Source organism: Taudactylus pleione, unplaced genomic scaffold (assembly GCF_031769625.1).
Source record: "Taudactylus pleione unplaced genomic scaffold, aTauple2 ptg000179l, whole genome shotgun sequence".
Taxonomy (NCBI): domain Eukaryota; kingdom Metazoa; phylum Chordata; class Amphibia; order Anura; family Myobatrachidae; genus Taudactylus; species Taudactylus pleione.
This window is the reverse complement of record NW_028284581.1, coordinates 24,984,823-25,129,001: the sequence shown is the minus strand read 5'-3', so window position 1 is coordinate 25,129,001 and position 144,179 is coordinate 24,984,823. Positions and strand designations below refer to the sequence as shown.

At 43.7% G+C, this 144,179-nt stretch overlaps 2 protein-coding genes across 2 annotated transcripts; both read left to right on the top strand.

Annotated features, from left to right (window-relative positions):
• The first annotated feature begins 2,860 nt into the window (after positions 1-2,860).
• On the top strand, positions 2,861-24,116 carry CNDP2 (carnosine dipeptidase 2). The gene is made up of 11 exons (XM_088475924.1): positions 2,861-3,050; positions 4,989-5,132; positions 6,619-6,781; positions 13,358-13,446; positions 15,941-16,141; positions 17,463-17,547; positions 18,680-18,840; positions 18,923-19,087; positions 20,802-20,943; positions 22,538-22,685; positions 23,897-24,116. The coding sequence occupies exons 1-11, from the start codon at positions 2,991-2,993 to the stop codon at positions 23,961-23,963; spliced, it is 1,425 nt and encodes a 474-aa protein (XP_088332050.1). The 5' UTR covers positions 2,861-2,990; the 3' UTR covers positions 23,964-24,116.
• Positions 24,117-56,386: 32,270 nt separating this feature from the next.
• Positions 56,387-122,965, top strand: LOC148519958 (beta-Ala-His dipeptidase-like). The gene is made up of 13 exons (XM_088475923.1): positions 56,387-56,504; positions 57,867-58,035; positions 77,404-77,511; positions 81,167-81,310; positions 83,905-84,067; positions 85,484-85,572; positions 86,772-86,966; positions 92,332-92,416; positions 106,752-106,912; positions 109,091-109,255; positions 112,863-113,004; positions 120,322-120,469; positions 122,123-122,965. The coding sequence occupies exons 2-13, from the start codon at positions 57,997-57,999 to the stop codon at positions 122,253-122,255; spliced, it is 1,572 nt and encodes a 523-aa protein (XP_088332049.1). The 5' UTR covers positions 56,387-56,504; positions 57,867-57,996; the 3' UTR covers positions 122,256-122,965.
• The last annotated feature ends 21,214 nt before the right edge of the window (positions 122,966-144,179 follow it).

Sequence of the window (144,179 nt, the reverse complement as noted above, 5' to 3'; positions counted from 1 at the left end):
TTGTTGCTTTTCCATGTATCCTTCCTGTTTTATCTTTTTTTTTATTTTGACCTTTATGTAGGTCTATGTATTGTGTCTCATCCTTTCAATAAAATGTATCTTATAAAAAAAACACTCACAAGTAGCAGACAAGAAAGTTAGCAGTGTAGCAGTCACCTACTGATACACTAACAATAAATAGGACCTAACCTTATTAAACTGCTTCTCATTACATTTCATAAACTATTTTATCTTACAAACATAGCACTTGCACAACCCCAACTTTTCCACAACTCTTGGAACCAAATGACGTGGTTTCAATACTATACTCTTTAACACTATGGGGGGTATTCAATATTGGAATGAAAAGTCCGTGCTGAACTTTTCGCTCCACATCGGTGGTTTTATGGGGATAAAGTATCGGGCGTGCGCCCGCTTTATCCCCGTATTCAATTTGAAAGCTGCGAAAATGGGACCCGGCGGAAAAGTAAGCATTGGAAAAATTTTGGGAAAGCATCCATTTGGAAAAACCATACTTACCTTCCGCAGGCCAAAACAGGGGTACCCATAATGATCCCCTATGTCAGGACATCATTAGGGAGTCCCTTGATGCTTTCCTGAAAATTCCTGAATTTTTTCCGCCGGGTCCCGTTTTCGCAGCTTTCAAATTGAATACGGGGATAAAACGGGTGTGTGCCCGATACTTTATCCCCGTAAAACCTCCGAGGTGGAGCGAAAAGTCCAGCACGGACAATATTGAATACCCCCCTATAATGCATTATATATTTTGTGCTTTGTAGTAGGATTGAAAATGCTTTTAGCATGGTTTTATTTGTTTTAATGTTGCCTAAATATGATGGGTCAACCAAAGAGATAGACCAGTGGTTAACGTTAAAGGCACCCTTAGGGTCTCCTTGATATTTTCAAGGCACCCCTAAGCCGAATTAATTACCGAGCGGTCCCTTTTTGACCCAAGTAGTTGGGTCAAAATGACGTAATTAGTATTTAGGACAGGACAGAAATACTTATTACTTTGTTTGTATTTCCACCTCTGTCTCTCTCCTATTGCCCTGTCCGTTTCTCCCCCATTGCCCCTCTCCATGTGTCTCCTTTGTAGTACCCTCCATGTCTTTCCTTTGTAGCCCCCTCCATGTGTATCCATTTGCAATGTCCCCCTTTCTCCCTTTGCAAGCCCCCTCCATGTGTCTCCCTGTACAGCCCCCTCCCTCAATGCTTATCATTGCAGCATTGCAAGCCCCCCCATAGTTCTCTATGCGAGCCCCCTCCCTATATTAAGTATACAGACAGTACCAGTGCCACTAATAGCTATCCGTTTCCCCACCACCACCCCACCCCCTATAGATCCCTATGCAGGCCTCCTCCCTATAGTTAGTATACAGACAGTACCAGTCCTACACATAGCTATCCATCCCCCCCCCTCCTATAGTTTCCACAGGAGCCAATTTTTCTTATCTTTACTACAGAGCTCCAGCGTCGCAGCCGTTCCATTAGCTCCTCCGCCCGCAGCATTAACATAGGCAGCCCAGCCCGCTGCCTGTGTTGAGGTGCAATGGCATCTAACTGCCGCCCCACCTCCAGACTCCAATAGCAATGCACTGAAAAAAAAAAATGATAGCAGCTTCCCTCCAGCCACGGCGCCCGATGACAGCGCTGCGGCAAGCACACAGTTTGGAAACCACTGAGATAGACCTTTGACACATAATAAAAAAATCTATATATATGTAAGTGATTGAATAGGCACAAACACAAGGATCTGAGAGCTCCAGTATTATAATTTCAGAACATTTTGAGATTCCTGTTAGCACTATTAACTGCTTAGACTTATTTCTAGGCACAGGCATCAGAGGACAACACCCTGAGTCTCAAGAACACACCCTGAGTCTCAGTCTGCTTATCAGGTCAACTCATACGTAATGTCCATTAAACTTCTTACACATTCTGTAAAGATAATATTTTATTTTAAAAGTAAATGCGCCAATTAAATCTTTATCACAAAGTCCTCATGAAAATAAAAGCAATAAAAGAGCCTAGTACCATGATATGTAGCACATGTAGCTCTAATTAGCTGAGGACATTTTGAGATTGATCAAACATGTTAAGTTATCCAGCTGCTATTTTTAGAGTCTGGAAGGAATCATTCAGAGACGGCTGGAATTGCGGAGACGCACACAAGCGGATGTGTAATTCCGTCCATTTCAAAAGCAAATGCAGCAGGAGGTGTCTGTAGGAAACAAACAAATCCTTGCTGCATCTGTGATCCCAGCGCAGATCACCATCACAACCGATGGTTGCACCTTTGGCCAAGCTGCAGTAGCTGAAGCTTACCGCAGCCAGTGGCTAGGTCCTGGCAGCTGCGAGGCAACAAAATCTGCATCCACCGACGCAGAACCTGGCCTTGTCCCTCCTGGAAAATGGGGTCAACACAGGAAACTGGGAATAGTGGCCAGACATGCCCCTAAATGGGGGCTGTCTGCGAGCAAGACATCGCTGAATCAGGCCCTCAGTTCTCTAGTGCAGCACTAAAAAGGGGGAACAGTGTTTTGCCTGTTTCTAAATCGTGAATGTGTGAAAACTCTATAGATTATTGTTACTAGGTAATGACTGCGTTACACTCATCTATTACCTGTGGCTTTGATGTATGTAACTAATACAACGGACACATTGTAGCAGTCATTGTTATATTGTTTAAGCAGCAGGTCATGTACTCACTTGTAGCAGTCAGTATATGTATTGTGCAAGCAGCAGGTCATGTCATGTGAGTGATACACACATTTGCTGACAGGACTGAATGAAGAGAGTATGGGCAGACCCAGGCCAGTACAGGATGGAGAGTCAGCTGACTCCCTGGTCATGTGATCTATGCCGGTTGTGGGCGGAGCCTCCACGCAGTGAGTCAGAACTTGTTACTGTGATATACAGACAGGCCAGCAGTGTTCTCTCTCAGACCTCTTACATCACACAGCTACACACATACAGCACCGGGAGTCACCATGTCCGTGCTCACTCCCGTCTTCCAGCATATAGACAACAACCAGGATCTCTATGTTAAGGTAAACATACAGCATGATTTCCTTCGTTTCTTATACTGTTCCATTATCATTATACAATTGTCTCTGGTTATGTAACATGATAGACCTGTTGTAGTGAGTCTGCAGTCTGTAAGGATGGAGTGCTGAAAGGGACATAGTATAGACATAGTATACATTAATTCCAAACGCCCCTTGAGCAGCAGATGCTCCAAGACTATATTCGGGTCTTGCGCAATTGATGCTTGCTGAGTATAGGGAATGGATACCTGGAACAGCACGTAGTTTCACAGCTGGTGATCTGCAATTTGTTTCACTTTGAATACTTCTTATGCTGGGCATACAATATGCAATTATCTGTCAGATATCTGGCTGCTTGGAATGAAAACCTGGTAATGTACGGGAGCCAATAACAATAGAAATGTGCTCCCAAACACTAGAAAACGGACCAGATTTTCCTTCCCACCAGACAGATTGGACAGATATCTGACAGATAATTATAGTGTATGCTCAGCATTCGTTACCTTTTTGGAGAACATCCAATAATGTTTTGCACAGTGTTTATTAGCTAATTATATAAACTGATTATATTCCATTCCCTTGATGAAATCTGCTTGTATTCCTGACCAGAGCTTACATATTTCATGCACATAGAGCAGAGGTTCCCAAACACGGTCCTCAAGGCTCCCCAACCGTCCAGGTTTTACAGATATCCAGGTGACAATTGGTACCTCAGTCAATTTGATTTAACCACCTGTGCTCAACCATGGATATCTCTAAAACTTGAGCCGTTGTGGAGCCTTGAGGACTAAGGGGCATATGGGTACTTGTGTACTTTACGGACTCATTGCAGAGAGAACCCAATGAATTTTTTAAATGGTACTTGTGTACTTTATGTACACAAGTACCGAAAGTTGTCCCCACCTAAAGAAGAAAGTTGACCCCTCGCGGGCTCACTGCGCTCGCCATGCTTCGGGCTCGGTTCTCTCTGCAATGAGTCCATAAAGTACACAAGTACCCATATGCCCCTTAGTCCTCAAGGCTCCCCAACGGCTCAAGTTTTAGAGATCTCCATGGTTGAGCACAGGTGGTTAAATCAAATTGACTGAGGTACCAATTGTCACCTCTGTGACAATAAATGTCGCCAGACTTCTTCTAAGGGCTCAATTCTATTAGGTGTGAGTTTGCATATGCGAGTTTGTTTCATGAAACTCGCATACATCACATAAATACATGAATTAGACACTTGCGCAATCGAATTAAAAATGGCAATTTGCGGTAGCCGAGAGTGTGCAACTTCTCTGCAGCAGTCAAATTGCAGTTTGGAACTTTTAATCCACTTTTATGACTAAGGGTATTCATCAAAGCTTGGAGAGAGATACAATTGTAAAAGATGAAGCACCAACTAGTTGGCTCCTGTCATTTTTCAAACGCAGCTGTAAAGTGACATTTGGGAGCAAATTGGCTGGTACTTTCTCTTACAATTTTATCTCTCCAAGCTTTCATGAATACCCCCTCAGGTCCCATGGAAAAGCCCTGGCACTACTACTACTAAATCAAACCTTGCAGCTCCCTGTGGAAAGAAGTTATTTTGCTTTGAGATGCACTGTACTGAGAGGATTCTGGAAAGGGGGGCACATACCATCTTAAGGTCACCAATTAGACAGTCCAGTACCCGGGTGAAAAACAAAGTGTAGCTGAGTGCGTTTATATTTTAAAAAATCCCAAAAAACATTAACATAGATATGTTTCCTCTTGGCTTGAAAGGTGTTTTTTTTTTTTTATTATTTATTTATTTTTATTTAATTGAACTTCATATTGTGTAGTTATAAACAAATTATGGTTTTAAAAATAAGTAAGACTATTGGACTACGTGTCACTATTTGCTATAACGTGACTTGCTCTTGGCTGTTTTTGCTAGTTTGTTTTGATACCAATGTGTGTACTGTTCCCATATCTCAGAGACTGGCAGAATGGGTCGCCATCCAAAGTGTATCAGCCTGGCCAGAGAAAAGAGATGAAATCAAGAGGATGATGGAAGTGGCTGCAAAGGAGATTGAGCGATTGGGTGGCACTGCCGAGTTGGTGGACATTGGAAATCAAAAGGTGACTTCTGGTTAACGTCTTGAGGCAGCAAAGTGGATTTTTATTTGTGTTAGCAAATTGGAGTATTGGATGGGGTTGACCAGTGTAATAAATTGGGTTAAAACTTTGGAGTACTGTTATAAGAAAACATTTGAAGTTATTTGTACTAATTGTGGACTTGCTGCACCCTGTGCTTCACAGAATCTCTCCCTAAATAAGTGTTGTATGTAATTTTACTAATTATATACAATTCTCCAGATAAGAGTGGAGAATTTGATAGATGTTTTGACCTCTTAGGCAGCATAGTAACTATAATTTTGGAGCCCCCCTGGACAATAGGCCTAAAAATTATTTGGACAAAAATAAATCTTAAACAGAATTTGAAGGTGCAAAAATCCTTTTGAGGCATCTTTGACCAACCTGCTCTTTGTTCTAGATTTCTCTATAACCATTTGCATATTTGTCCTGTAAATCTAGATAATGTTTCTGGATCTTATGAATTGCACTGGTTTTGTACCTATATGGTCCATCCCGTAGAATTAAAGTTGTACACCTACTGTCTGCTCTCTGCAGTGGAAGGTGCAAAATGTCTCCTATCCACAAGTGTTAGGACAAGACCAGAAATTGAAATATCTACACCTCCACGTACACTGCCATCTAGTGCCACAATCCCATGACCTACATACACACCTGTATAGTCTACAGCTGACATTAATTTAGTTAAGTCTCTGTGCTGTATAATCCAGTGATTGTTACCACGGTGCTACAGGGCAGACATAGGGTTGAGGGTGGGTTTTGGTAGTCTACTGTCTTCACCATTTATTTTCCTGCAGTCATGATGAAATAGATTATTAGAGAATCATTTAAAGAAAGTTGACCATCTAACTTTATATTTCACTGAGGGACTGATTCAGAGGTGGATGCTAATCCTGTTACGGCTGTGACTTTGTACGTAGCAGTACTGAGTAGTCGTGCTACGGTTGCAGCCACTGTACTTTGTACAGAGATGCCCGCCAACTGCATCCCTAATCTGCCACTCGCGTACAAAGGCGCACCATCAATCTTCTGAGGAACCCTATGCTTGCTCAGAACGTCTGTTGGAAGTATGCCGCCGGAGCCAGTGAAGCTACAAAGATGCAATCGCTGGCTCGACACTCCAACAAAATGCTTGCGACGTGCCCACATCTGACTAGCCACCCCCGATACCTTCCATTAAGTCACACTGACTGTCACTGACCATGTGTCCAAATATCCACTAATACCGTCATCGGTAAACCATTGAGACACATGACCCAGAAACACGCTCGGTACAAAAAATATCGCCCAACTGCACATACTTGTATACTATTGTGGCTAAAGCTAAGCAAAATAGGAGAATATATGCATCACATGTGAACTGTTTATAGTGGATAATTTAGGCAAAGCTTGCTGAAATTCACTGTGTAGATCTTAATAATATAACGCTGAATATAACCTTTGCATGACTGTGATGTGATTACACTTGTAGCTCCCAGATGGCTCAGAAATCCCTCTTCCTCCCATTATTTTGGGCAAATTGGGTTCCGATCCTGGTAAGAAGACTGTTTGTGTTTATGGGCATCTGGATGTGCAGCCAGCAGCCCTGGAGGATGGTTGGGACAGCGAACCCTTTGTCTTGGAAGAGCGAGATGGTAAGCATGAGATTTTTTAGCATATTAATATCAATTCTCAAATATTTTTTGCACCAAGAGCTAGAGCTTGTGGATTCAACTAGAATTATGGATTTATTGTTTAGATCAGAGCATCAAGCAAGGGTATATTATGCTACAAAAGTATATAAATAAGTGAAGGTTTTCATATGCAAACAGCATTATCCCATAGAACAATAGAATTACAGTAATCCGTTCTGGTACTGTGGGGTAATGAATACTGTTGACTGAACCACATTTTATTTGCTTTTCGCAATGGGAATTAATACACCATTGAGGGTAGCGATAGCTGCAGAGATTGCTGTTGTGTTTTTGACCCCACCCACACCCACAAGTTGGACCATTTGTTTAAAAATTAAGTCTTTTCTTCAGGAAATTCTTACAGATAATTGTTAGGAATATTCTGGCATCTTCGTGCAATGACGTGAGCATATTCTCATCATCTAGAGTTAGGAGCATATCCAGCTAAAGGGATTTATGTACAGTTGGATGTAAGCTTCCATCTGTAGATTTGGTCTCCATCTGCTCTTGGGGCTTCTTACGCTTAGAGATGGTGAATAGGGGAGAGTAAGGATGTACAAACATAGGCAGAATATAGTAAGCGCATTTTCTACTACGATACGGTATACCCATACCACAACGCACGCTCGTATGCCCCTTTCAGGAAGCATATTACTTACAGGTGCTCAAACCTGATGCAAATACATGTACTAATGATGATGACTATTGGCAAACTATTTTGATTGGTGTATCTTGATTCCTCTCACTGATGCAATATAAATTATTAGAGTGGCTGCTATGCTCTACTTAAATTAATTATTGTATTTTGTATTTGTTTCTATATTTAATGGGATTGTACATGGTAATTATGACTTAGTATTTATTATTAACCCTGTCCAGACACACATGTATATGACACTGCAATATTGTTCTGAAGTGTGTGTGTGTGTATAATAAATGCATATACTATTGTTTTATCCTGGCATGACGTAGTCCTGGCATGTGTGCCACTTTTGCAGAGCTGGACGCACCCTGAGTTATGGCCAGCTCACCATACTGCGTGAAATGCGTTATTTTTGTCTGTGTGTGGGATGGGGGAGTATTTCACTCGTATCTCTTATTTTGTATTTGTAATCTACATCCGTCAGCCTCAAGGTGTTTACATTTCCACCTGGACAAACCAAGTCTGAATGCAATCGCCAAGTTTATTTTTGTTTTTGCAGAGAGAAGTATTGCCTGCTGTTGCATGTAGCATACACATACTGGGCAGCTTTAATTATAATATAACTAAGATTAACAATTGAGCTAGGATGTACAGCCTTATACCCCTTTTACACCGACTGAAATATCCCGGGTTGATGCACGTGAACGTGCATAATCCCGGGAATTTCGTCGGTGTGAACGGATCGACCCAGGGATCCGACCCTGCTCCATTGCAGGGTTGAGCGCGGGTTATTCCCGTGTCACCCTGCAATGTAAACTGCGCGGGCCGGCTACGATGACCCGGGTCGCGCCGCATGCTGCCTGATTGGCCGGCTTCAGTGGCGCTTGGAGATGACATCATCTCCAAGCGGCCACTGCAAGCAGCGCCTGGCTGAGCGGCACGAAGCAGCGCACCCCACCCGGTCTCACTGCCTCCGGACCGCTGCAGGATAAGGTAAGTAGGTCGCGGAGGGGGGAGGGAGGGGAAAAGTGCTGCTCACCGTCGCCAGGCAGCCGGGTCAGTTCTGACCCGGGCCAGGTGTGAACGGTGCCGACTCGGGCATAGCACGGGTCGGCGCCGCAGTGTAAAAGGGGTTTGCCCCGGGTCTGATCCGGGTTGGAAACGTGTTCCAAATCCCGGGTCAGACCTGGGGATTTTGGTGTAAAAGGGGTATTAGCGTCTAAGGGCCTCAATCAGGGATTGATACTGATCACATAGCCGCTGTGTACAAAGGCCATAATATGCTAATACCACTGGAGGCATCCTGTGTATTAGATGCCTTCTGACGGCTTCTCTGATCCGCTGCAGCATCTGATCATCTACGTAAAACATCCGTCATCTGTGTAAACCCCAGGTTACTCAGAATGGCCATGAAATTCGTACTGCTGAGGTCGGCGAAGGACACAGCATTCCCAGAAAACATGGACAACATGCCCACGTCTTCTGTACCGCTGCCTGTTGCAGCACCCAAGTGCCAGCAGATTGTCAGTCATGCTCTGGTGTTTGGGGCACTGCAAGCTACATGGCAGCCCCTGATCTGCACATCTAAAAACATTAGTAATGTATGTAAACCTGATGTTAATATACATCTCTGACTTAAGCCATAAATTAGGCTGCACACTTTAATCCCACCCACCCCCCCACCCCTACCCCTCAGAGCAACATGGTTTTGTTAAGGTTCTAGCTGGATCTACTCCTCCCTACAAATATGGTTGTGTGCATATGTTTCCAAAACAAAAGTAGAAGAGCTCTTTTCAGAATGATTGTGTAATGACCTACAAAGGGAAACTTGGTATTCAGTTTCATTTGCTCAAGTATTCAGTTTCTGCCGCTTGTAACAAAACTCGTCCCATATTGTCATAATATGAACAGAAGAGTCTACCGTCATTTGCTGGGGCATCATTATAAGATCTAATTTTAGTTACATAGTATTAGTATATCAGTAAGGATATTGAGTTCTGTTTAATAAGATCAGGACAAGACGTGCAGAGCCGTATTACTGTACAGGTTTCCATTGTGCAGAAATAGTCAGTTTTCTTGTTAGTATTATACCACTGCCAGCACATTCAAGTTGGGCAGGAAGGTGGAGACAGTGGGATGGGTTAGAGAAAATCTTGGTAGGTAATGACGTCATTACATTGTAGCAAGGGTCCGTTTTGGAATCTCCTTTTACTTCTACAAAGACAACTAGGACATGATCTGTGCAAACAGCATTCCTATGTCAGGATGGGTTTTTTTTGGTATAGAAATGTAAAATGCCCCTTTATTAGATAAGGTGCTTCTCACCTATTGCAATCTCCTGTAATGGTGACGCTAACTGGCAGATAGTTGGGAGACGTGCGACAGTAATTTGCGTTTATTGGGGAGTCGTTGATGGTGGTTATTTTATACATCACAGGTAATGTAACAGACTTATACATGTGTTGCAAGTTTATTGTGTGATGTATTTTATGGGCTTTTTTTTATTTTTTTTTATTTGTATACGTATTGGATTACTTGTGTAACATTTCAAATACAGGGAACTGTTTGGCACTAGTCAGCAGTAAATGCTGACCATCCATATTATAATGATATCATTTCAGCTGTCTTGTGGCTAAAAGAGTAAAGGCTTCCTGGTGCTTCTATCTTAAATGCCATAGTGATCTTCTAAATCAGAGGTTCTCAAACTCTGTCCTCAGGACCCCAAACAGTGCATGTTTTCCAGGTCTCCTCACAGAATCACAAGTGAAATAATTAGCTCCACCTCTGGAACTTTTAAAATGTGACTGTGAGTAATGATTACACCTGGGCACCTGCTGGGTGACGAGGAAAACGAGAGCTGTGTGGGGTCCTGCACTGCCATCTCTACCTATAGGCTAAATGGGCGGTTGCCCAAGGACCCATGGCCAATAGCACCCCTACCCCCATCGCATAGCTGCCTCCGCTGATAGTCCTGCATGGTTGAGGAGGCAGAGGCGGGTACTGGATCAGGGGGGAACTAGCGATGGTGCAGCCGGTGCACTGCACCGCGGCCCGCTGTGGTGCAGGGGCCCATAGCTGTGAGAGCAGTCTGCCCTACACAGTTTACAAACACACAGCCGTCAGCGTGGCTGTGTGTTTGTTATAGCAGCCAGAGAGTCAGACAGACTCTCATTGGCTGTTGCGTCGTGAACGGAGGGAGCTGGCTGGAGCTCACTCATGAGCTCCGCCTCCTGGCTCCCCCCGCAGCAGGTGATGGGAAAGAGACGTCATGACGTCTCTCCCATCCCATAATGCAGAGTGAGAGCGGGCCCGGAGGACTTGACAGCGGCGGTTGCCGGCAGGAGCGGGGATCAGATTGCTCTTCCTTCTTTTATTTTTTGTGTGTGTTAGGGGGCACGTGGACTTGTAGAGCATAGGGGGGTGCTACTGGGGGCACTGTATGGAGATGGTGGCCGCTACTGGGGGCATTGTATAGGGGTAGGCGCTACTGGGGGCACTGTATTGGGAGGGCCGCTACTGGGGGCACTGTATGGGGATGGTGGACGCTACTGGGGGCACTGTATGGGGATGGTGGCCGCTACTGGGGGCATTGTATAGGGGTAGGCGCTATTAGGGGCACTGTACAGGGGGGCCGCTACTGGGCGCACTGTATGGGGAGGCTGACCGCTACTAGGGGCACTGTATGGGGTGGGGGCATTGCATAGGGGGGACTACTACTGGGGCTTAGGAAATCTGTTGTACTGTACATGTTCAGACTGTGACTTGTGTTTTTTTTTTTTTTCCTGTAAATGACTTCTGTTTTTCTGTCAATAGCCAACACCCCTGTCACACTGCTGCCCTTACAGCTCCCCGGAGCATCTTCAGGATACTCGGGGCATTGCTGTAATCACTTGAGATTATGGCCCCCACCCCAGTGTGATGTCCGATGGAGGGGACGTGGCCTCCACCCGCCCGCAAATGATGAGATATATCTATCTGTCCATCTATCCATCTGCAGAAAAAAGGTTCCCCACCCCTGTGTTAGATGATTGCGCTCATTAATCTGGTCCTTTCTAGTAAAGTAAACTATTTACGGCAGGACTAAATGCTAGCTATATAATCTGCACTTTGATATCTGGCCATGGTCAATGAACTAATGAAACTATATAACTTTTATCTTGAGATACTACAAAGTAGCAGGTTCCTTAGCTTACTGATTAACAGATATGCCTCTTCATAGACTGTAGATCTTTGCACTGTAAGTTCAGAAAGATATTTTCTTTTCCATTTATTGCTCCTTGGACAGAAACCTGTATATTCATTCCTGACTGAGGGCCTGATTCAGATGTGTGTAAACCCGATGGTTTCCATACATACAGGGCCGGTGCAAGTTTCCAGGCACCCTAGACAACATTTCTCTAACTGCCTCTGCTCCCTCCAATTCATAATATGCCATGCATCAATCTCCTAAGTTAAATAACATGCCACACAGCAGTGTCTCAAATTCATACTATACTATAAATTAGGGATGTGCAGGCTCGGATAGGTTAGAGTTTGCACGTTGAGTTCGGATTTTTCCCTCCAAAAAAACGGAACTCAGAAAGAGGCTAAACGTCATCTTACATGGACAAACATCATCATTCCTGGACAAAAGTCCAGGAATGATGATGATCGTCCATGTAAGATGACGTTTAGCCTCTTTCTGAGTTCCGTTTTTTTGGAGGGAAAAATCCGAACTCAACGTGCAAACTCTAACCTATCCGAGCCTGCACATCCCTACTATAAATAATATTACACACAGCAGAGCGCCAAAATCATAATGTACCATAACACTGCCGCAAATTCATAATATGCCACTCAGCCATGAATTACGCCATTCGTTTTTATTTTTGTGGACTCAGTGGCGCCCTCCAGTGGCCGGCGCCCCTAGGCGGTTGCCTAATGGTAGCACCGTCCCTGCATACATATCCGATTGTTGTGAGTCTGCGCATGTGCAGAACAGGTCCTGTGTGTGAGATCACTTGCAGTCCCCCTTTAGCCGCAGCATGATTGACATGCTGCAGCTTTGGGGGCGGAGACCAGGACCATTGTACAATGAAAACCTGATGTTTATGTACCCAGGGTCTGTGTCATCGAACGCAGACGTCCTGGACCTGGCCGAGTTCTGACGTCCAGGCTGAGTAAGCTTCAGCTTACGCAGACTGGCCGAGGGTTAGATAGTGATTCACAGCAGCATCTACAGACGCTGCACTCTGATCGCAGATGCATGTAGGAGGTATCCATTCCTACAGACACCTCCTGCTGCATCTGCATTTTAGTTGGACAGTATTGCACTGGCGCTTCCTTGCAGCTGTGCAGTACCGTCCACATCAGAATCTGGCCCGGAGTGCCCATGTGCACTCTATAAGTTATCAAAAAAATCTAAAATAACGTTGGACAATTTTTTGTACTGTGTGGTGGTTTAACCGCTCCCCTCCTCGCCCCCCTTTCCCAGTTAATCAGAAATTCATCCCTGCATGTTGCATGGAAGAGTAAAATGTACAGACCCTGTGGCTCCGGTGCACTGAAAGGGATTATCTGCCGATCTTGTTTATCATTTTGCTGGATGAAAATCCAAACCATTTGTGATTATGGTGTTACACAAATTGTTGCAAGCATTGCCAAGTAATTTGGCCTAGGAAATCTTTACTCAAGTAGACAACAAAAGCTGTCGATCTAGCAATTTTACACACACAGACAATTCTTGTGAGCAATTTAGTTGATCAGTACCTTTTTGTACTGCGTAATATGCTGACACTTCAAAATACGTATCTCTAAGATAAAAGCTTAACTAGTCTATTATGCCGTTATTACTTTTGCAGTTATGTAATTTTGAGTTACTGAATTAACGTAATCATTGACCTGTCTTTGTTTAGGTAAAATGTATGGGAGAGGCTCAACAGATGACAAAGGTCCTGTTCTTGCATGGCTTAACGCCATTGAAGCATATCAGCAAACCAAGCAGGTAAACAGTTGTGTAATGCAGTTTGCGATTTTACATCAGAAGACATATAATATGTGCCATTACAAACAATTAGGTGGAAAGGATACACTGGTTGCTCTAATCAAGCAATAGGATCAATGTTCCCTAAGCTGGGTACACACTGACAGATACATTGGCCGATCAATTGATGGCCAGTGTATCTGCTGCCCGTCGGGCAGTGTGTACCCGCGATATGTCAGTGAACGCTGACGTTCACCGACATATTGCATTGGCTGTGCTGCACAGCCAATGGGCAGATATGTCTGCAGACATATCTGCCCATCGGCAGGTGTGTACGGACGGTCAGCAGACAGCCCATACAAACACAGCGGCAGCCGCGAGGAGGGGGGGCGGGACATGCCCCCTGGTTCCCGGGACCTCCAGGCAGACAGATGAGCGTTGTTCAGTGTGTACGAACAATCATCATCTGCAGATATATCTGTATAGTGTGTACCCACCATTAGTTCCTATAATTTAGACATGCAAATTCAGGGTACAATAATCCCTGCCTTTGATCTGGTTAAGGATACCTACTATTGGGACACAACCTTGCCTGCTTTTGTTTAAATTCTGGCCTTTTTGATTTCTGCGAGTTGGGATTCTCCAACCAAAATTAGGACAGTTGGGGTACAATTTTGGTTACACTCTCTCTCTACTAGACAGTCACAGTATGACTGCACATGCAGGCTAACAGAGTCTTCTCCTGGCTTGATTTATAGGTGTTTAACATGTATCAAATGTATTTGTTATTACTGTAAATATCTGGATTATGAATACTATTTTGGGTCATTTGTGTCCTATCACAGCATATGTGGCCAGGGGATGTAGTCAGCATCCCGGTGTGCGGGATGCCGACGGGCGAAAAATACCGACAGCGTCTGAATCCCGGCACCAGAATTGTTAGGGGGAGAGCTGGGCATTAGGGGGAGAGTTAGGTGTAGGGAGCGGAAGGTTAGGTTTAGGCATCGGGGAGGGGTAAATGTTAGTCTTGCCTTCTGTCCTTATGGGTGTCGGGATTCTGACTGTCGGGATGACCCTGTCTGTATTCTGACCAGCGGCATCCCGACTGTCGGGATTTCATACCCAACCCTGTGGCCAGTACTAGACAGTGCCCCTTATCATAAAGGCCATCACACATTACAATCCAGCTGGTCTGTTTTCAACTAAATTCGCACAACATTGAATTGTGCTTACCAAAGGTCATATCTACTGGATGTGAATGATATCTGGCCGTAACCAATACCTCCATGTGATGTGGTTACTTATCACGTCATGAATGCAGGTAGTCACTAGAATAACACATGGAAGGTCTAGATTTCTTCAAATGGTGTTTATAAATTCTAGGCAGACTCAACTCTGCATTTGGCGAATCATTATTTCTCTGTGACCTGTATTTTCTTAGCTTCACTAAGGGGCATATTCAATTAGGTGCGAGTTTACGAAAAATAGCACCATCAGGTGCGATATTTTTGGTATTCAATTGGGTGCAGGTTTTTTTTGGGGTGCCTTCAGAGCAGGTCTAATTTTCCTCAAATCCTTATTTTGATGAAAAATTGTCAGGACTTGTTTCTGTACCCCTGCGGCAATCCCTCTCAGCCTCCAATGACTGATTAAACAATTGAAAGTAAACTATTAGATTAACTAGGCCAATAATTACTCACCTTCAGGCAGCACTGTCCTCCTCCAGCATGCTGAAGTCTTCCCACTGACGTCTGCAGAGAGAGAAAGAGAGAGTGTGTGTGTCCTCAGTGTGCTGTGCAGTCAGTAGAGACTGGAGCATTCGCAACATGTGAGGTTTTGTTTTTTTTTTCGCTTTTTTTCTTCTCCCCCCTTGGGATTTTGCCGCTAAAATAACCCCCTGGAACCAATTTTTTTTTTCTCATTGGATACAGCGGGTATCAGATGCCCGTATACCCACGGTAATACAAAATTGCTTGCAAAGTCCACATAACTTTTGGTGAGCAAAACCTCACGGCCAATTGAAAATGCCCCTTAAAGTCGTCTTGTGAATCTTCTTTATTATCAGTAATGAAACAACTTGGGGCCACTGAATGGGTAGTCTAAACCATAAGTGTTATAGGACCGGCAACATTGGGCTAATTACAAATCGCTGTTTGTCTCTAGCTTAGCATTAAGCTAAGAAATAGCCTTAAACTTCTTCAAATCTAAGCATCCCTCATACTAGACACAGTCCTCCTGCTGTTCATTAGTGTCTATCTTCTCAGTGGTGCTTATGTGTTTCAAGTTCAGCCAGACCCCCGACCACCCTTCTTGTTTTCTTTTTAATAACCCATACCTAACCATAGACTCCTATCGGCGCACACGTCTGCCAACCAAACCCATTCTTCTGAGTGCTTCCAATGCCTACCTGCTCCTGCCAGAGGAGGAAAGCTACAGTAGGTTGAATTGGTGCAAGTATAAGAGTGTTGACTTAAAAAATGTGCAATATCGTAATGACTTTCTCTGTTATTTCAAGGATCTTCCTGTCAACCTAAAGTTCTGCTTTGAGGGAATGGAGGAGTCTGGGTCAGAAGGCCTGGACGATTTGATTTTTGCCAAAAAAGATACATTTTTCAAGGATGTGGACTACGTTTGCATTTCTGACAACTACTGGCTTGGGAAAAACAAGCCTTGCATCACCTACGGATTACGTGGTATCTGCTATTTTTTCATGGAGGTACCGAGTGTTGCTGTTCTTTATTTTATAAAAAAAAATCCACAATGCTGTAGAATCAGGATACATCTTTCTTCATTTATAATTGATGAAAAAGAAATCCAAATAAAACTAGTCTGCACGATCCTAGATGCTATCAAATCCAGTTTAGACCGTTTCAATAGTAGAAAGACTCCTAAGTGCTTTGCGGCTTATGCTGGGTACATGCCTAACAGATCTATCTGCAGATGATGGCTGTTCATACACATGGAACAACACTCATCTGGCCGTGGGTCTTCCTGGCCAGGGGACATGTCACACCCCCTCCCCGCACCTCTGCAACAAGTGTACGAGCGCAGCACGATGCCCCAGTATATCTGCAGATATATTGGGCATCGGCTGTGCAGCACTTGCAGACGCAATATGTCTGTGAATTATGTCGTTCACCGACATATCGCTGGTAGACACTGGCCGAAGCATGCAAGATATACTGGCCAATCTATTGATCGGCCAATATATCTGCCAGTATGTACCCAGCATTACTGAAAAAAGAAATGTTTGTTTCCATGTTGTCAGCAGCTAAAACACAAAATGAAAAAACGCTTAAAAGTCAGAATTATAAGTTCATTACAGTACAGTGTCCCTTCTGTAGGATAGGGGTGTTTTACAGAAACCATTACCACAAGGGTGTATAATGAATCTGTAGATCGCCTAATATTGCCTGAATAAGGAAATTCCCTTCAGTTTCAGTCAGGCTGAATTAGTGTACTGTGACTAACAAATAGTCTGCTCCGTACTGCATTTGGCTCACAGAAACAGCTGTAAGGCACGCATCCACTAGAAGACCTCAAACGACTGCACGATTATGACATTGTAATGGTGCAGTCGTTTGTCAGTCTGTGATGTGCCTACACTGAACGAGCAGTCGCTCAGTGTAGGCACATCAATCATCCCCTAACATGCTCAACCTGATGTTATCGTCAGGTTGTACAGCTTGTTTGGCGGATGATTGTTGTCTAAAACGACCAGCAAGATGTATATCTTCATCTGCTATGCTGCCCAGCAGATTGGATATGTCCATGAGGGAATGACAAGAAAGTAGCTGCACACTTGGGGTATGCTCAATAACTGAACTGAGGGGGGAAAAACCAGGAGTCTTTCTATTGCATAATGCTCTATTGCATAATGCTCAATACTGGCAAAAACCTGGGGATCAGAAAGCGCTCCAATACAGTCACATTGCAGGATAACCATTATGGTGTTAGTGTCCTGAATGATGGGAGGCATTGGATTATCTTATTTATCTGTGTATGGCACAGTTCATAAACGAGTCTGCTCTTTTTAGGTTGAATGCAGCAGCAAAGATCTTCACTCAGGTGTATATGGAGGTTCTGTTCATGAGGCAATGACTGATCTAATTTCTCTAATGGGTAAGCATGCAATACAACTACTGAAATAGGCTATTATGCTATGGATTTATTGGTCCTGTTGGGACACTGAACATCTAAATATTGTTTAGCAGCTCTATACAGTGGAGGCAGATGCACCAATAGGCTACACTCACACATGCTGATTTCACTGGGAAGTACAGATGTGTCCTTACTCATCTTTGCTGCAGTCTCATAAACAGCCCCTCTTGGTGCGCCTGGTCTCATGAGACTCTGCTAGCGTCAGGTGTCTTTCTTTGATGAAAATGGGCCTCAATCGTAATATGATGCGACTAGGACGCACCAGGAGACTGTGCTGATTAATTTGATATGCAACACTTGTATATGTGCGTCTAAAGGTCGGTACACTCTATACAGATATACTGTGTCTGCAGATGATGGTGGTTCGTACACACTGAACAACAATCATCTGTGCCTGCCCGCAGGTCCTGGCGACCAGGGGGTGTGTCCCGGCGGGCGAGGGGGGCGTGTCCCGCCCACCTCCTCGTGACTGCCGCTGTGTGTGTACGGGTGGTCTGCCGACATATCTGTCCATCAGCTGTAAAGCACAACCAATGCGATATGTCGGTGAACGCCGGCGTTCTCCAACATATCGCAGGTACACACTGCCCGACAGGCAATTGATCGGCCAATGTATATGTCAGTGTGTACCCAGCTTAAGTCTCTCAATCAGCATGCAAAGTGCTACGATTCAGCAGCCACAGCTTTTTTCCAAACAAAGTTCTGTTTACAGTCTAGCTTGTACACCGATATACAAGTGTCACATGTCCAATTAATCAGCACAGTCTCCTGATGCGTCATAGTCACATCGCATTGCGACTTAGATGGCTGCTCACTCACGCCAGGCATATCATGCTGCATGGTGTATTGAGACCAGATGATCAAGGACACATCTGTAGTGTTCTCTAGGAGGGTTGGTGCACAGTTACAAGCTGCTTAGGCATGTTCTATACTAGGGATGTGGGGATGTATGTAGTATTTCCTTTCAGCCCACAAAAATGCTCCATCCATGTGTGTAAATGAAGCTTTAGAATATACACACAATATTTTGTTCTGATAATGTCTTGTTTTGTATGATAAATTGCGATTTGTTTATTTTTGCTTGTTCCCCAAGGCAGTTTATTAAACAAAAAAGGAAAAATCCTCATTCCTGGAATAAACGAGGCTGTGGCCCCACTTGCAAATGATGAGAAAGCGATTTATGATGCAATTGACTTTGATCTTGAGGACTTTGCAAAAGACATCGACGCCAGCAAACTCCTACATAGCACAAAGGTACTGAGCCGCTACAGTGATGAAGCACGTTAGCGATATCTGTGCATGATTCAATCCCTGTATATCCTTTTCTGCTTTACAGGATCAAATACTGATGCACAGGTGGAGATACCCATCTCTTTCTCTTCATGGCATCGAGGGAGCCTTCTCTGCTGGTGGAGCCAAAACGGTTATCCCTAGAAAAGTCATAGGCAAATTCTCCATAAGATTAGTGCCAGATATGGATCCAGAGGAAGTGAAGAAACAGGTAGGAATGTTCATCCCCAATGGTAACGAGTAAACTATTTTTAGTTAAATTCACAAGGAAAGTGAATATTTAATTCCTGATGCTAGCAGCACACACAGCACTTTATGTTCATTAATTTTAGGCCAAGGTGGCAGGCAAATGGGCCCTAAACAATCACTTTGCCAATTCCTTCAAAATTCAAACTAAAATTGATCTGATTGGGGTATCAGGGGTATGCAAAATGACTGTAACCAGACTGCCTGGGGCTCTTTTTGTGATTTTGTTCATGATAAAACATGGACTGGCTGGTTTTATAGAGTGTTGCCCGCCATTTGTTAAGCGATCACCCAGATGGTTTTGTCTATGTGCTGCCATCTTGTGATTTGCAAAGATTATTCTCTGCATTTTGACTGTGAACGCCCCCCCCCCCCCCCCCCCCTATACAGCTGTTTCACTACCATTACATCAAGAAAGCCTTCTGAGCAGCTGGCCCAAGACCATTTGGCTGTGCAATACTATGAGCTTGCAAATGGTTTTTCAAAGACATGGTGGCTTTCTAAAAATTTTACTTGTAAATGTTTTTGAGAGGAATTTAAGCACAGTCCAAAAGCTGACAATGTGCTCTTCTGGTCTATAGACCAGATTGGCGATGGCTAGAATTGTTCTCCAGTAGAGCTGCAGTAAGGACCCTCCCAGCCATTCTAGTAAGGACATCTGTAGTAAGTATATCAGCAGGAGAAAGCATTTTAAATACGAATTTTCAATTATTTTTAAATTTCCTGATCCCTCATTATTGACTGTTTGGCGGGTAGTTGCTATCTTTCAGTAGTAAGTTTATAAATAGAATATCTATTGCAATTTCTACAGCAAAGTATATTAATGCATTCTGATAGTATAGTGTATTCAAATGTGGATAATTGTTAATTTTTTATTGATGCAAATGAGTACCATGTACCATGTACCATGTGGCAACCCAATTGTTCATTTAAAAAAAATAAATTTAAACTTAAGTACTATATTTTTAATTTACAATGATCGATTATTTAGTATCTCAAGGTGCCCATACACGGTGTGATAAAACAGTCGATCCGACGGATTGGTACGATTTGGCTGCTATATTGTACCGTATATGGGCATGATACCAGACAGCGCGCGCACCTAGGGAGTCTTACATCGCCCCCCCAGATCTTACTGCAGGTTCAGTCGATCTGGGGATGCGATATACAATCCCAGGCAGCGCTGTGGGGGAGGGGGGCTGGCATATCGGGCGGTCGGCCACCCGCTCGCTTCGTCTGTGGGGACCGCCCCGAGATGTCTGATCACCCGTCGCACGGTGCATATTGCACCATGTATGGCCCATGTTGCGTTTAAGAGCCCAGCACACAGCAGCGTGTGCTGGGCTGCTGCGACCTAAGAGGGATGGGGAGTGGTGCCAGACCCCCGGCTCCCCCACCCCCTCTCGGCACCCCTGTATACGGGCGATCGGCTGATCGCCCGTACACACTTGCCGATGGACCGATATATGTCTGCAGGGCACGATATATTGGCCGATTAATTGATCGGCCAGTGTGTATCAGCATTTGAATGCATTTTCCCTGTTAGTATAATAAAGCTACATTTTTTAAATTGCTGTTTGTTTTTAGGTTCTAGGATAATTTAATCCTTTCTGTGCCATTGCAATGGTACTGTGTATATTGTTTTTAAATCTACATATACTGCGTTTCTTATATTTAAGGTGGAAGATTACTTAACAAAGCAATTTAAGTCTTTGGATAGTCCTAACAAGTTTAAAGTGACAATGGGTCATGGAGGAAAGCCTTGGGTGTCTGACTTCAACCATCCTCATTACCTTGCTGGAAGGAAAGCCATGAAAACTGGTAAGAAAACATAAGGGTTGGAGCCACAGGGTATTCTACCATCTACATACTAACTAATCCATTGAGCATGGCCAATGATAATTTTAAGATGACTAAGGCAGTTGCCTAGAGCACTAACATTTTAATGGCCCCTAAGACACTGAATGAGTGATATTATGTCTAACATTGCATGTCTCCAATTTCCCCAGCAGTGCTCCCACACTGAGTGCCAGTTGCTCCAGGGATTTAAATGAAATCCACCCCCTTCCTCGTTGGCTGACCATGGGGAAGAGGGGTGGATGTTTATTTGAATTCACTCACGCTCACCCTGCAAACATTTTACCTTGTACTGTGATGTTGCTGCTCCTCTGTCAGCAGCAGGCTGGCAGTGTGGAGATGTGATATCAAAGCACAGGACCACACTACCAGCCTATCAGTGATGCAGAGTGCCAGGAGCCACAAGCATATAGGCAGCACTGAGATGGACATTAGTTGGGATCTCTCATAGTAAGTTTAGAAATAGGAAATCTATTGCAATTTCTAAAGCAAAGTACTGTATACTAATGCGCTCTGACAGTATAGTGTTTTTTAAATGTGGTCACATTTTATTTTCTTTTAATGCAAAGGAGTAACATGAGGCTGGCACAGTGTTTGACCATGTTTTATATAGAACCTAATATCAGAGTTCCATGAGGCACCCCAGCGGAACTTTGAGTTAGGCTGCGGGAAGGGGGAGGTTAGTTAGGGTTAGGTTCCATACGGGGGGGGGGTTAGGTTCAGGTACCACTGTGGGGGGGAAGGTTAGGGTTAAGCACTAAGGGGGGGGGGGTTAGGTTTAGGCACTTACCGTTAGGGATGGTTAGTATGAGGGTACAAAAAAGGAGGGTTAGGGGGTAAATAGGACAGGGGAACATTACTTATCGTTCCTCTGTCGGGATTTGAACCATCGGTATGCAGCTGTCAGTGTACTGACAGCTGGTATCTCCTCCTCCTTCTATATATCATAACTATTCCCATAAATCCGCCACACATTTGACCTATCTAGTTTTATGGTATAATTTTACTTTAACTGCAATATGATGCCTACAGTCATGATGGTATCGCGTTAGCAGGAAGGAGAAACTACCAAGTTCCACAGACATCCAATGACACAGATGCATGTATTCTATGTTTCATGGGCTCTGTATTTTGGATTTTTATAATTGCTCTGTTTTCAACACATGAGTTTCAATATACTCATCTAATAAAATATCAGGAAAGGATCAAAGGCAATACAGATATAAATCGTTAAAGATAAAAATAAAACAAATTGATCAAACCAAAATAGTCCAACATCAGACCGTTTGTAATATCCCCAAGGCTGTCATCATAAGTCCTTTCTCTCATGAATGAGAACTCCAAGGCATTAACAAGGATATCCTTTTTAACTGTTTTATATCTGTATCGCCTTTGATTCTTTCCTGATATTTTATTGTATGTTTTGTTTTCAACCTGTTTGGGCAGGATCTTAAGGAATAGGATTGTTCTGACAGATTTATTGCGCCATAACTCACCTCATCCCCTATACTTGTGACCTATACTCATCTGTTTGACTACATACTTCTCTTCTCTGCAGTTTTTAATGTTGAACCTGATTTAACCAGAGAGGGTGGAAGCATCCCTGTGACTCTCACCTTCCAGGAGGCCACTGGCAAGAATGTCATGCTACTGCCTGTGGGCTCTTCAGATGATGGGGCACACTCGCAAAATGAGAAACTGAACCGGTAATAATTGCCTCCATGAATTTATTGGGATTATTTTTAATGCAATATGAATAATATACACAAAATATTATAAATCAGGAGCTTATGTTTGGTTTTGTTTTACCTTTCTATCTGTAAAGTGCATCCTATTGCCTTTCTTATACTATTTAGGTCTAAGCATATATTTGATTTCCAAAGTAATTAAACTTGTGACCTAGAAAAGCAGCAGACTTTTCATCCAACTAACCCACTGAATGATTATTTAACCAGCTAAACTATCATGAAGTGTGACTCCATACACTATCCAGCTTTTTCATCAGACAAGCCAATTCACAACTTAGCTCTCCAACTGAACCATTTTCTGATGTCCCATAAAGCGGCGGACACTGTCTACCTACTTCTACATATAAAGAACAGACTAAAAATAAATACGTAGCCTCCCCACATTTTAAAGAGCAATGGCACTTTCAGCCTAGTATTGGATACCCCAAAATCCTAGGAAAAATTGTTGTCGTTGTCCCCCCCCTAATTTCAGGATAATCAGCAATGTGTTTTGCCAGCCTAGGTTGATGGAACCATAGAGGGGGGGTACTCAGTGTAGTGGTCCTCCCACCTTGATTCCTGCCAGCATCAGACCAGCACACCAGGACTGGTTCCCCAGGGGGGTCAGGCCAGCAAACAAAAATGAGCTGGCAACCCCCTTACTCCCCTCCTGGGTATAAAAAGCCTTGGTGCATCTAGCACCAGGACTTTATCCTATGCCTGATGGATATGGGGGTAATAGTAATAAAAATAGATTTTAAGACCCTTTGTCAATGGAGAACTAAAAGTCCCAGCATGGCCTGGCTGCCAGGTCAAGATGATACACTTGAGAACCACAAGCTGGCCCTGTTACCAGCATGTCCTGGCAAGAGCCAGCTAGGACTGTAGTTCACCAAGGAAAGGCACAAACACATTACATAGGAAGGGGGCGGGGGGGTGACATATTAGATCTACATAAACTATTTATTGTTTGTATGCTTGTAACAATGACCTGGCTTACATTTATATGGTACAAGTGTAGGGCATAGATGTGGACATGTAAGAGAAATAGATCTGTAACACTGTTTGAATTTGTGCTGGTCTGACAACCTATACGTAGTCTGCCTTTTATGCACTTGAAGGGGAAACTTACAATGTTTGCTTGGGACAACAAATGTACAGTGTAAAATTAATGTTCTTTTATTTTCTAGGTACAATTACATTCAGGGCATCAAGCTGCTGGGAGCGTACCTGTATGAGGTGTCTAAGTTGCATTAATGGCCCATTCAAGTCAACTCTCAGAAAAGAAGACGGGGGAAAAAAAAGTTAATTCTATTGTAAACGCACAAGTCACACTAGGAAATTACATTTTGTATATATGTGCTTTTTATGTTTTTCCTATCTCAAGTAAAAACAGCAGTGATAAATGAATTATTTTTCAGAATTCCTTTTTGTGTGTGTGAGAGATATCTATCTATCTATCTATCTATCTATCTATCTATCTATCTATCTCTATCTATCTCTATCTTCATTCTAGCACCCTGCACCAGACCCAAACTTTGCAGCTCCTTTTTCCTGCCTGGGGTGTCTGTCACTGTTCTGGTGTTTCTAGCACACTCTGCTGATGTAACAAACTGCTGAGACACAAACCAAAGTGTGCTAGAAGCACCAGAGCATAGAGTGACACCCCAGGCAGGAAAGAGGTACAGCAAGGGTTGTGATTGGTGCAGGGTGCTTGAATAAAGATGAGGAAGAACATGAACTAGGACTAGCTGTACTAAGGAGTAACATGCTGCTCTTTACAGGTATTTACATAGATCAATTGCTAACAATAGTCAAGCAGAAACTGGCAAAACTGTAGGTGGGAGCATTTACTTTTGTAGATGGTGGCGTATGATTGGTTGCAACGTGCTCAGCCTGTACTGATAGATGTCCTTCTGTAAACCCAATGAGGGAAAAAGTATATTATATACAGTTTATATAACAACATAAAGTTCATAGGATGATCTATCTCTCAAGGTCTGTGGGACAGATAAAAACAATCTGGGCAGATTTGAACGTTAAACATTACCCAAAAGTAAAGATTTGGTTTTGGTGGGAGTTAGATTAGGTTGGTAAAATAAGAATGTACTAACCTCCACTTCCCATGATTCTTCATTCCATCCTGGGCCTGATGCTGGAAATGTCTGTGCAAGGGATCCTCTATCTTGCTCAGAACAAGGGGGTTTCACATTCCTGACAGCAGCAAATCACATCATCATGAGCTTCCACTGGGGTGAATGCTAGGGGTGTAATTAAAAGATTGTGGTCCCCATAACATTTTGAAAGGGCTTCTACCCCCAATATTTTTAGAGAGATGCCTCTCTAAAGCAGTTGCACATTTGGTACCTCATAGTAATGCCCTTGTTTTATTTTATGCCCCCTAAGTGGTCTAATTCACATTATTCCACACTATAATGTCCCCAGTTCACATTATGACAAACAGTGCCCCAAAAATGTGTGCACAAGGTGTTAGATTGCGGTAAATAGCAGTTAAAGAGAACCTGACATTACTAGGGCAGAGGCAATTTCATTATCTAGGTATTAATGTAAGCTTAGTCAGAAAATAGTTTAGAAATGGAAAATGTGAACAGCGCTCAACAAGATGTTTATTGTTTTAGCCATCCATATCACTAGACGCATTGGTATATGGTGTCTATATAAATAAAAGATTGTTTATAACATTCATTAGATCTGTTGTCATCTCCACATTTTTTACTTTAGCTACATTTTCTATAATATGATATATAGACAAGGTGAGCGCATGGTACAAAATCTATTTTTATTAGTCAGAAAATAGGACAGTCAGAGAGAGAACACTAACAGGAGGAGATTAAGTTAGCTGCGGGACACACTGCGAGCTTTTTGCTCCATTCTGTAATGCCCAGAGCTATTCAGTTAGAAGCCGATTTCCACGTGTGGCAAGATCGCGGCTATAATGCGTTAACACATAGATTCTGGGTTAAGTGCGTGGAGCTATAGAGTTGCCCAGTGTGGTGAGCCCAAAAGAGTGCAGATTTTTATTTTTTCTAGCAGCTCCTGAGGCTACGGGGAAAAATCCATGCTAGGTACCCTGCCTGGGGCTTACCGCACGGGGTAGCAACAGTGATTGAATAGCTCAGGACAGAACTCCCGCCGTTTTATAAGCCCCGTGGCAGATTGAGTCTGCCCTAAAATGTGCAATACTGGACTTTAATGATCATACTTGATGTAAATCAAGAGGTATGTTCAGTAATTAGTATGACTGATTTCTCTTTGTGCGAACAATATACTTCAGTTGAATATTAACAGACCACAGGAAAAGGTTAATTTTCAATTTAGATTTCTTTCTATTTATGTACTTTGTAAGGTACTGCGGAACACTTGTGGTGCCATATAAATAATACTTTTATTTATATGGAGCTTTTTCTCCTAAATGACTCAAAGTGCTTTACATTTACAGTACAAAATACAAAATAAGCTTAAACAAGGGACATTGGTGAAATGCTAGGGTGAAGAGGTAAGTCTTGAGTCTATTTTTGAAGGATTCTAGAGTGGAGGCCTCTCGTACTGTGTGGGGAAGTGAGTTCCAAAAGGTTGGAGCCACAAAACTGAAAGCTCGAAACCCCCCTCCCCCCCCCTTCACCCCCCCAGGCGAATTCCGTGAGATTCTAAGTACTGTTAATAGTCCTTCATAAACGGATCGCAGTACTCGTGTGGGACAGTAAGGAATCAGAAGCTGCTTCAGGTACCCTGGGCCATAGTCATGTAGGGCTTTGTAAGTTAGTAAGCCAATCTTGAAAACAATTCGCCATCTGACAGCCAGTGAAGGGAGTAGAGAATGGGTGTTATGGGGCTGGAACGTGGCTGGTTGGTTAATAGCCTGGCAGCTGCGTTTTGTACCCTCTGCGAGCGGTGTAGAGGTAGTGGGCGTTGCAGTAGTCTAGGCCTGATGATATAAATGCATGTATGACTTTAGGCAGATCTTTTGAGGGAATTACGTGTTTGATTCTGGCTATTTTCCTCAGATGAAAGAATGAGGATTTGATTGTGGATGATAATTAGCTATTTTAGCTACTGCTGTGCTTTATTTGCACAATTATATATAAGAATACTAGGCTATATGTGACTATAGGATGCTAGCAATAGGCAGGAAATGGATGATATTCTCTTTATACAATTGCTAAAAGCGTATGTCTACTTAGCTGATTAGATGTATTTTGGAGACAGTCCTAGGGTGCTGTGAAAGCATTGTAGAGGGAACAAAAATGAAGAGTGGTATGTATGACATCACTCATCTGGTAGACTCCTGCCGCAATCAATTGAGATGTATTTGCCCCGTTAGATTGGCTCCATATTATCCAGACACAATATTTGTATCAACATGTTACAGCTCCATAACAGCCAAAATACTTGAACATATGCACAACAGCCAACACTCCTCCTCGGGAGATTCACGCTACGTCTCTATGGTGGTCATGATAGACGAGGGAGGGAGGTAAAGTGTATCCGACAGAGGACTTCTTATTCAGTACCTGTCAGGCTGTAGTGTCCTTGTTGTAGGTATTTAGTACAATCTCAACCTCATGGGCTGTTATGTATCCAAAAAAGATAATGTGATTGCGTCGCTACGGAGCTCTGGGAGTAAGCGGCAAGTGGATGACAGACTGTATCCTGGAGTCCAAAAAGAAAAACCTCTGATGCGTTTCGCACCTTCAATGGGGGCTTTTTCAAAGCATGCACTCTTAAAAAGCTGCAGGTGGATACAGAACTTACCTGCTATTGAAACATCAAATTAATACATTCACCTCCATCAACTATAATATTAGCTTGGAACTAGAACAAGAATTAATTTTTAGTATTTAATGTGTATAATACTTTTTATTGAATCCATGGAGTTTTTCTATATGTAATGTTCAATTTGTTATTTCTGTTGACCGGTCAACAAATTTGAATATATGTGAGAACTTTTGTAGATAGATAGATATCTACACATACTATATATATATACATAATATATCTATCTGATATATAACAGATCGTACCACTCCATTTTTTTACATCGGCGCAAGGGTGCTTTCCATTGTGTTTCTATGTGTGACACAGGGGTGTATGTATAATGGGTGCAGGGTGTGCGGGGCACATGGCCCCTGGGTCCAGGAGGGCCCTGCACCCATAGTTTTACTTACCTCTCCTGAGTCCCATGTTGGCCCGGGGTGCGGCGCTGTAAAAACGACTGGAAAATGGCTGCCGCGGCCATTTTCACTTCGTTTGCGCAGTACAGGGAAAATGGCTGCCGCGGTAATTTTCCCGGTGACCTGCGCATACACTTTAGACTCTGGGCGCACTCTAGTGCCCAGAGTTTATAACTCCGGCGCTGGCCACGCAGTTCAGTGCGCTGCCAGCTGCCGGACAGAGAGGAGGGGGCCCGTGTCGGAGACTGCACACGGGCCCTCTCCTCTCTAGAAATGCCCCTGGTGTGACACCTATCTTTTAGGTGTACATATATATGCAATCGCAAGCACATTGACTTTCTGCTGCTAAAGTGATAATTTCTGGATATTGTTTTTAACGTGATTTAATATATTATTAGCGCCAGGTTTTCTTTGGTATCATATGTTACTTTGTAGAGGGAAGAGCCAGGAGTTGGATGTAAGTCTGCTGGGTGTCCTACTGCTGCAGAGTGTGGTTAGGAGGAGGTAGGGCTGTGTATACACCTAAGCAGCAGCATGGACCCAGCCTGCTCAGTGCCGCCTCTATGTGCAGGGTGGGTGGGCGCTGTAAGGGATTCATCACTGAAGGGCACATTTATCAAAGTATATTTGAGGTGTAATCCCTGAAAACACTTGTGTATTGGGGGTTTACCTCAAATATTAAGTATCCTCCAGATGTATTAAAGAGGTACTGCAGCAGGTATCTCCGATACCTGCTGTGATCCCTCCATTAGCGCTGGTAGCCGTATCCCCCATAGGTTTCTATGGGGGGTGCGATGCTGCCAAATTTACCAATATCCGGCATGTGATGCATTCCTGATATTGGCCCCTGCAGCTAACGCCATCTGAAGATGGCGTTAGCCGCTGTAGCCTATGGGCTACACCGTGCATAATTAGCCAGCGAAGGGATCCGCTGGAACCTTTCCACGGCTATGGTGGCTGTGCATGTGCAGCAGCCTCTGCACTGGCCGGCAGCTCTCTGGGGACATTGCAGGGACGGGCTCCCTTCATAGCCTGTGTCCCGGGTGATACATCCGGCCTCTATGATCGCGTTTTGCAATGCGATTATGGGCGGTAATGTCATGCCCTGATCGCGTTGCAAAAGCGATCATTAATAAATTGGGCCAGAGTCTGGAGGACCCTGGAGTGCAGGTCTGCGATCTCTGCCAATAGTAGCATTCAGCTGGGTGCAGGGCCTGGGCGGGGCCCTGGAGGCAACCAGGGCACATAGCAGCCACATTCTTAGACATACAAGAACTGTCTGGGTGCTATAATTTTTACCCCCTAAATGTAATGTTAGTAAATGTGTGTTATCATTACAATCTTTCTGCCAGAGGATACATGTGTCCCTATTCTGCTTTGTTGAAACTGTTCACCTCTATATTTATCCACAAATCCCATGGAGAGAACAGTCTAGCGTTTTATCTCAAGATGATGCCCACAAACTAAAACACAGGGTCATTCAGACATGCACACAGTGGCCGAGTCTGGCAGCCAATACATAGCTCCATATGGTTGGAAACTGCGTTCTACTATCAATAATAATATTGTGTTGAATAGAATACGATCCTTTGATAATTTATATGAATAGTGCCCCCCTGAAGGTAGCTGAAGCGCTTTTCCAGCTAGCAATAGACTGTCGTAAGTGTAGATGTGATTGAAATGTGTATGTCACTGCATTACCCGTATCTGTGTGTGTGCTCAGTTCAGTACCCATTTCAAAGCATCAATCAGGTTGCTAAGCACGGTATGGTACACGCAATAATAGGGCATGCTGCATCTATGGTTTGACCATCCTTTTTTTTTTTTTCTAAACCTGAACTGTGATCACCATAGTCCTCATATAATCACCAAATGGTGAGCACAGATCAGACTAAACATATCACATGTATAAACACTAAAGGTGCATACACACACAACAATTTTTTGAATGATTATCATTAAACGATATTTGTTTGAAAAAATCGTTCACTTTCTGAGTCAAGCGATGAACGATTATTGTTCCTGCGCGTTCACGTTTGTAGTTCAGTCAGACTTGTCAACTCAACGATTTTCACTAAGTTAATATGCAAAAATCGTTTGTAGTTCATAAAAATCGTTCATTACATTTAAATGAACATAGTAAATGAACAACTTTAGTAAACGATTTTAGTTCATTTTTTTCAAGGTAGAAAATCGTTCATTAACTAAATCGTTGTGTGTGTATGCAGCTTAAGGGGTAAATTTACTAAAGGTCAATTTAGCATTGTTCTGTGATTTGCTGTCTAGTTTGCAAATCAGAAATTTACTTTATCAGTTTTGCATCGGCTTTAACTTATTTTTTTTTTAATCAGACTTTAGAACATTGGACTAACAATCAATATTTTTACATAGATGACTATAGAAACCGAAGATTTACTAGTGGTCGGTTTGTAAAATGACTAAAAACCAGCCCAAACTATAGACCTGGCTGTGGCGGGCGAGATTGGGAGAAGCGCTGCACAGATCAGTGTGAAGTGTGAAGGCTTCTTGGGGCTAAAAACTGATATGGTTAAAAAAAAAAAAAAGCTTATTTCTTTTCCCCCTATTTTCCTGTACCAGCCCAGGCTGAAAGGTCCAGGGCTGGTTATGGATTTGGGCGGAGGGAACCCCAAAATCGTTTTTGGTTTTTATTTTAACCCTTTTATGAAACATTCCTGCACAGATCATAGTGATCTGTGCAGAGCTTCGATTTAGACAGGTTGTGTTTGGTTTGAACCGAAAATTCAAGACCAACGTCAAAATCCGACTGACAGATATCGAGTTTCAATTGAAGTTGAAATCCAATGGATGATACATTTTGCTGTCGAAAATGCTGTTGATGATAGTCTGTTTTTAAAAGATTTAAAATCTATCTAGAACCGACCTTTAGTAAATATACCCCTAAGAAATTTGTTTTCATTTTACTTTTAGTCTTCAGGTCCTTCGTACCTTTATGGGACAGGTTATCAGGAGAGTTTTCTGCCTCAAATTAATTGAATTAAATTGTGACCATCCCTTCTCTTTTGTATTTTCTCACAAGGAGTACATTTAGATCAATCTACTTCTAAATTCTATAATAAAATTGGTAATCAACGCCAACACAGCACAGTCATCTTCAAAGAACAATGCTATTTAGTTAATACTGCTGATTTAGATGTTTATAGGTTTTAAATTTCCCTTGTTCAAAAAAATACTACATACTAATTAGAGCAACAACCAGCATAGTTTGAGGCTTTGCCTAGCAAGAACACAGTACAATGGATAAAAACACATAGGGAATCTTATGCTGCCCATCCACTAGAAGACAGGCACAAGACTGCACGATTACGACATTGTAATTGTGCAGTCATTTGTCAGTCTGTGCTGTGCCTACACTGAATGAGCAGTCATTCAGTGTTGGAACATCAATCATCTGCTAACATGCTCAACCTGATGTTATTGTCAGGTTGACCAGCATGTTTGCCCGATGATAGATGTCTAAAACGAGCAGCGGGAGGGCGCATTGCTGGTAGTTTTAGACATTTTAGTGACCGATTTGTAAACGAATAATGAACGATCACTTTATCGTTCAATTGCTCAATTTAATCACCTAGTGGATGGGCAGCATAAGACTGATGCCGTTTGCTGCACAAATGCATATGTGAAAGGTACACCACAAAAAATGGGGCGTTTGTTTAATTTTGAGTTCGTATAATCTTATGTGCAACTCAAACCAACGTCTTCATACTAGCTACGTTTAATGTACATCAACACAGGACTGATCTGTCTCTATTACAGCGGTTCTCCTGACACGCAGAGAGCTCTCATGCTACATGTGCGATGACCATGGCTAATTTATGTATGCCCATGTAACAGCGTGTATTTCAACTAGGGGTGAGCGGGTTCGGATTTCTGAAATCCGAGCCCCCCCGATCTGAATCAGATCCGAGTCAGGCTCGACTTTTCCCGCCTGACTCAGATCTGAAATCGAGGCAAAACGTCATCATCCCGCCTTCCAGGTCTCGCGGGTTTTGGATCCTATATAAGGTACCCGCGTCGGCGCCATTTTCTCACTCGGCTGTGGACAGTGAAGAAGGAGGGTGGGAGTTAGGGCTGGCTGGGCTGTGTAGTGCAGAGTAGTGCTGTGCTGTGCTGTGCTGTGCTGCTGTTGTCCACTACTTCAAAGTCCATAGGGGCTGGCTGTGTTGTGCTGTGCTGCTTTTGTTAATAGGGGCTGTGTCCACTACTTCAAAGTCCATAGGGGCTGGCTGGACTGTGTTGTGCAGTCAGTTCTCCATAGGGGCTGTGTCCACTCCAAAGTCCTGTGCAGTGTCCCAGTCCTAAAGGGGTGCTGTAGTGTTGTCCAGGGGGGTGCTCTGTCCATCAGGGGTGCTCCCCCCAAGTGCTAAAAAAATAATATTTTTTCTGTGTTTGTGAATTGTGTGCGCAGTAGCCGCACGTGCATCAACAAAGTAGTGCCAAGCGTGCGCCTGTGTCATAAGTAAAGGGCCGGCTGGCTTGACCGTTAAAGGGTGCTGTATCCCCCAAAGTACATTCCAAACCAAATAACAAAATATTTTTTCTGTGTTTGTGGATTGTGTGCGCAGTAGCCGCACGTGCATCAACAAAGTAGTGCCAAGCGTGGCCTGTGTCATAAGTAAAGGGCCGGCTGGCTTGACCGTTAAAGGGTGCTGTAACCCCCCAAAGTACACTACAAACCAAATAAAAAAATATTTCTGTTTGTGAATTGTGTGCACTGTGGCTGCACGTGCATCAACAAAGGAGCAGCGCCAAGCGTGCGCCTGTGTCCCATAAGTAAAGAGCCGGCTGGCTCATTTCTTAAAGGGTGGTGTAACCCACAAAGTGCACTACTCTCCAGCAAAAATAAAAAAATATTTTCTGTGTTTGTGTGCGCTTTAGCCGCATGTATATATCAATATAACATAAATGGAGGACCAAACTTTCTCTGATAAAAATAAAATAGGGAAAGATCAAGAACCACTTCCTCCTAGTGCTGTTGCTGCTGCTGGGAGTTGTTCCCAGAGAGGAAGTAGGAACACCACCACTTTTACTAAACAATTGACCCTCCAACAGTCCTTAGCGAGGAGGATGAAGTACGACAGCAGTCATCCTGAAGCAAAACGTATAACTGAGGCCTTGACTGCTATGTTGGTGTTAGACGTGGGTCCGGTATCCGCCATTAGTGCAGTGGGATTTATACAATTGATGGAGGTAGTGTGTCCCTGGTTCCAAATCCCGTCTAGATTCCACCTGCATCCTCAAAGCAGCAGCGACAAGCGTGCGTCTGTCTGTTAAAGGGTGGTGTAACCCTCAAAGTGCGCTCCACAAACAATAAAAATATTCTTTTTTTTTCTGTCTTTGTGAATTGTGTGGGCTGTAGCCGCACTTGCATCCTCAAAGCAGCAGCGACAAGCGTGCGTCTGTCTGTTAAAGGGTGGTGTAACCCTCAAAGTGTGCTCCACAAACAATAAAAATATTCTTCTTTTTTTTTCTGTCTTTGTGAAATGTGTGGGCTGTAGCCGCACCTGCATCCTTAAAGCAGCAGCGACAAGCGTGCGTCTGTCTGTTAAAGGATTACATCGGTGACAGCATCCAAGTAGGCATGTCAGACAGTCCGTACCTGTACTGGCAGGAAAAAGAAGCAATTTGGAGGTCCCTGTACAAACTGGCTCTATTTTACCTGAGTTGCCCCCCCTCCAGTGTGTACTCCGAAAGAGTGTTTAGTGCAGCCGGGAACCTTGTCAGCAAAAGGCGTAGGAGGTTGCTTCCACAAAATGTGGAGAAGATGATGTTCATAAAATGAATTATCAACTCTTCCAGTGAGACCAGCCTCCAGAACGTACATAGGGACCTGTGGTGGTGGATTCCAGCGGGGACAAATTAATACTCTGTGAGGATGAGGATGTAGACAACACTGATGAGGGTGAGGAATCGGAGGATGAGGACGACATCTTGCCTCCGTAGAGCCAGTTTGTGCAGGGACAGATTAATTGCCAGCTTGTTTTGTGGGGGCCCAAACGAACCAATCATTTCAGCCACAGTCGTGTGGCAGACCCTGGCGCTGAAATGTTTGGTTTGTTAAAGTGTGCATGTCCTGTTTATACAACATAAGGGTGGGTGGGAGGACAATTCCATCTTGCACCTCTTTTTTTTTCTTTGAATTATGTACTGTTTGAGGCCTAGTTTTTCAAACTGCCATCCTGTCTGCCACTGCAGTGTCACTCCTAGATGGACCACGTGTTTGTGCCGCCCACTCGTATCTCTTAGCATAGTCATCCAGCTACCTCGGTGCAACCTTTTGGATATAAAAACACTATTGTGAGGTGTGAGGTGTTCAGAATAGACTGGAAATTAAGGTTATTGAGGTTAATAATAGCATAGGAGCAGAAAAACACACAAATTCTGTGATTTTAGCTGTTTTTATGCTTTTTTTAAAAAAAAATACAGATCCAAAACACAAAACCCAGAACCCAAAACACGGAAGGGTGGTTTTGGCAAAACCAATCCAGATCCAAAACACGAAGAAAGATCCAGATCCAAAACACAAAACACGAAAAGTGGCCGGTGCACACCCCTAATTTCAACCACCTCCCCCAAATGCTGACTACCTGTCACCCACTTTGTGAATGGGTTCTCTGTGCGTGCGGAATCACAAGACAATCACTGCGCGTGGGTAGTGCGACTTTGGTGCAATAGTAAAAAATTGCGTTATCTGCATAAAACTCTGGATCATGGTTTCTGTCTGACAGTCCAGGTATTTCAGAAGTATAGAAGGGACGAGTCTGTGGGCACTCCTGTCCCTGTGAGTCCTGATGTGGTAACAGTGCAGGGAATCACATAGGGATGGAGCCACTAACACACTAGTCCCAGAGCGGAGAGGAAATACCTGGTGTGCTCTAAGGTTAGTCATGAGTCCTGCACTTACACTACGAGAACTTCGGAAGCCAAGTTCCACGTTTCACGGGGTCTTTCTCAATTGCATAATCTTAATTGTAATATTTAGATTACATTAGAGGATTTGTACTGTTCTTTATTGATCACAGAAGGACAACATACAAGTGTACGTGATTTCCAATTGTATCCTGCTGTATATAAACTGCCATTTGCTTTTTATGTGCTATTATCACAAAATGTTGAATGCTGGAATAATGATTTAGGGATTTTACCTCATAAATAGTTATTTCATAATTTGCCACAGCCTGCAACATTGACCCTGGGGTTATGAGATTTTTTGATAGCTTTCCTTAATTCGTTCATCAGTTTATGAATTAAATTACTTTTAGATACATGTTTCTTTGTTGTGAGTGCAGGCTCTGGGGGACGATTCAATTCAGTGTAATGTTGAATAGCTCCAAGAAGGAGTTGTCAGCTATTCAATTGACTGCACTGTAAATTCCCGACTAGAGGATTTCTGCTCATACCCGGGTTGCTGCTCTCTGGCTTAGTGCATGCGCTAACGGCATCGAGGCTGGCACATAAGTCACAGCACACCAGTTACCATGAGTTAACACCCTGATTATGGTGCTGTAACCAGCGTCTCCCGACTAAGTACAAGGCACAGTGCAGACAATTGAATAACTCTGGGAACTCCTTCCTGGCGCTATTCAAGTCGCGCTGAATTGAATCACCCCCCTATGAGTTTATACAGTGACCACAAACTGGTCTTTTTTAGACAAGTACTAATGAAAATTATGTTTTAATTTGTAAATGGAGAGCCCCAAATCTCAGAACTTTTTTGTTCCTCCCCTTATTACTTTATTATAACTCTCATGGGTACACCTCCACATTGCTATACCTCATCCCTGTCTTCTACAACCATTCTATACAAATTTGAGTACCAGTGCTTGGGACCTCTCCTTCTCTTTCACTGGATGACCAAATAAAATAAAGAGAATTAAATATATATTTAAATTAAAAACAGTTGTGTCTAGCCGCAATTATCCGATTAGAGCAGCTCTCTCATGCTCTGGTCAATTAAAGCAAAGAAGATCTGGATTGGTTAGTTTTTAACAGGCTCCTTGGATGCCAGGGCATGGAAGTTTAGTTTAACGCTGAACAGGCTGGGGCATTGTTCCACTATAACATTGGGATGCCATGCTGTGGCTTTCCCTTTTGGAGTGTGAGAAGCCCAGCTAGCTTGTTATAGCCTGGTGCTAGTTGTGGCTTTGTGTGGTAGATCCATATTGTTCAACCTCCAGCAGTAGTTGTAACCTGCCCCAGGCTATGGGTGCTGTTGTTTGGATCACGTCTGAGTTGAAGTCCTCTTCTAAAGTGGTGGAAACCAGTTATTGGCCTATACAAGTAAAACTCAAGTGGCCATGGTCTAATCATATCCATTATTTTTTATTATCTGATTGATCAAATTTAACTCTCTTAATAGTAAAGTATTTAAGAATCTTAACTAAACCTATGAAAAAAAATTATAAAATCGAACTAAAAAAAACCCAAACCGTATAGCTATAAATAAACCAATATAAATCCAAAACAATCTCCAAAGACAAATGGTAGACACATTGAAAAACATATCTCAAATCACAAAATGCAAAAGGACTACCATCAAATAAAGTATGGATTTGCATTGACAGTTAATAATTAGTTTTGTATGTTTACCAATGTGTCCTCACTTGTCTAGCAACCATATGACATGTAGCAATACTAGCTAGTGATGTCTCATATGCATGCATCAAGATAAATTGTAAAGTATTCAGTCACAGCACAGTGTACTGCAATGTCAAAGAGTGTAATACTGGTTTCCGTCCACCAGATGTCGCCTTTGTTAATCGTCATTGCACATGCATGAAATACCTGGAGTATAAAGCACTGACAGGTAAGCCAATCACCTACTGTACAGTGGGCCTGATTCACTAGGGATCACTATTGCAATCGCAGCTGTGATTATGCACAGAAGTCTGCTGAGTAAATATGCTAATGAATGCAATTGCAAAGCCGTCGCACAGCCAGCATAGAGAAGCCCACTATCTCACTTCCGTAATACCTTGCAGTGCTGTGCACAGGGCCGTTTTAAAGAAGGGTCGACAGAGGCGATCGTCCCAGGGCCCCCATACACTGTCCCTGACCCCTTGCCCCCTTCCACATCCCTCGGATGTACCAATTTTTTTTGTTGTACTGCAGTTGCCTGCCACGGCCTGCAATTAAGCCCTGCCCCCATTTGGGTCAGAGACCTGGTCCAAATTTTGCTGCTGCTGCTGGCCCGCCGCTGACACCAGGAGATCATGTAAGATGAGATCATGTGTATCTGTGTGTGAATAGTATGTATATATATATATATATATATATATATATATATATGTGTGTGTGTGTGTGTGTGTGTATATATATATATATATATATATATATATTAGTGCAATAATGGGGTGAAAAAACATAAGGTAACTTCAGTGTACTGTGTGTGTACTAAAAAAAAGGGGGTGATAATATTAAATTCATACCATAAGGTGCATAGTGCAAAACAAAAAACAATTATCAACCTTCAGTATTTGATATGCAGCAATAATGTCGTATATAAAAAATAGGAATTATATGAATAATAGATCATAAAATAATTTAGGTTTAAAAAGACAGTTTATTTAAAACAAATGTTAAGCATATAAGGTAGGGTTAGCATTCAGTATTCAGGTACTGAGCATGATGCTTTAAAAAACATACATAAAACATCACATGTATTAAAAAAAGGCTTATCTGGTAAAATAATAGTAAGTTCATGAAAGGTAACAAAATACCGCTCCTCAATCACAGGATAAACTTTAAGGAACAATGTTAGTGTCTGGTGCCTTCCAGAAGCAACATGAAGCCTCATGCAGCCACATCCACAGATATCCAACATTTCAATACTGATAATTTTGCATCCTGTAGAAAATGCTAATTATCAGCATTGAACGTTGGTTCACACTACAGCAGTGTCTGTCGTTTTTTTTTCTGAGTGCCACCGTTTTGAGAGAGTGTGTGTGTGTGTGTGTGTGTGTGTATATATATATATATATCTCAATTTTGATAGGGGCCCCCACAGACCTTAATCTGGCTCTGCCTGTGCATACATTGGGAACATCGAGTAACATCGGCCCCTCACGCAGAATTACAGCAGCCCTGACCTTACTCAGAAATTACTAACCTCACTGTACACAGTGAGTACTCCAAGCTGCGTATGCCGTTACAGTAGCTAATTTATGCACGCCCATGTGTTGGTGTTCAAACAGAGAGGCACGCCTCCTTTTCTCCGACCACTCCCCAAACGCTGACTTCCTCTCACTCACTCTGCGATGGCTTTCTTTCTGCATCAGTGATCACAGTGCGATTGCAATGCTAACACACACACGCACTGCTGTGCATACGCATGCGCAGTACGCACCATCGACCGATCTGCGTACACTGTTGTAGTTGCGTTCCATGATCAACCAGACCCAGTGTCATCAGATCCGCTGATCGTGGAAGAAGACGCTGTAAATTCGCAGATGTAAAGTACGGCACACCACCAGAGCAGCAGTGCACAGGAAGTTTATCCTGCGTAAAAGTCGCATACGTGACAGCGGATATGATGCACGCGCAGTCTTTAATAAAATGAGATGTTCTCATGATGAGACTTGTACTCTAGTAAAGACATAAAAAATCTAATACAGCGCTATTAATAAAAAGTATTCATGCGGCTTGAAAGAGTCAGCAATATTGTAATTTAATAATTAGAAGTTGAAACATATATAGATAAACCATACACATAAAGTATCATATAATTCTACTCGTAAAATTAGCAGCAAATAGTAAATAGTCAAGATGCAGGTGGTTTCCAAGGGTATAGCTCCAACTATAGGACTGCAAATTATAATGTCCTTTCTGATGAGAAAACAGTTATGTAAGCCGTCAATGGTTGACAGTTTTTTAAGGTGAAATGAAAGTATTATTACCAGTCCATAATAGGTGCCTTCAGGTCTTATCAAGGAGTCCTTGCAGATGCTGTATACTTTCCTGGAGTCCTGGGCTGGATACAGTCACCAAAGTTGTAAAGCTGGCAGTATAAAGTGCAGTACAGGGGAATTGATCCTGGTGTCCACCAATGCAGTATATTGTAGCTTGTATTATTACCTATTGGTAATAATACTTGCATTTCACCTTAAAAATCTGGCAACCATTGACTGCTTACAAAACTGTTTCCTCGTCAGAAAGGACATTATAATTTGCAGTCCTATATTTGGGGCTATACCCTTGGAAACCATCTGCACCTTGACAATTTACTATTTGCTAATTTTAACAGTGTAATGAATTATATGATTCTTTATGTATAATAGCGCTGTATTAAATTTTTTTTAATGTATTTTCCTTTTTTTTTTATAAGGTTCACACCCTTCATTTACAGCCTTGAACGATAGTGATAAGCGCCAACACAGGTTATTCTTAAGATACTTTTTCAGTTCTCTTGTCAATGCTGACATATCATCTAACAGCTTGTTGTACAGTATCTCATTGCTTGCACTAATGTTGCAGACAGTGACCTTATTCTAAGCGTGAGCTTCTCAGGGAATATATGTATACTGTACTGGTGGATCGTCTAATTGCCCATTTGAAAGCAGGAATGTGCTTTATGGTTTTTATGTCAACTTTGGAAGCTTCTGCACGATGTGAGAAACACAGGGGGGCAGCACAATCCACAAGAGAGTGTAGAGAAGATAAGTTACTAACTGCAAATTCTGATAGTTAGTACTTCCTTACATCTCCAAAGACCTGACAGTTTTTAATCAGTGGTTGAACCTACTGTATATGTCCTCTGAAGAGTGGACTGTTTGTTTGAGACTGCTATTGCAAACTACTGGGACGACTTGTGTTTTGTAATTATATGGTAACCTACTGATCTTTTATTGTCTTACTGTATGTCCTCTTCTAAAATCTAGACTATAAACTCTCACAAGCAGGGTCTACTCTCCCCTTTGTCTTACTGTATATCTGCACCTTCAACCTTGTTAATCCCCACAGTATGTGCGCCTGTATTTTGTCTGATTTGTGACTATCTTACGGTACAGGGAGGTTTTTATTTTTACAATATGACTATGATAATGATCTACAGCTTCCATTTATGGTGATTTGTATTACCACTTACAGCTGTGTACATCAATCAGGTGGAGATAATTCTATGTTATAAATGTGTGCCTATGACTGTTCTACTACAAATAAGAAAAGTTATTAAAACATATTACAAATTTATTTAGACAGAATTCTCATGAAATCACTGGATTCATGATATTGTAAATACAAATAGTTCATAGGAATTGTACTAACTCTTCCAAATAAGATCAAATGTGGCCACAGAGATCACATAGAGAGAATCTTATACAGAGAGTAGTATTGGTAAATTCAGCAATGAGGAATTGCCATAAATATGTCTATGAACTGATAAATATTGTTCAATTGTGCTTGCTACCTTGTAATATCTCATAGAAAGCACCAAATATATTTACATAATACCTGAAAAGCAGAAAAAACCATGCTAATGAAATGTCTGAAAAATCAAAATTAACCAATGCGGCAATATATTAAAATTATTTGCTTCTGTGAGCCAGATTATATATATATTATATTATATACACACACACAAAAGTGATTGGAAACCCCCGTGCAAGCAATATGCATACAATTGCACATGGCTTCCAAATGACCACTAATGTGGCGGTTTCAATAAGAACACTTCGTAGGTATCTCTGATACCTGCTGTGATCCCTCTATTACCGCTGGCAGCCGCCATCCCATAGGTTTCTACGGGGGATGCGATGCTGCCAAATTTACCAATATCCAGAATGCGAAGCATTCCAGATATTGGCCTCCGCAGCTAACGCCATCTGAAGATGGCGCCAGCCACTGTAACCTATGGGCTACACCGTGCATAATTAGCCATCTATGGCAGCTGTGCATGTGCAATCAGCGGGACTATGTATGCGCAGCACCCCCTGCACTGGCTGACAGCTCTCCGGAGACATCCTTTCGGAGCCCGTGTCCCTGGATCTCCCGAGTGATACATCCAGCCGCTATGATCGCATTTTGCAATGAGATCATGGGCGATACTTCATTCCCTGATCGCATTGCAAAAGCGATCATTAATAAATGGGGGCTTCAGAGTCTAACAGACCCCATGGGTTTCTCCAGGAACTGCATGGTCTTTGTTGCTGGGAAGTCACAAGTCACTGACTTATAACTGCCTCCTTAATATCATTACGGGCGCTGGGTAATATGATGGTAAGGTACTATAGAGAGGTACAGAACTGGTACTACAGAGAATGGTCAGACATAGCAAAAGATCAGGGTCACAGGAACTGGTTCAGACATAGTTTACAGGTAAAAGTCAGCAATACAACCACTGGTTCAGAAATGGTATACAGATAAAGGTCAGGGCCACAGGCACTGGTTCTGAAACACTATATGGGTAACCGTTAGGGTCAAGAGGTACTTGTTCAGAAATGCTTTACAGGTAAAGGTCAGGGTCACAGGCACTGGTTGTGAAACTATATACAGGTAAAGGTCAGGGTCACAGGAAATGGTTGTGAAACTATATACAGATAAAGGTCAGAGTCACAGGCACTGGTTGTGAAACTATATATGGTAAAGGTCAGGGTCACAGGCACTGGTTGTGAAACTATATATGGTAAAGGTCAGGGTCACAGGCACTGATTGAAACTATATATATAGTTTCATAACCAGTGCCTGTGACCCTGACATTTACCCATATATAGTTTCACAACCAGTGCCTGTGACTCTGACCTGTACCATATATAGTTTCACAACCAGTGCCTGTGACTCTGACCTGTACCATATATAGTTTCATAACCATTTCCTGTGACCCTGACCTTTACCTGCATATAATTTCACAACCAGTGCCTGTGACCCTGACTTTTACCCGTATATAGTTTCACAACCAGTGCCTGTGACCCCGACCTTTACCATATACAGTTTCACAACCAGTGCCTGTGACCCTGACCTGTACCATATAGTTTCACAACCAGTGCCTACGTCCCTGACCTTTAACATATATAGTTTTGACTAGTGCCTTTGACCTTGACCTTTAACATATATATGGTAAAGGTCAGGGTCACAGGCACTGGTTGTGAAACTATATATGGTACAGGTCAGAGTCACAGGCACTGGTTGTGAAACTATATATGGGTAAATGTCAGGGTCACAGGCACTGGTTGTGAAACTATATGGTACAGGTCAGGGTCACAGGCACTGGTTGTGAAACTATATACGGGTAAAGGTCAGGGTCACAGGCACTGGTTGTGAAACTATATACGGGTAAAGGTCAGGGTCACAGGCACTGGTTGTGAAATTATATGCAGGTAAAGGTCAGGGTCACAGGCACTGGTTATGAAACTATATATGGTACAGGTCAGAGTCACAGGCACTGGTTGTGAAACTATATATGGTAAAGGTCAGGGTCACAGGCACTGCATAGGCAAACGCAGGGGGGGTTTCCATCTGCCTGGAAACCCTCCTCCCCAGCCCACACCATGAATATAATAGAAATAGTAATATAATAGAATTTTACTAGTGCTGCATTTTATTCTCAGTATCACAAATGAAATAATTAGCACCACCTGTGGGTCTTTTAACATGTATCAGCCAGTGATAACCTGTGCACCAACTAGGAGATCTGGAAAGCATACACTTAGGGATGCACTGCTATATAGCCCAATATGTACATATATGTCCAGTGCAGTGCTAGGTCCTTCTGCTGCTCCTCCAGGCTCCTGAACTTGCTCCAATAGTCAGGTGCACACATCTAAAATAAAAACATTCAGCTCAGGCGGGATGGCCCTACTGCCGCATCTAATGGGTTACTGTGTTAGCTGGTCCTGTATATGCCAGAATTATGACACACACTACACTTTGTATGACACATATTAAAGCTGTTTAAGTACTAATTCTGCCCTCTTCATGGACTGGCCACAGTCACTCTAAAATCAAGCATTTGGAAACCCCCCTCTAGAAATCCTGCATTTGCCACTGCACTGGTTGTGAAATTATATACGGGTAAAGGTCGGGGACAGAGGCACTGGTTGTGAAACTATATACAGATAAAGGTCAGGGTCACAGGCACTGGTTGTGAAACTATATATGGGTAAAGGTCAGGGTCACAAGCACTGGTTGTGAAACTATATACAGATAAAGGTCAGGGTCACAGGCACTGCTTCAGAAACTAGTAAAGTTCAGGATCACAGGCATTGGTTCAGAAACTATATATGGGTAAAGGTCAGAGGCACTGGTTGAAACTATATATGTTAAAGGACCGGCACTGGTTGTGAAACTATATATGGTAAAGGTCAGGGTCACAGGCACTAGTTGTGAAACTATATACGGGTAAAGGTCAGGGTCACAAGCACTGGTTGTCAGTGGCGTAACTAGGGCAGGGCGGCTTCCGTCCGGCTCCTGCAGTGTGTAATGGGACTGACGTCATGACCTCTGTCACATAATGTTGGGCGCGCCTGCCCAGGCGGGAGCGGCGTCGCGAGCAGGACCAGGAACAGAGATTCAGGTAAGTATATTTTTTTATATATATATTTTTAGATTTTTTTTAACCTATCTGCACAACGGGGGAGGGGGGTGGCTACTACTGGGGGGACCTCTACTGGGGGAGGGGTGGCTACTACTGGGGGGACCTCTACTGGGGGAGGAGTGGCTGCTACTGGGGGGACCTCTACTGGGGGAGGGGTGGCTACTACTGGGGGCGCCATTGGGAGGACCTACTCTACTGGGGACTACTACTTGGGGGGGAACTACCACTGGGGGCATTATAAAAGGGGCCTACTACTAGAGGCACTGCACTCGGGGGACCACTACTGGGGGCAATAATAGGAAGGGCCACTACAGGGGGCACTGGATAGGGGGGATCACTACAGGGTGCCTGCATAAGGGGACCACTACTGGGAAAACTGCATGGGGGGGCTACTGCTGGGGGCACTATATAAAGGGCACTGCATAGGGGGGGGACTACTACTGGGGGCACCATATAAAGGGCACTGCATAAGGGGATACCGCTACTGGGCGCATTGCATTGTGGGGACTGCTACTGGGGGCACTGCATAAGGGGGAACACTACGTGGGGCACTGCATTTGGGGGGGCCACTACTGGGGGTACTGATTAAGGGGAACTAATTGGGGGCTGTATAAGGGGGACCACTACTGGGGATACTGTATAAAGGGCACTACTATGGGCCTGCATAAGAGGGATCACAACTGCATACTGGGGGTACTGTATAAGGGGTACTACTGGGGTTAAGGTGCATATGGATAGGAATGTTCAGCGTGAAAATAAAGGGGTGTGTCATGTTGACGCCCCATTTTTAAGTGACCACGCCCATTTTTTTTTTCCAGCGTGCGCACATCTAGGTATGTTGGGGGCTCCCTTTTCAAATTTGCCCTGGGCTCCAAATACCCTAGTTATGCCACTGCTGGTTGTGAAACTATATATGGTAAAGTTCAGAGTCACAGGCAATAGTTGTGAAACCATATATGGGTAAGGGTCAGGGTCACAGGCACTGGTTGTGAAACTATATATAGGTAAAGGTCAGGGTCACTGGCACTGGTTGTGAAACTATATACGGGTAAGGGTCAGGGTCACAAGCACTGGTTGTGAAACTATATATAGGTATAGGTAAAGTTCAGGGTCACTGGCACTGGTTGTGAAACTATATATAGTAAAGGTCAGGGTCACAGGCACTAGTTGTGAAACTATACAAGTAAAGGTCAGGATCACAAGCAATTTTTGTGAAACTATATACAGGTAAAGGTCAGGGTCACAGGCGCTGGTTCAGAAACTATGTGGGTAAAGGTCAGGGTCAGAGACGGCCCTAGCCAAATTAGTTCCCTAGGCACAGCACCCCCTTCTCCCAGCACAGCACAAAGGCACCCCTCACCTGACCCAGCACACCTATCCCAACAGAGCACCTCTCTTCCAGCAGTGAGGACCACAGCACCCCTGCCCTCTCCCAGTTCCTGCCAGCCGCCCAACTTGAGGTTCACACTTTCACTCGCGCACGCAGGGGGGGTTTCTGAGTAGCCAGAAACACCCCCCCCCCCTGCAAACCTAATTTTTTTTAATTCAGAGATGGAGACAGTCTTGTCTCAGTCTCTGCGCTAGCCGCGGGCCGTCCTCGGACAGGGCTGCCTGTCCAGCTGTCTGCGGAAGCGCTGACTCACTGATCTTTGTGCTCCGCTGCCCTGAGCCGAGTGCCTGAGGCAAGGATAGCGGCACATGGCCTGTGCCCGAATCCAGTACAACGATGCAGTGCCGGAAGTGTGGTGCCGGCTGGGCACTGTCCTGAGCCTGTGTGAGCCGGAAGCGTCTGCTTTCTGTCCAGTGACAGTCTCATTCAGCCAGGACCCGGGAGCCTCGTGGCAGCCTGCAGGAACGCGAACATGAGAGAAAGTGTGACGATGCCCAGCCTGACCAAGCCCACCAGCCCCTCATCTAGTAATGATCTCCGTTGTGTGATGTATTACTGGAGCAGCAGACCTGCCACATGTTGTATAACATATTAGATTGTGTCATGTTGCCCCCTACCCCCTTCCTTCCTCCCACAGGTTGCATCACATCCCTGTCGGTGTGTAACATAGAAAACTACACACATGTAATATTTTGTCAGTGTGCCATGGGAAGCTCATACATGTCATAACATCTTATTGTGACATTTTGAAGTTGCACACATGTAATGTTTTGAATATTACATGTGTGTAGTTTTCTATGTCACACTGACAAAATATTAAATGTGTGTAGCTTCCTATGTTATACTGATGGTACATTACATGTGTGTGGCTTCCTATGTCATACTGATGGTACATTACATGTGTGTGGCTTCCTAGTGTAATGTATGTGTGACATATATGTGTGTGTGTGCATGTATATAAATATTTGTATGTATGTATATATAAATATTTGTGTGTATATATATATATATATATATATATATATACCCCCCCCCTTAAAAATCCTGCTTTTGCCCCTGGTGCCCCTTACACATTATGCCACACAGTAATGAAACTTACACACTATGCCCCCCAGCAACTCACCTCCCGTCTCCCCCCAGCAGCCTCTCGCCTCCCTTTGTGTGCCATCAGCAGCCAGCAGGTGTGGATTTGGGGCCAGGCCACCAGCTATTTACAGCTGGTGCACCAGCAGGCAGCGGCAAACATGGACAGACATCGCCGGTCACGAGCCAATCGGAGCACGATAGGCAGCCTACCAGGGGCCACCACTGCTGATTGGCTACCGGTCCCCGAGCTCTGAGTGCCCTGCGACTGGCAGCGTCATCTCTCCATGTCTGCCTGCCGGAGCGCCAACTGTAAGTAGCTGGTGGGCAGGCACCATTTAAACTCCGCTGCCACCCGGGCCCCCCTCAGCGGCCCTGACTGGACCGGCCCAACTTGTTGCCGTGACTGAGTGCAAAGGGAGTGGCGGGCCACAGATGCAGTTCCGGCACTATAGGAGCCGCACTCCTTGCACCCACGGTAGTTACACCACTGTTTGCATGAATGTTAGCAAACAGTGGGGTCCTTTTCAAGATCCACGGAATGGGGTTATAGGCGAGGACAATGTAAACAAATAAAGGCTGCAGGTGTACTTCAGGGTCCAGTCTTCAACGCCGGGTGCCCCAGCTAGTAATAAATATCGTAAAAACAACACTGGAGATTAGATTGTAACATGACATGATCAATCCGCCAACTATAGATACTGCACCACCATTTATCTTACAAGAATGAAGGGCCTGATTCAGTACGGATCGCAAGTCTGTAAACGCACGTACAGTACCCGCTCGCTGCGAAAATATGCAAATGAATGCGATCGCAGTGCAGTCACAGCACTATACCAAGACACCCACCACTGTATAAAGCCACCCACTTCCCATTACATACATCAGCAAGTCAGCGAAAACATCGGACCCATACGCACAGGAGTGGTTGAGCTGACCCTGACTCACAAACTGCAAAACTTCATGTTGTCATCTAGACCTCTGGTTGAGTATGCCGTAACAGGGGCTTAATTATGCAGGCCCCTGTAATGGAGTTCAAACGCACAGGCACGCATGCGTTCCTTCGACCACCACTCCCCCCCCCTCCACCTCCAAACGGTGCTTCCTGTCAATCTCATTTCTTAGTGCCGCTGCGTGTCTGCTGCATTCGCATACCCGTTCGTAGTGACCGGCTTGCGATTCATATGCATAATGCAAACATTGACCAGTTGCGTGCATCCGCAGCCTTGCAATCTAACCTGAATAAGGCCCTGTATACGTGCACATTTCAATTCCAGTATGATATTAAACAGAACTGGAAAAATATGAGATAACATCCAGAATATAAATGTTTTTGCTATCGCCCAGTAATGCATCAAACTAAATGGGCTAATTCTGTACAGTATGAGTCAGATGTCTGGGAAATACTGCAGCACATGAGATAATAAAAGACAAATATTTAAGATTATGAAAACAAGGAATACGGTCTATATTCCATCTTAAAGTGGAGAAGAAGGTGCTCTGCTCTCTGCTGTACTCTCTTTTACATTTCCTTGAAAGTTAGAATACAGTAGATATTCTTGAGAAATTACTTACCACACTGCCATATTTCCGAGCAAGCCTGTCTCACATCACTGTTTGCAGCTTTAGTTCAATAAATAAACTCTGGGTCCACACAATGGGTCTCTGATATCTGCTGCAATCCCTCCATAATACATTAGGGGGATACTTAATAATTGCCGCTATCCCCCAAAATCGGGGTATACACCTCAAATAGCTCAGTAGGCTTTTCTATAGATCCTGTTATAACTCAGTAATATAATAGAATTTTACTAGTGCTGCATGTTCTTCTCAGTATCACAAATGAAATAATCAGCACACCTTTGGATAGGACAGATGCTCTTTCTGGAGTTACGGCTCTGCCTTTGGATATTTTAACATGTGCCAGCCAGTAATGCACCTGTGCACCAACTAGGAGATCTGGAAAACTTGCACTGGAGTGCACTGCTATAGACCATTAATAGGGTTAATTATTTATACTGTATAATAATACACTATCCAGTGCATAAGGAAACCAATATGTACATACAGTCAGGTGCATAAATATTGGGACATTGACAGAATTTTCACATTTTGGCCTCTATTCACCACCACAATTGCTTTGAAAAGAAAAAAACAAGATGTGCGTTAACTGCAGACTTTCAGATTAATTTAAGGGTAATTACATCCAAATCAGGTGAACGGTGTAGGAATTACAACGGTTTCTATATGTGCCTCCCACTTTTTAAGGGGCCAAAAGTAATGGGACTATAAACTCAAAGCTAGTTCAAGGACAGGTGTGGGCTATTCCCTTGTTATTTCATTATCAATTAAGCAGGTAAAAGGTCTGGAGTTGATTCTAGGTGTGACATTTGCATTTGGAATCAGTTGCTGTCGACTCTCAATATGAGATCCAAAGAGCTGTCACTATCAGTGAAGCAAGCTATCATTAGGCTGAAAAATCAAAACAAACCCATCAGAGAGATAGCAGAAACATTAGGTGTGGCCAAATCAACTGTTTGGAACATTCTTAAAAAGAAAGAACGCACCGGAGAGCTCAGCAACACCAAAAGACCCGGTAGACCACGGAAAACAACTGTGGTGGATGACAGAAGAATTATTTCCCTGGTGAAGAAAAACCCCATTCACAACAGTTGGCCAAATCAAGAACACTCTCCAGGAGGTAGGTGTATATGTGTCAAAGTCAACAATCAAGAGAAGACTTCACAAGAGTGAATATAGAGGGTTCACCACAATATGTAAACCATTGGTGAGCCTCAAAAACAGGAAGACCAGATTAGAGTTTGCCAAACAACATCTAAACAAGCTATTACAGTTCTGGAACAACATTCTATGGACAGATGAGACAAAGATCAACTTGTACCAGAGTGATGGGAAGAGAAGAGTATGGAGAAGGAAAGGAACTGCTCATGATCCAAAACATACCACCTCATCAGTGAAGCATGGTGGTGGTAGTGTCATGGCGTGGGCATGTATGGCTGCCAATGAAACTGGTTCCCTTGTATTTATTGATGATGTGACTGCTAACAAAAGCAGCAGAATGAATTCTGAAGTGTTTCGGGCAATATTATATGCTCATATTCAGTCAAATGCTTCAGAACTCATTGGACAGTGCTTCACAGTGCAGATGGACAATGACCCGAAGCATACTGCAAAAGCAACCAAAGAGTTTTTTAAGGCTAAAAAGTGGAATGTTATGCAATGGCCAAGTCAATTCCCTGACCTGAATCCGATTGAGCTTGCTTTTCACTTGATGAAGACAAAACTGAAGGGAAAATGCCCCAAGAACAAGCAGGAACTGAAGACTTTGCAGTAGAGGCCTGGCAGAGCATCACCAGGGATGAAACCCAGCGTCTGGTGATGTCTATGCGTTCCAGACTTCAGGCTGTAATTGCCTGCAAAGGATTTGCAACAAAGTATTAAAAAGTGAAAGTTTGATTAGGATTGTTTAGTTTGTCCCACTACTTTTGGCCCCTTAAAAAGTGGGAGGCACATATAGAAACCATTGTAATTCCTACACTGTTCACCTGATTTGGATGTAATTACCCTCAAATTAAATCTGAAAGTCTGCAGTTAAAGCACATCTTGTTTGTTTCATTTCAAAGCCATTGTGGTGGTGAATAGAGGCCAAAATATGAAAATTTTGTCAATGTCCCAATATTTATGCACCTGACTGTATATGTCTAGGGCAGTGCTAGGTTCTTCTGCTGCTCCCCCATACTCGTGGACTTGCTCCCATGCTCTGGAATGGTGCCCACATCTGAAACAAAAACATTCAGCTCAGACAGGATGGCCCTACTTCCGCATTTAGTGGCTTACTGTGATCACTGGTCCTGTATATGCTGGAATTATGACACACAATACACTTTGTTTGACGCATATAAAAGCTGGTTAAGTGCTAATTAAGCCCTCTTTTATGGACTGGCCACACTCACTCTAAAATCAAGTATTTGGAAGCCCCCTCTAAAAATGTTGTGTTTGCCACTGATACTGTAGGACATTTACTTCAGTGAGGTAGTCAAAAACGGGTTGGAAACTCCAGAAAGATGTCTAGTAAGTGTCCAAAAAATATTAATATGTATCAGTATCTTGCATGTTCCACTACTTATTCATTCATAAATATGGGGCCTCCACTCTAATTAGGAAGTTATATAGCTCCATAAAAATATTTATGAGTGTTCCCACGTAATTGTTATAATAAGACAAGGGGTCTGTGTAGCATATAACTCTGGGGATAAACCCTCTATAAAATGTGTAGCATTACAGACTCCTTAGATTAGAATTATCTTAATTGTGGCACATTCCTTTCAGTTTATGTATATAGCTAGTTCCATAGAAAATAACCTGTTTATTAAATCTCAGATCAAGAGTCCTATAAACTGTTACAATACAGTTACTGTATATAATCCTAAGTAGTTGTTTCAGGGTTCTGCATGCACATGGAGTATAATCAAATATTGTTACAATTTGTCAATTCACTGTATCCATTCAGAGGTCTCTGTGGTTATTAGTGCTGGGCATGCTAAATGATTGTGTGTGCATCACAATGTTCATATATTCATTATATGGCTTACGGTGGTCACAGACATAGCGATCTGCACACGATCAGCCGATGTGTACGATTTGTGTACGATTTCCATTGAAACTCTCCCCGGCAGCTCTGCACACGATCTGCACACATTTGGTGTCCAATCTTCATAGGTTCTCTCCTGCATCCAGACTTTCACAGTGCATCGCCTCCTAGATTGTCAGATCTGCCCTACTGCACAGCAGATCTGACGATGTGATGTGCGACCAGCAGGGACGCGCATCGCATCGTGATCACGATTAACTCAGGATTTGGCCATATTTTACACAATCTGTCGTTCCAATGTGTCGGAATCGGCCAGATCGGGTAAAATATCGCTATGTGTGTGGCCAGCTTTAGTAACTGGTTAACATTATTGACACTATTTATTTTATATTTCAATAAATCACATATCATCCGATTTCTACTAGTTACATTAAATATGTCTGTAGCAACATTTTATTATCCTCCCTATGCATGCAGAACCCTGAAAACAACTAATTGGGTTAAGGGGCCTATTTATCAAGCTATGTTTTCTTAAAATTATGTAGGAACTGCAGTTTCTCTATAATTTTATGAATTGTTGCTATGGGCCATATTCAATTTAGAGCAAAAAGCCGTTATTGGCAATACTTTATCGCCGATGATGTAATTTTTCGCATTTTTCGCTTATCCCCGTATTCAATTTCCCCGACTTTTTGCCGGTGAGGTACGAACCCAGCGATAAAGTATCACCAATTAATAGGTGGCGAGAACAAGTGCAAAATTGGGATATTGGGGTGCACACTTCTAAAAGCCACCCTGCACCCCTTGGACAGTCCCCCAAAGTTATTCTTTGTCAAAAAAAATTCAGAAAAAGGACCACAGGACACCCCCAAAAAAGGTACTTTCATTTTGGTGGCAAAAAAAAAAGGTGGAGGACAGACTTCTAAACTAGTGAAATAGACTCAGGGGGGGTCCCCAGGTATGTGGTAGGTGTTTTTTTATTGCAGGTGAGTGCAGCAGGTGGATTTTTCACGATTTTTAAAACTTCACATTAGCCACTTTCAATATGCTAGTACACATTTTCATGTACCCCAAATTTGATGGGACAACTTATTTTTCACAAAAAAAGTTGCTAAATGCTATTCTTCACCACGTTTCCAAAGATGCTATACAGCACCTATTGAGACCGTTTAAAGACCCCACACACCTTTAGCAGCACTATTCGGGGGTACTCATAGTGATGCCCCACGCCAGAGCATATTTTGGGGGTGTCAGGCTGAATGCCCCAAAAGTGACAGGACTTTTCGTCGATTTCCTTTTCACCGTGTCTCGCTTTCGCCAATTTCAAATTGAATACGGGGAATAGCAGGGACGAGCGCGATAACTTTTCGACGGCAAAACCTCCGATGATGGCGGAAATTCCGGCAATGGACTTTTCGCTCCAAATTGAATATGCCCCTATGTAGTAATAGCACAATGCAGGAGATGTCACAGAGATCTCTGGCAGAGTGTTAATTAGTACTGCAGATCGCAATCCCCATTATTATCAACACGGACTACATTACCAGCCCTATGTACCAAACTCCAAAAAGTGAAGCTTTTCAGAGTTTGGCCCTGGTAGTTTACACCATCTTCAGATGGTGTGAGCTGCTTTAAACCCGCGGAGGCTTAAGAAGCATGAGAGAGATCTTCCAATCTCTCTCCCACAGTCTCCGGCCAGCGGCGGAAGCTGATACTGTGTGAATGGCGAAGTCTTTGTAGAAGTACTTTTGTGAAAGATGCCGAGGATATAACTCACAGGGACAGCGATTACCGCCGGTTTCCCTTAGTACATAGTGGAGATATTTTCATTAAAAATTAAAATATCCACTGTAAAATGGAAACTTAATAGTCGTCCCCTTGATCTGATATTTCAAATAAACAGTTTATTTTCTATGGAACTAGCTACATACATAATATGAAAGGAATTTGCCACAATTAAGATAATTCTAATCTAAGGAGTTTGTATTGCAACATATTTCAAAGAGGGTTAATCCCCAGTGTTATTTGCTACACAGACCCCCTTGTTTTATTGACATAAGATTAACGGGACACTCATCTATATCTTTATGGAGTTATATAACTGAAGCTGGCCATACACGCTACAATTATCGGGGCGATCCGCCCAACATCCGCGGATCGCCCCAATAATTGTAGCGTGTGTGCGGGCGACCGCATTGGACTGTTTATGCCCAGCCGCGTCCGACAGACAGACATTTCCTGTGTTCCTTCCCATGGAAGCAACAGGGAAATGTCTCCTCCCCCGGGGCAGAGCGCAGATGTCGGGCTGATACACTGTGAGAAATCTCACAGTGTATGCCGCGGACATCTGCGGCTGGCAGGCTTCCAGATAAAATGTCTGTTGTTCTGACAGACATTTTATCTGGACGTGTATGCCCAGCTTTACTAATTACAGTAGAGGCCCTATATTTATGAATGAATTAGGGGAACAGGCAAGATACTGATACCTATTAATATTTGTGCACACCTACTAAAAATCTTTATTGAGTTTATTACTACCTTATTAAAGTAAATGTCCTATGTTGATGAATGGCTGATCAGCTTTTTGTGAAAGTAACAAGGGAAATATCTCTAGGATTAAGGGGAGAGAAAAAAATAAAGGTATAATCAATAACCTGAATGGGAACAAATCATTTTAGAGGTTATTTTGTCTGTGGTTAGATAGGTAGCTGGAAATTCGTAGTGCAGGGGTGAAGATCCCTCCCTTAGGGGTGCCTAACCCTAACCTCCCCCCCAAGTGCCTAACCCTAACTAACCTCTAAGTGCCTAAACCTAACCCCCCCTTCCCCGCAGCCTAACCCTAAGTCCCCCAGGAGGTGCCTAACCCTAACCTCCCCCCGGGGGTGCCTAACCCTAACCCCCCCTTCCCCTAGCCTAACCCTAACCTCCCGGGTGGGTGCCTAACCCTAAGTCCCCCCCGGGAGCCCCTAACCTAACCCTCCCTCCCCCGCGGCTGTCTGCGCCCGGCTTACCTTCGATCGGTAAGCCGGGTGTCTGGCTCCCGGCGTAGGTCTAATGACAGGCGTCGGGATTTCAACGTCTATCATTAGACACTTGCCGGGATTAGACAGTCGAGAAGTTGGCGGTCGGGATTACTGTACGTCCGTCGGCTTCCCGACTGCTTCCCTTTTGATGCGATGGTTAGTTACCATTGCTTCAAAAGTTTTGATGGTGGAAGCCCAGCCATCATTTGCTGGCGGGCTTCCGATATACATCCCTACACAGGCTCTGAACGGAGCCCGTCCCTGCAATGTTTTAGAAGTCACGTGATCCCTTCACTTCTCCTTTGAGAGCTGACAGCCTTTCTGCAAATGCGTAGCCTGCTTACTATGCATGCGTGAGTGGTAAGTGCCATTGGCGGATCCTACAGATCCCTCCCCTATTACTCTTTGGAGATGGCATTAGTTACCGAATTTAAAGAGATAAATAATGATTTCCATTTGCAACGCTCCTGGCTATGATGTAGCGGTCTGTGCCTTACATGCATGGCAGTCATAAATAGCCATAGGTATGCTGGCAATTATAGTACTACAAGCACCAGAACACCTAAAAACTTTAAAGTGGCAAAGCACTCTGGGATCAGTAGTGCGTATGCAAGACCATTGCAAGAGAGTTAACTGATAAATGGCTTATAACGCTTCTGCAGCGGTCGGAATTGGGAGGTTGCATCCTATGTGCTGTTTAATATTATCGACCCGACCTCCCGATTCAATAGAAGCCTGTACACAGTGAGCTATTGCTACCACAGTGTGTATGGGGCTCACAGGGAGTCAAGCTGAGGGCACAGTAATCGAGAGCTTTTACCAAGATATAGCCACCACACACGGTGCGATTTACAAACGATCCAATCTTGTTTGCGATTTCCCTCGAATTCCTGAACACTCCCGGACAAACGATATGGTGCCCACGCACGGTACGATTGTACAAACGACCAAACGATATACAGTAGATGGGTCGTTAATGACTGCAGATCGTGAACGATATATCGTTTGGCTGCAAACAACTTCATGATGCATATGCTGGAACATTTAAAAATTGTGGCCAGGATCAGAGACAACAAATCGTCCATCGTCTATCACATCACTCATCATGCACACACACAGAACGATGAGTGCCAAATCGTGAACGATAGGTCGATATCTGGCTGCAGGTTCAATTGATCAGCGACAGCGGGAGCTCGCATCGGCATCGTTATCTTGCCCACACGCTGCACTTTTTGAACAATATGTTGTTCCAATTGGTTGAAAACAGACAAATCGTTTAAAAAAATCACACCGTGTGTGAGCGCCTTTAGTCGAGTGATTGCAAAGGTGTGTACTCAGCTTACAAATGTTACAATATCACTTTAATTTCACAAGTTAACCCACGTAGATAGGGTTGTGGGAATAGCCATAGTGCTTTTAGCACGATACTGTATTTTATTTTTTTACATTTAGGCCCGAACTGCATAAGGGATCTGAGGGTCTATGTACTAAGGCTTAGAGAGTGATAAAGTGAACAGAGATAAAGTACCAACCAAACAGCTGCTGTCACTTTAGTGTTTGAAAAATGACAGTTAGGAGTTAATTACTTTATCTCCGCCCACTTCTCTCTCCAAGGCTTAGTACACAGGAGCTCATTCAGACCCGGTCGCTAGATGCGTACGCTCGCACCCAGCGTATGCACACAAGCAGCAAGGCAGGCGAACGCACGGCAAGGCATCAGCACGTCCATTATGTCTTGGCGTGCGATCGCTTTGTGTATGTAGACGCCCACCAGCCTGTCTTTAGACGCCCACTGGCACATGTCCTCTCTAGGAAGTGTATGCAACCATCGGTACATCGGTTACCATCGGAAGCGAACGGAGCGCTTGAGGTGGACTATACCCTTCCGCAAGCACTGCGATCACTTGAGTGTAAAAAACAGCCAGGTGACGTGTACTATGACGCTGCCTATAATTTATGCACGCCTCTGAAACAGCATTGAGACACTCAGGCACGCCTGTGTTCGTATCTCCACTCCCCCGTTTCTAGTGGACTGCCCCTGTCACCACCCACAAACGGCTTCTCCTGTCACTCACTCTGCTGGGTTGTCTATGCGCAGCGAGCGAACGCTTCCTGATCTCTTGCTGCAGTTCGCGCATACGCACAATGCAAAAATCAGCCTTCAACGAGCGAACGCATCCTAGCGAGAGGGTGTGAATCAGGTCCACAGTCCCCACAGTTTTGTGCTAATCGGCTTCTTGCTGGCTGACACTACTGAAGGGGTACCCCATGTTCCCTTCAGAATGATACTTATCGATCACATTTAGCATATCCTATATGCATCAAGCTAACTTACTCAAATGTGACAAATTGCTTCCTTTCCTCCAAATGCAATATAGGCCTGTATTTTTCTTGTAAAAAGGCATCCAATTCTCAAGCCCTAATGCTGTAATGCTGTAATTAGGATTTATTGTACAACCAGATTGGAATAAAGATCTGATTTGACACATATGAGATTCATTGAAGACATTATATGAAGTGATAGTTTATAAACATACTGGGAGACTTCCCTGGTGTGAGAATTGCTCAGCCCTCATACTTTTTGGATTCCAAATATATTCTATAACATGTATCACAAATCAGAATAATGTGAGCATAAATATATATTAGTATTTTCATTGTCAGATTATCAATTGCATAAACCTGTGACTGCCTGGGGACAAACAATCCCTATGGGGGAGCTCTCTATGTAATGTGCTGGATCTGCATCATGCAGGAACCCTCTGACCACACGAATTCACGTAGCAGGGGTCCTGCTGAGGTATGACTGCAGACATCGAATGCCGGATTTAGCCAATCATATCAGGCTTAGGGGACGTCCTGCTCGGGCACCTTCTCTCTGACCAAAGTAACAGGACACAAAATGCAGTTAAACTGAACATGATGACACCTATGTAAGTGATCTGCAGAACACAGGTACCTGTATATGTGCGTCCCGGCTTTGTGTGGCCTCTTCTCTCCTGCATGCATGGCAAATTGCGGGATCGGGAGTAAGACTGAACGATAAAACACATTCACATTATAAAATAGGGCCGCATCGGGCCTCACACCACGTCCTGGCTATAATAGTGATCAGTCGGCGACCGCAGCAGAGTCACGATAGTCTGTGGAGCCTATATCATTGCAGCATCAGGGTGCACAGCTATAGCACTAATGCTGCTTCCTAATAAATGGAGGCATTTAGCACGGATAGGCAGCCTAATGGTCATCGGGGTTGTGTAAATGCTGTATATTGTGATATGGTGACTAGTATACAGCATTTACAAAACCCTGATGATCATAATACATTATAGCCCAGGATTTGACACAGGTTTAGCTGGCAGGCTATTTACTAAATATATATTGGCTATCAACTGCACTGGAAATATACAGATGATTATATCATCATAGAAAAAGACCCCTACTTTATTGAGAATTTGTATATTTATATTGTTTAATTCCAAATAGGGGTGTTACCACTGACAATCAAAAATATGACATAGGCAAACAGGGGGGACGGACAAAAGAAATGTGTGGTCATTGGACCGTGCATGCACAGTATTGCCAGCACAGGAGTGAAAAGGGGCCCATTTATCAATGATTGCTTGTGCAATGTGATCAGGACATGCCAGTAACATCCTTGATTGCATTGCAAAAAGCGATCCTATTGGCTAAATGTATCATCTGGGACATGCAGGGACACGGGCGCCGAAAGGAGCCCGCCCCTGCGATATGTCCTGAGAGATGTCGACCAGTGCAGAGAGTCCCGTGGAGTGCACAGGCACATCCGCCATAGCCAGGGAGGGATCTGGCGGATCCTTCCATCGCATAATAGTGCTCGGTGTAGCCCATAGGATACAGCGGCTAACATCATCTTCAGATGGCGTTAGCTGTGGGGACCGATATCTGGAATGCATCGCATTACGGATATTGGTAAATTCGGCAGCATCGAATCCCTCATAGAAACCTATGGCATTTTTGTAAAAAATGAAAAAGTCTGTGAGGGACGGACTGCTAATAATTACAGCAGTTACATAGCAGTTACCTAAATCATTTTTATATTTACATTCCAGTCTGAGTGTGTTTGGTGTTCTCTGATTTCAGATTTTTATGCTGATAAGTTTTCATGTTGCTGCTAAATCTCACAAATCTGCGATTATAGTTATCCACTGGGGCCAGCTATTCTGTTGGTATCTCTTTCAGGCCTCTTGTCATGTATAGCCCTCCTTGTCTCAATTTCCATATATCTATTTTTATTATCTCTCTGCTCACCTTAGGCTTTGTGGAGTTAAGTTCTATACTGCACAAGTAGGTGCATGTAGCTGGAGAAAGTAATTCATTGGAGTTGCTGGAGAAATCTGACACCGACTCCTTTCAGGAACAGCATAGTCATAAAGGACGGAGAAAATGATGCATCTCTCTCTACAGCATTGCCCAGACCTCACAGTAAGTATTCACAGCCTTTCTAGCTAATATATATATATATATAACACGCACAATATAATTGCTGTATGCTTTTATATTTGTTGTATGCTTTTACTTTTGCTGTAGTTTTTACTACTCCTGCTGGTGTGGTAATTTTGCTTTAGACCTTGCACCATACACATTACTGAACAGAATGCATGAGTGAGCAGGTCCTTTGTCTTTAGCTTAAAGTTGCATATCCACTTGCCGATAGAGGAACGACAGTACGATTACAACATTGTAATGGTACAGTCGTTCCTCATCCTGTAATGTGCCTACACTGAATGATATGTCGTTCAGTGCAGGCACCCTCCCTCATCACTGAACATGGTCAGTCTGTTGTTATCGGCACATTGACCAGCATGTTCAGGGATGATTGATTTTGAAAACGACCAGCGGGAGCGCGCATCGCTGGTCGTTTTCGACATTTTAATGCCCGATTTGTGAACGATTAATGAGCAATTGAACGAAAACAATGTCATTATTGTTCAATCACTCATTTTAATCGCCTAGTGGATACGCACCTTTAGTTTGATCATTACATGATTCACAAGGCAATTTTAATGACAACTGTACTCTCTATCAAAGCACCTCTAAAGGCATATTTAATTTGCCTAATTTGTATTTTGCTGCTATTGTTAATTAATCAAAGCTGTAATCAGTGGTGGATTTCTGTCTGCACAGCATTTGCCCAACACCCCACAAGTGCCCATTGTTTATTTAGCACAATAGAGGGAGTGTGCGGGTATCACAGATATTTGCCGCAGTCCCTCCATGGTACATCTAGGGAATCCTTAATGTTTGCAGGTAGGCCATGAAAATAGGTGTTTTTAGGGACTATCCCGCAAATATTATTTTGTAAATAGGCCCCATAGAAACAGTATATTATATGCGCACCATATTTGTTTTCCTATTTCTATGGGGGGGCTCTTCCCTGTCTCTGGGTGACTGGGATGAACTTACTCCCCTGCAGGGCACACAGTCAATCCTGTCCATGGATTGGAAAGACCCCGTATATATGACTGCCTGTGCCAGCTCCCATCACAAGCAGCCATGCCAGTGTCTATTGTGTCCAGAGGAAAGTGTGCTCCGGTCCTGGCATCCCCGCTGAGTGACAACAAAGTCAGATACACTGACTCAGGGCACCAGGGGCTCGACAGGCATGGCTGGCAGCTCCTCTTCACGTCAGGGAACGTGACATCATAACATTGTGTTCTCAGCAGTCCAGCACAAGGATGAGCTGATGAGCCAGTAGCGGGAGGGTCATCACATGGTCATGCTGTGGAACGCTGTGCCTCACTCAGCAGTGCAGCTAATGGTGTTAGCATCAGCGGTAAGGTGGTGGGGGGTACCAGCTACTAATTTCTTAATGGTACGCCATACCAGCCTGTATGTCCTTACTTGCACTACTGAATATACTCTAAATAGAGCTGATAGTCAATAATATTCTACCACTATTTAGTGAAGATTATTGGCATGTGAAATATTTCCCTTCATGTTTGTACTTGCATCAGATCAGAACCGTCACTAGACTTTTTGCTGTCCTGTGCCAGAAAGAGCATTTGCTCCCCCTCCTACTTTTTCAAATAGTTTCATAAGATGCACACCTGAAAAAGGGCCATAGCCTCATGGGGAATGGCCAGGGATGAGATAGGGGAGGCCAGGAGATGCTGGGGATGTAAGAAGAGGAAGCTACAAGTGATAATGATAATAAACAGAAAATTTACATGCCCCAACAACACCCCCTGCCCTGTGGTGCCCTGGCACAGGTCGCACCACCCTACTTACGGACCTGCATCAGATAAAATATCACATAAAGCCCATAGAGAAGTAGAAAGTTCTAGATGATTTTATGCAGTGGTTGAAGTGAAAAATTTAAAGTGGGGATGTGGAAAATCTAAGGTTGTACTTATGTGCGCGCTGGAAAAGGGGGCGTGGCCACTCAAAAAGGGCATGACCCTAAGGCACATTCTTTTCCAATCAGTGTAGTGTACTGTGTACCACACCATAGTATCCCCTATACACATTATGTCACACAGTAATAGTGTTCCCTATGCAATGCCCACAGTAGTAGTGCCCCCTATGCAATGCCCACAGTAGTAGTGCCCCCTATACAATGCCCATAGTAGTAGTGCCCCTTATACAATATCCACAGTAGTAGTGCCCTTTGTAGTAGTGCCCCTATACATTGCCCACAATAGTAGTGCCCCTTGTAGTTGTGCCCCCTATACATTGCTCACAGTGTAGTACCCCTTGTAGTAGTGCCCCGTCTACATTGCAGATTAGTAGTGCCCCTTTCAGTAGTGCCCCTATACAATGCCTACAGTAATGCCCCTTATACATTGCGCACAGTAGTGCCCCGTATACATTGCCCACAGTAGTAGTGCCCCCTATACAATGCCCACACTAGTAGTGTCCCTTACACATAATGACATAAAAACACATACAAAAACAATACTTACCTGAAGCCCCCCTCCTGCGTCTGCCGCAATCCGAAAGCTCCTCGCGCTCGGCACTGTGGGAGAGAAGTCATGACGTTCTAACACCCATTGCGGAAGCTGTAAGTCTGAGCTAAGGAGTGAGTTCCAGCCTCCGGCTGCAGGGAAAGAGCCGCCGGGCGAACGCTGGTAACAGAATCTCAGCGGGCGACCGGCATATGGAGAAGGCAGCCTTTCTGACACATTTTTGACAAAAAAAAGATGCCCAGCACTAGCAGATTTGCACGGGACAATTTTTATCTGGCATCTGGCATCTCTTGCCATATGGCGTATTGAGGCTTGATGTATGATGACACATCTGTATAATGGGGCCGGGGCAGGGTGTGCGGTGCTACATTATACATTATACAGACCCACACCGCTGCACAGATCACTACAGTCTACTCACTTGTGCACTCGGCTAGTGATTGCTGTCACTTGTGCACTCGGCTAGTGATTGCTGTCACTTGTGCACTCAGCTAGTGATTGCTGTCACTTGTGCACTCGGCTAGTGATTGCTGTCACCTGTGTTGGTTGAGGGCATGCCAGTAACGCCCCTGATCACATTGCAAGCGGCAATGGAGGGATCGCAGCAGGTATCTCCGATACCTGCTGCGGTCCCTCCTTCGTACATCCGGGGGATACTTAGTATTTGAGGTAAACCCCCGAAAACGTGTGTTTTCGGGGATTTTACCTCAATTATTGAATGATAAATGGGCCCCTAAGATTGAAGTCCATGAACAGAGCATTTTGTCCTTCCTGGAATGTGTTATGTAGGGAGGTATGTGATGGTGTCCTTTGGTTTCTCAAACTTTAATCTCCATAGACATATAGAGCCTGTCATGATTCCGGATAAATTTACTGTGTTTTCGGATAAAAAAAATGCTGTTATACTGTTGTAGTAGTGAAACAAGGTAACATTTATTCAGGCTGACACAGTGCTGTACATTAGCTTTGGCAGACACAGGTGTTAATGAGATATGCAAATACAATCCAGCAGTTAGTAGTGGTAACCTGAAGTAGTAAACAAGTAACTGAAGTCAGATTATGCATGATAACAGGATTTCAGGATAGCCCAAGAGCAGGATGCAAAGATGCAATGGCGGAACTCCCGGAGACAATGGAGTCATTTGCCGCCGGGCTCCAGCCCTTAAGGGGGCACCTGGCTCCATTGTCCCCCGGGCCGTTCCGAGCACTGCTATGGAGATGGAGCGCTGCTCCGAGGAGCGGGCTTCATGGACGGAAGGCAGCAGCACTGGAGCGGGGTTTCAGGTAAGTATTGTTTTTTTGGTGTATTTTTGTATGTGTGTGCGCTCGCGGGAGTCTCACTACAGGGGGCATTATTATTGGTGGCTCACTACAGGGGGCATTATTGGTGGCTTACTACAGGGGGCATTATTGGTGGCTCACTACAGGGAGCATTACTGGGGGCTCATTACTGTGGGCTTACTACAGGGGGCATTACTGGGAGTACTACAGGGGACATTAAAGGGGGCTTACTACAGGGGCATTACGGGGGCTTTCTACAGGGGGCTTACTACACGGGGCTTACTACAGGGGGCATTACTGGAGACTTACTACATGGGGCATTACGGGGGCTTACTACAGGGGGCATTAATGGGGGCTTACTACTGGAGGCTTGCTACAGGGGGCATTACAGTGGCTTACTACAGGGGGCATTACTGGGGGCTTTCTACAGGGGGCATTACTGGGGGAACTACAGGGAGTTTACTACTGGGGGCTTACTACTGGGAGCACTACAGGGGGTTTACTACTGGGGGCACTACAGGGGCCCTTACTACTGGGGCACTGCAAAGGAGGACCACTTCTGGAGGTACTGCATAGGGGGACCATTACTGGGGGGCAGGTGGAACTGCATAGGGGGATCTCTACAGAGGGCACTGCACAGGGGGACCACTACTGGGGGAACTGCATAGGGGGGCGGCAGCTAGGGCTGGCATAGGTGCCGGTGGGGTGGTACATTTTAATTTGGGGGGGGGCACCAACATTTGTCTTGCCTCTGGGCACCTGGGATGAAGTTACACCACTGCAAAGGTGCAAGGTTTAAGGATTACCCAAATGCAGGATGCAGGGTTTCAGGATTGCCTGATAGCTGGATCACAGGAGCAGGTATTCAGGACTGCCTAATGGCTAGTACACCTGTGCTAGTTTGCAGGAGTCCCTGGTAACTTTATGATGATAGCTGAAACACTGGAGCAGTTTTGCAGAGAACACTGGTGCAGGCTGCAGCATAACCTGAAAAGAGCAACAGCTCTGGTGAGGTTTGGAACTGACTGAAAAGAAAACGCACAGTAGAGCAGCAAACTTCTTATCAGTGGTACTGCAGCGAGTACAGATTGTGACAGAGCCCTGTCAAATGCTATGTGGGTGTCTGGGTCATTTTCAATTAGAGCATTAATGGGCCAATGTATCAAAGCTCAATGAGAGATAAAATTGTGAGAGAAAATGTATTAACCAATAAGCTCCTAACTGTCACTTTTCAAACACAGCCTATAAAGTGCAAGTTAGAAGCTGATTGGTTGTTGATTTATATCTCACAATTTCATCTCTCATCAAGCTTTGATACATAGGCCCCTAAAATTTTAGTGAGTGTATCTTTGAGAACATTTGGAGAAATATCCTCTAGAACGGGATGGGTATGGAATCCCGGCACTTGGGAAGCCGGCTGTCAAAACACCGACAGCCGGCATCCCGATGCTGAGGATCCCGACAGGAGATAAGTAAGTATGCTATCCCTCCCCGTTTCACACCCTAACCCTCCCCCATTAGTGCCTAAACCTAACACCGTCCACCCTTTGTGCCTAACCCTAACCCCTCTCCCTGGTGGTGCCTAACCTAACCCCTCCTTCCCGAAGCCTAAACCTAACCCCCCCCGGGTGCCTAAACCTAACCCTGCAGCGCCCTTAGTTGTTAGCGGCTGACAGCTAAGGGCGCCCACTGTACTTACAATCGGGTTGCCGGGTGTCGGGATCACGGCGTCTGCATCTCCACTCATGTCAGGCTTCCGGCGCTGGTCTTCTGTCCGCGGTTCTGGAATCCGCTGCCGGGATTTTATCAGCCGGCATCCCGCTCATAGGCTTTTTTAACTACATCTCCTCTAGAACAACTCTGATTCTGAGATTATTTCAGCAGCCTCTATTGTCATTGTTGTCCAAATGCCCGTGAGTCACAATCATGGGGTCTGATTATAGTATAACAGTTTTACAGAGATTCTGCTGCTTTATCCATGCCAGGCCCCCACCCCTGGGCGTATCTTCTACCTCTAGTATAGGGTAGGTCACAGTGCAATTGCACACTGATTATGATGACTATTACAAAATGAAACACGCAGACAGGGAGTACAAGATGTGTCATGCTGCATACAAGCGAATATATACATTTATTTTCATGCATGCAGTTGGGGAGTAACATACATCTGATTTTCGTCCAACTCTTCAGGTCCATTATGTGTATATATTTGAATGGACAGCGTTAGAAAAATAAAGGTAATATAACTCTATAAGATAAATGGGTAATGCTTTACCTTTTACTACTTGTCCAAAGGGACCTTTCTGAAGCGTTAATTTAACAGTATTAAATGGACTGGAATCTCAGTTCAGTTAATAGTTAGCACAGTAACTAGTCACAGCTATAAATTCAAAGGTTCATCAGCAGATTATCATTCAAAGAAACAAGACACAGACAAGCAGCAGCCGGTAAGACTTAAGTGTATTTTCTCTGGACTCGTATGTGTTACACTTATTAGTGTTTTTTTAGGTTTTACTTATATATCTTTTTGTTGTAAATGTATTACAGTGATTTGCACATGTCCCAGGTGTCTTGTGACTCACTAGTAAGTAATACAGCAGTCTGTAACTACTGTAGCCTGCTATGGAATTCTGAAGTTCACATTTCTTTTGCTATAGTACAGAATTTGGGAACCTCTGCTATAGTATATGGCAGTACTTTTCTCTTGTAACATAAGTGCTAATCACTTATTAAACATGTATTGTACATGTCTTATCCCCCATTGGACCAACAAATAAAATTTTTGAAATAAACTATAGAGTTAAGATAAATTGTTCAGTTTTAACCTACATTACATGATTGTACCTCTGTGATACCCCTTTTATACTTAACTTTACACTTAATATAACACTGGGTCTCATTCAGACCCGCTCGCGAGCGCAGGACGCTCGCAAGCGGGTCGATGGTACCCAAATGCGCATGCGCACGATGGAGGGAGCTCCGTCGTGCACATGCGCGAGACCCGCATAGCGACAGCCAAGCTGTCGCTCCGGGTCTCGCACCAAAGGGGCGTGCTGTCAATGATGAGTGACAGCACGCCCCCTTTGGTGGGCGTGCTGGGGGCGTGGCTGCCCAGACGGAGGCGTTCCCATGGGAACGCCTACCGTCTGGCTCCGGCCCCACTGACATCACTAGTGATGTCAGTGGGAGTGATTTTGGCTCTGATAGAGCCAAAATCAGTCCTGGGCTTGCGGCAGCGAGACCCTACCGCAGGGTCTCGTCGCAAGCCCGATGGTCGCGATGGTCTTGACCATCGCGACCATCATCATGGACGCTCGCATAAGCTGTGGGTGGTAAGAGGCCGTCCAAGAGGCCGCTCCAAGTTTAGGTAGGAGGGCCCTGATTCAGACCGAGCGCTCTGGTCAGAGCGTACGGCTCTGAATCAGGCCCACAGTTCCAAATCAGGTCAGATCTGTGACATACCCCTTTCACACCGCAGTGCCGATCTGGGTTATTCCCAGATTGGCGCTGTTCACACTGCACACTGACATCTCCTTGTGCCTGCCGGAATGCGGCTCTCCCCGTTTTGTAAATGGGTCCCGAGTCGTTTGACCCGGGTTACCTGTTTACACTGAGTCCTTCCCGGGGAAAAAACCTGCTCGCTAGCCGGGTTGGCTTCCCAGGTGACTGGACCCAGGTGGAGCCGTTTCCATTGACCAAAATCCCTGGTTGATGCGCGTTCATGAGCAATAACTCTGGATTTTCAAGTCAGTGGAGAAGGAGTATAATAGTAAAGATGAGTAAACGCTATGGAGGTGTGTACATAGCGATGCGAGTGACAAACCTCCCCACCCGCCGATGGGACGACATATCGGGCATCCGGTACACATTAGATGATCCGGTGTCCGACCTCCTGATATGTCTGCCCCTGCCGCATCCCGCTGCATTGGGTCGTCAGCCGCATCGTCAGATTGGGCTACATGTAGTGCCTACCTGATGATGCGGCTGGTGACCCCACGGGAGCGTGCACCACCCGACATAGAGCGTACACCATTAACGATTTTGACGATTTGTCATTCCGATCCGTCGTAATCGGGCAAATCGTTCAAAATATCGCTAAGTGTGTACCCAGCTTAACTCCCAACTTCATTAGCAGAATTTCCTGTCAGGTCTTTACAACAATATCCTAATGCTATCTGATGCAGATTGGTTTTAGTTATGATCTGGGTTTAGCTTAGGGTTTGGAATAACATTAGGTTTAGGCCTAAGAATGGAGTATTGTTAAATCCAAGGCAGTGGCCAATGTTGTGGTTACGTTAGAGCTAGGATCAGGCCTTAAGTTGTGGAAAAGCCATGTAGTCCAGTTGTTCTTTGTGTAATCATCGTTTTCATTATATATGCCTGCTAGCCTACAAATATATCAATAATGTTTTGAGTTAGTGGTGTATGAGATGTAGATGATTAGATCCAAGGATCTCTGTAGCAATGAAATAGAGAGTAATGCTGGGTACACACTAGACAATGTGTGTACCCAGCGACGGCAGATGCGATGGCGTGACATATCGGGCAGTCTATACACACTGCACGATCTGGTGTATGACCGTCCCATATATCGTTCCCCCGCCGCATCCAGAGCTATGGTGTCAGTAGCCGGATCTTCTGATCTGCCATGCATGCACAGCAGATCAGAAGATGTGACCAACGACTCACGTGAACGCGCAATAGTGTGTACACACTGAGCGATATGGCCAATATTTTGTTCTGATTCGCATTCTAACAATATATCATCCAATATATTGCTTAGTGTATACCCAGCTTAAGGAGGAAACAAAGCAAATATGGCCTAAGAGAGTAACACATTTTCATCCAGCCTGGTTATGATTAAAGCTGGGTAAACACCAAATGATGGTGCAACCCAGCGACTATGCGAAGTAAAGTAACATAGCGCGTGCTGTACACACTGCATGAGCCGGTGTACGATGGTGTAATGTGTCATAACATACTGCATGTAACTGCACCACGTCGTTCATTGCACCGTCCCATCTGACGTGCACAACAGCAGATAGGACAATGCGATGAACGACCACCGTGAATGATGGATCGGGCATACACACTATACGATGTGTACAATATATGGTTCCAATCCGAGTCTGAATGATATATCGTCTGATACATCGTATAGTGTGTACCCAGCTTAATGCTGTTACGTTAAGGTTACAATTATCTTGACAAAAAAAGGAGAGATCACCTTTAAAGGACTATCTTCCTTGAAACAAGCGATATTGTGTAGAACACCATCAGCCACTTGCAGGACCTCTCCTGTCCAGAGTGTTGATGTTTATGTATTGTGTGGTGTTTGTGAGAAATAAAATGACTCCTTGATTCATAATAATACTTTTGTAATATTACGCCAGATATGTGATGTAAAATAAAGGGTGAAAAAATGTAGGTTAATTACTCAAAGGCACAAATTTATAAAACAATGCGTCTTCATACGGGAAGTAGTCAGGATCCCGACGATCAGAATACCGGCTCCGGAATCCTGACGGTCAGAATGGTGAGTATTACAGTTTGGCTGCCAAAGGGACAGTTAGGGTTAGGGTAAGGATTAGAATACTTACAAACATGCCTTGGGATTTACACTGTCGGGATTCCGGAGCCGGCATTGTGAGCGTCAGGATTCTGACCTCTGGGATCCTGTACACAACCCCTGCATGCAGGTTATCAGAGTTATTTATTTAAATCACTTCATGTTTACAGGGGACTGCAGCATTAGTCTTTTGTTTTGCACAGAATTCCAGTTAAACAGGTCTAACTGGATGTATACACGTATTCCCTGCAAATTTGGCACATTGTTCCAGCTGGCTCCCTCAGAAGGAACAACCCTCAAACTCAAAATACATTTATGGTAAGAATATCACTACATACTTTATCATGCAAATATTATATCTATTTTGAAATTTGAGGCAATAGGGCACATTTACTAACATCACATCTAGGTGCAAAATATACGCTAAACAACAGCAATCAATGAGATATTTGCTTTCATTATCTAACTGGCACATCCATATCTGGTCACCTGATTCATCTGGTGCATTTTAGAGGCAGAGCTTTGCCTATTGCCAAGTCTAATATTCAGAGCGTTACCTGATGTTTAATATGAAAATCATATCTTGTGCAAGTCTAATATACTGCCTGTCACTCCTCTATGCTAGCTCTCTCTGTCTCTTCTCAAATAAAGGCCCCCATACATCAGCAATCACTTGGGGCAATTCTGTGTTTTGCAGATGGTTATATAAAAATAATCTGCAATGTATGGGCTTCACAGATCGCAGATTCAGACCAAAAAACAATCAGAATTGGTAAATCAGGTTGTCCAACATGTTGGATTTCACAAACCAATCTGGGCTGTAGATTGCCAGTGTATGGTAACAATCTACAGATTTGCAGACCGTTACCAGTAAAATGACTAGGGGTGTGCACCGGCCACTTTTCGTGTTTTGGTTTTGGATCTGGATCTTTCTTCGTGTTTTGGATCTGGATTGGTTTTGCCAAAACCACCCTTCCGTGTTTTGGGTTCTGGGTTTTGTGTTTTGGATCTGTATTTTTTTTTAAAAAAGCATAAAAACAGCTAAAATCACAGAATTTGTAGGTTTTTCTGCCCCTATGCTATTATTAACCTCAATAACCTTAATTTCCACTCATTTCCAGTCTATTCTGAACACCTCACACCTCACAATAGTGTTTTTATGTCCAAATGGTTGCACCGAGGTAGCTGGATGACTATGCTAAGCGACACGAGTGGGCGGCACAAACACGTGACCCATCTAGGCGTGATACTGCAGTGGCAGACAGGATGGCAGTTTGTAAAACTAGGCCCCAAACTGTACATAGTGCAAAGAAAAAAAAGAGGTGCAAGATGGAATTGTCCTTGGGCCCTCCCACCCACCCTTATGTTGTATAAACAGGACATGCACACTTTAACAAACCAATCATTTCAGCGCCAGGGTCTGCCACACAACTGTGGCTGAAATGATTGGTTCGTTTGGGCCCCACAAAACAAGCTGGCAATTAATGTGTCCCTGCACAAACTGGCTCTACGGAGGCAAGATGTCATCCTCATCCTCCTCATCCACCGATTCCTCACCCTCTTCAGTGTGTACATCCTCATCCTCACAAAGTATTAACTCGTCCCCACTTGAATCCACCACCACAGGTCCCTCTGTACGTTCTGGAGGCTGGTCTCCCTGGAAGAGCTGATAATTCATTTTGATGAACATCATCTTCTCCACATTCTGTGGAAGCAACCTCCTACGCCTTTCGCTGACAAGGTTCCCGGCTGCACTAAACACTCTTTCGGAGTACACACTGGAGGGGGGGCAACTCAGGTAAAATAGAGCCAGTTTGTACAGGGGCCTCCAAATTGCCTCTTTTTCCTGCCAGTACAGGTATGGACTGTCTGACATGCCTACTTGGATGCTGTCACCGATGTAATCCTCCACCATTCTGTCAATGGTGACAGTATCATATGCAGTGACAGTAGACATGTCAGAAATTGTTGCCAGGTCCTTCAGTCCGGACCAGATGTCCAAACTTGGTCCTGCCTGCCCTGCATCACCGCCAGCGGGTTGCTTAGGATAACTAAGTTTTTTCCTGGCAGCCCCAGTTGCGGGAGAAAATGAAGAAGGAGCTGTTGACATGTCACGTTCCGCTTCAGCTGACAGTGTGTTCACCAGCAGGTCTTTGCACCTCTGCAGGCTTGTGTCGGCCGGAAAGAGAGACACCACATAGGCTTTAAACCTAGGATCGAGCACGGTGGCCAAAATGTAGTGGTCTGATTTCAACAGATTGACCACCCTGGAATCCTGGCAAAGCGAATGGAGGGCTTCATCCACAAGTCCCACATGCCGAGCGGAATCGCTCCGTCTTAGCTCCTCCTTCACTTTCTCCAGCTGCTTCTGCAAAAGCCTGATGAGGGGAATGACCTGACTCAAGCTGGCAGTGTCTGAAATGACTTCACGTGTGGCAAGTTCGAAGGGCTGGAGAACCTTGCACAACACGGAAATCATTCTCCACTGCGCTTGAGTCAGGTGCATACCCCCTCCTTTGCCTATGTCATAGGTGGATGTATAGGCTTGAATGGCCTTTTGCTGCTCCTCCATCCTCTGAAGCATATAGAGGGTTGAGTTCCACCGCGTCACAACCTCTTGCTTCAAGTGATGGTGGGGCAGGTTCAAGAGTGTTTGCTGGCGCTCCAGTCTTCGGCACGCAGTCGCTGAATGGCGAAAGTGGCCTGAAATTTTTCGGGCCACCCAAAGCGTCTCCTGCACGCCCCTGTCGCTTTTCAGAAAATTCTGCACCACCAAGTTTATTGTGTGAGCAAAACATGGGACGTGCTGGAATTTGCCCAGATGTAATGCCCGCACAATATTGGTGGCGTTGTCAGATATCACAAATCCCCAGGAGAGTCTAAGTGGGGTAAGCCACTGAGCGATGATTTCCCTCAGTTTCTCTAAGAGGTTGTCGGCGGTGTGCCTCTTACTGTTTCCGGTGATACACAGCGTAGCCTGCCTTGGAACGAGCTGGCGTTTCTGAGATGCTGCGACTGGTGACGCTGCTGCTGTTGCTGCGTAAGGTGATACATCTACCCAGTGGGCTGTCACAGTCATATAGTCCTTAGTCTGCCCTGTTCCACTTGTCCACATGTCCGTGGTTAAGTGGACATTGGGTACAACGGCATTTTTCAGGACACTGAGGACACTTTTTCTGACGTTTCTGTACAGTCTCGGTATCGCCTGCCTAGTGAAGTGGAATCTAGACGGGATTTGGAACCGGGGACGCACTACCTCCAGCAATTGTCTAAATCCCACTGCACTAATGGCGGATACCGGACACACGTCTAACACCAACATAGCAGTCAAGGCCTCAGTTATACGTTTTGCTTCAGGATGACTGCTGTCGTACATCATCCTCCTCGCTAAGGACTGTTGGAGGGTCAATTGTTTAGTAAAAGTAGTGGTGTTCCTACTTCCTCTCTGGGATGATGAACGACTCCCTGCAGCAGCAACAGCAGCAGCGGCAGAAGGAGGCGTAGCAATGCAGGATCCTCTGGAGGAATCCGGGATAGGAGAGTCAGTCATGCCAGTGACATGGCCTGCAGGACTACTTCCGATCCTGACTAAGGAGGAAATTGACGAGGAGGGAGTTGACGGTGTGGTTTGCAGGCGCTTGGATACAACAGGACAACAGGATTTAGGTGTCCCTGGACTGCTTACGGTCTTAGCCAAAGTTTCTGAACTTGACAGTAACTTATTATGAACGCGCTGCAGGTGCCGTATAAGGGAGGATGTTCCTAGGTGGTTAACGTCCTTACCCCTACTTATTCCACCTTTACATAAGGTACATATGGCAAGACAGTTGTTGTCCGGATTTGGATAGAAATATTGCCAGACCAAAGAGGTGGAATGTTTGGTCTTCTGCCCAGGCATGACCGTGATGGGCTTTTTCATCCCACGGACAACAACTGTCTCCCCCGGAGCCTGATTTAAACAAACCACATCACCATCAGAATCCTCCTCGCCAACTTCCTCCTCAGCGCCAGCTACACCAGTATCCTCATCCTGTTGTACTTCAACAGTGACATCTTCAATTTGCATATCAGCAAGTGGACTGTGGGTGCTCCTTTCAGCACTTGCAGGGGGCGTGCAAATGGTGGAAAGAGCCACTTCTTCCCGTCCAGTGCTGGGAACGTCAGGCATCGCAACCACCACCACACTTGGACTCTCCTTGGGGATTTGTGATATCTTCTTAGAAAGCACAGTTCTTCGCTGTGCTTTTGCCAGCTTAACTCTTTAGATTTTTTTAGTGGGAGGAGGGCTTCCATCGTCATGTGAAGCTGAACCACTAGTCATGAACATACTAGGGATCGACCTTAGCCGTTCCTTGCCACTCCGTGTCGTAAATGGCATATTGGCAAGTTTACGTTTCTCTTCAGCTGATTTAAATGTTTTTTTCAAGGTCATTTTCCTGAACTTTGTCATTTGGGATTGTATGTGCCCTCTATTATGACATTGGGCATCGGCCTTGGCAGACGACGTTGATGGCATGTTATCGTCTATGTCATGACTAGTGGCAGCAGCTTCAGCACTAGGAGGAAGTGGTTCTTGATCTTTCTCTATTTTATTTTTATCGGAGAAAGTTTGGTCCTCCATTTATGTTATATCGATTTGATATATACGTGCGGCTAAACACAGAAAATATTTCTTTATTTTTGCTGGAGAGTAGTGCACTTTGTGGGTTACACCAGCCTTTAAGAAATGAGCCAGCCGGCTCTTTACTTATGGGACACAGGCGCACGCTTGGCGCTGCTCCTTTGTTGATGCACGTGCGGCTACTGCGCACACAATTCACAAACACAGAAAATCATTTTTTTTTTGGTTTGGACTGGAGTGTACTTTGGGGGTTACAGCACCCTTTAACGGTCAAGCCAGCCGGCCCTTTACTTATGACACAGGCGCACGCTTGGCACTACTTTGTTGATGCACGTGCGGCTACTGCGCTCACAATTCACCAACACAGAAAATATATATTTTTTTGGTTTGGACTGGAGTGTACTTTGGGGGTTACAGCACCCTTTAACGGTCAAGCCAGCCGGCCCTTTACTTATGACACAGGCGCACGCTTGGCACTACTTTGTTGATGCACGTGCGGCTACTGCGCACACAATTCACAAACACAGAAAATAATTTTTTTTTTGGTTTGGACTGGAGTGTACTTTGGGGGTTACAGCACCCTTTAACGGTCAAGCCAGCCGGCCCTTTACTTATGACACAGGCGCACGCTTGGCACTACTTTGTTGATGCACGTGCGGCTACTGCGCACACAGTTCACAAACACTGAAAATATATATTTTTTTGGTTTGGACTGGAGTGTACTTTGGGGGTTACAGCACCCTTTAACGGTCAAGCCAGCCGGCCCTTTACTTATGACACAGGCGCACGCTTGGCACTACTTTGTTGATGCACGTGCGGCTACTGCGCACACAATTCACAAACACAGAAAATAATTTTTTTTTTGGTTTGGACTGGAGTGTACTTTGGGGGTTACAGCACCCTTTAACGGTCAAGCCAGCCGGCCCTTTACTTATGACACAGGCACACGCTTGGCACTACTTTGTTGATGCACGTGCGGCTACAGCGCACACAATTCACAAACACAGAAAATAATTTTTTTTTGGTTTGGACTGGAGTGTACTTTGGGGGTTACAGCACCCTTTAACGGTCAAGCCAGCCGGCCCTTTACTTATGACACAGGCGCACGCTTGGCACTACTTTGTTGATGCACGTGCGGCTACTGCGCACACAATTCACAAACACAGAAAATAATTTTTTTTTTGGTTTGGACTGGAGTGTACTTTGGGGGTTACAGCACCCTTTAACAGTCAAGCCAGCCGGACCTTTACTTATGACACAGGCGCACGCTTGGCACTACTTTGTTGATGCACGTGCGGCTACTGCGCACACAATTCACAAACACAGAAAATAATTTTTTTTTTGGTTTGGACTGGAGTGTACTTTGGGGGTTACAGCACCCTTTAACGGTCAAGCCAGCCGGCCCTTTACTTATGACACAGGCGCACGCTTGGCACTACTTTGTTGATGCACGTGCGGCTACAGCGCACACAATTCACAAACACAGAAAATAATTTTTTTTTTGGTTTGGACTGGAGTGTACTTTGGGGGTTACAGCACCCTTTAACGGTCAAGCCAGCCGGCCCTTTACTTATGACACAGGCGCACGCTTGGCACTACTTTGTTGATGCACGTGCGGCTACTGCGCACACAATTCACAAACACAGAAAATAATTTTTTTTTTGGTTTGGACTGGAGTGTACTTTGGGGGTTACAGCACCCTTTAACGGTCAAGCCAGCCGGCCCTTTACTTATGACACAGGCGCATGCTTGGCACTACTTTGTTGATGCACGTGCGGCTACTGCGCACACAATTCACAAACACAGAAAATAATTTTTTTTTTGGTTTGGACTGGAGTGTACTTTGGGGGTTACAGCACCCTTTAACGGTCAAGCCAGCCGGCCCTTTACTTATGACACAGGCGCACGCTTGGCACTACTTTGTTGATGCACGTGCGGCTACTGCGCACACAATTCACAAACACAGAAAATATATTTTTTTTTGGTTTGGACTGGAGTGTACTTTGGGGGTTACAGCACCCTTTAACGGTCAAGCCAGCCGGACCTTTACTTATGACACAGGCGCACGCTTGGCACTACTTTGTTGATGCACGTGCGGCTACTGCGCACACAATTCACAAACACAGAAAATTATTTTTTTTTTGGTTTGGACTGGAGTGTACTTTGGGGGTTACAGCACCCTTTAACGGTCAAGCCAACTGGCCCTTTACTTATGACACAGGCGCACGCTTGGCACTACTTTGTTGATGCACGTGCGGCTACTGCGCACACAATTCACAAACACAGAAAATAATTTTTTTTTTGGTTTGGACTGGAGTGTACTTTGGGGGTTACAGCACCCTTTAACGGTCAAGCCAGCCGGCCCTTTACTTATGACACAGGCGCACGCTTGGCACTACTTTGTTGATGCACGTGCGGCTACTGCGCACACAATTCACAAACACAGAAAATAATTTTTTTTTTGGTTTGGACTGGAGTGTACTTTGGGGGTTACAGCACCCTTTAACGGTCAAGCCAGCCGGCCCTTTACTTATGACACAGGCGCACGCTTGGCACTACTTTGTTGATGCACGTGCGGCTACTGCGCACACAATTCACAAACACAGAAAATAATTTTTTTTTTGGTTTGGACTGGAGTGTACTTTGGGGGTTACAGCACTCTTTAACGGTCAAGCCAGCCGGCCCTTTACTTATGACACAGGCGCATGCTTGGCACTACTTTGTTGATGCACGTGCGGCTACTGCGCACACAATTCACAAACACAGAAAATAATTTTTTTTTTGGTTTGGACTGGAGTGTTCTTTGGGGGTTACAGCACCCTTTAACGGTCAAGCCAGCCGGCCCTTTACTTATGACACAGGCGCACGCTTGGCACTACTTTGTTGATGCACGTGCGGCTACTGCGCACACAATTCACAAACACAGAAAATATATTTTTTTTTGGTTTGGACTGGAGTGTACTTTGGGGGTTACAGCACCCTTTAACGGTCAAGCCAGCCGGACCTTTACTTATGACACAGGCGCACGCTTGGCACTACTTTGTTGATGCACGTGCGGCTACTGCGCACACAATTCACAAACACAGAAAATTATTTTTTTTTTGGTTTGGACTGGAGTGTACTTTGAGGGTTACAGCACCCTTTAACGGTCAAGCCAACTGGCCCTTTACTTATGACACAGGCGCACGCTTGGCACTACTTTGTTGATGCACGTGCGGCTACTGCGCACACAATTCACAAACACAGAAAATAATTTTTTTTTTGGTTTGGACTGGAGTGTACTTTGGGGGTTACAGCACCCTTTAACGGTCAAGCCAGCCGGCCCTTTACTTATGACACAGGCGCACGCTTGGCACTACTTTGTTGATGCACGTGCGGCTACTGCGCACACAATTCACAAACACAGAAAATAATTTTTTTTTTGGTTTGGACTGGAGTGTACTTTGGGGGTTACAGCACCCTTTAACGGTCAAGCCAGCCGGCCCTTTACTTATGACACAGGCGCACGCTTGGCACTACTTTGTTGATGCACGTGCGGCTACTGCGCACACAATTCACAAACACAGAAAATAATTTTTTTTTTGGTTTGGACTGGAGTGTACTTTGGGGGTTACAGCACCCTTTAACGGTCAAGCCAGCCGGCCCTTTACTTATGACACAGGCGCACGCTTGGCACTACTTTGTTGATGCACGTGCGGCTACTGCGCACACAATTCACAAACACAGAAAATAATTTTTTTTTTGGTTTGGACTGGAGTGTACTTTGGGGGTTATAGCACCCTTTAACGGTCAAGCCAGCCGGCCCTTTACTTATGACACAGGCGCACGCTTGGCACTACTTTGTTGATGCACGTGCGGCTACTGCGCACACAATTCACAAACACAGAAAATATTTATTTTTTTGGTTTGGACTGGAGTGTACTTTGGGGGTTATAGCACCCTTTAACGGTCAAGCCAGCCGGCCCTTTACTTATGACACAGGCGCACGCTTGGCACTACTTTGTTGATGCACGTGCGGCTACTGCGCACACAATTCACAAACACAGAAAATATATAATTTTTTTAGCACTTGGGGGGAGCACCCCTGATGGATAGAGCACCCCCTGGACAACACTACAGCACCCCTTTAGGACTGGGACACTGCACAGGACTTTGGAGTGGACACAGCCCCTATGGAGAGCTGACTGCACAACACAGTCCAGCCAGCCCCTATGGACTTTGAAGTAGTGGACACAGCCCCTATTAACAACAGCAGCACAGCACAACACAGCCAGCCCCTATGGACTTTGAAGTAGTGGACAACAGCAGCACTACACTACACTACACTACACAGCCCTAACTCCCACCCTCCCTCTTCACTGTCCACAGCCGCGTGAGAAAATGGCGCCGACGCGGGTACCTTATATAGGATCCAAAACCCGCGAGACTCGGAAGGCGGGATGATGACGTTTTGCCTCGATTTCAGATCCGAGTCAGGCGGGAAAAGTCGAGCCTGACTCGGATCGGACTCGGATCGGGGGGGCTCGGGGGGGTTCGGATTTCAGAAATCCGAACCCGCTCACCCCTAAAAATGACGAGCCTTTTATTGGCAGATCCGTCTTTCCTGAAAATGATATGTAATGTATGAGCACAGATTGGTGGATTGGGGAATCTTTATATTGGGGAATCTTTATTTTGGGGGGGAATCAGAGAATCTGTATATGTTTTTTGTGTGATTGCTGATGTATGGGCCCCTTTACTGATTGGTTTTAAATAACCTTCAACATTGCTCATTTACTATTATGACCAGTGATGGCTCCAGAGGTGAGGCTGCAGCGCAGTCCAAAATTCAAATAGGGGAACCGCACCAACTGCCACCTAAATGCTTCCAAACATCACCACCCGTTAGTCACTGGCAGTTGGTGTGGCTCCCCTATTTGAATTTTGGACTACGCTGCAGCCCCACCTCTGGAGCCGTCACTGATTATGACTAGCGTTGTTGAGGTGTATAAGTACTTGTCCTGCTAGCATCTTGCAGATCTGGAGCTGACGCTGCACCACATATGATCCTGAATCATATTCAGTGATTTGGTTCAGATGCATGGGAGAAAGCCTGGTATTCTTTCTTGAACAACAAGGAAACACTGGTGGATTGCACAATATGAAATAGGAAACTGGAATGTGAGAGGGGAAAGCATTTATTTTAACAGCTCTCTTAAGTAAGAATCCAGTGTTTGCTTGTCTGTGGTAAATCTCCGGGGGCTATGGACATTATGCTGATGGAACAAAGAACTGTGCTCAGCTGATAATGCACGCTCAGCAATGTTCTATTTGCTTGACATGACATTTGCACTACATCTAGTATTACCAGCCGCGCATAATAGCATAAAAACCTATATCGATGCATTTTCACACGTGCTTTTACTTATTTGCAGATCTTCATCCTACCACTAATCATGCTGCCGTTTGGAGCCGATGCCTCTGACAAATTAGAAGAAGCTCTTTTCAGTTACATTGATGAACATCAAAATGATTTTGTTCAGGTAAAAAAATAAATTATTCTTAAACAAAAGTGGAATTATTTTATGGTCATGTCTAACAATGCCTAGGTGTGATATTCTGCACGTGTTACTGATTTAGGACGTGATGTAGAGCTGGAAGTCCAATGCAATGCATAATAATGTGCTTTGCCGCACTGTGGGGATGATTCAGCAGAGGACGGAACTGTAGAGAAGATTTGCAATTCTGCCAGTGCTAAAAAGCAAATGCAGTAGGTGGTGTCTGACATCTCCTGCTGCATCTGCGGTCGCAGCCTGGGATCACTCGCGATGTTGGACGGCGCTGGCCATCTGACCTGAGTAAGCTTCAGTTTATGCAGCCTGGCCGGCACGCAAGGCATGGAATCTGCGTCCATGGATGCAAATCTTGGCCTTGCCACTCCAGAAAATTCGGGCGACATGCCCCTGTTTCTGGGAACGCATGCCATGCCCGCCTCTGCACTGCCCCGTAAAAGGCTCTGCCCGTCAATTAGACAGAGGCATACGGTAGCCTGCGTGTGATCATGCAGGGTCCATTCTGTACATTCTTAAATTCTCGATAATCGTGCACTGTTGAATGAGGCCATGTGTGTGTGCGCAGAAAAATGCATCTGTACTTTCAAGTACAGTAATCTGCCCCTGTGGCGCCTTTTTCTTAAATCAGGAATGAGCAGCTTCAGCACAAACGGAAGTCTTGCATACCCTCTAGAGATGTAACATAGATAGACTGGATCGCATCTTCATATACGCCTTTTAGGCAGTATATCATTTGTAAGTGCCTAAGCTTTGGTATGTGCTACTGCTGGTAATAAAGGCCACATCCAAATATCTTTGTTATCTAATAACATTTGATAAGTACTGTAGTTAACTTGAAAAAAACATTGTGGGCCCAATAAATGAGAAACCAGCACCAGTTTTATAGCTAATGAGATTAGGGTTATATTTATGCATTTTTTTATAATAATTAAATATTTTAAAGATAAAGTTGTCATCATCAAATTAATATATGAATTTCAGATGCTGCTGCATTATTATACTCTGTATTTTCAGATCAGATGCACATATCGTAAAATATGTGAAACTGAAATTTCACCCTTAAAACTGTGATTTTGCTGCCTAAATTTGGGTTTAATCTTGGAATCATCACAGAAAGGATAGTTATTAACATATACAATATTGATCAATAACTACATCAAATACATAAAACTAATGTATTGCATGCTACATTAGTGTATATAATAAATTTTTACATTATAATATTAATTTTGACTATCACAGCAATGAGCCAGAACCTGACTGTGGCTTCCTGTTTATTTATTTAGAGAGAAGTTGTATTAGGAAGCAATTGCTGATAATGCATATATATGTTTATTTTAGAAAACTGTCTCACAACAGGAAAGGAAGTTCAATGTCAGTTTGCTTGTAGAGCTGAGCTTGTTAGATGGCACTATGGGATCTTGTCATTTTTGATAGCACTTATGTCTCTTCATGTCTGTGGCCAGCTCTCCTGGTCTGGAGTTATGTAGTGTTATTGTAGGTAAATACATTTACATTTTATTAGATATTCTATATGGGGTGTATCCAATTAGCCGCGGTAAATTACGGCGGCTAATTACCTCGCTCGGGGCTATCCAATTAGCCCCGAAGTCGGCCTGACGACGGCACTTTTTTTTCGGGACCTGTTGTGTGCCGAAAAACAATCCACGATAATTGCAGTTTTTTTGCCCCCAAAAATAAAAGGCGAGAACACATAGGTCCGCGAGCTTATTGCGGCTCCTATATGTTTACGGGAGAACTATCCCATTATTTCACCCGAAATAATAGGGCAGGGTGAAAAAAAACATCGGCGATAATCGCCGAAAAATCCCCTTTTTTCGCCAATCGCGGGAATCAATTAGTGCCCGAACAATGTTCGGGTCTCATTAATTTCCAAACATTCTCTATTGTATTTGTACTATTTCACCTAGACCATTTTTTCATCAGCTGAGTGTTCAATATGGGGGTATAGTATACAGTGCATCCGGAAAGTATTCACAAAGCTTCACTTTTTCCAAATTTTGTTATGTTACAGCCTTATTCCAAAATGGAATAAATTCATTTTTGTTCTCAAAATTCTTTTTTTGCGATTTTTGCGAACTTAATTAAAAAAAATAAGAAATCACACGTACATAAGTATTCACAGCCTTTGCTCAATACTTTGTTGATGCACCTTTGGCAGCAATTACAGCCTCAAGTCTTTTTGAATATGATGTCTCAAGCTTGGCGCACCTATCTTTGGGCAGTTTTTGCCCATTCCTCTTTGCAGCACCTCTCAAGCTTCATCAGGTTGGATGGGAAGCATCGGTGCACAGTCATTTTCAGATCTCTCCAGAGATGTTCAATTGGATTCAAGTCTGGGCTCTGGCTGAGCCACTAAAGGACATTCACAGAGTTGTCCTGAAGCCACTCCTTTGATATCTTGGCTGTGTGCTTAGGGTCGTTGTCCTGCTGAAAGATGAACCGTCACCCCAGTCTGAGGTCAAGAGCGCTCTATAGCAGGTTTTCATCCAGGATGTCTCTGTACATTGCTGCATTCATCTTTCCCTCTATCCTGACTAGTCTCCCAGTTTCTGCCACTGAAAAACATCCCCACAGCATGATGCTGCCACCATCATGCTTCACTGTAGGGATGTAGGGATGGTATTGGACTGGTGATGAGCGGCGCCTGGTTTGCTCCAAACATAACGCCTGGCGTTCACGCCAAAGAGTTCAATCTTTGTCTCATCAGACCAAAGAGTCCTTCACATGCATTTTGTCAAACTCCAGGTGGGCTGCCATGTGATTTTTACTAAGGAGTGGCTTCTGTCTGGCCACTCTAATATACAGGCCTGATTGGTGGCTTGGTGCAGAGATGGTTGTCCTTCTGGAAGGTTCTCCTGTCTCCACAGAGGAATGCTGTAGCTCTGACCATCAGGTTCTTGGTCACCTCCCTGACTAGGGCCCTTCTCCCCCGATCGCTCAGTTTAGACGGCCGGCCAACTCTTAGGAAGAGTCCTAGTGGTTCCGAACTTCTTCCATTTACGGATGATGGAGGCCACTGTGCTCGTTGGGACCTTCAAAGCAACAGATATTTTTCTGTACTCTTCCCCAGATTTGTGCCTCGAGACAATCCTGTCTCGGTGGTCTACAGACAATTCCTTGGACTTCATGCTTGGTTTGTGCTCTGACATGCATTGTCAAGTGTGGGACCTTATATAGACAGGTGTTCAAAATCACGTCCAATCAACTGAATTTACCAGAGGTGGACTCCAATTAAGCTGTATTAACATCTCAAAGATGAGCAGTGCAAACAGGATGCCCCTGAGCTCAATTTTGAGCTTCATGGCAAAGGCTGTGAATACTTACGTTCATGTGATTTACTTTGTGTTTTTTTTTTTATTAAATTTGCAAAAGTCTCAAAAAACTTTTTACATGTTTTCATTATGGGGTAAAAAAATTAATTTATTCCATTTTGGAATAAGGCTGTAACATAACAAAAAGTGGAAAAAGTGAAGCTTCGTGAATATTTTCCGGATGCACTGTATACATTACATACTGTATATTGCACTGTTTTGTAAGTCAGGCTGATGAAAAGCATGTGCAAGTACATTAATAATTCATATTTTACTTCATTTTTGTACAGAACCTTAAAAATTGGGTGGCTGTTCCAAGTGATTCCAGTGACCCTCAGTTACGTCCAGAATTAATCAGAATGGTGGAAATAACGGCAGAGAGGATTAAAGCTTTGGGAGCCTCTGTGCAGCTAATAGATATGGGCTATGAAACGGTAAAGTATATCTAGTATAGAGATGTGCACCGGACCATTTTTGCTGGTTTTGGTTCTAACTCGTCGTCTGGTTTTGGATTTTTTACAAAAATTGACAAAAGAAAGCTAAAATCGCATAATTTGGGCCTTTTTTTGTTCCTAGAGTATTATTAACCTCAATAACATTAATTTCCAGTCGTTTTCACTAAATTTTGACCAGCTCACAGCTCACAATATTGTTCACCAACATAGGCTAAAGGCTGGCTGGCTAAACTAAGCTACAGAGTAGAGGCACAAACACATGGCAGTTACTTCTGTTTAAAAATGTTTTGCAAATTAGTAATGTATTAGCAATAACCAATCAAACCAACTCACAAGTACTTTCAATAGAAAACAATCCAACACAGAAATGTACTAGAATTGTGTGTGCAATATCATTGCTTTAGTAGTTAACAAAGAAAAAAAAACTTAAACCATGTGTAAAGTAGCATCAGTAGACGTGGATGCCCCCTCCACAAGTGCACATGCACCCAGCACATGCCTATTCTCAGTGCTCCATCGTTACCTCCCTCTTGGGGACCCTGGGCCTCTGACGACTGGCCCATGGAAAACCCCGATCAGATCAGCCTTTTGTTTTGCAGTTCCCCAAAATCTCCCCAACCATAAAAACAGCGTTCCATACCTGCGGGTCAGATACAGTGCAGGTTACAGTGTGGGTCGCATACAGTGCAGGTCGCGTACAGCGGAGATCGTATACAGTGTGGGTTGGATACAGCGCGGGTCAGATACAGTGCGGGACGGGTACAGCGTGGGTCGGGTACAGTACAGGTTACAGCGCAGGTCGTATACACCAATGGTGTACTTACTTTGACAGAGGGTGTTGGCAGTGTCCTCAGTGCGGGGGTGGCGGCGGTGTCCTCAGTGAGGGAATCCGAACCACTCATCTCTAATCTAGTACAAGTAGTGTATAATAACAAAGGAGCTATATTTCTCACTTATCTTGTATAGGTTGAGTCTCCCATATCCAAAATGCTTGGGACCAGGGGTATTTTGGATATCAGAATATTCCGTAGTTTGGAATATTTGCATACCATAATATTTGCATACCTCCCTAGGTGGGAGGGTTAGGGTTAGGCACCACCGTGGGGAGGTTAGGGTTAGGCACTTCCCCGGAAGAGTTAGGTTTAGGGTGCGGGGAGGGTGGGTTAGGATTAGGCACCCCGGGTGGAATTTACGGTTAGGCACCATCCTGGGAGTTTAGGGTTAGGCACCCCTAAGGGAGGGTTAGGGGAGGAGAGGGGAGGGTTAGGTAACTTACCTGACGCTGTTGGGATTTCATCCTCTCGGCCTGACACTGTCGGGATTTGAACCGGCATTTCAATCCCATTGCTTCATATACACCTTATACACAAAGCCTGAAGGTCATTTTATACTTTATTTTTAATAATGTTGTGTCTTAAACAAAACAAAGTTTGTGTACATTGAACCATCAAAAAGCAAATGTTTCACTATCACAGTCATGCTCAAAAAATTCCGTATTTCGGTATATTTGGATATGGAAGACTCATAATGGGAAAAAAGAAATAGCAAATAATACTTTATAAAATATATAAATAATTTGGCTGCATTTTACCTATTTTTAACAGTGAATATAATACAAGTCCAGAACAACTGTACAAATAAAAGCTCACAATAAATAATTACAATGTATAATCACAGATTTAGCAAAATAATAAATTATCGTACAAAGAATGTAACTCACTGGTGGGCCCAGTTATTTAATATTTGCAGTGCATTTTTATCAATCCCATTTTTCATAAAATTAGGCAGAAACAGCAGTTTCAGTATCATATTATGTTTTCCTGCCATGTACTAATAGCCTAATGCAATCTCCTGCACAATGTGGCCCATGTTTCATTTAATATTTGCGGTGTATTCCCTGAAAACACCAGTTTTCGGGGGATACCTGCAAATATTAAGTAATTCCAGATGTATTATGGAGAGGTCGCAGCAGATATCTCCGACATTTGCTGCTGTCACTTCATTTCCGCCAGCACCGCAACCCCCATAGGTTTCTATGGGGGATGCAATGCAGTCAGATTTACCAAGCTCCTGAATGTGAAGATGGCGCATGCCACTTTAGCCTATGGGCTACACATCGCAATACTAGCCGGGATGGGTTCCATGTGGTCTGTAGGCCGTGCATGCGCAGAATCCCTGGCACAGGAGTGAAGAGACTCCCAGCACATGGCACGGACAGGCTGCCTGTCACTGTGGGTGCCCTTTAGTACATTCGGGCGCTATGATCGCATCCTGCAATGCGATCATGGGCGCTCATATCGCGCCCGGATTGCATTGCAAATGCGATAATTAATACATGGGAGCTGATTGGTTGGTACTTTATCTCCATCCATTTTATCTCTCTTCTCTTTGGTAAATCACCTGTCGGAGAGGAGATGACCTAAGTCAACCAATTTTTTCCCTAAAATTTGATTGAGCAGGTTAAAAAATATTGTTTGCCCACCAATAAATACACGTTTCTTATCTCCTGTGAGGTGATATTCTTTGCAAGCAAATGGTTAAACTTAAGTATTAACCTGCATGTTTATCTGCAGCTGTATGATGGACAACAAGTAAAGTTCCCTCCAGCAATCCTAGCTGAGCTAGGTAATGACACCACTAAGGCGACTGTTTGCTTTTATGGACATGTGGATGTGCAGCCTGCTAAAAAAGAGGATGGGTGGAAAAATGATCCCTTTACACTAACTGAAGTAAATGGTTAGTACCTTGAAAATGTTCCTTTGTGTCATTACAGTGCAGTACTTGTGTCAGTTATTAATAATCACAGATGGCTGAAGGCCCAGTCTCACTAATAGCGGGCTGTACTAAATGGAAAATGCGATAAAACACCCGTTTTCTGAGTTTTACCGCATTTTCCATATGTACTATTGGGTGGCAACCGGGGCTCCGACGCGGAGGGTAACGCCAGCTTTTGCTGGTGTCACTCTATAGAAGCCTATGGGCTTCTACCGTATAGCGCTGGTATGAGGGATCTCATTGGATCCCTCCCAGCATGCCCCGTCGCCGATGCGTCATTCACACACAGATGGACTCCCGGGTCACAAACCCGGAAGTTCAGGGCGCAGCGCTGATTGCAACAGACAGCTCTTATCAGAAAAGCTGCCCTTTGCGGTACTGATCGTATATGTTAGTACATATGCGATCAGTAGGGATGCGATGCATGGCAGTATGTACCGCACAATGTTAATGCCCTAAGGCCGGGATGTACTAACAGGAAAAATGCGGTGAAACCCCTGAAAATGCAGTTTTCGGGGGGTTTACTGCATTCCTCAAATGTATTAAGCACTAACCTTCAGTGGAAATGTCTTGGATAGGCAAAAAGACAACATGTGAAGAGAAAAAATAACAGCGCAAAATGACAAACATATACTGTACATGGGGAAAAAATCTGAGGTGGAGATGTATAAAGCATACTTGCCTACTTTTGAAAAAACATTTCAGGAAGATTATGAAAGCAACGCCTATGAGTGTGGTGGTAAAGTGGGCGTGTGCTGCTATATCTGAGGGGCGTGTCATAACATTGATTTACATCCAACTGTAAATGAGCTCCAAAGCAGTTAGTAAGATCTATTTGTTGATGGAAACATACTGATACTTATCAGAAAATGCATATAGCCATAGGGATCATTGTGCCTTATAACCAATGCAGGGAAATGATACTAATGATCCCATTTGAATGTATACATCTCTGTTTTTTTGTAATATAACAGCTTCATAATGGGGGTAAGGTGCAATCAGGGAGAGTATTAGACACTTCATGGAGACAGGGAGATTGCTACTATTTCAGGGAGTCTCCCTGACAATGAGGGAGAGTTGGCAAGTATGGTATAAAGTCTTGGCGAGATATACTGTACAGTGGAGAAGTTGCCTAAAGCAACCAATCAACTTCTGACTGACATTTATCTAGCACAGTCTATGAAATGACAGTTAGGAGCTGACTGGTTGCTTTGGGCAATTGCTCCGCTTTATCCCTCTCCAAGGCTTGTTATATCTCCCCCTCGACATTTCATTGATCACATTGACCAATATGACAGTTCTCTAAACAAATGAATATGTGTCTGTGTTATGTGATTTCCTCTCCTTTCTAATTCTAAATCTTCACATTATTTGAAGGAAACTTGTATGGACGAGGTGCAACAGACAACAAAGGCCCTGTACTAGCCTGGATACATGCTATAGACACATACATAGCCCTGAAACAGGTAAAACAATGCAGCTGATGATACACAGTATTATAATATAATATATTAAATATATTTTGGGGAGGAAGCACCATCCCGAACCACTGTGTTTGAGTGTTTGGCAGAATTTTGGCATGGAAGACGGTCCCTGAAACACGAGGAACGCTGCGGCCGTCCTGTGTCTGCCATCACCAAGGATAACGTTGCTGCTGTGCGGGCCATAGGTGGATGCCAGGGTGACTGTGGCCCAGTTAGAGAAGGAAATATGCATCTTATCAGGATTCCTCCACTCGATACTTGGAGCCGCAATATGCTGGCCAGGTTTGATGGTGGTCACTCAAACTCTGTCTGGGCAATCATCAGAGGTGATGAATTCTGTGTCTACAGTTTCGACCCGGAGACCAAACAACAATTGGCCCAGTGGACCCCAGATGGAGGTGTGCCAACACAGAAGTTCCGACGTGAGCGCAGCGTGACCAAGCAGACGGTTGCTGTTTTTGTGGCCAAGCCTGGTCATGTAGCTACCGTACCACTCATGTGGCAGCACACCATCACTAGGGACTGGTATGCCAACCAAAGCCTGCCAGAAGTGCTGGAAGCTATTTCCAGGTGCTATCCAAGAACTAGTGCTCATGGTGCCCTTCTCTATCCCGTCAATGCACCTGCCCACAAATCCAGGACAGTGATAGATTATCTGGCCAATTAATGCATCCAGGAGCTTGGTCATCCGCCGTACAGTCCAGACCTGGTGCCTGCGACTTCTTCATGTTCCCACAAATAAATCGCAGGATGCATGGGATTAGTTTTGAGTCACCAATAGCTGCAGTGGGGACCTTTATCCAGCATGTAGATGACATAGCTGCTTCGGACAGGTCCAGCTGCTTCACCAAGTGGTTTGAGCGCATGCAACTTTGTATAGACTCCTCTGGCGAAAAAAAATGTAATGTTCACTTACTTTGTAAATATATTACTTTTTGTGCATCCAGGCACGTATTGCACACCCCTCGTATGTACACTCATTTTTATCTCATTACTTTGTAATCAAAATAGTGCTGCAGCAATGGCCAAAGTCATAAAATCAAGATGGTCTCAGTCTGTAATTGAACGATTTACAAATACAGAATTGTGCATTTAGAGACCAATTCTAAAAATAAACATTTGCCCATGAAATCCAAACATGAGAAGTACAGTTATTTAATATCTATTTTTTTCTACCTTAGGATATCGCTGTAAATTTAAAGTTCATCATAGAAGGTGTGGAAGAAACGGGTTCCCCTGGTTTGGAGGAGCTGATTAAAGCACATGAGCATTTCTTCTCGGATGTGGATTATATTGTAATTTCTGACAATGTGTGGCTCAGTAGAAAACCAGCCCTGACATATGGAACAAGAGGCAATGCATATTTCTTTGTTGAGGTACATATACATTCTTTTGTGGTGATGAGAGTGCACACGTCTGCTGTGATTGGATTAGGGCATGTTCAGCTCTGTAAGGAGGGGGGCAGAAAAAAACACACCACTACTCACATAAGACTCTGAGGGGACTATTTATCAAATTAATTCTGTCCCTAATATGCACAAATAGCTGTGTCCATATGTTTAAGGCAGATATAAGTATCACATCTATTTAAGAAGACTATAAACAATGCTCTCTGCAGCCACCCCCATGGAGATGGTGTTATGGGGCTATTTAACAAACTTCAAAAAGCATAACTTTTTGGACCTTGTTTACGATGGCTACCAGCATCTGCAGTTGGTGCTCATCCGCTTACCTTTGTGGAGGATGTCTGGCGAAAAGGGATCTTCTGAGTCCCCCCTGAGGGTCTGGAGCTCTTCCTGATGCACATGCATTTGTTTCGGGGAGTAAAGTCATAGAATTAGCTATCACTTTACTTTTTACTCCTCACCAGGACGGGCTGTTTCCTGTGTCTGTTTATTCATTAATAGCCCAGAAGAAAACATTCCATATCATGGTAATAAAGAATGTTTATTACCATGTTTATAAAGATTAGGCCACATAATCCCATATGACACGAGAGTACCTTTCATCAAGATTTTCATAATAGAATTTAATTCAATAATGTAACCTTTTGCTTCCTAACATGATTCCATGATTCCACCCACAGTAGAGAGTCTTACATGTTTCCTTCATGTCATTTCTGATGACTTCACAATAAAGGGATTACTATCTACACACTGCACCTATAGACTAGAAACCCACTGAGCAAGCCTTTCTCTCACCATGTACTCCAGCAAGAGGAGTAGTGTGGAACCATGGTGCCCGGAGAACGTACATGTCATAGCGCCCCCTCTCCGTGTACTGAACTTTGCCAGTGGGGTCAGGCCCGTTAAGAGCCGCGCCAGGCCCTGGTAAAAGAGGGGGCCTGTCCTAATTGCGGGAGGCGTGGCCACGCCCCCTTTGTTTAAAAGAAAAAAGTTTTGCGGTGGTGAACGCTGGTGACTGGGGGGGGGGCGCGCAGTGAGCGCCCTCAGCCCAGCGCATAACCAGTGGGGGGCGCGATCAGCTTGATCACTCCCCCCACAGGTGTACTGTGGGAGACTGCTGTGACTGCTTCTTAGATGCCACGAGCAGTGTCCAGGGCAGCCCAGCACACAGCAGCGTGTGCTGGGCTGCTGTGTGATGTAAGAGGTGGGGGAGCGGTACCGGGCCCCACCAGCAAGCCCAGGTAATTTGTAACCACTTCCCCCTTTTCTAGGCACCCCTGAGTGGGGTATGGCCAGCCTGCGGGGGAATACTGAAGTGAAGAGAAAACAATGGGAATGGAATGCTTCGGTGATGCTTTATTTATGTATAGCACCTAGGATCTGACTTTTATATCCTTGGAATCATTTATGTCAACAGAGGAGATTGTATATTATATATCTGATCATTTAATTTAAATTGACAGAGTACATGTGCTAGAGTGAGATTCCAAAGGGTGCACAGTTTATGACTGCAATTACTGCCCTGAGCACCTTTCACTGGAGTGGGGACACCTATAGGAAGTTCCCTTCTCAGCTATGCTCCTACTTCGCAAATATACATTGCACCTATATTAATGTGAGTACTACAGTACTAATCATGTTCTATCTACCACCATTATTATTAATTCAGGTCTCCTAAAAGACCTTTCAAATAACACTTTGTGGTCATTCATGGGAACACCTCCATTACTTTAAATAGCAAAGCAATTACTTTTTTTTAAAAATTCATAACTTATAATTGAAGTTTAGGATTTTACTTCAGATGTGTCACTTTTAAATCCATTGAAGCACAGAATAAGTAGAGAGGGGTCAAATAGGAGAGGGGAGAATGCCGATCAGAGAGGGGAGGTGACAGAGGCCAATTAGAAAGGAGTGGACAGGGCCAAAGAGCCAATCACAGGGTAGATGGGAGGGAATTAAAGAAGAGAGAAGTGAATAATCAATTTGATAGGAAAGGGGAGGTGACAAGATGATCACAGAGGAGGGAGGGGAGGCAATCTGGACAGTTTGAGGGAGCATGAAATGTAGAAACGGATCTCAGATCCACAACTTATTTAGGATATAAAGCAAACAAACCGTGATAAAAACTAACAGATGGCCATCATACTGTGTAGCGCCATGAATTCCGGAACCCTGGATGGCGCCCTTTGTCCATTTTGGCGCCTGGAGCTCATGCTCCACTGGAACCACCCTTGCTACTCCTCTGACTCCAGCAATTGTGCGTAATCATCCCTCACCACTGAATACATTAAACATGTCAAAATATTGCAGACACAAAAAGACAAATTACAAGTGCACAACTCCAAATTACTAATTATATAGAATACATTTTGCAATAAAATTTTGCAGTAAATAGAGGTTTTAGCATAATCATGGCCAAGGTTATGGACCTACCCACCACTTCACGGTAACCTCTTAGGGTAGGTCCCTAACATACTAAGGTTCAAATCCAGAGCGCAGGACACCCCCAAACCAGCCCAGTTGAGCCAGCCGATGGCATCACTCTAATAAGAAAAGTGAAGTGTAAAATAGGATAGATAAGAGCAGCTACTGCTGCATTTATAAGAATAAAAATGTGAAAATACATATATAATAAACAAACAATGGAAGTGTTAAAAAGTGCAAAAAAGGAAAAATGTGTTGTAATGCGATGCCCTGAAGCAGCCCAACCAAAGCATTCCAGGGGACCCACGCCCCAAAGATCAACCCAAAGCTGCACTACAGTATATAAGTCTGTAGGACTTACCTAGATTGTACCTTGTACTAATGTGCAGTCACAATGCCAGACTCCCTGCTTAATACCATTTCACTTTTCTTATTAGAGAGATGCCCTGGGGTGGCTCAACTGGGCTGGTTTGGGGGTGTCCTGCACTCTGGATTTGAACTAAGGATACTGGATTTCAACCTCTATACGCACCTACCTATACCTTCTAAACCCTGCCTATAAACCTCTAAAATTGCCGCTATTTGCGTACGCAGTCATACAGTAAAATAAAGACTTTAGACCTTGAACATGTGTTCCAAAGCACAAAGTATTATTCAAGTAAAGTACAGTCAGTTACACGCTGTGATCTAAGTACAATTAGAGCAAAGAATTATACAGACCCAAGATACAGTCATACATACGCACGCGCTCTGGACCAGATACCGGCATCAGCAAGAAACCTCCGTCAATCAGCAAGAAGACTAGAAACCCAGGGTCAGAGCACACATATTTATACCCCCGCAGAAATAGACAACACAATAGAGCAGTTTGTTGCTGATGCCATTGGTTCCCAGTGCAGGTGCATTTGTTACAGGGCATTTAACAGGTTGATTCAAATGGCCACAGTCCAGCCTCCAACAGCTGGTTACCTTCGTTTCCCCACCTCATGCAAATCTAGACTGTTGGTTTTACAAAGTACATTTTGGTTCTTTATGTCTTTACGGTCCATAAGTTACGAACGCATGTTCCGATCTTCACACCGATGATACCGGAAAGCTGTGGATAAAGTGCGGATCAGTATAATATCAAACACGGCTTACTTATCACGTATTAAACCTTAGATACCAAAATAGTCTTTACTTCACAGCATTTGTAATAAATGAATAAAACTTGGATCTTTTAATTTATAGCTATGCAACCTTTTGTGTAAGTGTGCATTATGTAAGTATTAGGGATATGGGAAAAGACGCTAGTTAGGTTTATCTGATTTGGGGCACATGTTCACGCATGCAGCTAATAAACAGCGTTCGCATCTAGGTTATTGTGCATTCGCTACTGAGCGTCATGTTAGCAGCGCAACTGTGCGTAATGTGCGGTGTTTATGCATGAGTTTCTATCTATGATGGACTTAACATATATATATATATATATATATATATATATATACACATATACACACACATATCTCATTCCTTACTAACAGTTTCACACTGCAATGCAAATGTGGTACGGGCAGTGAGCTTCACTTCTCAAACAAGGTGGAGAACCCCAGCTGTGAAGCTGGGGCCATTCTGTCTGGGAGTGAGACTAAAAACTGTTTAGTATTCAGATAAATTCAATTGTGTAGATCAATGTCTGGGTTATATTACAATTGCCACAACTATACTTTTCTATATACAGGGATTCCCAATTTGTATGTCTATTATATTTACTTTTCTCAGGAGGCTGTTTTTCTAGTTGTTTTTGGTAGATTATCAAAAACATTGGCATCTGTACTTAGCTCGTGAGTTGTAACTTAAAATGGCGCTGGTCGCAAAATGGCGTTTTGCAGATTCTTATTTTTAAGATGGAGTCTAGCTGCCATTCGCAAGATGGCGTCGCGCACGCTAATTTTTATGCTGATTCCGTCTCAGCCACTAATCCAGCTTCGACAGAACCTTAGTATGTTAGGGACCTACCCTAAGAGGTTACCGTGAAGTGGTGGGTAGGCCCATACCCTTGGCCAAGATTATGCCAAAAACTTCTATTTATTGCAAAATTTTATTGCAAAATGAATTATATATAATTAGTAATTTGGAGTTGTGCACTTGTAATTTGTCTTTTTTATGTCTGCAATAATAGTCTCAACAAGTAGCACTTCCCATTATATATACTCAGGGTTGGCAGTCTAGGGTCCTTTTCTACATGTCAAAATATTGCAAGAGGTTCTACCGCCCTCCCTGGACTTCTCTCCATGGACTGCATGCCAGTAGGCCCTGAAATATAGTCATAACTACTATAGTTGCAGGTTGTGCAGCTGCTATGGGGTCTGCATCTGGGTGGGGTGGGGTGGGGTAAGCATTTCCTCTGTGAAAGGCCCATTAGAATATGTGTTATTTATTTGTGTTGAGCCCTAACAAAATTATCTTTTATTTATAACACGCCACAAGGATTTTGTAGCACTGTACATAATTGATGGAAGACTATTACATAGTACATGGAAGATCAAACAGGGCAGTTATAGAGAAGTTCACAACTGTACAATTAAGCAAATGTATATAATAACATAATTATAGTTCACATATTTCTTATTCTGTAGAGATCACACAAACAAAGATGGGTCTGCTCACAAGAGCTTACATTCTAATCTAGAGGGTCTGTGGGTGGGTACAAAGTGAAAGGTATAAAGCACTGTTTTGTAAAACTTTTTTTTGTATTTTTATTGTGAAATAGTACTGTATATTTATAAAAAATAAAATACACTGTAATAGTAGTTTAAAATGTTTTTTATTTTTCCAGTCACCAACATAATAGCATTGATCAGACAGTAATATCGGGGATTTGTATAAGAATAATGAAGGTAAATCTCATACCTCCCTAATTTCTTCTTAGGTGGAAAGTGGCAAGAAGGACTTACATTCAGGAACTTTTGGAGGCATCATCCATGAATCAATGAGGGATCTTGTATATTTACTAGGTAATATATGCTGTGTCTATTATACCTACAATAATACATGTAGTCTATGGTGGTGTTATAGACTTTTAAGATATGTGTGATTTATAAACTACATATGTGCTTAATGATACTTAGTGAAACTGTTATGGATCTTGAATGCAGAAATTGTAATCGAATTGTTATAGGATTGATGATATAAAACATTTTATAAAGTACAACAGCTTTGAAACCTATTCTTATTTTAGAAGTGAGATGGCATGAAGCGTATCTCTAATGGGCACATCGGCCCCAGTGGGGCCCACACCACACATACTTGCACATATTGACGATACTTACCTTTCTGTCAGCACTACAGAAATAATTGTGAAAACAGTGTAGCCAATAATTTTCTAGAAGACCTGCATATTTGCAGTACTGAAATCACCAGGAAAATGGTGCACACACCATTTTCCCGGAGATCGGCACATGTGCAGTAGACTGGCACAGTGCCAGAGTCTACTGGAGACTAGGGATGTGCGCCGGACCATTTTTTCCGGATTTGGATTTGGTTCTAATTCGTCGTCCGGCATTGGATTTGGATTTAGATTTGCCAAACTGCGGTGACTGGCTTTGGATTTGGATTTTTTGACAAAATTGGCAAAAAAATCTAAAATTACATAAATTTGGCTTTTTATTCTTCCTAGAGTGTTATTTACCTCAATAACATTAATTTCCAGTCATTTACAGTCAATTTAGACCACCTCACAGCTTAAATTATTGTTTTCACCCTTATTGGCTAAGGGTTGCAGTGAGCTGACTGGTGACCAAACGTCAGAGCAGCGGCGCAGTGGCACAGACACCACAGTTTAAAGCACATCTATGAAACTATGCCACACAGCAGTGGCAGAAATGAAAGGTAGTGCTAGATGGAATTGTCCTTGGGCCCGCCCACCCACCCTTTATGTTGGATCTTAAAAAAGACATGCACACTTTAACAAACAAAGCATTTCAGCAACAGGTACTGCCACTTTGCTTGGTTTGTTTGGGCCCCCACAAAAAAATCTTCCAATCTACTAAAGGCAACAGGTCTACAGTGGCATGATGTCACCATCATTGCCATCCTCACCCTCATCAGTGTGTACATCATCCGATTCCTCACACAATATCAGTTCATCCCCGCTGGAATCCACCATTACAGAAGTATCTGTACTGTGACGTGATTGGCGGGAAAGGTTTTCCTCGTGAAATTTCCAGTTAATTTTAATGAACATCATTTTTTCTACATTTTGTGGAAGTAGCCTCCTTCGTTGTTCGCTCACAAGGTTCCCGGCTGTACTGAAAACTCTCTCCAAGTACACACTGGAGGGTGGGCAGCTTAAATAATGCAAAGCCAGTTTATACAAGGGTCTCCAAATTGCCTTTTTTTTCTTCCAATATTCGAAGGGACTCTGTGACATGTCTACGTGTACGGTGTCCTGAAAATAATCCTCCACCATTCTTTGTATGGTAATCGTATTAGATGGAGTTACGGTAGAGGTGTCACTGGTGTTGGGCAAATCTTTTAGACCCGACCAGATGTCAAAATGTTGACTTGACTTATCTGCATCACCACTGGGTCTTTTGGAAAAGGTGCATTTTTTTCTGGCTGCTGCTGGAGAAACCGAAGGAGGACACGTCATCGTAGTGCCATGTGTCACTTCAGCTGCCAACTTGCTCACCAGGAGCGCTTTGGTTCTTTTAAGATCTGGGTCAGTTGTAAAGAAAGACACAGCATATGACTTGAACCTAGGATCAAGAATGGTTGCTAAAATATAATGATCAGATTTCAAGATCTTGGCCACCCGTGGATACTGGCGAAGCGAACAAAGGACTTGATCTATCAGTCCAGCATACTTTGCTTAATCACTTTGTTTAATCTCATCCTTCAATTTCTCCAGCTGCTTTTCCAAAAGCGAAATCAGGGGAATCACCTTACTCAAGCTAGCAGTGTCAGCACTCACTTCACAAGTGGCAACTTCAAATGGTTTGAGCACCTTGCACAAGACAAAAAGTACTCTCCACTGTGCTGGGGTACGGTACATTCCCCCTCCTCTCCCAATGTCATGGCTTGTCGTATAGCTATGGATGGCTTTTTGCTGCTCCTCCATCCGCTGAAGCATATACAGGGTTGAGTTCCACCTCGTTACCACTTCTTGCTTCAGTTGATGGCAGGGCAAATTAAACTGCTCTTGCAGGTGCTGCAATCTCCTGCACGCTGTTGCTGAATGCCGAAAATGTCCCGAAATTTTTCGGGCCACAGACAGCATCTCCTGCACGCCCCTGTAGTTTTTTAAAAAACCCTGCACCACTAAGTTTATTGTGTGAGCAAAACAGGGGATGTGTTGGAATTCACCCAGCTGTAATGCTTTCACTATATTTGTAGCATTGTCAGAAATCACAAATCCTGAGGAGAGTCCAACTGGGGTAAGCCATGTTTCTATGACATCTCTTAGTTTTTCTAAGAGGTTGTCAGCGGTATGCCTCTTATTGAATCCGGTGATGCACAGAGTTGCCTGCCTCTGAATGAGCTGGTGTTGTTTGTTAGATACTGCTGCTGCTGAAGGCGATTCACCCACCCAGTGGGCCGTCACAGTCATGTAATCTTTAGTTTGTCCACTACCGCTTGTCCACATATCTGTGGTTAAGTGGACAGTGGGTACAATAGCATTTTGCAGGCCAATAATTAGGTTCTGTTTAACGTCCTGGTACAGCCGAGGAATGGCTTTTCGGGTAAAATGAAACCGAGATGGAATTTGGTACCGGGGACACATGACCTCAATTAGCTGTGTAAATCCCACTGCATTAATTGCGGATATTGGACGCAGATCTAATATTAGCATAGCTGTCATGGCGTCAGTGATCCGCTGTGCGACAGGGTGAGAGCTGTCATACTTGCTTCCCCTTGCAAGAGATTCTTTAACAGTCAATTGTTTTTTTGGTATACTACTAGTAATCTTCTTGGTCCACTTCTGGGATGAAGATCCACCAGCAGCAGCAGCAGGCCTAGCGCTCAAAGATTCAGTTTCTTCTGAGGTGTCCTGGAAATTGGAGGAGTCACCGTGACTTAGCACTAACAAATTGGATGTTGTACTACCACTGATCATTCCTGAGGATATTGAGGAGGAAGGTGTTGTCGGCGGAGATTGCAGGTGCTGGGATTTAGTAGAGAGAAGGCATCTAGCTAATGCTGGACTGCTTGTTGTTATTTTTTTTGCAGTAGTTTCTGTTATCAAACACCTGTCATGAGCTCGCTGCAGATGACGTAATAGCGTACAGGTTCCTAGATGCTTAATGTCCCTACCTCTACTAACTGTGGTCTCACAGAGGCTACAATTGGCTTGACAAACGTTGTCAGGGTTTGGGTAAAAGTAATTCCACACAAAAGATGTGGATTTGTTGGTTCTATGCCCAGGCATGGCAATGGCCTTCTTATCTTGGCCAAGAGCTGCTTCCACTGGTGCCTGACTTATACAAATAATATCCTCATCCTCAACATCCTCATTAGTGCCAGCGTCAGCTGCACATATATTCCTCTCATCCTCTTGCAATTCCACGGTGGCATCCTCTATTTCTATGTCCTCGGCAATACTGCTCATCCCCACAACGACAGATGGAAAAGAAACTGTGGAGGGCGGCTTCTCTGAAAGGTCAGGCTTACACATAGCAATGCCACTCGTGGACCCACTTAGACTCTCCTCAGGGATTTCTGACATTTGTGTTTCAAAAAACACAGTTTGTTCTACTGCCTTATTGGTTTTACATTTTTTCACACTTCTATAGTCTGATTGAAAAGGTCTTTTATCATCATGAGAGGCACAAGATGCCTCACTGACAGTTGCAGAACCACCACTCAGAAATAAAGGGCAAAGCCTGAGTCTTTCCTTGCCGCTACGTGTGGTGAATGGTATGTTGCCAATTTTCTGTTTCTCTGCAATAGTAGTAGTCTTTAGAGGTTTTTTTTTGTCTTTACCCCTGTGAAATCTAAATTTTTTGATTTCAGGTTCCCTAAGTTTTTAAAGCCTCTAGGCCCTTGAGCATCAGCTTTAGATGAAAGTGATGGACTTCCAGCCGCTGCAATGCTAGCATTTACATGTTGTTTCTGCTCTCCTCTCGGTTCATTCTTGTGATCCATATTACTTTATCACTATGAACTGGAGTCATGGAGCTTGTATACACAGAGTGGGCTATGCCCTTTCACGGAGCTTGTATAATACACTCAGTGGGCTATGCCCTGTCACGGAGCTTGTATACACACAGTGGGCTATGCCCTTTCACGGAGCTTGTATAATACACTCAGTGGGCTATGCCCTGTCACGGAGCTTGTATAATACTCAGTGGGCTTATGCCCTGTCACGGAGCTTGTATAATACACTCAGTGGGCTATGCCCTGTCACGGAGCTTGTATACACTCAGTGGGCTTATGCCCTGTCACGGAGCTTGTATACACTCAGTGGGCTTATGCCCTGTCACGGAGCTTGTATAATACACTCAGTGGGCTATGCCCTGTCACGGAGCTTGTATAATACACTCAGTGGGCTATGCCCTTTCACGGAGCTTGTATAATAGACACAGTGGGCTATGCCCTTTCACGGAGCTTGTATAATACTCAGTGGGCTTATGCCCTGTCACGGAGCTTGTATAATACACTCAGTGGGCTTATGCCCTGTCACGGAGCTTGTATAATACTCAGTGGGCTTATGCCCTGTCACGGAGCTTGTATAATACACTCAGTGGGCTTATGCCCTGTCACGGAGCTTGTATAATACACTCAGTGGGCTATGCCCTGTCACGGAGCTTGTATAATAGACACAGTGGGCTTATGCCCTGTCACGGAGCTTGTATACACACAGTGGGCTATGCCCTGTCACGGAGCTTGTATAATACACTCAGTGGGCTTATGCCCTGTCACGGAGCTTTTATAATACACTCAGTGGGCTATGCCCTGTCACGGAGCTTGTATACACTCAGTGGGCTAAGCCCAGTCACGGAGCTTGTATGATACACTCAGTGGGCTATGCCCTGTCAGTTGTCACGGAGCTTGTATAATACAGTACACATACACACAGTGGGCTTATTATGCCCAGTCACGGAGCACACAGGGCTTATGCCCAGTAAAGTCACAGAGGTTAAGCGCAAAGAACATTGCCTACTCTGTCTAATCTAACACTAGCACAGACAGTGCACTACCTAACTACACGTGACACGCGAAATGGCGCCGACTGCCGGGCCTTTTATAGAGGCCAAACGTCACCCGGCTCTCGCGAGGTCTCGCGAGAATCCGACGCCGGACGGGTGACGTTCGGCCTTGAGGTGGAATCCGAGTCAGACGGGAACACCCGAACTTGCGTTCAGGTGGACTCGGATTCCACCTGTTCGGAGCGGTTCGGATTCCTCAGAATCCGAACCGCTCATCACTACTGGGGACATGTGCTGGTAAGAGAGTATGGGGACTACATAAAGACTGCATGTGGACCCTCTCCTCTTTTAAACCTCTCCTGTAAGATAGAGTTTATAATTATTATTATTGTTCATTTATATGGTGCCACAAGTGTTCCGCAGCGCCTTACAAAGTACATAAACAAATAAGTGACTTACAATACAATACAATGCAGGGCAAGGATATGGATAATATACATTGCTACATTGGCGACCATAACACCCAAATAAGCAGCAGAGCATAAGCAACCAAGTGTTAGGTGCCCTAGTGGGGAGTAAGAAGTAGATGCAAATAAAGTAATGAGAAGCACAGGGAGTAGAGGGCCCTGCTCGCAAGAGCTTACATCCTAAAGTTTAGCCGGAATGCCACTACCTGGCCAGAAGACCGGGTGACAAGCTGATGCCGGAAACCTACCAGCCGGGATGCTGATCGTGTGTATAGCGGGGCTGATTAGGACTTAGCCGCGGGGGGGGGGGATGGTTAGGTTTAGCCTTCACAGGGGGAGGGGTTAGGGTTAGGTTCGGCGAGGGGGAGGTTAGGGTTAGGTACCCCAGCGGGTGGGTCAGGGTTAGGCACCACTGGGCAGGGTTAGCTTTAGGCACTAAGGGGGATGATTAGGTTTAGGCACCAAGTGGGAGGGTTAGGTTTAGGGACTAACAGGGAGGGTTAGGTTAGGATGGGGTGGGGGGAGTGTTGCTATACTTACCCGACACTTGTTGGGATCCTGAGCATCGGGATGCCGCTGTCGGTATATTGACAGCAGGCATCCCGACTGCTGGGATTTCAAATCCATTCCGCTACTAGAACACATATGGTTCTTAGTCATAGATAGCAACTGAATGTAGTGGATATTTCTTGTGTACAGTGTACCAATATGTTTAGAAATAGCTTTAATGCCTGTGACAAGAGGGGATCTCTATACTTATGGGTAGGGAGGTCATCTGGTAGTTGTAAGTAGCCTGCTGTACTCTTGTTTCAGGTCTATAACCTGTGATGTTAAATCTATTCAGCTGTTGATGCCCCAGAATTATTTGTGGACTGCCCTTTTCATTCTATCTAGAATTTATATTTTAAGGGTGTGGTATACAATGTTGACATTCAGAATGTCATCATTCATTAAGTGGATAACTTAATGTTGACATGGTCTGAATGATGACCTTCAGGTTGTCTACATGTTCAGAATGTTGACATTAAACATGTCAACTGTTTTCAGAATGTCAACAATTCCATTTTAGCCTAACCCTAAGATTAGGAGTATTCTTTTTTTTTTTTTTTTGAGAAATGTTTTTATTAAATAATTTTTCATATTCCATTTAAAATAATAACATTACCATAATTGACACAGAAAATAAAATAACATAATCACTGAAAAAACTCTGTGAACTACAATAACATTAGAATCAGTAAACATATATCACAAGATATATCACAAAAAAGGAATATATTGTATATAGATACAGAAACATATATGTAAATATTGAATACAAAAAAGAAAAAGAGCAGGTTATATAGAATAGTGAAAAGTGGGAAAAAGAGAAGGGAGGGGGGAGGGGGGGTGGGGGGTACCAGTCAATGATAGAGCAAAATCGCTGAAACAAATTATGTCCAAAAAATAAATAAATAAACTAAATCGTCAGGGGTGGTTCAGCTGAAAAATGAGCAGTCCATGGGGACCATGTTTTAATAAAATGATCTGGACTGTCATGTAGGACAGCTGTAACACTTCCAGAGGGAGGCAATCGTACATTTAGCTGCATTCAATATATGTTTGATTAATTTCAGTTCGGCTCGTGTGGTATTCGGAATAGGCCGAGAAAGGAGGGTGTATAAAGGAGTATTTGGGACTTGAATATCAACTACATCCTTAATCAATTTATGTATATCCAACCAATACTTTTGAATACTAGGACAGGACCACCAGACATGCAGCATGGATCCCACCCGGCCACAAAGCCTCCAGCACAAATTAGAGGAAGAGGGGTATATAGAATGAAGTCGAGTGGGGACCAGGTACCACCTATAGTAAACTTTGTAGGAGTTTTCCTGTATGCGGACTGAAATAGAGCTCTTTGCGATCTCATTCCTTATATCTGACCATTCCTCAGGGGTTAATGTCTCACCCACCTCTCTCTCCCAGGCCTCCTCATGGGCTTCTTTTACAGGTTGGTTATGTTGAATTAATGATTGATAAATTGTGGAGATAAGACCCTTAGTTGAGTGAGGATGTAAACAGAGTGATTCAAGTGTAGTTTTATCAAGTGTTGTAGAGGTTTGCGTCTGGGAGTGAAAAAAATGGCGTAATTGAAGGAACTGAACAAAACGTTATTGGGTAGGGAGAATTGAGTTTGCAATTCAGCAAATTCCGGGAGAGCCTGTAATGGAGCTAGATCAAATAAAAATAAGATATCAGATTTAGTCCATTGCCGAAAAGATTTATGTTGCGTACCTGGGACAAATTCAGGATTGTTCCATAGAGGAACCAGTAGGGGATGAAATGAGCGAATATTATAGAAACCGGAGCATTGGTTCCAAATTGAACTCGTAAAGCGAACAGTGGAAAGTATGGTTAGCTTAGGTGATCGTGAAAGGGCAGGTCACCAAAGGAAAGAATAGGGAGAATAAACAGATAATGCTCCGGCTTCGATGGATGTCCTAACTCTCTGGTCAGGCGCCCCGTTAGTCCCGTGTGCCAGAGAACACACGGGACTAACTGGGTTGCCCGATAATGTTTAATTAGATCAGGAATACCCAGCCCTCCATCGCTACGAGGTTTTTGTAATAAGCGCATCTTTACTCTGGGTCGTCTCCCAGCCCATATATAATGTGAGATCTCTACTTGAATATTTTTCAGGATTGTGATTGGGATATGTATCGGGAGAGTCTGCCACATATATAGCAGTCGAGGTAGTATGTTCATTTTAATTGAGGCCATACGGCCTACCCAAGAGATTAGAGACCTATTCCACGTATGAAGGTCGGACTTAATGGAGGCAAATAGTCTAGGAAAATTGGCTGCATATAAGGAGGAATACGTCTTAGTTAAATAAACCCCTAAATATTTTATCTTATCAGTTTGCCAGCGGACGGGGAATGAGGATTGTAGAATGCGAAGGTCAGCAGGGGGGGTCTGTAAGTCTAAAATCTCCGTCTTATCTGTATTAATTTTAAAATTAGAGAATATGCTATACTTATCTATCTCGAAAAAAAGATTTGGGAGGGATGAATGGGGGTCAGTTAGAGTTAGAATCACATCGTCAGCGTATAAAGCGATCTTGTGGTCAGTATTACCAACTCGAATACCAGAGATATTCGAACTCAATCTAATCTTTGAGGCTAGGGGTTCCATCACCAACGCAAATATAAGAGGGGATAGGGGGCAACCCTGACGGGTGCCGTTATAGATGGAAAAAGGGTCGGAAGATAGACCATTAACTAAAACAGAAGCTGATGGATTATGATATAATGAGAATAATCCATTATAGAACGCACCCGAGAACCCCATGTTAAGCAAAGTTTGCTGAATAAAGGGTCAAGCTACCCGGTCGAAGGCTTTCTCAGCATTGAGAGCCACCACCAGGGTCGGGTCTGATCTGCCCTGAGCAATTTGTATTAGATCGATCAGGCGTCTCGTATTGTCCGACGCCTGTCTATTGGAAATAAAGCCCACCTGGTCTGAGTGAACCAGATGGGGCAAAACTGGGGCTAACCGATTAGCTAGGATCTTAGCCAGTAACTTCAAATCTACATTCAGAAGTGAGATTGGTCTATAGTTTGTCAACTCCAGGGGGTCCCGATCAGGCTTAGGAATGACAACTATATTGGCCCTGGTGGTGGCCGCATCAAGTGATTTACCCTCCAACAAAGAATTAAAGAGTAGCTTAAGCATAGGAAGTAGGGGTGTAGTGAATTTTCTATAATAGAGAGCGGAAAATCCATCAGGACCAGGGGCAGCTGACCTACGTAGATGCTTTATGGCTGCTATAATCTCCTCTTCAGTGATAGGGGCATTAAGGGAGGTGATATGTGATTCAGAGAGTTTAGGTAATTGACAGGACTCCAAATATTGGCGTATTCTATCAAGAGTGTGGGGGGTATTTATGTCTACAGATTGGAGGTTATATAAAGATGAATAGTATTCCCGAAATAGATTAGCCATAGCCTTGGGATCATGAATTAGAGAGCCATTTGAATCTCTTAAGGAGATAATCCTGTTACGAGTGCGCTTGGCTCTTAGTTGGCGGGCCAATAGTGTGTCTGCCTTGTTAGATTTTTCATAAAATCTCTGGCGTGTCCACAATAGGGCATTCGCCGCTTTTTTAGAAGAATCTGAGAGAGCTGACCCTTTACTGATAAAATTTTAGATACGTTAGTTTTTTGGGAAAACGTTGATGGAGCTGCGTGAGGGAGGATAATAAAGATTCCAGTTCATTTATACGCGTGAGTTCCGCCTTTCTCTGAGCAGAGGATAGGCTGATGAAAAGCTCGCAGTGTGGACTTATGAGCTTCCCAAAGTATTGAGGGGGAGATATCCGGAGTGGAATTAGTGGCGTAAAAATCTTTTAAAGCAGATGTAATTTGTGCTATATGAGCCTGTTTCATTAACAAAGACTCATTTAAGCGCCAACAACGGGACGAGGGTGTCGGGCTTGTAACCAAAAGCTCCATCTCGATAGCTAAATAATCTGACCAAGGGATAGGTAAGGTCTGTGCCCCCAAGAGCCTTTGAGTAGATGCCCAGTCAACTAAAAAGTAATCGATTCGTGTATGAATATTATGTGGCAGGGAATAATGTGTATAACCTCTAGCTGAGGGATAAAGAGTTCTCCATGCATCATAAAGATCATTGAGTGACATGTGAGAATGGATTCGTTCGGTGAGTTTAGATTGGGTGGAGCAGATTGAGACGGGACGAGATCTGTCTAGATTGTGATTTGAAATGGTGTTAAGATCCCCCCCAATAATAATGAGGCCCTGTGGGAGTTGGGAAATATGATTGAAGAGGGTAGTAAATATGGATGCCTGCTGCATGGCCAGGGCATATACCGAAGCTAAAATAATAGGTGAGTTACTATACGTCCTGATATGATGATATACCGACCCTGGTCATCAGATAACACTTTGTCTATAGTGATAGGGAAGTCCCTATGCAGCATAATTGCCGTGCCTCTATGCTTAGCTGACATATTTGAATAGTAAACCTGTGAATATATTTTGTTTGCTAGAGATGGATGAGGGGCTTTAAGATGCGTCTCTTGCAGGAAAACAACATCTGGTCTACGACGATGGAAAAACTGGATGGCCATGGCCCTTTTAGTGGGGGAGTTTAACCCATTGACATTTAACGTAAGAACCTTTAACTTCATGGTGGATATGTATCTAGATAATTGCGTAATTTATGGATTGGACATATTGACTGGTTAAAAATCCAGGGAAAAAAAGAGGACAAATTAGGGGAGAAAGGAAAGAGATCAGGAACTACCAAGGTAGTAGAAAAGAGAAGACCTTGACCAACACAGAGGACAGGCCTAAATTGGAAAGAGAAGGCATTACAAATACCTTCCCTTTGGCGGGGGGCATAACAGAGAAAGAAAATAAGGAGTAGAAGAACTAAAGATATATAGTACATGTATACTAGGGCAGTATAGAAGCTGTGACCGCTTGTCCAGAGAATATGATAGAGGTAACAGACAAAAGGAAAATACTGTAGACATGGTGAGCGAAAAATAACAATAAAAACATAATAATAAATGTAAGATCACTGTGAATACGTAAAAAAGGGTACTCATTAATGTTCCAGCCCAGGAAAGGATGGTTCTACTTGGGAACCTGAACCACTTAAGTATATAGCTAACATATCAGATGAACTATGACATCTTATTAATAACAATAAACATACAGACATTATATTTTGAGAAGAATGAATAACCCGGGATGTTACCAAATTAACAAACAGTGACTTCACCTAAGGAGAAGAAAGCATTTAGAAAGCACTAAAATAGGACATTGGCACGATGTCAATTTGAAATGAACAACATCAATTAGGCCTGTGACCAGTCGGGGGATGGTACTGAAGGGCTTTGCTGTGGTGAGGCAATTTGTTTACGGATGGGTTCAGGAAGATCATCAATAAGACCAAAAGTTTTTAGAAGCTCGTAGCCTTGTGTAGGGATTTTAACAATATATGTGCCCCCGTTCCTTGTGATTTGGAGTTGAAAGGGAAAACCCCATTTATATCTAATAGAATGATTTCGCAATGTTTTGGTTACATTGACAAGGTCCCGGCGTTTCTTAAGAGTAGACGGAGCTAGGTCCAGGAATACTTGAAGTTGATATTCCGAATAGGAGATTGTAGCTAAGCCACGGACAGAATGCATGATTTATAGAAGAAAAAACATCTGGAGCATCATGACTAGATAAAAATAAAGTCGGCTAATGGTGTATCCATCTATAAGGCAATATATGTAAGCGGCACTAGATGGCGCTGCAATTCCACATTGCAGGAAATGAAAACGAAATTCTCCAGTAGATTATAATCAATTAACACTCACTAGATTATAGTAAGTAAAGAGCCCCAACAAGGAGTGTCATAGTTGATTGCAGAATAATGCAGTTATATAAAGATGGGACTATAATTGCTGCAGAATCCGGCTTGCACCATCAGAAGCTTGATTAAAGGTGGAAGAAAATGGCTCCCTGTTGGTATGGCGGCTGGTAAGGTATGCTCCTTTAGTACTACGCAGCCCAGGCAGCTAGTGGGCTTTGGTGCAGAGTGTGATGGCAGGAAGAGTGAGCTGGGTCAGAAAGGGCAGAATGGCATCCCCAGTCAGGCAGGTTATGAGAGTGTGTGGGTATATATCTCTTACCACACACCTCCGGGCGGTGAGTCCCAGCGGCACTGACAGCCAGACAGCAGGCGGCAACTTCCTCTCCTCCTCTGGCAGGGCAGCCCAGGGAGGATGACAGCAGAGCAGGCAGGGGGGTCTGCGCACCCGTAGATAGGTGGGCAAGCGCCGACGTCAAGTCGCGGCAACACCTCCGGACCTCGGATCTTAAACTGAGGCCTCGGCTTCAATGGGAGGACCAGGCTGCAATCCGCGGGAGCGTCCAGCTACTCCCCGATTCCGCGACCACGGCACCATACATACAGGATGGACTGAGGGAGTTGTTATGGGCGGTGGTGTACCATTTATGGCCCCCTAGAGTGGCACCAGTAGCCGGATGGCGGTATGCCGCTCGGGAGCTGCAGGGAAGCCCAGCTTTCTCAGATGGCTGCCAAGCCACGCCACCCAGATTAGGAGTATTCTTAGGTTACCTAGAGCTCACTGCAGGGTGGCAGCAGATCTACCAAAAAAGAGGAGGTTCCCACCTCCCTTAAATCACACAATATAATCAAAATGAGGTCTGCGTCTGAGGGAAGTCAAATATGTAATATTGCTGGAATCTAAATCTGTTCTTATATGTGAATCACACTATTATTACTCTTCAGTATACGTATAAATGGCAAGAAACAGTTGTAATGTGTGTAAAAATACTTTATTGTGAGTCACAAGGATTATCCTAATCAAAAGCCTAGGTGATACTAAAAGAAAAGGAGTCTGCTCAGGTATGTATCTAAAGCCGCATACACACTTAACAATATGCTCCATTAGCGATATCGTTAAGTGTTTCCCCTGCACTGCTAGGCTCATGTCGTTAAGAACATTGAGCATACACACTGAACGATATCATTAATGGTATAATTCAGTGACGGCACCCTCCCTCATCCCCATACTTGCAGATCCTGACAATATCGTCAGGTTGCCCTGCAAGTACGGGCGATGAAAGACATCGTTAACGATCCGCGGGAGCACGTATCTTTAACAATGTCTTGCATACACACTGGAAGATATTGAACGCGATTAACGATATCCTTGTCATTCATATCGTCCAACTTATCGTCTAGTGTGTATGTGGCTTAAGAATGGACCAGGGAATAGGGAGCGGCTTAGGAAAGGAGTCTGTTCAGGTAAGGCTCTGAGAATGGACCAGGGGATGGTAGGGGGGAGGGAGAGCGAGAGGCCATGAGGTATGAAGGCTGCAGGGATCTATGTTTTAGGGGATAACAAGTCCCAATGGGAATATATTGGATGCCAATAGGTGGGCATCCCTCACCTCCGGTGCGCTGTGACCATAGCGGTAAAACAACAGAGTCTCAGTATATAAAAGTCTCAGTATGCGTATAAATAGTCCCAGTGAGGCCTCACTTGTGTCCTTTTAAACATCCTCTTCTTTCTTCTGCTCACCTGCGGAGCCCGGACCGTATTCCGGTGAGCATTCAGTCACCGCTCTCCAGCGTGGTGCCCGCAGTTATACTCTCTTCCTGGTGGCCGCGACTTCCAGTGCCCGGGATGCGGTCAGGGTGGAGTGGTTCCGGAGGTGTCTTGCGCACTCAACTCTGCCGGGTGACCTATCTGCGAGGAGACTTGTTTTTGCAGTTTTCCTTAGGGTGTGTAACCGTAAGGTTATTTGTAGCATGGCCCCAACTGCAGCCTAACCCTAAGCCTTGCCCTAATTTCATGTGTCAACATGCTGACTGTTGACATTCACAATGTTGACATTCCAAAAATATAGACATGTCAGTGTCGACATTGAGACTGTCAACATGTTAAATATCTACATTATGAATATGTTGAAATTCGGGCCATGTCAGCATTATTGTGTCAATATTTTGATTGTTGACTTTCTGAATGTCAACATTCTTATTACATACCATATTTTAAGACCACTTAATTAATGTTTGGATATCTGATGTTCCAGTAATTTCTGTTATTTTATGTGTCTATTTTATGTGTTTCATACAATCCAGCATAAAGTGCTTGTAATACAAATTTTATGTTGGACTTCTTTGTATGCTATACACAGCCAGCCTTGTGGATACTACTGGTCGCATCCTCATCCCTGGAATTTACGATGACGTCGCCCCAGTAACAGAAGAAGAGAAAAAACTATACGAGAACATAGAATTTGATATGGAGGAACATAAAAACAACACAGAAGTCAACACATTTTTGTACAACACAAAGGTGAAGAAACATCTCCATAAGTATCACTAATTTACGTTCTCCACATCAGCAGTTCCATTAATAATCCCCTATAATGTTTTTTACATCATCACAATGATTACTTTTACATTTCTTTCTTAGGAACCTACTTAACAAATAATATTTGAATGTACCATATGCCCCTGAATGTACCATGTACCCCTGAATGTACCCCTGAATGTACCATGGAGGGACCGCAGCACATATCTCCATATCTGCCGCAGTCCCTCCATTTCCAGCAGCAGCTGCTGCCCCCTTAGGTTTCTATGGGGGCTGTGAAGCAATTAGATTTACTACGCTTTGCATTCCGGAGTTTGGCTAATGCCATCTGAAGATGGCGTTAGCCTGCTGTAGCTTATGAGTTACATTTAGCACAAATTACTGGTAGAGGGCTCCGGAACCCTCCCCAGCTATGGCCACCACACATGCGTGGTCTGTAGAAGACACATAAGCAGAAATGCCAAAAGAGTAATTGGACCGCTGATGTGGTGACCTCACTCCCAACCCAAATTATAAGGACAGGTTCCTTTAGGAGCCTCTATCCCTGCATGTGAATTAAGTTCTTTGCGATACCGCTCTAATCAATGATTATGTGTCAGAGCAGCTCTCCTAATAATGAACCAGTAATAAGACAATAATAAAGCTCTTGAAATATATGTAGAAATGAAAAACAACTTTTAACGCAATACCTGTGGGATATAAAATGGGATAGTATGTCAAATGTTTAAGTAGCCACTTTTGCCAATGTGAACAGTCCATACCCTGCATGTGAATGCTAATACATTTTGGGAGGTATATAATTTCTTATTGTCGTGAATAGCGGGGATAGCTGAGCCACTACAGCTGTTAAACATACAACGAGCACTAATTAAACTGTAGAACTGGTAATAAAATATAGATAAACCTTGCATATAATGTTGGCCACACATTGGACAACCCTTGTTTCGGCTTTATTGCTGAAAGACTGGATCTGTTATCAGTGATGTGCATGGGCCAATTTGGACAGATCAGGCCTTTCAGAACTTGGGCCTAGCAGTTGTATCAGTTTGGGGTCTGCAGATGACACAGACCTTCACCACTCATCTGACAAACAGACTTTCAGACATGGCTAAAGATCATATAATCTCATAGACATTGTGCTTGTTATAGGGTAACGTGCTGTGAGACTGGTTTAGTACCCAGCTTAAACATTTGCTCGTTAGCATAATATGTCTTCGTTTGCTTTTCCAAACTACTTATTTCCTCCTTTAGTTATTTTCCGACCTTACGTTTTGATCCGTCAACTGTTACGAGATTCTCCAGCCCCAATATTCCCCATTTTTTACTACAGCAGATACTTGCAATGAATTAATTAATTGCCATAGATTGAGTATAGTAAGGGTACATGGAAGTGCAATTCATGCAGACCTGCAGGAACACGTATATAGGGTTTACAGTTGCAAGCACATGCTGATGATGACTTGGCATAAACTAGGAGCATATACTGTACTTCCAATAAGGAACCCTGAGATGTATACAGCTCTACATATTGGTGGAAGTAGACTATTTTTACATCTGCTTTTTTTAAAGCAATATACATCCCTTTTATTCGAACATCCCTACAGCCCCACTCTGTATATTGCATACCGTTATCTTAGGGTATTTCTTACACAACAAATGTAGCTTTATGCAATGTTCTGATTATATTAGCCAATTCACAAGTGTACTGGGAACTAATGAGTATCCAACTAACAGAATACATTGAATAATAGAAGATATTGAGCACATTTGCAGCGTAAAAATACAATGTATTGGTGAATCTGCTATGAATAAGTAACATGTATTATATCTTTATCACTCTGAATAGGTGGGAATAAAGTGCTAATAGACAACAGCTATATGGCACTTTATCATGACTATCTGTGGACTGTGGGTAGCTCTTAACTGTCTATTAAACAGCCGTTTACTACTAGACTTCTTTGCACCTATAACTCACACTGTTGTGAGCATGCTTTACTTGACTATTGTATTTTATTCTTGCAATATTCTAGTTTTATAGTTATTTTGTGATACTTCACACTATTAGCAACAGTGTTTAATTTTTTTCCTTCTCAATTATGCAGTCAGAATGGGCTAAACACAAGGCATTTTATTACTAATAATATATTGCCTCTCACATAGGATGAAATCCTTCAGCACATGTGGCGATATCCCAGCCTTTCTATCCATGGAATAGAAGGAGGATTCTCTGGAACTGGGTCCAAAACTGTCATTCCATCAAAAGTGATTGGAAAATTCTCAATTCGACAAGCTCCAAATATGCAAATTCCTGTTGTGGAAAGGCTGGTAGGTGACTCAAAAATATTTAACTTATCTGTACAAATAACACCTTGAGGGATGATCAATGAGTCCTTGAGACCACTAAAGTGCACACAGTGGTAAAATGTGAAAATGTTAATACCAATTTAAATAATAGAATAAATTAATGCCACCCCCACCTACCCTCTAGTTATGTTCCTATGTAAGGAGTATGAATTTGTCAGAGTGGGGATTTAGCAGCTACAAGGTGATTCCACCGAGGGGTGAAGCTAGGCTTTCTGTCAGCCGAGGCAAAGACTCAGATCTGCTTTACAAACCACCCTGCACCAATAGATAGTAGTCACCCTCTACCTATTTGACTGCCATATAATGCAGGTAACATAACAGTCAACATCATACAATACAGAGAGCATCACAGTAACCACCATACAATACACAGAGCATCACAGTGAGCATCGCAGTGCCCGCAATATAATACAGAGAACATCATAGTGGCCCCAATATAATGCAGAGAACATCATAGTGGCCACAATATAATGCAGAAAACATCACAGTGACCGCCATATAATATTGAGAACATCACAGTGACCACCATATAATACAGAGGAGTGTGACCGCCATGTAATGCAAAGAGTATTTTTAATAGCTTTATAATATAATTCCATCATCAATAATTAACTCTTCATCAAAAAGTAATAACAACTTCAGCATCATTGTAACAACCCAATTTAATGTAATTCATATAATTAACCCCTTTAAAATAATTCCATACATAATACCCATTATTAATTAGCTCCAACACCATAAAATTATTCCATTAATTAAATGGAAATCCATTAATTGAATCCAATTGAGCATGCATTTCACTTGATGAAGAAAAAAACTGAAGGGAAAATGCCCCAAGAACAAGCAGGAACTGAAGACATTTGCAGTAGAGGCCTGGCAGAGCATCACCAGGGATGAAACCCAGCGTCTGGTGATGTCTATGCGTTCCAGACTTCAGGCTGTAATTGCCTGCAAAGGATTTGCAACAAAGTATTAAAAAGTGAAAGTTAGATTTAGGATTGTTTAGTTTGTCCCATTACTTTTGGCCCCTTAAAAAGTGGGAGGCACAAATAGAAACCGCTGTAATTCCTACATCATTCACCTGAGTTCAATGTAATTACCCTCAAATTAAATCTGAAAGTCTCCAGTTAAAGCACATCTTGTTTGTTTCATTTCAAAGCCATTGTGGTGGTGAATAGAGGACAAAATATGAAAATTCTGTCAATGTCCCAATATTTAGGCACCTGACTGTATAACTGTATTCATGCGTGTTTAGTCTCACTTGTTCCTTTGTGGTGATTAGACATTACAGGTATTCATCTTCTTTGGCTCTGGCTATCACATTTCTTCTTCCATTCAAAATAATGATGTTGAGTCCTTTTGCTGCTATGCGCCTTACAGTAACAGTGAAGCTTCCAACCCTGGAAATATAGCATATTCTGTACTGGTACGGTCAGAGTGTCCCTGTATGTTTTGGAGCACAATGCATACTATACAGATTATTCTACTTCTATCTTCAAAATAGATAGTCATGTTTATACAGATTTCTCCATGGGTTGGTGAGTGTGCTTTTACATTTCTGCTTGGATTATTTTGGAAATTGTCTCTCTTGTCCTGCTTTCAATATTAAGCAATTGCATGTACCAGTTTCTTGCATCTAAAGCAATCTTATGTATTTTATATATACGTCTTGAAGGGTAATTTCAGTGTCATGTATGAGGTCCTCTCATTATCTATGAACCTGGGTTTCACAAAGTCTAGTGATACAATTTAGGTTTTGTTTCCAGGGTATTAATCAGTGCACTCTGGAAGTGATGCAGATGAGGGAACCGCTGCGTCTTTTTCCACAACCGTATCTTTATACTAATGTCGCCACAGATTCTAAGCCTACAGAGATGCCCATTGGCTACGGCGCTAGTCTGTTGCGGTGTGTACTAACATACTCTATTGTTGCACCATCTGCAGCAACATCGAAGATTGCACCAGCCCTATGGCAGGTACAGTTTTGCCGTCTGAACATGGTTCTGTGTCAGTGTGACTGCTACTTTTGCTGCACTCGCTGTCAGTGACACAACCATGTTATCTCCCAGGAATTCCCACTGAAATCCCCAAATCCTGCATCCAAAATTGTACAGGGTCTACTGGACGTAACCATCGGACTTATGTGCAGACTGAATCAGGCCCTCTATGGTGATGACGCAATGCCGACATTCATGTCAATTCATGATTTTTTTTGACTGCGCACACATCTAAATCTATAAAAAGTTGCGTGGCTCATGAGTCCAATGGTGTCAGCATACAGAGTCGCAGGATCGATTGAGCCGCACTGACTGGAATGTATTGGCCGTCCCTGGGCAGTGACTGGAAGGTGACTAATCAGATGCATGAAAATATCCTGTCTCACAGGTGTGGTTTGTGCCACAGGCGTGTTACAGGAGTGGCTGCAGGCTCAGACACTTAATCACTTACATTGGAGGGAGGCCATACTGGAGATTCTGCACCTAGCATGGGGCTGGTGCAAGGTTGTGACTGCAGATGCACAAAGTGGGGCTCTCAGCCCTTGTGCATTCAGATGCATGCTTGTACACTATGGGGAGGGCTTATACTAGCATTAGCATAAAGTCGCAGGCATACACAAATGCATCCGCAGCAATGTGCCACTCAGAATCAGCCCCCATGTGTCAGGGAGAGAAGTATGGCTACCACATTGTTACGTTATGCCCTCCCCATGGTCATCCACAAGAGCTTATAGTTGCTCATGCTTGTCTGTCCTTTTTATCCCTTTCTTGGTTATTAACCTCTGGTCTGTCTGTAGCACTAACCTTGTTATCTCTGGAAAGCAGCATCTCAACATTATATTTATACAGATAATAATCGTCATTATTCAGTTTAGCCACTGCTAGTTTTAGCTGTAAGCTGTTGGCCATTTACTTTTCTTTACTCCCTTTGAACATGGTGTTGAGTTTGCAGATAGCACTGGAAGACTACTTGACTGCTGTTGCAGAACACTACTGTGCCAGTATACGCAAAATTTAGAACAGGGTTAGGCAACGTGTGGCACTCCAGCTCCACATCCCAGAACATTCTGTCACAGTTTTGTTGATAGGGCACCCCATCATCCCCGTTTTCTACTACCTCCCCAAAATACACAAAGACACTACCAACCCCCCCCCCCGGCAGACCCATCATATCTGGCATCAACTCCATGACAGCTAACCTATCACAATACATAGACCACCTGCTGCAACCATATGTCAAATAACAACAATCATCCACAGCAGCTGGAGTGCAGCATGTTGCCTACCCCTGCATTAGAACATGGAAAATAAACGAGAAGACTCTAGTAGAGCGTATACTATAACAACAAAGAGATGCTGCAAAATGTCAACTTTGTTTACAGTGCAATGTACTGTCCCTCTAGTATAGCTTCTCAAGTACAATGTAACCCTCTATTTCTATCCAGCACATTATTCATCCATCATATCCACTTAGGGGGACAAAAATCTTCTAATCTTTTTTTCTGTAATAAAAACCTGCACATCCCATCACATCTGGCATAAAAGACATGGATGTTCCATTTCTCTTGCAGGTGAAGAACCATCTTGAAGATGTGTTTGCTAAATTAAACAGCCCAAACAAACTCAAAGTATCACTGGAAATAGGAGCAATGCCTTGGGTGGCAAATATTGATGATCCTCAGTATGAAGCAGCTAAAAGATCTATGCAAAAAGGTTTGCTTTACATTATACTATGTAGCTTCATGAAATAAAGGTTTGCTGCACTGTAGTTTATATAATAAGATAAAGAGAGATATTATTTTTTTTTTACTTCATTTTTATTAAAACCTCACCAGGGACATGATACAGAGGTGGTTACAGTGTCGATGTGGGAAGCAAGGACCCAATGTTATCAGTCTGCGCATGCACCCGAGTCACACTGTGCATTTGTCCCGATGGTTACCGCCGAAAGCTGCAGTAGGAATTTGGAAGCAGGGAGAGGCAATTACATTGGGTGGTAACGAGGCTGGCTAGCAAGACACACGTGGTTTTTGCCACAGTTGCACGGATTTTGGCAGCCATGGTTAGTTAGACACCATCCAAATTCTACCCCAGTCACCTGAAAGGCCACCTAATCCACACCTTCAAAACATTAGTCATGGACGACATTAACAAGATACCCACACCCAAGAAAAACCACATCAAAAACCTGAACACAACGAACAAAAGGCACTGAAAAAATTACAACAAAACAAAGACATTATAATCAAACCAGCAGACAAAGGCGGAGGGATAGTCCTGCTAAATAAATCGGACTACATTGCCGAATCACAGAGACTACTACAAGACGAACACACATACAAGACACTAAGACAGGACCCAACCCACGCATTCCACAGTAAACTAAACAACATACTCAAAACAGGCCTCAAAGATGGCATTTTGACAAAACAAGAACACGACTTCATACACAAACCACACCCCATCATCCCCGTTTTCTACTACCTCCCCAAAATACACAAAGACACTACCAACCCCCCCCCCGGCAGACCCATCATATCTGGCATCAACTCCATGACAGCTAACCTATCACAATACATAGACCACCTGCTGCAACCATTTGTCAAATAACAACAATCATACCTACAAGACACCACACACATACTCAAAATACTGGAAGGAGTCACTTGGGGTAATGACCACTGGCTGGTAACAAGCGACGTCACATCACTATACACCATCATCGACCACACACAAGGAATCGAAAGCATACAACACTTCATGGACAAAGACCACACACTAGACCCCCGACAGACCCAATTCATCCTGACAAGCATAGACTACATACTAACACACAACTACTTCTGGTTCGACGGCGACTACTACAGACAGAAGACTGGGACTGTGATGGGGACTAGATTTGCCCCCAGTTATGCTGCCAACCTCTTCATGAGCAGATGGGAAGACTCACACATCTGGTCGGGACATAGCTGGGGAGCAAATCTTGTCCTCTGGACAAGATACATAGACAACATTTTCTGCGTCTGGCAAGGACCCCTAGACACCCTCAAAGACCTCCTAACATACATCAACAACGACAGAAATCTCCGCTTCACATCCCAATACAGACAATCAGATGTCAACTTCCTCGACCTACACATCTTCATCGAACAACAACAGATCCAAACAAAAACATACCACAAACAAGTCGACGTCAACAGCTTCATTCTGTCTGACAGTGGTCACCACCCCAACTGGCTCTGCAACATCCCACTAGGCCAATTCAAACGCATAAGACGGAACTTCACAAAACTCACAGACTTCGAAAGACTGAAACAATTCACAGAGAAAAAATATGACACAGACTCACTACAAAGCACTGAGGACAGAAGACAACATACAAAGAAAATAAAGACAACCACATGAAAGATGCATTACACAATACAACACCAGCACAACACAAATTAAACGGATCATACACAAACATTGGAATCTACTCCTAAAAGACGACACACTTGCAGAAACACTCCCATCACGACCCAAAATAATCTATAGAAAGGCACCAGACATCAAAAACAATTAGTCTCCAACCACATTCCACCACCCACCCTCAAACAAATGACACTTAGCAGTCAACCCATGAGCAAAGGTTTCTACCACTGCGGCACATGTAGCAATTGCCGCACTCTAGGGTACAGAAGCACTAAACCAACCACCACCTTCACCTTGACCAACACAGGCAAAGAGTACACAATTCAAGAACACATCTCCTGCAATACCAGCCACGTGATCTACCTACTACAATGCACATGCAACCAACAGTACGTAGGCAGAACCATTAGACCACTAAAAACCAGAGTGGAAGAACACCTTAGAAACATCTCAAACAAATCCGACAACCACAACGTCCCAATACACTTCCAGGAAAAACACCAAAGTAACCCCAAAGACATACAATTCACAGGCATCAAAACCATCCACAAGAACTGGAGAGGAGGTGACATAATCAAACTACTCAATAAAGAAGAATTAAAGTGGATGTTCACATTGTGCACATTCACACCACATGGCCTCAACATTGACAATGAAATCCAGTCAGTCATCTCCATATAAACACACCAGCCCTCACAAATACCATCACCACCATACCGACATAGAGGAACATAATACCTGACACCCACCTCCACCAACACCATCACCCACCACACCACATGATACACCACCATCAACCACACCACCCACCCACATTCACCACATCCCACGACACACCACCATCACGAACACAACACCCCCGAGGCACCACACCCCCCCCCACCCCTGGCAACACCACAAAACACAACCCTACAAAATCAGATACCCCCACTCAATCCCAGACACCACACCAACAACCCACATCACCCTGGAACAGCCACCCCACAGACCACCTAACTCCATAAGCTCGTAACCACACACAACCCCCGCCACAATATGTACCCCTACGACCAACACGCACCACATTTACAGACACAGAAAAACCCAACCCACACAACAGACTAAACAGACACGCCCACACCCCATCACAAACACCAAACACTATCCATTAGCACATTTCAGACACACTTAGACACCCAATCAGCACAAACACACATCAGTCGCACAAGTCAAACACCTACATAGCCCCCACAACTGAACCTCATGCCTTTACATATATCCTACCATACACCACGCCATCCGCCAGTAGAAACACCACCGCCCCCCGATCACCTCTCCCACCGCACCCACTCATCACCAAACCTCCAAGTTACGGTACCAACCCAAACCCCAAAGACCCGCCGCTACACACAGCCCCGCAACCACACACACCGCCACCTCCCCACACCACGGCCCACACCATGACACGCCACCCTATGTTATTAATCGGCTGCACCCCCCACACACAGATACACAACCATGGTCCATAGCAGCCCCGCACACGCCCACACATCTCCACCTCCCCATAGGACATCTGTCACCCATGCCCACACCAATCACTGCCTCCGATTACAACACTCCCACATGCCTCCTGATTGGCCCGGAGATGACACCTGACTAGTCAACAGCCCAGGACTCCGCTGATAAAAAGCCAGCCATCACTACAGCTCAGTAACTCCTTGAGAAAGGCCAAAGGGCTGCAATGCATTGGAGACTCTCACACTTGAACCAACCAAGAACCTACTTTGACTTTGAACCACCAATACCACACCACTCGCCCACCCGCAATCACCAGTGACACCCAGATCAACGCCCGGGTCTCGACCACCCGCAGCACACACAAGCGGACACCGGCACTTCTCAACAACGGCTACACCTCCGCCATCGTGCAACACACGCAGCCCTCACAGCACCAACGCGTGTAACTCCGAAACAGGCTTGCGGGGTCGAGTTTGACACACACAGAGGGCACACATCACGCCGCAGCTATCATAGTGTCACACGGACTGCCTCGCACCTACATAAGGGCGAACGCATACAGACAGCAGGTCAATCCTGCCCTGCACCCACGGGCACGTGGACGGTCCACGTTAGCCAAACAGACTATTTGGCCCCAACTGGAAATTGAGAGAGCCGCCCGCTCCCTGCCACAGAAGTCGGGCACCTACCGGTAGGTACACACCACCTCTCCTCACCAGTGCGGGACACTGCAACTGGGGACAACCCCCAACCACTACAACCAAGGCAGCCCAGTTCCCAAGACTGTAGACCATAGGTCAAGCAGGGGAACATGAAGTAATAAGGACCGCGTGTAAAGGAGCCCCCTCAAAGCGTCCACCCATCTCCCAAACTGTGGATTACACCTGTTCACCCCCACCGGGCAGCACGCCCCCACGAACAATCCAGGGACAGTGAATACCTGATGAGCACTGTGCCTCCAAACAAAGGAAGGAACTTGTGTCAACACAATTAACACAAATAAATTCCATCACCTTTACTCACTCACCCAGCCTATCTGTGTGCTCTTTACACCTCACCACAAGACACCCATAACACACACTGACTACCCAACCCCCCCCATCACTTCCCTCCCTCCATCCCCCCCCATACCGCTACACACACCACCCAGGAGCGCACGTAACCCAGCCGATATCACGCAAACCCTAAGTAGGATCAGGTACCCCTACTAATACGCTGCAGCACCACCCCCTATTCCCACCTCCCCCACCCCAAACAATCCCAACTGCTTATCCCCGAACTCCACTCCACCACGAAGCGCATAATAACCAACCATTAATCCCATGGTTAGATAGACATTCTGTGCCTCCATAGGGCTAGTGCAATGTTAAATGGCGTGACTGATGTGTGGCCGATGGTCCGCTTTAATACGCAAAGCAGAAGATTAGGGCCACAGCCAGTGGGCATCTCTGTACGAATCCCATCGGCTTTAGCATAAAGATGCAGTCTCAGCTGCAATAGTGTCCTCCTCTGAATCAGGGTCCATGTCTGTTATTGTCAGTTTCATGCACTGCAAGGGCCTACTAATAATAACGGCACATATGTAGGTAAAAACAATGCTTTTATATATGAAAAAGGTTCCGGTACTTGCCAGAAGTTACAAGTTGATAGAAGATTTATAGCAGCTTCCATACTGAGGACAAGACTATAAATGCTTAATTATAGTGCCACCGACCAGGTCAGTGGTTTCAGTATGTAGTGCAGACCGCACTACACAGTAAAACAAACAAACCGGTGCCATGTAGTACACAGTGAGTGTACTACACGGTGGCAATGTGTTTGTTTTAGCAGTCAATGAGAGAAAGACAGATTCTCATAGGCTGCTGCACCCATGGCCGCTGGTCGCTCACTCATGAGCTCCGCCTTCCGGCTCCCACAGTGAGTGAAGGGAGAGACATCATGATGTCTCCCACATTGTGCCGAGCTGGAGGAGTTGACGGTGGCGGGCACAGGAGCGGGGATTCGGGTAAGTATTGTGTTTTGTGTGTCTGTGTGTTTATATATGTAAGGGGCACTACTGGGGGCAGTGTATAAGGGGCACTGTATAAGGGGTACTACTGTGGGCACTGCATAAGGGGACCTATTGGGGATTGTATATGGGCACTACTACAGTGGGCATTGCATAAGGGGCACTACTACAGTGGGCATTGCATGAGGGGCACTACTACTGGGGGCATTGCATAAGGGGCACTACTACTGGGGGCATTGCATAAGGGACACTACTACTGGGGCATTGCATGAGGGGCACTACTACTAGGGGCATTGCTTAAGGGGCACTACTACTGGGGCATTGCATAAGGGGCACTTCTACTGGGGGCATTGCATAAAGGGCACTACTACTGGGGGCATTGCATAAGGGGCACTACTACTGGGAGCATTAAGGTGCATATGGAATGGAAAGGAATGTTCTTAGAATGACGAGAAATGGTAGTGTCATGTTGACACGCCCCCATTTTTCAGTGACCACGCCCCTTGCAGCATGTGGCCATGCCCACATTTTCGGCAGGCGTGTGGTCACTTTGTGTCTTTGTACGCATCATCACGTGATGGCAGGATTACATCTCTCCTGCAGGCCTGGGCCCCCACAGAGGCCCAGGCCTGGTAATCCATTCATCCGAGCAAAAAAGACGCACGGGACCTGGCACGTCGAGAAGGTATAGATAGATATATTATACACACAGTGGCTCCCATACTTACCACATGGCCTGTTCTCTTCTCCTGAGGCTGTCCCGTTTCCCTTGCAGTGGGAGCCATTGGGGCTCCCGAATTGAAACGTTTTCAAGTTATTAAGTTTTATTATGTGATATCATCCAAATCCATCCAGTGGAAGGCCAAGAACAGACTCCCTGGGTCAAATTTCTGCCTGGCGCACTCCGCCGTGAGGTCCGACCAGGACCCCAACCACTCAATTATAAATCCCAGACCAATTGCCACCCCTCTGTGAAGTTTTCCATCAAATTCATCAAGTGCAAGGCCCAGAACAGGCTCCCCAGGTCAAACTTCTGCCCAGTGTCCCCGGGTCAAACTTCTGCCCAGCGTACACCAACGGGAGGTTCGACCAGGACCTCAACCTCCTAGTATGTCTTCTGGGATCCAATGTTACCACTCTGAAGTTTTCGGCCAAATCCATCCAGTGGGAGGCTCAGAAAAGGTTCCTTCCCCGGATCAAAGTTCTGCCCAGCATACACAAACAGGAGGTCCGACCGGGACCCTAACCTAAAACCTGGCCAGAATCCAACTGGACCACCTCGCGTTGGTTTCATCCCAGTCCGATGCAGGGGTGTCCAAATGCAAACAAACAGACCAATGAGTTTTATATATAAGATAGTGTATGTATGGTGTACACTCTAGCTGTTATTGGGGAAGATACACTAGATAAATACTTTGCACAATATGTTGTTAATTTATGCATGCTTGCTAAGGTTTGCATAGCTAGAACATGGATGGCCCCTGAAGGTCCAACGATAAGACAATGGATAGCACTGGCAAATGAGACCTTGGCACATGAAAAATTTGTGTATATAGCTAGGAAGGCTGAAAAGAAATTTCATCTTATATGGGGTAGATGGCTGGAATCATCATATGCGCGGAGACTGGGAGAGACTAGACTTGATGTGACACAGATAACCACTGGGGATAGAGCTGTATGTAATACTGAGATTCCCTGTACTTAATGTGATGTAGGCAAGGTGATATATATGTGAACAGGGATATATATCTGCATAAAGAAGTTGGGTAAATGCTTCATTATCGCTAAACAATTTGTATCTAGAGTATATGTCCTGAACGAGAACCCGTAGTGTAATATGTCTTGATTGATTTATTTTATTGGATATAATCTATGTAAATGACCACACATAGACTGTTTACTGTAATGTATAACAATTTTTTTTTTTTTTAAATTAATGTTTATGTTAATGTTTTTTCTTGAAAACAAAAATTATTGAATTACAAAAAAATATATATTGTATGTATCAGCATTAAGTTGGAATGCTCGCTACCAATCAATAAAAGGTGTATTGGTTAGACAGCTAGATTTAATTGTATACACTGTACCTCTATTGTTTTCCTTTTTCTTTGCAGTGTTTGGTGTTACACCAGACATGGTTAGGGAAGGTGCAACTATACCACTAGCCCGAACATTTCAGGATCTTACTAAAAAGAAGATAATGATGCTTCCGATTGGTGGGTCGGATGATGGTGAGCACTCACAAAATGAGAAAATAAGCAGGTGAGAATATTTTACTTCCCATTTAAAAGTAAACAGGTCTGTGTATCATGGAAATTATCTTTCCCGTAAATTATCCATTCCTTTGTAATTCATTATATTGCTTGCTGCATTTATAGAATGATGATCTCTTCACTCCCCCTCCTGTACCCCACATGAGATACCACAACTTTACTACGTTTTTTTAAAGGGAAAATTAACACAATTTTTAATTGGGATTTATTTTATTGAATGTTCAGTATTGGCAGTGTAAACCGGCTATATGTATAGGCAATGGCAGAACTACCACTGTTGCAGGGGTTGCAGCAGATACGGACATGAAGGTGAGGGCAGGCCAATGACCACTGCACACCCTGTAGCAGCTGTTTTTATTAGTAGATGCCGGCAGGTCCGCCAAAGCCTGCACCAACTATTAGAGCATGCACAGTGAATTCATGCATGTTTAGGAGAGCAGAGTGAGGGCTGTAGGAGGATAGATCATATTTGCTATGGGATCCCTTTGTAATTGTGTTTTTATTTAGTCCTTTGTGTTGTTTAAGTGATTAAATGGGATATTTAATAAACATAACTCTTCCATTAGATTTTATGGGGGATGCAGGGAAAAGAATGTGACATCAGTGATTTCTTCAAACTTTTCACTGCACTTAAATATGGAGAAAACATAAATATAATTTCCCAGCTATTATGCTGGAAAAATTAGATAATTTATGTTTATTAAATATCCCCCTAAAGCTACACAGGGCATAAAGTTAGTTAGTTAGTAAATTAATATTCACTGGTTTCATTTTATAAAATGAAACTTGGACTGTAGCCTTCATTTAGAGTTGGATACAAATTTAACTTTTTGCACAAAAATGAACCCATACAATTATGGTTCTGCTGCTGTATTTAGAATGACATTTATCTTGAGACTGTATACAACTTATCAGCTAGCAAATACACAGGGGCGCCGAGAGGGAGGCGGTTACTGATTACCTGGGCCCGGGCTTGTTGGAGGGGCCCAGGTCAGCTGCTGACCCCCTTTGCAGTGCTCCCAGATTTGGGCACACCTACTTAGTATCCAGGACCCTTCAGCTCTCAACGGCCCTGCATATACACTGGACTGTCTTAAGATGCGTACACACTAGATGATATTTTGCACGTTTTGCCCGATTACGATGCGTCAGAACGACAAATAGTGTAAAATTTGTCCAAATCGTGAGTGTCCACTCTTGATCACGAAGCTCGTACCCGCAGGTCATACATCGCATATTCAGATCTTGCCTACAGCTGGCAAGATCCGCCAATCTCGTTACCAAGATTCAGGTCATTGGTCAGATTGTTTGTCAGATTGAACAGTTTATACAAGATATCGTTTGGGAGTGCAGAGTTATCGGTAGGTTCATGGTTGCCTTCCATCTTCATGCACTTACTTTTCTGAACTCACACAAGAACACCCCTTATCTGTTATATAAAGAACAAGGAACATATTTACAAGCCAGAATGGTTGCTGCTCATTAAAATCCAGCTTCGTTTCCTAAACCATATGGGTTCATATACAATTGTTGAAATTGCCACCAAATGTTTTATAATAATGAAATGGGAATAGAAAAACAAAAGCAGAGTAAGAAGACGTGAGTCAAACTGTAATGTTTTGATTTTCTTACTTTCTTCTAGATCTAACTACATCCAAGGGACCAAAGTCTTTGCATCATTTTTCCTGGAGATGGCAAAATTACATGAAGATCTGCTGGCAAAAACAGATCCCGAGAAAGTAAAAATAACCCAAAATATTGAGAGTCAAGGGTGATCAATACAGTGACCAGAATGGGAAATTAGTACCGCTTCCCTTATCCATACCTTTCCACTTTGGAGCAATGAGAATTTGGACAGGGTCATGGCCACACTGTGATAACAGCATGGCCATGCTACAATGGGAGTTTGGTCACAGCCCAGGGATGTGCCTGACGCTTTTGAAGCATAACACTTACCCTTTCCCCCCTCTGCTTCTCTCAATCATCCGTTTATTGCTGCAGGCACCAGTAACAAGCAGTAGGAAAGCAGGTATGGAAGCTACCCACCAGCTTCCTGACCCTAGTGACACTGGGTGTCCATATACTGTATATATAGAGGACACAAAGCTAAGGGAAACACACACACGTTTGCAGGGGCATATTAACACCCAAGGAGGCTCATGTGCAGTGGACCTCCTCCACTGAGAAACGGACCGCCCTAGCCCCACACTGCATATACTTACCTTGTGCCTTTCAAGCAGGAAATTGGTGCCGTGGAGGAGGAGGGACCCCCTTGCCGGCACAAGGTAAGTATAACTCTGGGTGCTGTGCGGTGCAAGGAGCTCATGTGCACTGCACATCATGCAGTCATTGTAAATACACGTGTGTGTGTGTGTGTGTGTGTATGTATGAGAAACAATTATATTCACTACTGTATTGTAAGACCAATTTGGCATGTTTATGAATGTAACATTTTTATTTTGGTACATTAAAACTTTGTGATGGCTTTTTTAGTTATTACTAACTGACATTTATGTCACAAACAGCTAACATGCAGTTGTACAAGGCAAATGTGTATATATACATGTTGTGAATACATATACAGGTTGAGTCTCCCAAATCCAAATATTCCGAAATACGGAAAATAACTTTGGCATGACTGAGATAATGAAACCTTTGATTTTTGATGGTTCAATGTACACAAACTTTGTCTAAAGCACAAATTATTAAAAATATTGTGTAAAATGACCTTCAGGTTGTGTGTATAAGGTGTATATGAAACATAAATTAATTTCATTTCAGAACACAAACTTTGCTTGAGCCACAAAATTATTGAAAATATTGTATAAAATGACCTGCAGGCTGTATGTATAAGGTGTATATAATACATAAATGCAGTCTGTGTGTATATTGGGGTCCCATTCCCAAGATATTTCATTATAGTATGCAAATATTCCAAAATACCCCTGGTCCCAAGCATTTTGGATATGGGAGACTCAACCTGTATTACACACTGGGAGCAAAGAAAGAAAAAAAAGGAGTAACTTTGAACTTGGACAAACGATGAGGCAATGCAAGGGGTGCAAATACATTATTTATTTTTTTACATGAAGGGTAAATATTGGCTACTCTTGCATGTAGCCCACAAATCCTGGACAGTTCTATTCTTACACTGCAATTTAAATTTTGAGTACTTGTCCCTCTCAAATCTAAATCTCTGCAAATTTTAAGTATGCCCCACCTGCACTGCACCCAGGGCTGTAGAGAGCCAGTCAGAGCACAATTACTAGGGTGCGTGGCCTAATCGTAAGAGGAGTGGCCACACCCCTGGCACTGGGGAGAGGGGTGCTGTGAGACCCTTTGCCCGACGCAAATCCAGGGAAGGGCGTGATCAGTGTGATCGCTCTCCCCCACAATCAGAGGAGAGGAGACTGCAGCTGCTGCTCAGCGGCAGTAGTCTTCCTGGGCTCCCACTGCAGCATAGCAGAGCCCGTGTAATTAGTACCTGCTTACCCCCTCTCGGTCCCCCAGTATGCACCATGGTTTTACCAAGGTGCAAAGTTACTGCCTTTTTTTTTTTGGCTTTGTTCCCAATTCTGAATCAGCCCCTGTACATGAATACATATATTACACAGGATGTAATTGACATTACAGCAGTCGGGAGGCCGTACTCATAATACAGATACCAGAATCCCGACAGCAGTCAGAATCCATGCCCCAGAATTCCAGCCATCGGCATCCCAACTGGAAGTATTAGGGTTGAGGGGAGGGTTAGTTGGTTTAGGTTTAGGCACTAGGGGGAGGGTTGGCTGAGGGGGAGGAGGGTTAGTGTTGGGTTGTGGGTCGGTTAGTGTTAGGCTGCATTTTTTCCTGTACTGTACAGCTTTTGTGCTTTGTGTCAGAAATCCTCACCTATGTTTTATTCATTATCTGGCATCTGGCTAAAGGTTTGTACCAGTTGGTTTCTTAACTCTTGAATTGTGTATATAAATTTGATGGTTTAAGTCAAGCCTGGCAAACCTGTGGCTCTCCAGCAGTTGTGATAATGCAAGTCTCAGCATACCCTGCTACAGTTTGGATTTTAGGGAATGCTAAAACTGTTGCAGGGCATGCTGGGAATTGTAGTTTCATAACAGCTTGAGAGCCAAAAGTTTGGCAAGGCCTGGTTTAGGCCATACTTACCTACATTTCTGAAGCCCCCTCTGGGAGGGGGCTACCAGCAGGGCTGGCTCCAGGTCTAATAGCACCCTGTGCGTGAAATGTTGGACTGCCCCTCCCCACCACCACCACCACATAACAGACACACAAATACCCCTCACTCACATCATACCCTGACCACATAATATACACACACATACCCCTCACTCACATCATGCCCTGACCACATAACAGAAACACATACCCCTCACTCTCATCATGCCCTGATCACATAACAGACACACAAATACCCCTCACTCACATCATACCCTGACCACATAATATACACACACATACCCCTCACTCACATCATGCCCAAACCACATAACAGAAACACATACCCGTCACTCACATCATGCCCTGACCACATAACAGACACACATACCCGTCACTCACATCATGCCCTGACCACATAATAGACACACATACCCCTCACTCACATCATGCCCTGACCACATAATAGACACACACATACCCCTCACTCACATCATGCCCTGACCACATAATAGACACACACATACCCCTCACTCACATCATGCCCTGACCACATAATAGACACACACATACCCATCACTCACATCATGCCCTGAACACATAACAGATACACAAATACCCCTCACTCACATCATATCCTGACTACATAATATACACACATACCCCTCACTCACATCATGCCCTGACCACATAATACACACATACGCCTCACTCTCATCATGCCCTGACCAAATAACAGACACACACATACCCCTCACTCACATCATGCCCTGACCACATAATACACACATACGCCTCACTCACATCATGCCCTGACCACATAATACACACATATCCCTCGCTCACATCATGCCCTGACCACATAATACACACATACCCCTCACTCACATCATGCCCTGACCACATAACAAACACAAATACCCCTCACTCACATCATGCCCTGACCACATAACACACACCTACCCCTCACTCACATCATGTCCTGACTACATAATATACACACAAATACCCCTCACTCACATCATACCCTGACCACATAATATACACACACATACCCCTCACTCACATCATGCCCTGACCACATAACAGACACACATACCCGTCACTCACATCATGCCCTGACCACATAATAGACACACATACCCCTCACTCACATCATGCCCTGACCACATAATAGACACACACATACCCCTCACTCACATCATGCCCTGACTACATAATATACACACACATACCCATCACTCTCATCATGCCCTGACCACATAACAGATACACACATACCCCTCACTCACATCATGCCCTGACCACATAACAGATACACAAATAACCCTCACTCTCATCATATCCTGACCACATGATATACACACACATACCCCTCACTCACATCATGCCCTGACCACATAATAGACACACACATACCCCTCACTCACATCATGCCCTGACTACATAATATACACACACATACCCCTCACTCTCATCATGCCTTGACCACATAACAGATACACACATACCCCTCACTCTCATCATGCCCTGACTACATAATATACACACAAATACCCCTCACTCTCATCATGCCCTGATCACATAACAGACACACAAATACCCCTCACTCACATCATGCCCTGACCACATAACAGATACACAAATACCCCTCACTCACATCATATCCTGACTACATAATATACACACATACCCCTCACTCTCATCATGCCCTGACCAAATAACAGACACACACATACCCCTCACTCACATCATGCCCTGACCACATAATACACACATACGCCTCACTCACATCATGCCCTGACCACATAATACACACATATCCCTCGCTCACATCATGCCCTGACCACATAACACACAAATACACCTCACTCACATCATGCCCTGACCACATAACAAACACAAATACCCCTCACTCACATCATGCCCTGACCACATAACACACACCTACCCCTCACTCACATCATGCCCTGACCACATAACAGACACACATACCCCTCACTCACATCATGCCATGACCACAGAACACACACATACCCCTCACTCACATCATGCCCTGACCACAGAACACACACATACCCCTCACTCACATCATGCCCTGACCACATAAAAGATACACAAATTACCCCCACTCTCATCATGCCCTGACCATATAACAGACACACATACCCCTCACTCTCATGATACCCTGACCACATAACAGACACACCTACCCCTCACTCTCATCATGCCCTGACCACAGAACACACACATACCCCTCACTCACATCATGCCATGACCACAGAATACACACATACCCCTCACTCACATCATGCCCTGACCATATAACAGATACACAAATACCCCTCACTCTCATCATTCCCTGACCACATAACAGTCACACACATACCCATCACTCACATCATGTCCTGACCACATAACAGACACACAAATACCCCTCACTCACATCATGCCCTGACCACATAACAGACACACATACCCCTTACTCTCATCATGCCCTGACCATATAACAGACACAAAATACCCCTCACTCACATCATGCCCTGACCACATAACAGACACACATACCCCTCACTCTCATCATGCCCTGACCATATAACAGACACACAAATACCCCTCACTCACATCATGCCCTGACCATATAACAGATACATAAATACCCCTCACTCACATCATGCCCTGACCACATAACAGATACATAAATACCCCTCACTCACATCATGCCCTGACCACATAACAGATACATAAATACCCCTCACTCACATCATGTCCTGACTACTTAACAGACACACAAACCATTTTCAAAATGTGACATAAAAATAAAAACACCAAATGAAGTGTATAACATTTAAATTTCTTAAATAAAACTGTCCTACCTCTCAGTGGGCCCGTTGTTATTCACTCCTCCTCCCGCTAGCTGCATTACACAGAAGCTTCTCTGTTGCTGTCTGTCTATCACTGGCCTGGGACACAGGAGTAGCCCGTTTTAAAAGGGGTTTCACAAAATACAAAATAAAAAATGGCACAAATACAGTATATAAATACACAGGTAAATAAAATATATATTATGCTTGTAATAATGTTAGTCAGTGTAAATGCTATCTATCTAAATAAATTAACATTAAAAATTCTCATAGAGAAGGTAAATGGGGTAAAGTAATAATAAGTAACTGACAATTATCTATTCTGACGAAGCCCATTTACCTTCTCAAGGTTTATATATTCAGATAGACAGCCTTTGTTCTAATATTACTATTGCAGTCATAATATCCATTTTATTCAGATTATTCTTTCCATCTTAGATTTTTTTCTTTGTGTTGTTTAATCGTCAGTATTAACCTTTAATATATTCCTGCCTATAAACCTCTAAGATTCACCTGCCTAGAACCTCTAAGACAAAAACCTGCCTATAACCTCTAAACAGAACGCTAATTGCGTACGCAGTATAACCGCAAATAAAGACAGGAGTGGAATCTGTGTTTCCAACGCACAAGTATTATTCAGGTAAAAGTACAGTCAGTTACACGCAATCTATACATACACAAGTTAGGCGTAAAAGGAAATAATACAGACCCAAGTACAGTTATACATACGCTGCGCCTCTGGACCCAGAGATAGACCTCAGACTAGATATCCTCAGTACACCAATAATTCAGCATGAACTGCCAAACCAGTATTTGGACACATGTATTTATTCCCCCCCAGACTGAAACAGGATAAAGGGAAAACTTCCTGCTGATCTCATTGGTTCCCAGAGGAGAAGCATATGTTACGGAACATTTAACAGGTTGTTTCAAATAGACTTTCCCTGCCTCCGACAACAGGGGTCTTTCTAGTAACGCCTCCTGTAACATTCCATCAGCTAAACATTTTGTTGCTTGTAAGTTCTGCGATCCGTAACTTGAGTTTGCATGATGCGATCTCTCCACCGATAACACCGGGATGCTGTAAAAAGCGTACGCATCAGAACGAAACCAAACACACCTTGCTTATCATGTATAATACCTTAGTTATCAAAAACTTCTATTTCTTAGCATTTAAACTAACTTAACCAACTTGAATCATACAATTTGATGCTAATGGAACCTTGTGGCGAATATGTAGTGTGTGGGTATTCGGGGTTTGGTATAAGGACGCTAGTTATTAATGGGTGAGATTTAAGTGCATAATCTCTCATACACGAAGTGAACATCCAGCAGTGTGGATGGCTGAGGGTTGTAGTTCTACATGCCCTCTGTCAGCAGGCCCCCACCTGTTGTGTGTTCAAAGGAAAACAAAACCTCTTTTGTTCTCACAGACTCTTGTGTGAAATGCAAATGTATTACCACCTCAAGCTGTGGAGTTTGGGGCCATCCTGTCTAGGATTCAGACAAATCCAATTGTGTAGATCAATGCCTGGATTATATTACAATTGCCACAACTATACTTTATCTGCATCCAGGGATTCCCAATTTGTATGTAAAAATACCCATTGTCTATTCTTATTTACTTTTACTCAGAAAGCTTGTTTTTCCAGTTGCCCTTGGTAGGTTAACAAAATCATTGCCATCTGTTCTTAGCTCCTGAGTTATAACTTGAATTGACGCTGGCCACAAAATGGTGTCTTGCGATCTCATTTCCAAAATGGAGTCTTGCAGCCATTCGCAAGATGGCGTCGCCGCGATTAAATTTTAAACTGAACTTGTCTCAGCCAATTATTCAGCTTCGACAGTGTTGTCCTCCGTCCTGTGATATGTCTGATTGTACCCCTCTTGGTCTGTATGTCCTGTATTGTTTACCCCCTCCCCCCCATAACTATATGTGTTGCACTAAGATTCCAACCTTATCTGTATGTTCTGTGTTGTGCTACCCCTTTATCTGTATGTTCTGTGTTGTGCTACCCCCTCATCTGTATGTTCTGTGTCGTGCTACCCCCTCATCTGTATGTTCTGTGTCGTGCTACTCCCTCATCTGTATGTTCTTTTTTTTTTTTTATTTAATTGTTTTTAGTTATTTTCAAGAAAAAACAAAAAAAAGAACAGAAAACAGAAAACAAAACAAGTACAATAATAAAGTACATCACATTAAACAATCTCTGTGTGGTCTTTTATATTAATCATATCCAATAACATAATATAAAGCATATAGGGCATATTACACCACGGATTCACAATTATGGCATACATCTCGTTTATACATTACATACCTAAATTGAAGCATTTCTACAACCTCCTCATACGAACATGTAATACAATACACATATACATGCCTTCGGATGCATTACAATTATTACAAAGAAACTAAGTACTGTGCACATCTCTATCCCCATTGGTTATCCGCACCTGATCAAATCTATTCTCTTCCTGTCTCTTCCCATATGACGAGTCCAGCCATCTACCCCAAACAAGATAAAATTTATTCTCAGCCTTCCTGGCTAAATACACAAATTTCTCGTGTGCCAAGGTCTCATTTACCAGTGCTACCCATTGTCCTATCGTTGGACCCTCAGGGGCCAACCATGTTCTAGCTATGCAAACCTTTGCGAGCATACATAAATGAACAACATATTGTACAAAATGTTTATCTAATGTATCCCCCGTCAATAACAGCCAGTGTACATACCATAGGTGTTAGCATATCCCTAGGAACACCAGTGGACGTCAATATACAATTAACCTCTTCCCAAAAGGAACTTATAATAGAGCATGACCATATTAGATGCCAAAAATTACCATTATGGAGTTACATTTTGGGCATTTTGAATCAGATCTACCACCGAATTTAAATAAGCAATCTGGCGTTAGATATATTCTATGTAGCAGGAACAGTTGCATTTGCTGAAACCGAACTGTTGTAGTAACTACTCTTGGACTACCCAGGGCTGATTTCCACACATCGTCTGGCAATAGTCCAAGGTCAGCTTCCCATTTTTGCCTAATGGATGGTAAATCCATATCATGATGCTCTCGCATTAAAGCTGCATACATAGCAGACACTAAGTGCCTTGGTCCAGCACCCAGTAATAACATTTTTACAGGGGAATCCCGGATCATTGGGGGGGCATCCACGAATTGTGCATCTATAGCATGACGAAGCTGGAGATATCTATAAAAATATTGTTTTGGAACATTAAACTCACATTGCAGCTGTTCAAACGTCTTAAACACCCCAGACGCATATAGTTGTCCAAGTGTGTTCACCCGCCATTTCCCCCAGACCCTGTCTACCTGCAGCGAGGCAAGCTCCTCAAAACCCTTGGTATTGAGTAAGGGAGTATCAGGATCCCATCCCTGGCCCTGGAAAATCTGCGTGACCTGCCTCCAAATCAAGACCGCTTGCCTAACTAATGGAGCTCTAACACCCCTCAGATTGCCACTAAGTAGTATTTGGAGTGGAGTATGTCCCCGGGATTCCTGTCCCACCAGATGAGTCGGTAATCCATCCGCCTCCAGACCCTGTATCCATATCCACAATTGCACCAATTGCGTTGCATAATAATAAAACTTAAAATGGGGTAACGCCAGTCCCCCAGCATCCCGTGACCTAGTAAGTGTATTCAATTAAATACGGGCTCTACGGTTAACCCAAATCAAAGAGGATAACAATCCATCTATTTGTCTGAACACACTCTGAGGGAGGTATATTGGGGAGTGTTGCAATGCATAAAGGAGTTTTGGTTGTAAAGCCATTTTTACAAGGTTTACTCTGCCAGTGAGTGTTAATGGCAGTTTTCCCCATGTAGCCACCCGGGATCTTAAATATTCTATTTGCGGCTTAATATTTAATGGCATATAACTATGCGGATCGTTAGTTATCCATATACCTAGATATTTGAACGAGTCTACCCATCTTAATGGGAGGGATATAAGCGGAACAACAGGGCACGCTCCTCTAATGGGAAGTATACATGATTTGTCCCAATTTATCAACAGACCCGAATACTTTCCAAATGAGTTAATAATTGCAAGGGCATTAGGCATGGAAGTGTTGTATTCTGAGATAAAGAGCAGGATATCGTCAGCATATAATGCTATTTTATCTGATCTGTTTCCCATGGAAAATCCCTGAACAGCAGGACTAGCCCTAATCAAACAGGCCAAAGGCTCAATGGCCATGGCAAATAGAATGGGTGACAAGGGGCAGCCCTGCCATGTACCCCTCAAAAGAGGGAAAGAGGATGAGACAAAACCATTGACCGATACCCTAGCCACAGGCGCCGAGTATAGCAATTTAACCAATTTAATGAAGCCAGAGCCTATCCCAAAGCCCCTCTTTGTCTCCCATAAGAAAGGCCACTCCACAGAGTCAAACGCCTTAGTGGCATCTAATGACACAATTATTTTCGAAGAGGTATCCTCGTGTGAAATCTGCAGTTGGGTAAAAAGGCGTCGAAGATTAAGCGAAGTTGATTTTTCTGGCATAAATCCAGTCTGATCTGGATGTATCAACTGGGCAATCACTTGATTTAACCTAATGGCCAGACCTTTAGCAAGGATTTTAATGTCTGTAGGGAGGAGAGAAATAGGCCGGTATGATTCCGTCTGTTTAGGGTCTTTTCCCGGCTTTGGTAACACTATTATAAGGGCTTCTGAAATGGATTGAGGGAGAGAATTACATTAATACAATTGATTACATAGCTCGAGTAGGCGAGGCACATAAAACTGGCAATGTTTTTTATATAATTCCAAAGGAATCCCGTCTAACCCCGGGGCCTTGCCGTTTGGGAAGGATCTTATAGCTATGCCAATTTCCTCCGCAGTCAAAGGGGAATCCAGGAAAACTTTTGCCTCGGGACAGTTGAGGTAAAACTATATCTGTAAAATAATGTTGCATTTCCTCATTACTATATGACATGCCCGAACTGTATAGCCGTTGATAGTACCTAACAAACTCCTGTGTAATATCTGGTGTTTGATCATAAGTTATGCCCCCTGGACCCACAATCTCTACTACAGTTATAGAAGGACGTTCTAACCTTGCTAAATTGGCCAAATAACTACCAGGTCTATCACCTGTTGTATATCTAGAATGTGAGTTGAATAAAAATTTATATCGAGCCTCATCTGTCAAACAATTGTTCCATGCCCTCTGTGCAAACAACCATGCATCCTTGGATGATTCTAATCCATCAGCTAGGTAAGTGAGCTCCAATGATTGGCAGGAAGCCTCCAACTCCAATTCCTTTTTTTTGTAAAAAGACCTTAAATCAGCAACACGTTTAATCAAAATCCCCCTAAGGAAAGTCTTAAAAGTATCCCATACTACCCGAACTGGGGCCGTACCACAATTAATTTCAAAATATTCCTTCCACATTTCTTTCAAATCAGAGCCCACCCCCATACGGGCCAACCAAAATGAATTAAGTTTCCAAAATGATTGGCCCCTTTGACATCCCAGATCTAGGCTAAGTGTCAATGGAGAATGGTCCGAGATTTCCCTGGTCTCATAGCGCACAGATTTAATTCTAGGCAGCATGTCCCGCGTGAGGAGTGCCAGGTCAATCCGGGAGAACGTGAGATGAGAGTGCGAAAAACAGGAAAACTGTTTTACAGTAGAGTATTTCGTCCTCCACACATCGACCAAGCCCAACCCAGCCACATATAACGAAAACCTGTTGCCTTGTGGTGAAGGCACTTTCTGAGTCGTACCCCTTCTATCCAGAGCCTGGTCCAAAACATTATTGAAATCCCCAACACATATTGTAGATGTTCCCGGGGACAAGGCCATAAACTCAGTTACTTTTTTTAAAACTGCCGAAGAGTAAGGAGGCAGTATGTATAATGCCAACAATAAAAGTAATAGATTATTTATCCTACATTTCAAAAAGATATAACGACCCCCTGGGTCAGTCTGCACCATCTCCAATACAAAAGGGACCGATTTGCGGACAAGAATGGAGACCCCCCTGGAGGCTGAAGTGTGTGATGCGTGATAAGCCCAACCCACCCATGGTTTTTTACAGGACAACAGTTTCCCGCCTACCAGGTGTGTCTCCATAAGACAGACTATGTCTGCTCCATATTGTTTAAGCTGTCGTAACACTAGGGAACTATTTATTTTATCATTAAGACCCCGTACGTTCCAAGTGAGGACATTAATATTAGCTTGCGTCATAACGTTCCAGCCAAGATATCATCTCCTCCCAAAATATACATCCAAAGGGCAGCACTGTATAAACCTACAATATAAGCACACCCTGCGCTATATAGACATTGGAATCTAAATATATAATATTGCAACAGATAATAATTTGAGACCACACAAAGTTTAAAAAAAAAAGAAAAAAAAAGGTAATAAAATAATAAAACTACAACCCTTACCCCTTCCTTTCCCCATCCCTGTATACCCAACCCCATACCTACTCCCATATCCCTCCCTCACAGATAACCAACAGAAAAATAAGCTCACCAGGTGAACATATAACAATTTATCCCGTACAAAGGGTGAGGCAAAATATATAATGACCTCTAAACACAGGGAACCCTCCAGTGTTGCACACCCCGGGAATAGAGAAATAAAAACAAACTACTGTCCTGACCCAAAAATAAAATACTAATAGGTTAGGAAGCATAAAAAACTGTACAAATATTTAAGAAAATAGTTGTGATGACAATCCGCACCATCCCGCAGCCACTAAGATGGCCATATACTTAATCACAGAAATAAAATATGGCAATATATTGACAAAATGTACAAAACATCTGAAATAACATTTCTAGATCAATATTCGTAAGACCTAAAAAAAAAAAGAAAGGAGAACATTTGACCATGTTGACAGTCACATATTTAGCATAGTTACGTGTTACGCAAATCAGGATCACCGAACTTGACCAGTCATTAACTAGCGGCCTCCTGGCTGGGGCACGACGATCCAGCCACACAGCAGCCTCCCTTGGGGTGAAAAAGAATTTCACCATCCACTACCACACGTAATTTAGATGGGAACAGCATAGCGTATGGAAGGTTGAGATCCCGCAGGCGACGCTTGACTGGGAGAAACTGTGCCCTCTCCTTTTGAACTTCAACAGAAAAATCAGGGAACACCGAAATCCGGGAGCCATTACGTTCCATTGGACCTTTAGTGCGAGCCAGCCTTATCACTGCATCACGATCCTGATAGTGAAGGAATCTGGCAATAAAAGTACGCGGAGGGGCTCCAGGAGGCAATGCTCTGGTCGGTACACGGTGAGCCCATTCTACTGCAAAGTGTGAAATAAAGGCCTCCTGGCCATATGTTTCCAGCAGCCATTTTTCCAGAAATTCCTCCAGATTCGAGCCCTCCTCTTTTTCCGGTAGCCCCACAAATCTGACGTTGTTACGCCGAAGGCGCCCCTCCATATCCGACAGCTTCTTATGCACCGTAGCCATCTGAGAATCCAAAGCAGCCACTTTCTCTTTTAACGGGGATACTGTATCCTCAAGTGTAGAAGTACGTGTTTCCACCTCTCCCACTCTCTCCCGGACTCGTTGCAGATCATGATGGATTATAGATAGATCAGACTGCACTTTGCCAATCTTGTCAGTGAGCTTTTTCTCACTGGCCGTGACTGCATCTAGCACGCTCTGCAAGGTAGCTACAGAGGAGTCCTCCGGTACAGTATCGGCAAGAGGAGATGCAGGAGGAGAACAGACATCCCGTTCATCGCAGGGCAGAAGCTGCGGCGTTGATGAGCGAGAATAACGCTCCAGCTTCGCTGCTGCAGCAGCATGATGAGTTTTCCCCATAGTAAATAGGTGAGGCAGTATAGTAGTGTAAAATAGATAAATATCAGTATGAGCAGCACCAAGCACTATATCTGTATTAGGAGAAGCCACAGACTCAGTACACAGCCCAGCAAACAAAATGGCGACCAGCAGCACATCCAGCCCTCAGGATAGAAAGGCACCCATGCAGGAGATCAAGACAGCAGGCAGGGGCATCCAGTAGCAGGTAAGGCAGGGTGTCAAAGCCAGCCAGTAGGGAGAGTCCAGCGAGGCTGTATGCGGCAGCGTGTATAGCAGCACCGCACGGAGACACGGAGCCCGCCGGCGTCCCACGTGACCCGCCGCGGCTATCAGACCCGCCGGGAAGTCTGCCTCTAAGTAGGCTCAGGAGGCTGCAAATTGCTCCCAAACCTAGTGCAGCAGGTGCTCCAGGACCTCCGACTTCTGCCCAGTGCACTCTGGACCTCATTCAGAGTTGGTCGTTGCGGCCGCACGGTCGTACGGCCAATGACCGCAAATTCCGATCGTACGGCAGGTCGATCATAAACAAAGTGACGCCCATTCGTTAGCACTGCACCTCCTCTAGCTACCGACTGATCTGATCGAACGAACGAAACAATCGTAGTCAGGCGCTGTCAGTCGTTGTATGCTAATTATGTTCTGATGTTTGCGGCCGTATGTGTTGTTTTGATGGTCACATGTCATGTTTTCATGGACTATCGATCAGCTTGTTATGAGCTTGTTGTCAATTATCTAATTAAGAGTGTTTAACTCTTGCTGTTCTTTAAAACGAGTTTTTTATCATGTGTCAATAAACTTTATTGTTCATTTCGTGGCTGTTTTCTCCAATTTAAAAAACAAAGTAAGATTTATTATCTGTGAATGTACTGTTGATAAGTGTGTTAACTTTAAAAATACATGTGCATTTTGCGTTAGGATCATTTGCACTCTTATGTTTGCAATTGCACACTGCGTGTTGTAGCCAATCAAATGTGACCTTATTTTTCGGGCCACATGATTAAAGGATTAGCCAATAGTGGGTTTTTTTGGAAACTGTGTAAATATTTTAGCCAATCATCTTTTTTTTAGCCCATGTATATTTCATGTTTTCTGAAAAATCGGCCATTGCCATCATGAGAGCTGCGGCCTTTACCAGGAGAGAATTGCTGATCCTGGTGAATATACTGGACAGGCGGATTACGTCCGCAGAGCCGCCCATTTCCAACTGCATAAAGCGGGCGGCCTATGCGGAGGTGAGGCGAGCCCTGAGAAGTGCGGGATACAGGCGCAATACTGCGCAATTAGAGAGGCGCTGGTCAGATCTGCGCCGCCGGTCACCTCTCCTTTTGATGAATTTGCAGGCGCAACTACGCAGACGTAAGTTTGCGTTTGTATAAAAGTAATAATTAGTGGACTGTTAAAAATGTATGTTCCTTTTCCAATTATTTTAGTAAATGTTAAAAAACCCTCGTGTATGTTGTCCCTATTGTCCTGAATATGTAAAGTGTACTTGTATTGTGTAGGCGAAATTGTAACCTAATATTTTTATTTTTTTTTATGTTTACATTTTAGAAGCACAGCGGAGACAGAGAAGGGCACGCAGAATTCAAAGAAATGCAGGTGCCAACCTGCAGCTCTCACCCTCACCTTCACCATCTGCTCAACCCAGCCCTCCCTCTCCACCACCATACTCCCCCAGTAAACTTCCCTCCCTCTTCCAATACTCCCCGAGTATTCCTCCCTCCCCTGCCCACTCATCCCAAATATCCCCTCCCTTGGATATTTCCAGCTCTATTTCCCCTCCCACCATTCCCCCAACTCCAGATTACTCACAATCTCCTGCAGCATCTCCGGCAACTTCAACATCTGGGGTTGTACCACACCACTCTGAGGGTATGTGCTTTGTAAATTTATTTAAAAAAAATTTTTGGTGCGGTTGTTATCCATGTATTTGTAAACCTTTTTTGGCTTTTTTTTTTGGTAATTTCAGTATGGGTGTCAAAATCATTGCGCAGTAATGCTGTTTTTTAAAATTGCGACCTTATGTTTTGTGCCTGGGCCTTTTTTTTTATTGGGGACCCCAAAAAGGTAGGTCTTTTGGGCTTTTAAAAATGTTTTTTATTTTTTGGAAAAAATGATTACATTAGGATTAGTATTTTAGAATGTTAAAAAACATGTCACAAGGTGCTAGGAACCAGACTACCCTTGTTAATGTTGTGTACACTGTGTTTAAAATGTACTAAGATGTAACTTCATTAGGAAAAGTGATGTTTGCCATAGTAAACAAACACATTGTATTTTAGGATTATCAAGTACATTCTAGAAGTGAATACGTGCATTGTGTTTTAAGGATATGGCCATCATGACTTAAGAATACACCTCCCATTATTTTTAACATCATCATAGGGGTTTTTGGCTTATGCCACATAGTTAGGGTTTCCAATTATTTTTACACCATAAAAGTATAAACATATTAATAATGTTGTGTGGTCGAAACTTTCAAACACACCCTAACATCATTGTGTTTACCCACTTTTTGGTACATTGAATAATGTGTAATGTTCAAATTTTTGTAATTTTTATTAAGTATTTAAACAAAAAAAAATGTTTCTGTCCACAGATCTAACCCACATCCTGAGGCAAATAAGGGAGGAGAGCAAAGCACAAGTGGACATTTAATGCAGGCCTACTGCTGCCTCCAACGTATTGTGGGGAGTTTGGAGGAATTTTAGGGTTTTTTTTGCATATATGTCCATTTTTCTCTTTTATATTATCTTACATTAAAGTTTTTGTTGGTCAAACATTTGTCCTCTTTTTTGGAACAAATTAAAGGGTGTAATTCTGCATTTCAAATACTTTGTGAACAAAGCTGGGTGCCTTTCCATAGTGTAAGAACTGCAAAAATGTGTTAGTAAACCTTAAGAACATTTGCAGTAATGTTGTATCATTTATTTTTAGGGGTTGGCATACATTATCCACCTCAAAATGGCTTTCATAAATAAAAAAATAAAATATTTGTATTTAATGTAAAAAATTTATTAAATAACAAACATGTTGCCAACAGGCTTTTACTCGTAAAAAGAATTTGATAACAGAATCACACATAACAAATGTCCTCAGGGTTTTGCCAAAGAAAACATCTAGCTTAGTCAGACATAAACAACAATAGTAAAAAACAAACAGATTTTTGAATGGAAAACATACAAATTAATAAAACAAAAGGCAAATTAACTAAACATGTCGGGGTATATCCGTGCTAAATTTGTTAGTTGTCCAAAAACATACAGGGTATTGCCAATGGGTTCCATTAGTTTTGCAGTTTTGGAAAGTGTTGAGATTTTGTTGGTAGGAAAAGAAAAAAAAATAGGTACACATTAAAATACATTTGCAATAAGTGTTTTTTTTTTTTAAAAACAGGTAAATATTCTTACCTAAAAAAAACGTGAAACAACATAATCGTGTCTGGCCCCCCCCCAACAGCATCACAACACCTTCCTCCGGGGGGCCATCCTCTGGCAAGGCCTCCTCTGGCTGCATGGGTACTCAACTCCTTATTGCAATGTTGTGTAAAATCCCACACAGGACCACAATGCGAGAAACCATATCCGGCGAGTACATGAGTGCACCACCAGAGTGATGGAGGCACTGGAACTGGCCCTTTAAAAGGCCGATACCTCACTCCACCACCTGTCTGGTGGCAGTAAACGCAGCATTATATTGAGTTTGTGGCCCTGGTGTGGGAGTCAAATAAGGAGTCAGCAGCCAGGGCGTGCAAGGATATCCACTGTCACCTGATGGAAATGGGACACCAAAAGATACATAAATTGACCATAAAAACATGTTTACACTATTACTATAGATACATACTGGATTTTTACTTACCAAGAAGCCACGCGTCACCAGCTTGCAGTGTGCTTAATTTTGGCCAAATCCCTGAATGCTGGATCACATACGCATCATGGCTGCAGCCTGGGAATTTGGTATTCAGGGAGAGGATCTGGAGGGAGGCATCACCTAGCACCATTACATTTAGGGAATGGAAATGTTTTTGGTTCCTATATATTTGTTCCCTGCATGCAGGGGGCTGAAGTGCTATGTGAGTGCCCATCCACTACCCCTATGACGTGTGGAAAGCCTGCAATTTCAAAAAACTTCTGCTTTACCACATCAAGGGCTTCCGTATCTAAAGGCATACTAATAAAATGTGCTATATGATTGAAAAATGCATCTAGCACACACCTCAGGATCCGTGAAAATGAGGGCTGGGAGAGGCCACCCACCAGCCCCACAGTGGTTTGGAAGGACCCTGAGGTGCAGAAATGTAACACCGCCAACAACTGTGTAAGTGGTGAGATTGCTGTTGGAATGTGAATCTGACTTTCTAGATCATTCTTTATTATTGAAAGAGTGTCTAGGATAATATTTGGAGGCAGGTGATAAGTGGTTACACCACATCATCAGGCATTCCAAAAAGGGTGACACGTGTTCTATCTATCTTGGCCCTTGCATGCCTTCAATGCCTACGCCCAGGAGGAGGCTGAGGAAGGTTGGTGGGGGACAACATGGCCACTATTAGCTGTCCCACATCGCTCTGTAAAGTTACATTTTTATTTAAAATTGGTTCTAGAGAATGGTTTTTGATTATTTGTTCAAAAATACTTAGCTTTATAATAATGGTGCATATTCTTACAGGGTCGGGCAATGCCATCTTCGGAAATCCCTACATGTGTATTTGTTGTACGGTTGATTTTTTAAGGGAAGAAAAAAATGTATTTTAATTTTTTATTCAAAACCACTATTACTACTATTTTTGTTAAAACAAACCTTAACTTTTAAATTGGTCAATATTAATTGTTATTAAATTTAGGAATTTACATTGCAAAAAAAAACATTATTAAATGATAAAAAAAGACACAATTTTTAAAAAAAAAACCACAATTTTAGGTTTGTATAAATAGACACTTACCTGATTCAAGTACAAAATGGACTGTTAAACACCATTAAAAAATTTTTTTTAAAAAAATTCATTATTAAAAAATAATGTAATTTTTTTAAGTTTATATAACAAAATTAAAATAAACAAAAAAATGCAGTAGGCTGGCACACTTACTTGAGTCTTCTAATAACGTTGGTTTTTTAAGGCTACAAAAGCACGGCCACCCAAACAACAAGTAACCGAGTCAAACATAACAAGTAACGGGGTTTTGTAAATGTCTGCACCAAACAGTAAACCAAAAACCCCACCAAAAAAAATATACAAAAAAACACCACCAAAAAATAAAAAAAAACCCTAAAAAAAATAAATCCCCAACAAAAAAAAAAACACCACCAAAAATAAAGGGACAAAAAAACACCACCCAAAAAAACTACAAAAAAAACAGCCACCAAAAAAGGTAAAAAAAAAAACCACCACCAAAAAAAAACAAAAAAAAACAAGACACAACCAACACTCAAACAACACACACAAGCACCTCTCAAACAACACACACAAGCACCTCTCAAATAACACACACAAGCACCTCTCAAACAACACACAAGCACCTCTCAAACAACACACACAAGCAACACTCCAAAAACACACACAACCAACACTCCAAAAACACACACAAGCAACACTCAAACAACTCACACAAGCACCTCTCAAACAACTCACACAAGCACCTCTCAAACAACTCCTAACAATGTAACCACTAACAATCCCTTCCTGCACCACAAATCACTCCAACTACAACCCACAAGTAAGGGAACATTTGGCTTTGCCTTAAATAAAGAAAAAAAAACACAATTATTGAAACATGCAGGAAAGGTGTGCATTTGTAGTTAGGCAAATTAGGATGCACGGGTAACCAATCCAGGGATGCGCTCACATCTAGCCCAACCCACGCGTTGATTACGGAATGCAGGAAATGTGTGCATTTGTAGTTAGGCAAACAAGGATGCACGGGTAACCAATCCAGGGATGCGCTCACATCTAGCCCAACCCACGCAGTGATTATGGAATGCAGGAAAGGTGTGCATTTGTAGTTAGGCAAATAAGGATGCACGGGTAACCAATCCAGGGATGCGCTCATGTCTAGCCCAACCCACGCAGTGATTACGGAATGCAGGAAAGGTGTGCATTTGTAGTTAGGCAAATAAGTATGCACGGGTAACCAATCCAGGGATGTGCTCACATCTAACCCAAACCACGCAGTGATTACGGAATGCAGGAAAGGTGTGCATTTGTAGTTAGGCAAATAAGGATGCACGGGTAACCAATCCAGGGATGCGCTCACATCTCTAAAAAAAGTCTGCACAAGCAGTATTCTTCATGCTGTCTCACAGGTTTGAAAAATGTCAAGCGAGAAGCATGGTGAGCAGAGGCCAACTGAAGCAGGTAAGTGCGAATCACATTTTTTAAACAACACAAGAACAGTTAATATTTCCAAAAATATACTTTTTTAATTTTATCTAATTTAAAAAATGTTGTAGGTGCTGGGAATCCAATTCCACCAGTAGAGGAGGAGGAGGCGGGCCCAAGCAGGCCAAGGCCAAGAAACCCTCCGTTTTCACGGATCGAGCTTGAGACATTGGTGACCATGACAATGGAGAACCTTGTCCATGCCCCAAGAAATATGGGGGATGGAGCCAAAGACAGGATTTGGGAGGAGATATCCAGGGCTGTTAATGCTGTGGGGATAACCTACAGAACCATGAAAGTCGTTAAAAAACGGTATGAAAATGATATTGTGAGTGTACTGAAGTCAAAAGCTTGATCTTATTTAAAGAAAACTAACCCTTAAAAATTGCAAAATCACATTGACAGATGGACGGATTTCAAGTACCAACTGAAGAGGAAGCTACGGAGTAGGGTGGACCATGCTGCGGGGACAGGTGGTGGTCCCATCCCTGAGGAGCTGGCCTTGACGAGGTTGGAGACGTTGGCTCAGGGATGTGTGACGGAAGAGGAGATAGCCGGCGTGTCCACTATGGACACTGACATGGCCGACTTCAACGCTCCACATGTGCAAGAAGGTAAAATATTTTTGGTAACCAAAAAGTATAACGCTCAAACGTGTATGCGTTTTTTTTTTTTTTTTAAATACTAATGGTTTTTTTTTAATATTCCAGACTCAGAGGAGGTAGTGCCTGCTCCTGAGGTCAGGTCTGGGTCCAGCACAGATGGAGACTCTGTAGTGGAGGATCCAAGTACTCCATCTGGGGACCCTGTGGAGTCTACTCCAGGGCAACCATCGGACCGAGCAGTGTCTCTCCTCACCAGGTTGGTCTCCCAAACTCAGGAGAACAGATGTGTTCTTCTGAGGATGGAGACCACTCTGGTGAGGGTGGCGGTGGCCCTGGAGACCATTGCTGGGGCCCTAGATCGTTTGGCCAATACCCAGGAGCAGGTCAACCCACCTGCCATGATGGAGTGAGACTCCCTTCCTCCCAGGACCACCACCTCTGGCAGCCCAACAGCCACCCCCGCAAGTATGGAGAGCCCTATGCCTAGGCCAGAGGAAATCCCATCTACCTCTGGCCAGGCCAGTTGGCGTGTTACACGCCAGTCGGCTGTCTGTAGCTTACCTCTTCCTCCGAGCCGGCCCAAATGACGAAAGTAGCCCTGGATATCTCCTCCCTCACCTGTTGTCCAGTCTCCATATTTCTTGTCACCAATGTCTCAAGCTCTTTTTTTTTTTGAATAAACAAATTTAGGTTTGTTTGTTTTTTTTATTATTATTATTTTAATTATATGAAAATGTTGCTGTAACAATTAATATTTACATTGTGCTGAAAGGCAAATTTCAAATAAAAAAATTTTTTTTATACCAAAAATGTCTATCTTTAACTATATCAATGTATACAAGGTTTAAAAAGTGTGGTATCTGAAAAAGCTGCTACGCAAAACACAATGCTAGATGTTTTAAAAACTGTTTTACAAAAAAAATGTTTAAAAAACACAAATAAACATTTGGGTTACGAATTCCCTAATGCACACGCAAGTGAAATCAGTTACAAGGTAATTAGCAGTGTTAATAGTTACAATGCAGCAATCTTAGCTGCTTGGTTTGTGTGGTTCCAAATAGAAACATCGCAGGTAACATCCGATTAACGATTGCACTGTTGTGGCTTACGGACGCTTCTTGCCTACCTTAGCCTGGACAATCATCCTGTTCGTAGAGTGACGTTGTCATGCATCCACAATTCATGGTCGTACGAAGCAGGTAATTTGTGCACTCCCCTAAAACGCCTGGAAACGCTGAAGAACGCCTCCGTTTGCAGACCACCACCCCCGTATACTCCCACAAACAGTCTTTCCTGTCAATCAACTTTAGCAATCCACTTCCGTGTCGGAAGCCCTACGACCGACAGTATTTTTCATCGGTAGAGCTCGTACGCACATGCGCACAGCTAGCCGTGCACAGACGCAGAAAGAAAAACATCATATGCGTACGACCGTGCGGCCGCAACGACCGACTCTGAATGAGGTCCTCTATCCCCGGGGCGCTGGAAACAGGAGGTGATACAGGATAATTACACTGGAGAGCTCACACCTGCGTGTGTTACTCCATAGACGCCATGGCCGCGCCCCCTCATCTGTATGTTCTGTGTCGTGCTACCCCCTCATCTGTATGTTCTGTGTCGTGCTACTCCCTCATCTGTATGTTCTGTGTCGTGCTACCCCCTCATCTGTATGTTCTGTGTTGTGCTACCCCCTCATCTGTATGTTCTGTGTTGTGCTACCCCCTCATCTGTATGTTCTGTGTCGTGCTACTCCCTCATCAGTATGTTCTGTGTTGTTACCCCATCATCTGTATGTTCTGTGTTGTGTCCCCCTTCCTCCTCTGTGTCCATCATTATTTTCT

Bases quoted from the DNA above. Each gene is read 5' to 3' on its own strand.
- CNDP2 (XM_088475924.1), top strand. From the start codon at position 2,991: ATGTCCGTGCTCACTCCCGTCTTCCAGCATATAGACAACAACCAGGAT. The intron at 5,133-6,618 runs GTGACTTCTGGT...TTACACTTGTAG, and splicing joins TGGACATTGGAAATCAAAAG to CTCCCAGATGGCTCAGAAAT. The intron at 17,548-18,679 runs GTAAGCATGCAA...TTGTTCCCCAAG, and splicing joins TGATCTAATTTCTCTAATGG to GCAGTTTATTAAACAAAAAA.
- LOC148519958 (XM_088475923.1), top strand. From the start codon at position 57,997: ATGATGCATCTCTCTCTACAGCATTGCCCAGACCTCACA. The intron at 86,967-92,331 runs GTACATATACAT...ATTTCTTCTTAG, and splicing joins ATGCATATTTCTTTGTTGAG to GTGGAAAGTGGCAAGAAGGA. The intron at 113,005-120,321 runs GTTTGCTTTACA...TTTTCTTTGCAG, and splicing joins TAAAAGATCTATGCAAAAAG to TGTTTGGTGTTACACCAGAC.